The sequence below is a fragment of the Mirounga angustirostris genome, unplaced genomic scaffold (genome assembly GCF_029215605.1).
Source record: "Mirounga angustirostris isolate CCGP_5_RB_7025 unplaced genomic scaffold, mMirAng1.0.hap1 SCAF_5, whole genome shotgun sequence".
Lineage (NCBI taxonomy): Eukaryota > Metazoa > Chordata > Mammalia > Carnivora > Phocidae > Mirounga > Mirounga angustirostris.
In genome coordinates, this window is record NW_026991713.1 from 180,133,231 (window position 1) to 180,273,970 (window position 140,740).

Genomic DNA, 140,740 nt, shown 5'->3' on the forward strand with positions numbered 1-140,740 from the left:
TGCAAGCTCCCGTGAGTGTGTGCATGTGCCCATGAATGTATGTGCAAACACCCATGAGTGTGTGCATGTGTCCGTGAGAGTGTGCATGTGTGCAAGTACCTGCAAGTGTGTGCACGCCCATGAGTGTGCTTGTGTGCAAGCACCTGTGAGTGTGTACAAGTGTGCAAGCACTCGTGAGTGTGTATGTGCACAAGCGCCTGCGAGTGTGCATGTGTGCAAGCGCTCGTGAGTGTGTGCATGTGTCTGTGAGAGTGTGCATGTGTGCAAGTACCTGCAAGTGTGTGCACGCCCACGAGTGTGCTTGTGTGCAAGCACCTGTGAGTGTGTGCATGTGTCTGCGAGTGTGTGCAAGTGTGCAAGCCCTCATGAGTGTGTATGTGCACAAGCGCCTGCAAGTGTGCATGTGCCTGTGAGTGTGTGCATGTGCCCATGAATGTGTGTGCAAACACCCATGAGTGTGTGCACCTGCCTATGAGTGTGTGCACGTGCCCACGAGTGTGCATGTGTGAATGCGCTCGTGAGTGTGCATGTGTTCAAGCACCCGCGAGTGTGTGCATGTGTCCATGAGAGTGTGCAAGTGTGCAAGCACTCGTGAGTGTGCACGTGCAAACACCCATGAGTGTGTGCATGTGTGCAAGTGCCCGTGAGTGTGTGTGTGCGTATGCACGTGCATGATGGCCATCTCTGCCTCGTCCGCCTGTGAACGGCTGGGGTGGGAACCTGAGGGCCCAGATTTACACATGGCCATGGCTGCTCCAAGCTGTGGTCTCTCTCTGAGCCTCAGGGTCCCCCTTTGTCAGATCAGGGTGTCCTCTGCCCTCACCTCCCAGGATGCTGTCAGAGGCCACCAAAGAAAGATCCTCTTCCTTCCACGGAGTCTGGCAGAGGGCACATCTGCGTTAGTAAATCTCTCTCAGGTGTGGATGATACAGAGGAGGTCAGGCCGCACGTGGGTCTCCACCCTCACCCAGCACCAGAATTTCCCTTGAACAGAGCTCTCCAGTCTGGGTGGTTCTGGCTCTTGTCTTATTGCACCTGCTTGGCTGACAGAGACAAAAGTGGCTTCTCCTGGACTTTCCCGGAATCCCTGCCGCACAGGTGCACTCAGCCCGGACCTGTGTCACTGAGGGAGGCAGCGGGCTGTGCCACCACCTGGCTCTGCGGCCCACCAGGTTCAGCACTGGCACGGCCCTGCCACCCCGCCTTCTCGCTGGGGACAGAACTCCCTGCTCGTTGTCCTCCGGGGTTCCTGCCACTGGTGGCCACTTGCCTCTGTGGCCGGTAAAAAGGGGGTCTAGACTAGGAGCCACTGGGGCCCCAGCTCTAAGGTCATCCACGTTGGCTGAGCACTGCACAAGGCTCCACCACACATGGGGCCGGTGGCTCATCACAGATGCCCTCGGAGGGACAGAGGCGGTGACACAACTCATGTCAGGAATGGATGTGACAGGCTGTCTACAACCGGATCCTTCCCATGAACCAGTGTGAGAGGCAGCTGGTTTGACTCTGTTCCTCTTGCTCCAAACTCGGTGCACATACCGTGGTGTCTCTCAAAGCCAGAAGCCGAGCAGCTCTGGAGGGTGAGGATAGGCAACTGAGGGAGTCCTGGGCTCGCGGGGACCTGGGGACGAGCGGGAGTGAGTGGTGAGTGGTTGTTGGGGCACCTGACAGGCCACAGGCGACCGACTGGGAGGCGCAGGGCTAGGGGTCAGGGCGGCGGCCTCCCGGCGGTATGCACATCAACATAGCGCAGAACGAAGTTACATCAGTTCAAATGTTCCCACTCAATTTCCTTTTCTTCGGAAACTGCGTGGCCGTGTGACCGTGCTTCATTATAAATCTAATCCTGCCGTCTCGGTTGGGCGAGCTCACATCAATGTGGACGGGGTCTGAAGTGGCCTAAAGCTGGGGAGATGTGGCCCCACGTGCAGCCAGCCACGGCGAGGCCTGACAGCACCTTCCGTTCCAGGAGCGAGTTTCTCCAGAAGAGCAAGCGCTCGGGTGAGACCCACCTGCATAAGATGTACTTGGTATTTTTAATGGGATGAAAACATTCAGTTTGCAAATGTTTATGGATTGCTAATTTGGCTGAATACAAAATCAAGTTACAGGTGATAGACAGCACATGCCCTTCTGCAGCTTCCTGCTGGAGTATTTGCTGACAGGGCTACACACCGGGCTCATCCCCATGGGGCAGGGGGCGGCAGTTCTCATGCCCCCTCCCCTAGAAGGCAGGGGGCCGGGAAGATGAGGCTGCACGTGGGTCCACGCCCGCCTCACAGTCCCGAATTGGAGCCCCTGGCACTTGCTCAGCGGTCAAATGGTGGCTGTAGCTTGGGGGTGGAGGGGTCCTGGAGTCTGATTCCATTTAACCTCCAGCCTAGAAGGTTGGCCTGGCTCAGCCTGGCATCCTGGGCACCTGGGTGGGGGAGGATGGACTGAGGACCTGCCTCTGCTCCCATGAGCTCTGGGAGGCCTCTCTGAGCCTCAGTCTCCTCCTCTGTAAAATGGAGCTATGCGTCTGTCCCACCCCTGCCCTCAGCCGTCGTGGTCATGGTGTGCAGCAGGTGCTGGGAGTGGGCATGTCTGCCCTCTCCTTGGCTGTCACTACATTATCCTCCTCTCTAGGGCATGAGCTAGAGGCACCCCGAGAAGAGGCAGGTGGGGGCAGGCTCCCAGAGAGTGTGGGGACGCTGGGCCCTGGCCCTGCACTCTCCCACCTCCCAGAGTAACACCCGGATATCACACTGCTGACTGGCCAATGACCCTGGGGTCCTCTAGACAAACTGCTGACAGGTGTGGTCGGACCCCTGCGTTCAAACCCCACCGCACACCTCTGTCTGTCTCCCCCCGTGAAATGCAGAGAGTCAGATGACCCACTTAACGTGGCCTGAAGATCCTCAGAACAGGGCCTGGCCTGTGGGGAACCCTCAGCAAATACCAGCACCCTGCTGCCACTGTTGTCCAGGTCGCCGTCTGGGCTGGACCCCTGACTGCCGGCTGGGGTCTGTGGGGTGAGCACAGCTGTCCTGTGCATGATGGGATGCCCTTCTGCCCCGTCCCCTAGGGGAACTTCTGGGCATGCAGCATTACCGCATTCCTTACCTGTGTAGCTTGCCTGCCCTCCCCACCAGGGTCCCACCCCCAGGGGCCCTTTCCCATCCTCACACACACCCTGGCGGACATCCTCTGTGAGTGGGTTGTTGTGGGGCCTCCGCCTGGTCACTAAACCCTTGAGGATTTTCCTCCGCAGCACCACCTTCAGCCGCCTTTCCTCAGATGAGCACTCCTCTCTACCCCAGTGCTGTCCAGGACACCTGCGTGACTGAGTCCATGGCCTCGATGTAAAGCACTGGTCTCACTTCTGACAGGAGGTCCCTTGGTGTCAGCCTCCCCTCCCTGGGCTGAGTGGCCTCCTCCGCTATCAGGGTCTCCCCGGTCCAGTTCTTGGTCTCACTGTTGTTGGGGCTGCACCCACATGGCCCAGGGTCTGTCCTGGAGGGATTTCAGAGGGAGCCCATACCCTGCGGAGGCTCCTCCCTGGCCTTGTACCCAGCTCAGTGCCAAGGGCCTCACTTCCCAATGGAGGGATGAGGCAGAGAGGGAAACGCTGCCCAACCCCCAGAGTGGGAGGCCAGAGTAGATTCACTGAGGAAGCTGCACATGTGGGAGAAGGAGAGCCCCCCGGCACGACCCCTCCCACTCTGGAGGCTCCAGGTGGCCCCATCCCGGCCTGCCTGTGGGGAGGCAGGAAGCGGGCAGTGCCCAGGGCAGATGTGAGGTCCCAGGGAAGGAGCAGGGGCCCTGGGGGCTCTTCAAGGAAGGGAGGTGCCCAGAGGACTTGCCCAGCTTGGGGGAGCCGGTTTCTATGAGGCTTCTCATAGCCCAGAGCCAGTCCGTTCTCTGCCTCCCCCACGGGGTGTGAGCTGAGCAGAGCATTGGGGGTGGATGGGAGACATGAGATGGGAGACATGGTCCATCTCAGCTAAGTCCCCAGGGGTTCTGTGTGTGGCCCATGCTACAGATGAAGAACCCAGGGCTCAAGTGGGCAGATGGCCTGTCTGAGGACATGCATCTACAATGCTCCCAGCCTGGTGATGCTCCCTGCCCCTACCTGGGAGGCCAGGACCATGGGTCTGAAGGCCTCCAAGGTCATTCTGGGTAGCTGACTGAGGCCTAGAAGATGCCAAGGAGGGCTGGTGCCAAGAGGAGCTCTAGAAGACCCCTCTCACCCTCTGTACACTATCCTTGCTTGCATCACCCACCCAGCCAGGACCTGTGTCTTGGTTTCATGAGCACAGGATGGGACAGGTCAGGAAGAGACACTTGAGGACAAGAGCAGGAGACGTGCAGCGCGTGTCTGCCCCAGTAAGGGAGCCAGTATGGAGGCCACATTAACCAAGGTGAAGTGCCCAGAGCATGGGAGGTGATTGTCCTGTAGGAGTTCCACGTATCAGAAAGAACAGTGACAAACTGAGGCAAATGCAGGAGACGCACTTCAAACTTAAAAAGCTAAAGACATGGGTGTTTGTCTTGGACTTGGGGGCTGGGAGAGCATTTTCCCCTCCCTGTGCTTCCCTCCAGCCACACTGGCCTTCTGCAAGCCACCCCCACCCCCGCCGACTCCTTCCCCCTGCTCAGGGGTTCAGCTTACCACCCCCCACCTGGAATGCCCTTCCTCTTGGCACGCGGGCCCCTGCCTGTCCCTAGGGCCTCAACTTGAAGGTGGCCCTTGGAGGGTCCTGCCTATCCACCCTGTCTGAACTGGTTGTTGTGCCCCGAGTTGTCTGCTGTCTCAGCTCCCTGGGCGCAGACTTCCTTCCCAGCCTCCTGGATATGTGAGGGCTCTATGCATGCTGCTGGGATGCAGGCTGGTCCATAACTGCACCCCAGAACCTAGCACGGGACTTATGGATGTTTGTTGAATGAATGAACACACAGCCCCAGAACCGCTCAATCAAGGAAGGAAGGAATTTGAAGAGAAACGAGGCCTTTTCTCTGCTTCCTGGGGGGGGGGGGGGGGCGGGGCGCAGACCAAGGGCCAAAGAGTGGCTTGGTATGGAGGGCACTGTTGGCTAAGGGAGGCCTGTCTGGGGAGACACAGCGATGCTGGACCCCAGGGTCGGACAGGGCGGCAGGGGAGGGCATCCTCCAGGGCCCCTTTGTACTCATAGACCTGCTTGTGCTCCCATCCCAGGGTTCTCTCCCATCCACCCAAATGTGGTCTCCATTGGTCTCTGGCTGTGGTGGAGGGCCGAGGCCTGGCCGGCCGCTGTGAGGAAGGACATCCTCCCACGGAGTCTGGGTGAGGAAAAGCTCAGCCTGGATGCCGCCCATCTGGGAACTTCGCTCTACACGATGCTGGTTTGCACACACCTCCGTTGAACTCCCGCACAGCAGCGCCTCCCAACTTTGTTAATGGAAACCCGGTGATCCGTAACCATGTGGCAGACATCTGCTCGGGGGTAATGTGGTGGTAATGTACATATCGGTGATCAATCAGCGGATTTGCAAGAGAGGCATAAAGTGTTTAATTAGATGTGTGCTGGGCGAGTCTGCGTGGTGGCGGTATTTGAATAGGTCAGAGCCGGCCCTCACCCCTGCAATGTTGTTTGGTATTAAATGCCACTCACTTGAAAGACTGGAAGACCTGCCTGAGTGGTGGGATATCACACGCTGGCAAATTGAAAATGTCCCTTCGCTTTTAAAAACATGATTGATATCCTTTGCAAAACAAATGTTATACCTCATAGTACACAGACCTCGCCTGCCTGGCGCCACCCCTTTGCTCGCCGGCAGCCAGTGAGCACCTGCCGCGGACCCTGTGCACAGGGGAGGGCGTGCTAACAGCCTGTCTGGTTGCCAGGACTCCTCTCCCCCTCCAAGCCTGGGGCTTCCAAAATTGCCCTCTTTTAGGACAGAGGAATTTTCTGTTCCATCAGGCTTTGCTCACCAGGACAAAAAGCGGGAATGTGGCTAGAACCCGAAAGATAAAATGCAAATTTTATTTGCTTGATTGGTAGCAGAAAAATATATCTTCAGATACTCTGTATGCCATCTACTTATGTATGATAAGTACCACCTGCACCACACCACCTACGTCATATCTACTATCATTTAAAACAATGCTTTTAGCTCAACTGGCAAAGGGATACGAATAACGGGAACACCGACAGACATCACACCTGTGATGCACACATGCACGAACGTGCAGACAGACACTCTGAGTCTGCATGAGCCATAGCTTGGAGGGCGTGTTAGCAGCCCAGCCCCAAAGCCACATGCCTGGGCCTGGGCCTGGGTCCACCTGCATGCGGGTCCCATCTGTAAAGTGGGGATGAGAAGTAATGCAACCATCAACCAGGGCTGGTGCTCCTGCCATGGAGACAGCCCCTGTCTGGGCTCAGCAGGGTGCCTAGCGGGCAGTGAGGGCCCACCAATGTTGGGTGCTTTCCCAGCAAAGAGCTCGGGCATCTGGCATTTGCGAAGGAGAGATGTCCTCTGTGTTGCAGGCCTTAGTCCTTTTTCCAGAGGGCTGTTTGAGGCAGGGCTCCCCTCCTCCCATGAGGCTGACTGGCTGCCCCATGGGCAGGGCCTGGCCAGACCAAGAGAGTGATGGCGGGCAGGCAGTGGGCACATCACCACCAGCACTCATCTCTGGACTCGGGGATCAGGCATTTCACAACATTCATAAGTAACGGCCTTCTCCCCTCTTCTCAAAACGATTATGTCAACCCAAGGAGGTATCTACAGGGTGGACGAATAATAATGCTGCAGTTTAATGAAATGTCAGCTTGTCTGAATCAGAAGCGAGCCAGTCTAAGTGAGTCTCTTGCATGGCTCGGTCTGTCTCCACCTCCTGCCTGCCTTCCTTTACCGGTCTGGGTTTTTCAGAGTCCAATAAAGCACAGCCATGTAATTCCCAGTCGAGACAGTCAGCTTCCTTGGGTGTGTTTTTGTTGTTTATAAAATTAGCCAGTCATTGTCACCTAGTGGATCAGATTAGGTGTAATCCATACCAATGTTCAAATTAAGTCATGGAAAGCGATTAACTCCGCAAAGCTGGGCTGGTGAAAAATGATAAGGTTGGTCAAATAGTTGCACTGTGCATAACTGTGTTTTTAAAATGCCCGTCTCCACGCAGTAATTAAATCATTTACATTTCAAATGGAGTGTACCCGCCCCTAATGCTCGTCGTTGTGCACTCCCTAATTGTACACCTCAGGGTAGCAGGGATCCGTCAGCTGCCTGCTACGGAAGGTCTGCCTCCTCGGGAAACCAGCTGGGTGGAACGTGCCCCAGTAGAAACGTACTCCCTGCTCAGAAGAACCAAGAAAAGTGTACTTTGCCCCATGTTGTCCCAAATTTGGACCCCTCCCTCCTCCCTCTTGCTCCTCCCTTCTTCCTGCCTTCTTTCCTGTATAAAAAAGTGCACAGGATTTCTCAAGCAATCATCGGCTATTCTGTTCACAGCACAAGATGCACTTACTCTTTCGATCACATCATCCGCAGCAGGGCCACAGTCAAAAACCTCGGGGCGACATTCATGGGATCAACTGATATCTGACTTCACTGTTTGCACTTTATTAGTATCACTTTTAGCTCTAGGGAAGATGCCCACCCACTTCGCCAACTGTAGACTGAGCGTACTGGCCGCCTTCCAGGGTGTGGCTGTCTATGCAGCCGATTCTCAGATTACGGAGGGATGAAATGCTACCTTGGGTCCAAGTGAACGTGGCCCTAAACCTGTGTTCCTATTCCTCGAGAAGGATCATTCAGTGAATCCAGAGCAAACGCTTCAGTTAAGCAGGACCCCATGGGTCTTCTTGCAAGGGAACTTTCTCTGAAGGATGAAGCCCGAAGACTGACCTCCTGTCTCTCCAGCCCAGGGTGGTTTGCAGCACGGAGCAGGGACGTGTCTGTGGAAGATAGTAGGATGTGGCAAAACTTTGCTTCTTGGCTCGAGGTGGGGTTGCAGTCACCTGGAAGACCCCAGACTAACTGGGTGCCAGCCCTGACTCATACTGTCCAAAGGTGGAGGTTCATTTGCTGGGTTTCCAGCCGGGGGTTTCTGCCCTCCTGGGGGCCGTAGGGATACTTGAGCCCTGGAAAAGGGTCGGGTGAGGACAGGATGTAGTCAATGCTGAACTTGATGCCCCTGGGCTCCTCCTTCCCCGTGGCAGCGCAGCTAACAGGGGCCGGGGGCTGGCGGTGGGGGGCTGGCTCAGGCGGCCCCGGAGGCCCCTCCACGCCCCCCGCCCTCGCCTCCCCCACCCCCTCCCGCTTGGGGCCACGGCGCCGGCGCCGCCGCCGGTAGTTGCCATTCTCGAAGAGGTCCAGCAGCGACTCGCAGCCGCCCGCGAACGTCCAGTAGTTGCCCTTGCCCTTCTCGTGGCCTTCCGTCCGAGGCACCTGTGGGAGAGGGAGGGGCTCCGCGAGGGGCTGGCTCCCGGTGCGCTCCTGCGCACCCCTCCCCGCATCTGGGCTCACTTAGGACTCCAGGACAAGCACTGGGTAGGTCCCTGTCCTTGCGGTGTGTGGCGTTGCTCATGGAGCAAGCTGGAGGCCCTAAATTTGCTAAAAACGAACCTTCCAGCAACTGCTGCCGCAAAATCCCCCGCCCCCGGCCCCCAGTCAAGGATGACTTGGCCCAGGAGCCCCCGGCTTGGGACGCTCGGGCCATTCCGGGGAGCGGGTGGCGGGCCGGGGCGGGGCTCACCTTGACAAAGCAGCGGTTGAGGGACAGGTTGTGGCGGATGGAGTTCTGCCAGGCGCGCTGGTTGGCTCGGTAGTAGGGGAACTTGCGCATGATGAAGTCGTAGATGCCGGACAGGGTCACCCTGCCTGAGGGGCTCTGCTGAATGGCCATGGCGATCAGCGCGATGTAGCTGCAAATAGGGGCGCATGGGGCCACGCGGGGCGGAGGAGGGGACGCTGTGGCGTCTGGAATCCCCTCCAGCCAGGAGCCCCTCTAGAAGCGCACGGCTCCTCCGCCGCCAGGGCTCCGTGGTGTGTGGGAGGTGCCCGCGGGAAGGGGTTGTTTGGGAGCGTGAACCCTGGAGTTCCCCGCTCCCCGCTTCTGCCCAGACCCAAGAAGCTCATCTTCACACTGGGGAGTTTCCTCAGGGCAGTTGAGAGAACATGCAGAGGAAGGTGTCCCTTCTCTGAATCTCACCCACCCCCCCGCCCTCCGGAGAAGAAAGCCCTCCCTCCGTCCCAGGAGGTCCTTGAGGAGGAGGGTCCCCGGCCCCGCAGGCTCCCACCACGCGCCCCGCAGCCACCTGTAAGCGGGCCGTGTGAGCCGCTTCTCCTCGTCCGAGCTGCCGGCTGGGTAGTCGTCCGCGTCGTAATTGAAGCAATTGTAGGGATACTGTGAGCTGTCAAACATCTTGGCGCACCCAGTGCCCGCGGGGACCACCGCTGTCTTTGCCACCTCCTCCGCGCCGCCCGCCGGCCCGCCAGGTCTTTGCTGAGGTCCTCCGGGGCGCGGGCCAGCAGCGTCTGCACTGCGGGCTCTTCTACGCCCGAGCTGGGAACCTGGGCTTCTGGGGTCCCCCACCCGCGCCCACCCCGTTCTCTCGCATCCAATCCCAGCGCGGGGGAGGCCCCAGCCACCAGGAAAGAGGCTGAGGGGAGCCGAGCGGGGCTCTGGGTGACCCTCTGACCGCCTGCGGACCGAGGGAGGAGGGAATGGCGTGCTGGGTGGTCCGACAGGCGGGGCGCCACCCCCCTGCCTCCTGCTCCCGCCCCGGTGCGGGTGCCCCGCTCCCTGCGCTGGCCCCAGATTTCGAGGAAGGGCCGCTGGGTATCCCTCCCATCCCCCCGCCCCCGCCCCGAGCCAGAGCTGGGGCTCCCCGTGGGCTCCCTGCACTGGCGGATGTTTCCTCGGAGCTCGCGGGTCTGTGCGCCCTGGGCGCGCACGGAGACACTAGGTTCTTCCCTGGCGCCGATCCCGGAGTGGACTCTTGGGTTGCCAGAACAGAGCCATGAGCCAGGCCACAGACAGGGACGGGACTGTCGCCTCCCCCACTACCAGGCTCGGCCCCACCTCCTGCCCCAGAACAGCAGGGTCCAGGCAGGATAGTTTGGGCCCCGCTGGTGTGTCCCTGCCTGGAGCACCGGATCAGAGCCCGGTCAGAGACACAGGGTCCAGCATTTCCTCCAAGGCCCTGCGTCCCAGCGGCACTGTGTCTAACTGCCCAGAAGGGTGCCTCCTCCAGGTCCCGGCAAGGGGCTCAGGAGCCTGCTCCGTAAGGGAGCCCCTGAGTGCCTGGGGCACAGAGCTTTCAGTCCTGGGAGCACGCTTGACAGCTTAGCCCTACTTTACTGGTCCCTTCGAGCTCCAAAGCTGTGGTTCCTTGTATGGGTAGATGCATGCGGGAGAGAAGACAAGGTATGGGAATTTTAGGGGAAAAAATGAGGTGGGATCTTGCCGGGGGGGTGTGGCAAGGGGCGGGGCGGGGGGGGGTCTGTTTCACAGTGGGATGTGCCACCAAAGGCGTTTCCATGAATAATCTGCAGAATTCTGAACTGACCCATTTCTGTGAATCTGCCTGAGGTCAGGAAGCCTGGATAGTCTTTTTCCAGAAAATTCTCCCTTCACAGCACAACCTTGAGCTCAGAAATGACCTGTGATCAGTCCAGCCAGCTGGCCCCATGCGGCTTGATGGGGCCCACCGCCCTTGGTGAGGAAGGGTGGGCAGGCCTGACTTGGTGCAGCCAGGTTCCCCCAGCACCCCCCGGGAGGCTGTGCAGCGGTCCTGCTGCTTGGCTACCACGCTGGCTTCTGCCGAGGATCAGAAGCACACTGGGGCTCAAACACATTGAGCGGCTCTGTGTCGTCCTCTCCGTCAGATGTCAAAATTATATTTGCTGGACTGTGGGAACATAAAATGGTACAGCCCCTCTTGAAAACATTGTGGCAGTTTCTTTAAAAATTAAACATGTGACCACAGTGTTAAGCAGCAATTAGACACTTCTCCGTTTATCCCAGAGAAATGGAAAGTGAAAGTCACAGAACACCTGTGCACACATACTTAGAGCGGTTTTTTTGGTCACATCCCCAAACTGGGACTTGCCCAGACGTCCTTCCACGGGGAAACGGCTAAACAAGCTTCTGTCCCGTCTACACCAGGGGACACCTCAGCGATGCAAAGCAACCAACCACTGACACAGCAGCAGGCTGGATGGGTCTCCAACTAAGCGCAAAAGCCAGCCTCAAGGGTCACATACTCCATGCTGCCATCTATAGACATTCTTGAAAAGACAATACGATAAAATGTGGAACAGAGTGGTTTCCTGGAGTTAGGAGGAGGTGCAGGCAGGACAGAAGTGGTTGCAACGATAACAGGATGACGCGAGGGGCCCTTGCGACCTTGCCACGCTCTGCATGGGCTGTGTCAATGTCAAGGTCTTGGTCGTGGGGTTGTGCGTTATGCAAGATGTCACCATGGGGGGAAACTGGGTAAAGGGTACATGGGACCTCTGTTTTATTTCTTACAACTGCATGGAATCTACAGTTATCTCCAAATAAAAAAGTTTAATTCAATAACCTGCAGTGGTCTTGGAGACCCAAGATGTCAAGCGGTGAGAATGAGATTTGAGGCAGAGCAGTCTGTGCCAAAGAGAGAAACACATCACCTCTGCTCAGCAAGGGTTTTCTCTGCCAGTTCCTGTTCTTGTCCTCACCCTTCCCTCCACGGCTTTCTGTCAAGCTTCAGGCGCCTCCTTGGAGAACCTGGGTTCTGAGGCTTGACCTCCCAGGAGCTGCACGGTCAGGCAGAAGCAGTGGGAGCAGATGTGATGGGCCTGGAGCTCTGTCCTGGCCAGCGAGGTCAGCCAGCCTCAGGGGACCCTGTGTACCGGGCTACAAGAAGGACCTCGAAGCCTCTGTCACACAGATGATGGACAAGCAGGAAACAACATGGCTACTTCACTCCAGCCTTCCACATCTTGGGGTGGAAGGCTCCGGTGGCCACTCCAAACCTGAACCTCTCGAGGAGGGGAACCCTGAGCTGGAGTAACCCAGAGACTCTCAGGGGAGCCATCATCTCGAGACCCGGGTCATGCCTGGCACATTCAGCACCTTGCACCTCCGTGTGAGCTGGCCCATCCCCCGAACATGGTCCCTTCCCTTGGAAAGGCCACATACCAGCCCGTGGAGAAACAGATGACAATAATCCCAGGCCCTGCGTCCCACAACTGTTGACGATCAGAACCCAAGTTTGAAGTCACTTCTAATTAAGAGCTCTCATTATCAAAAACCATGCTGTCTCCCACGTGTCACTTCCGAGGGCTGATGGAAAACAATGTCATAAGAGCATGACGTGGAGGCAGCTTCCCCTCAGAGCAGCCAGCTGGGCTCCTTTGCTTGGGGTGGGCATTCGGTCCCACACCCCGTGACGCACTTTGTAACACCCCTGGTAGAATCCTGCTTCTTGTGTAAAATCAGTAGACACATTGAACGAGATGGCTGGTTCTGCTGGAGTCTGTGGCACTCTCTCTGCCAACGTGTCTGTCTCGCAGGCTTTCTGAGAGTTGGATTTGGATGTGGCTGAGCCGACAACTTCCAGCTCAGGCTCTCTCTCTCCCTGTGGCCGGGGGCGTGTCTTCTGAAAGCTTGACGGGCTGGAGGCCCCCCTCCAAGCAGCCTCCCGCCTGCTCGTAAGCTGGTGCCAGCTGCTGGCCCGGGGGCCTCCAGTCCTCACCACATGGGCCCCTCCACCGAGCCACTCACAACAAGGCAGGTAACTTCCCCTGCACAGGAGATCTGAGAGAAGGAGAAGCAGGGGCCCAGGGTCTTCCGGGACCTAGTTTTGGCAGGGACCTGTATGTCTACTGGCCTCAGAGACCAACCTGGTGCAACACTGAGGGGCCTGCAGGGGTGTGATTACCAGGAGACATGGACCACAGGGGGCCCACGGGAAGTGGGAACCCTTGACTCCAGTGGCGGGGACAGCATGGGGTAGAGAATCAGCAAGTGCCGGAGCACCACGGAGATGAGGACCCAGGTGTAGAGCCGGCCAGCTGGGCGCCAGGGCTCAGGGTGGGGAAAGGAGGTGCCTCGGAGGAATGTTACAAGCTCAGTGGATGAGACAAGTGGTGAGGTCGGTGGGGACTGAGCCATGCCAAGTTGCTCATCCACAGTGTTCAGTGAGGACTTACCACAAGCCAGGAACTGGGCAGAACGAAAAGCACTCCTGGTCCTCACATTGCTCCCAGCCTAGTGGGGAAGCAGAGGATCCCAGAAAGTGGAAAGGACAGTATGTATCCATGATAGGAATACTGAGATGGCCAGGCGAAGCACCAGGAAACTCCCCTCCACTGCTGGAATGCTTGAGCAGCACTCAGAATAGGAATTAACAAAATATGGTTGGTGTGGGGCAGAGAGCTCCAGGCCGGGAGGCTGTGCAAAGGCCCTGTGGCACCACAGAGGGGGTGCCTCTCCAGCCTCCACTGCCCTCCGCATGAGCCCCAAACTTCTTCTGTGTCTGGACGTGTTTCTTGTTGCACAGAGCTTGACTCAATTGCCATTGAAGAATGACCCATTCGTTCTGGGGTAGTTTTTGAATGGCAGGCACTGTGCTGATCCTGGTGGGACAATGAAGAGTGAGCCTGAGGGGCCCTTTGCCTGGGGCCACTCAAGGCCTGGACACGGTAGGACCGGCTGGCCTGGTTGGGGCTTGCCGATGGCCTGCCTGGCTGAGGGACCCACGTGCCAGGCAGCTGAGGGTCCCCATGTCCCCTCTGCTTTGGAGGTCCTGGATTCTGGTCCTGAGGACCACGGGGCTCCTGAGGGGGGTCATTGGGCCCTGCGGAGTGGCTCTTGCTTTTCTCGGGCTCTTCTCTAGATGGTGCAAGTGGACCAGTCTTGGGCAGTGTTCCTGGTGCCCCCTCCTCCCCCCAGGGGGGAGCTTTCCGGGATGACGGTGGCCACAGGACATATCTGGCTACAGCAGTCAGCGTGGTGAGGAGAAGTTGCCTCCTAGAGCCCTGGGACCCACAGGGATGGCCACACCAGGGGCCTCGGTTGGACACAGCAACCTAGCCTGTTCTGGGCTGAGGCACCAGTGTGTAGCCCGCAGAACCCCACCTGGCAGCCGACCTCTTTAACAGCTTCACCCCATTGCCCCATTAAAACTGCCAGGCCAGGAGCTGTCCTCACCCCTCTGAGACAGAGTGGACACTGTTCCCGGCTCCCAGGTGGGCAAGTCCCAGCTCCAAGAAGAGTAAGAAAGACCCCTCCGTGCGTATGGGAACCTCCTCCCCACATGGGGGGCTTTGGGATTCTGCTCTCCTAGCTTCCTTCACCACTCACCACACCTCACACCCAGGCAGAGGCTGCTTGAGACCTTCTTGCTCGACTCTTCTGTTAAGGTCCCTCTGGGTGGGGTGCAGAGGAGTTTTCCTTAGAAACTGGTCAGGATTTGGGAGGGATATGTGAGGGTGAGTCTGTGATCTGAGTGGCAGGTGGAAGCCGCTTGGGTGAGGCATTGAGGCTGGACCGCCTGGGAGCCTGCCAAAGACCTCCTCTGTCTGGGGGCTTGGCCTTTGAGGCTCTGGCCCCAGCGGTCTGTTCATTCAGTTTGCTCCCAGGTGGTCTGGGGAGCCACGGGGGTGCACCTGGGAGGGACTGCGGTCCATGAGGTGCCTTTGTCATCCTTCTCTTGGGCCATGGGGGGTGTCCTTTGTCCTTTGTGCATCTCAGACTTCTGGGTAGGGGGCTGGGAAATGAGGGGGTGCCCACCCACCTGCATTGCCGAAGCCCCACTGCACACATTTTGCCCCCTGTGGCCCACAGGGGCTGGGGTTTATATGTCGGTTTGTTTGTTTATTTACTTATTTCACTTTGGGTAGTGGTCTGAGCCCAGAGCTTGCGGCTTCAGGCGGGGTGTTTCCTCCCCTCCTACCTGCCCCTCAAGTCTCCAGAACGAGTTCCCAGGCTCACTGAGAGATGGTTCTGTTTGAGTTCTTGCCCTCACTTTCCCCCAGGCACCTCTGCCGAAATGTTGTCTGGTTTGTGGACCAGGCAGGCTGGGTAGGCGTCCCTGGACAGCTGACTTGCACCAAGAGGAGTTTAATGGAAAGCCCTTTTTTCTTCTCTTTGTTTGGGACCGGCTCCCTCGGCTCCGGCCTCTCTCCATCCCACGAGGTTGCCCTGGAGCCCCGGGGACATGCTGGTCTGGGTGTTGGGTCTGTGTTCTCTCTCCACAGCTGTGGGTGCTTCAGGGAAAGGTTTGGTTTGATTTGAAGACAGAAAGAGGGGTCTCTTGCGTTTAGAGGTCAGGCAGATCCAGGCCCCGAACACCACAGTGCTGAACTCAGGAAAATAATTTCTTGGGTCTGGGCCTCAGTGCGACAGCTTTAAGTGTGTGCAGTTGGGCAGGGATTTCTCTCGGGGGCGGGTGGGTGGTGATCCTTTGGCCTGGCCAGGCCTGCAGCCCGGGCTCTGACCCCACTTCCTCCCCTGCTTCACCCACATGCCGAACTCTGCCAATGTAACTGGGGAACGCACTTTGTGAAGCCTTAATAACACCAAGATCGTGTGTGAAGAGCAGCAGACCCCACTTTCCTCCTGCTCCCATCACTGCATCCCTGAGAAATCACATTCCATGTTCCCCTGGGTGTCTTCTCATCTGCTTCTGCATTACCTCTATGCTTCTAGCGGACAGGCAGATGTTAAACATTTTTTAAGTTTAATGCCAATCAACTTTCTGCCCTGCAAGAGAGGATTAGCTCTCAGACAGCATCCTGACCCACTTCGTTCCGACTCAGTTATACCACCTTTTCTTTCTTTGGAGAAATAATGTTGATTATGTCTGTGAATGCCATACCGACTGAGTCATGGGTTCTGGTAATTGTACTTCCTCTCCTGAGTAGCTGACCCTCTGGACAGATGGCATTTCCTGTCTGCCTGGTTCCCGGCAGGTGCTCTCGACCCACTACGGCTGTGCCAGCCCCTCTTCTGCAGAAAGAGCTGGTTCCTCTCTGTTCTGTGTCCTCCTGGCCATGGCCCTCCCATGCCACGCTCTGCCCACTGAGCCAGGGTGGCATGAATGCTCCTCCTTCACCTGGGTGGGGTACCCCCCTTCCCGCTTTCCCTCTTTCTCTATTTTCTCCCTGGTAGCACAGGGCCCAATGACCGCAGCGCCCTCCTGGACACGGGCTGTTCAGGACCTGTGTCCTCGCCCAGGGGCAGTGGGCTCCTCGGTGGCCATTGAGGGAATCACTCCACCCCCCTGTGGCTTCCAGCATCGCTGCCCATTATATCTCAATTGTCAAGCCCTGTGTACTTGGTGTGAGGAATCTCCTTTCTACCTGACCTGCCTTCTTCCCCAACTAGCCCTCAGCCTTTGGACCTCTGTGTCAGCTTTGCTTTGGCCAATTTTAGCAAGAATTCTTTTAAGTCAGTTTAGTGAGAGCCCCGCCCGCCCTTGATGTCTGATCCGGTCCCCATCCTGCACCTCCCGGTGGTGTCTGGTCACCCTGGCCTGCATCAGCAAGAATCCCAGCCCCACGCTTCCTTAGTAATTTCTGACCCACTGACCTCCTGCTTCTCGTCTGTGAATCATCACATTCCAGGCCGTGTCTGCACGGAGCCCGGGTCCACACGGAGGTCTCTGGTACCCATGGCCACAGCCCCATGCTGGCCTTTCTTCAACACAACTGCAGGTCTTAGTGTCCTCGTCATGGTGCCTGGTTCTTGAAGGGTGGCAGATATGTCACCCCGAAATGTGCCTCTTTGGCATAAGGATTACTTTGAGCTGGTTATTTTGAGAAACGGCAGACACGGGAGGTGCTCTGAAGCAGAGTAGAAGTCCCCCTTTTGTGTGGGACGTTTGCATTGATAAAGGTAACCTCCCTGTGTAGGAGTGTGTCTGCTGTGGACGAGGAGGGGGACCCATGACTCCAGGTCCCAGAGACGGGTTCCGATTTAAATCTGAGTGACCACCACGCGTTTGCTTACGGTGCTCTTCCTGGTCACCCCGTGACTGGCCTCCCCCCACTTTCCTTCTTCTGTCTTTGCTCCAAAAGACCTGGGAGTTCTGTGTTGGAACCCAAAGGAAAAGACCGAATGTGGATCTCCGCTGTGCCGCGGGCGCTGCATCAGAACCCCATGTGCCGGGCAGCCAGCACGCGGACGATTCTTCTCTCACCATCCATCCAGAGGCTGGACTGCAAAGGGCAGGTGCAGGGCTGGTTCCTGGTGAGGTCTCCTGCCTGCCCTGCGTGGCCTGTCCCCGCGTGGCCCGTCCCGAGTGGCCTGGTGCCTGCTTGTGCAGTGGGAGAGTGTTGCTTTCTCCTCCTACAAGGACACCGGTCCTAGGGGATTGGGCCCCACCTCTTGACCTCATTCAACCTGAATCTCCTTAAAGGCCCATCTCCAAATGCAGTCACATTGGGGGTCGGGCTTCAACCCGGGAACTTGGGAGACACGTCTTCGCACGTGGCCCTGCCCGGTCCTCCATCTCCTTTGTCCCTTCACCGCCTCTGTTATTTGGAGCTGTACGTACGAGTTGGCCGTGTGTCACCCTCGCTGCTCTGCAAAGCTCCAGTGATGTCCGTCGGGGTCACCAGCAGGCTCCAGCCTGCCTATAGCAGCTGCCCCGCGAGCTCCACTGGACCAGTGGCAAATGGACCAGGGGCCTGGAGGGGTGGGGGCAGCAGCATGGCCCTCGGAGTCCCTCTGTTCTCTCTGCGCGGCCTGGGAGGAGAGGGGAGGGAGGAGGACGCAGAGCTGGCTGCTCCCTCTTGTGGGACCACATCAGGCCCTCCTCCTGCACACTCACCTCCTCCTCCCCCTGCGGCAAGGACAGGGGCACAGCAGGAGACCGGGAGGGTGGCGGCTGAGGCCAGAGGTACGCAGGTGCCTGCCCCTGGCAAGAAGGGGCGGGGACGACTCGGCCAGTGGGGTCACTGGGTGAGTGCTGGGCGGGAAACCAGTGTCTGGCGGAAGACTGAGGGGGGCCGGCTTTGGGGGCCACCCTCCATTTACTTCCTTTGAGGTCTGAGGCTCTTTTGTAGTTCTGTTGTGGGCCGGACCCTGAGCACAGCCCCAGGTGGGGTTCAGGGATGGAGGGGAGGCCTCCCGCCCTGTAGCCAATGGCTTGGCCATTCAGGAAACCTAAACGGACTTTTGTGATGAGTGTCAGCCCCTCACTGAACCTCAGTGTCCCCACCTGTGAAATGAGGAAAAGAAAATCAACCTTGCAGTCTTGCTTTAGAGACCACTAATAATTTACATTGGTGGCTTTGCAAGGTGCATGGAAAGCAGTGGTCCTGGGGCAGCAGAGGGCTGGGAGCCCAGGAGGCACCAGGGGCTCTGACCTCCAGCTCTCTCTGGTCCCAGGGATTCTCTGGGGTTTATGTCAGCCCCAGCAGTGTCCTCCTCTTGGAAGCCCTGGGGCTGGCCTATCACGGTGCCCTGTGCCCACACTACACCCCATGTAGGTAACAGTCTTGGGAGCCTCCAGGCAGGGCTCCCAGAGGAGGATTCAGGCCCCACGGCCAGCAGGGCTGGACTGTCCCAGCTCCACTGGGCAAAGCCAGTGTGCCCTCAGGTGCCAGGTCTGTGTAGATGCGACATTACCCTCTGGGACTGGCCTGTGTCTTCGGGGACCCCCACCCAGCTCTGTCAGCACCTGCCACACCAGGAGTGGGACAGGTGGCTTCCCCAACTCCTCCTTCCCAGCCACGGCCCCAGACTACCTGTGGCACCTTGAAAGCTGAGCTTCGGTTATGGCCTTACTTCTGTGGAGGGTGGGTGGGTGGCAGCTGAGCTCAGGGCGTAAGGGACCCAGACCCCAACATACATTTGCTCTAGTTTTATTGCACTTTTACCACATTGCAAACTATTCCACAAAAATGCCGCAAAATTAAGCCTGTTGCTGAGGCCCTCGGAGGAGCCTATGTGATGTATTTACACCAGCTATCAAAGCAAAGTCAGAAGACGAGCAGCACCCTCGGCCGCCAAGCGAAGTCACAGGTGCTGCTGGGCGGCTCTGAGAAATGGAAGACGTGGTCGTTGACGTCACTCTGAAACCAGGAGTCTGTCTGTCAACCAGCCTGTGACGCCATTGGGAGCCTCCTGTGCCCAAGCCGAGGCTGTCAGCCATCTGGCTGCAGGGCCGCCGGAAGGGAGGAGAGATGGGAGTTTGTTTCAAGTCAGGTCCAGAGTGTGGGTGCACTTGGCGGGACAGTCCAGCCCCAGGGGCGCGGCCCCCATGTGTGCATTTGGTAGGTGGTCTGGGGTCTGCAGAGGTGTCACTCTTTATATACATAGACACCATGTATAAATACAAAATAGTAAATAAAGGCTTTCTTTCCATACAAAAAGGGTGGGTTGACCCTGCCGCCAGGCTGCCTCGTCCATGAGCACAGAGCGCCCCTCCCCAACCTTCTCCGGTCTCGAAAGCGAATACAGTGAGTCCTGTCGGACCCACTGCCGAAGGAGCTCACATTCCCGCGGTTCCTGACTCCAGGAGTGGCCCGTCCTTCCTGAAGTCACTGAATTCACAGCGTGGGTGCGCCTGTCCTTCCTCCATGGCAGGCCGGCGGCTCTTGGTCACTACCTGCTGGGGGGGACTCTGTGCTCAGGGTCCAGGTCATCCTCCACCACGCTATGGGGCCCATCCTTCTCCACGCAGTCCCTGATGGCCTGCAGCACGATGCGCAGCCGCCGGTCCAGGGCCTCTAGATGTGGCCGGTACAAGACGGGGGCTACCCGGTCCTTCTGCAGGGACTCCGCCATCATCAGGCTCAGCCGGTACTCCTCCTTGGCCAGGAGCTGCAACCGAAGGTAGGTGGACTTCCTGACCCTACAGGGGAGAAAGAGGTCAGGCCCCAGCCTCCGGGAACTGGGGACAGGGGAGGCCAGCTCTAAGCGGGGGGGTGGTCGCAAGTTGGTCCCTGGCCTGCTCCGGCCCCTGCCTCTCAGAGGCACCACGGTGAGGGTCCTGCCTGGCAGAGCAGGTGGCCATGGGGGACTTGGCGGTGCCCGCAGGGACCTGAGACTGCAGGCAGACACAGGGCGGGGAGGGATGGCCCACGCGTCTGGGAGACCGAGCCCAGCTCAGCTCCACACACCTGCCCCGGCAGGGTGCAGCTGGTTCTGCCCCATGGCCCGTTTCCCCAACCCTAAAGGGAAAAAGCTGGGTGGGGAGCCCCACAGAGGGTTGCAGCGAGTGGCATGGAGTGCTGGGGGGTCAGGACGGCTGCCTGAGCCTCAGCGAGTTCATCCGTGAGACGGGCTGTTACGACCAGCATGAGCTGTGTGCCAGGAAGGGCTGTGGGTGCCGGAGCTCGAGCTGCTCAGGCTCGGGGCACTGTGCCGTGGGAGTGGGGCTTGGGGGCCTCTGCCCAATCTGTGGCTGGGCTGGGGGCTCCCGGGGGGCAGAGGGACAGGCCATACCTGCAGCATTGCTGTAAAGGCACCAGAATGGACAGCTCATCGTGGGAGTGTTTCCCAAACCTGCCGAAGAAACGCGGAATTGTTGAGGGTGCGACATGCAGCGGGACACCTGTGTGCAAAGCCTGCAACATGCACCCCCCAGGGGACCCGAGAACGAGCAGCACCTCGTGTGTGCCCTGCTGGAGGGCCACGGCTATGGAGACTGGGCAGTGTGTCCCCAAGACCCGGTACAGTGTGGCTTGGTCCCTGCCGTCCCCGGCACCAGACGCAGGGCCTGGGACAAGGGAGGTGCCTGAAAGCAGCCTGGTGTTCTGGCCGCTGCACTGGACAGAAGCTCATAGATGCGGGGTCTGAGGCAGGCTGAGTGGAGAAGGCACCGGGGTGAGTCAGCCCAGGGTCCAGCCACGCTGCTGTCTCTGACAGCTGGGTATCCGTGGCCCGCACACATCAGCTATCCGGGTGCCCAGTGCGGACTTGTCTGAGGCATCTGGGCACCAGCACCATTAACCACTTAGGAACGGTAGGTCCCTGCACCATACCCGTCAGGCAGACGGCTCTCCTAGGTGGCCCAGGACTGCCCAGGGGCCAGCCAGCAGTGGCCACAGGCCCTCTTTCTGGGGCAGGGAGGGCCACTTGTCCCAGCTAGCCAGTCCCACGTGACCACGTGAGGGGTAGAGTGCACCTCACGGCTCTGCCCTTCTGGGCAAGCAGACTCTGGGCCTCAGTTTCCTCAGGGCAATACGAGGACATAACAGGACCTAGCACACAGGGTGACCCTGAGGACCAGGAAGAGTAACACTATAGCTGGAGGCCAGGGGCCAGCGCCCTGCATCACACACGCAGCGTCCTTGGGGGACGGCCACCATCCCCCCCTCGGAGCCCTGTCCTCCCGGGTCTGAAGAGCAAGAACATGGCTCACCCTCTCCCATTGTCTAAGTGGATGATAAATGTCTCGTTCCCAAACTTCTCAAAAGTCTCATAGTGATGGCGGTCCATGTTCCCTGTGGAGAGAAGCAAGCTGAAAATTCAGGGCTGTCACCCGCTCCCCACGTCTGACCCTGGAGCCAAAGCGACGGAGCAAAGCAGGGGCTTGGCCACAGTGGGTCAAACGCAGGGTGGGAGCTCCCGGTGCAGGATGGGGCTGCCGACGTACCCATGAGGAAGTCAAAAATGGTCATGTCCATGATGTCCAGGACACGATGGCTGCTGTCATAGGGGGGTGTCTGCTTCACCTCCTCACAGTAGTCGGGGTCCACTTCCCACCTGCAGGGGAGCCAGTGTGAGAAGGCCAGTTTCCTCCTCTGTGTGGACAGGGAGGCCCAAACCCGCTCAGCACAGCAGGATTACTGCAGTGAGGACTGGGGGTGGAGAGAGGTGTCACCACAGAACAGCGCTGCCAGCTAAGGCTGCATTAACGGGAGTAAGGGGCTGGGAGGTGATCAAGCCATGTCTGGAGGCTGCTGTTAGCCCCAGATGCCAGGTTTCTGGAGGGTCACTGTTAGGAAACGGGGCCTGGACACCACACTCCCAGGCTCAGAGGGGCCATCTCTTTTGCATGAGGGGCAAGAAGGGCAAGGAGTGAAAGCGGAGTTCCAACCCTGAGAGGCTGTGTTTCCAGACCGCAGTGGGCTGGCCAGCACCCCTGCGGGGGACGCATCTGGTTCTCAGAGTCAGGCAGCCCTTCCCGCCATCTACTCAGGAAGGGGTGGTCTCGCCCACACTGGGGGCAGGCGGAGCTGGGTGTGCCTCCCTTCCTTGATACGCCTTATTCCCTGCGGCCTGAGGCCCCTCCGAGCAAAGTGGGCAGAAGCCTCTCAGACCCCGTGATGTCAGAATAAGGAAGATGAAGATGTGGGCCATGTGTGGGGGGTGCCTGCCCGACACTCACTCTGCCTTCTTGCGCTTGTGGTACGAGCGCCGCCAGGGGTTCCGCCACGTCTTCCTCTTGGCCAGGGACAGGTCTGGCAGGAAGGCTGCCAGCGAGCCCTCTATCTGGTCCGGCTTCCCGCACAGGGCATGCTCCGTGGAGCAGTAGTAGGAACACTCGCCATAGAAGCAGATGTTGTTGGCTGGTGGCAGATGGGCACATTGGTGAGTGGGGAAAAACATCCTCCATGCCAGCCCTCCCCACACATCCATCTGGGCCCGGCCCCTGTCCACACCATCCATCCCATGGACCCCTGTCCACACCATCCGTCTGGGCCAGGCCCCCATCCATACCATCCGTCTAGGCCTGGCCCCCGTCCACACCATCCGTCCGATGGGCCCCCGTCCACACCATCCGTCTGGGCCAGGTCCCCATCCACACCATCCGGCTGGGCCCGGCCCCCGTCCACACCATCCATCTGATGGGCCCTGGTCCACACCATCCGTCCGATGGGCCCCCGTCCATACCATCCGTCTGGGCCCAGCCCCCGTCCACACCATCCGTCCCATGGACCCCCGTCCACACCATCCGTCCCATGGGCCCCCGTCCACACCATCCGTCCGATGGGCCCCCGTCCACACCATCCGTCCGATGGGCCCCCGTCCACACCATCCGTCTGGGCCCGGCCCCCGTCCACACCATCCGTCCGATGGACCCCGGTCCACACCATCCGTCTGGGCCAGCCCCCCATCCATACCATCCGTCTGGGCCAGGCCCCTGTCCACACCATCCGTTTGATGGGCCCTGGTCCACACCATCTGTCCGATGGGCCCCCGTCCACACCATCCGTCTGGGGGCCGGGCCCCCATCCATACCATCCGTCTAGGCCTGGCCCCCATCCACACCATCCATCCGATGGACCCCTGTCCACACCATCCGTCCGATGGGCCCCCGTCCACACCATCCGTCTGGGCCGGGCCCCCGTCCATACCATCCGTCTGGGCCGGGCCCCCGTCCACACCATCCGTTTGATGGGCCCCGATCCACACCATCTGTCTGATGGGCCCCCGTCCACACCATCCGTTTGATGGGCCCCGATCCACACCATCTGTCCGATGGGCTGGGCTCACCCACTTTTTCACACCGGATCTCACAAATTGCTGCTACCTGCGGTACAGAACACCGAGGCCCAGAGAGGGGGGCTGACCTGCCCGAGGCTACACAGGGGGAGCTGGGGTTAGGATCTCCCACTGGCATCTATTGAAATTCTAGAGCCAATGCTCAGTGGCTTAAAAAGGGCATTCTCACCATGAAGAAAGTGTAGCACTCCACAGTGGGAGAGGATGCTTGCAAATCATACCTCTGACAAGGATCTAGCATGTAGCACATATGAAGAACTTGTGCAACCCAATAATAAAAAGATAAATAGCCCAACTCATAAATGAGCCAAGGAGTTCAACAGATATTTCCCCAAAGAAAATACAGAAATGGCCAAAAAGGACATGAGAAAGATGCTCCACACCTTGGTCATTAGGGGAGTGCAAGCCGAAACCACAGTGAGACACCGTTTCTTGCCCACCAGGCTGGTTTCAGTCACGAGAACAGACACTAAGGGGTATTGCTGAGGGTGTGGAGACATGGGAGCCGATTCGGCGCTGGTGGGATGCAAGCTGGTGCAGCCGCTGTGGAAGCCAGTTTGGTGGCTCCTCCAAAAGTTTGGCGTAGAAGGACCACACGATGCAGCAATTCTACACTCAAGAGAAGCGAGCGCACGTCCACTCGGCACTGGACACAGAGGGTCCCAGCCGCTCTGTTCACCCTGGCCGAAGAGTGCATACAAATCTCGTGTCCCCCCAGGGGTGTCCCTCCCTAAAACGGCGCCCTGTTCACCCACAGGAGGAATGCCTACATCGTGGACGAACCATAAAAACGTGATGCTCAGTGAGAGAAGCCACACGCTGTTGCATTCTGTGTGTGTGAAATGGTCCAGGGGTGCTGGGGCGACTGCTAATGGGTGAGGAGAACATTCTGGAATTGGTGGTGATGTGGCACGTCATGAATGTACTAGAAACCACAGAATTCCACCCTTCAAAATGATGAGTTTCATAGAAAATAAAGCAGGGTAAATTCAACTCAATTTAACCATGATGTACAGGCACATTACTAAAGAAAAAGAATAAAATGCCTTGGTCATTTTGTTACCAAAAAAGATGGTGAATTTTATGGTATGTGACTCAAATCTACACGAGTCATTTAATAAAGCAGGCATCTCCTGCGGCCCAGTTTGCTGATTTGTTGCTGGAGGCCCAGCCAGTTTTCCCTTGCTGGTCCGGGATGCGATGGCACTTGTGTGTGTATTCACCGATGGAGTTCATGTTCTCGTGTTCAGTTACTTTGTGTGTCTGCGTATGTAGGGTTATGGCAGTCAGAACGGCAGGCACCAGGCACAGGCCCCTTCCCAACTGTGCAAATGGCCAGTTTCCCAGACGAGGGGTCTCCTGACCACGCAGTCTCCGTGTCTGGTGAGCAGCCATCTGGAGGACACGGGAAGGCGGCCCAGGGGCTCCCACCATCTGGAGGACACGGGAAGGCGGCCCAGGGGCTCCCACCATCTGGAGGACACGGGAAGGCGGCCCAGGGGCTCCCACCATCTGGAGGACACGGGAAGGCGGCCCAGGGGCTCCCACCATCTGGAGGACATGGGAAGGCGGCACAGGGGCTCCCACCGTGCTGCCTGAGCACAGCAAGTCCCCGCTTGGATCACCTGCCTCTCTCCCTCCCTGGACCTCGTGATCCCAGAGCCAGTGCTGGAGGACAATCTGGGAAAAGATCCGTCTGTGATGTCGCCTGTGTGTTGACCCAGTTCGTCAGCATCCCACTGATGCACAATATAGCCTCAACCGAGGTGGCAGCTCCACTTTCAGGATGAAAATCTTTATCTGATCTTGTTGGCTGGAGCCCCGGGCTTTGCAGTCTCAGAGCCGAAGCTGGCTTGAGATGGATTCATGCTCAGAGAGAAGGGCATGTTGTGAGTGCACAGCGTTTTCCTCATGGGAGATCCAAATCTGGTTCCTAAAAGAATAGCCAGAGTGGGGCCCAGAAAGCTTCCCAGGGGTGCAAGCTTGGTACGGGGCTTCACCTCCTCATGCCTCAGTGTCCCCACCTGAATGAGGGCCCCAGCAGCACCTGCTCATGGGCTGAGTGTTAAACAAGGTGACCAGGTCGAGTCAGATGTCTGGCAGCGAGTCAGGGGCCAATGCAGAGGAGTGACCATTAGCTCAACCCTGCGCTTGGGCAGGAGTGGGCGAGGGGAAGAAAGAGTGCCAGCCCTTTTCCATCTCAGTGAGGACAATCGAGGTAGTCAGTGGGGGAAAACCTGCCTTCCCTCGCACCCCGGGGCCACCTCCTCCAACACCTGAGACCTCGGGGGGAGATGGGCTGAGGAAGGACCCGGTCTCTGTGGAGCCGGCAAGCATGTGACTCTGCACAAGAACCCTCCACCTGTGAGGAGCCTTTCAGGTATCTGCCTGGCAGGAAGCTGAGTCCCAAAGAACAGGACGCTTGCTGTCTTTGTCCAACCTGGATGGCTCTGAAGGGTGGGTGGCCGTTAGGTGGGGCTGGAATGCTGGGGAGCCACCATCACTCAGGAGTGGCCCGAAGACTCCCGGGCCCAGCCTGGGACCCCCTCTAACCCTCCACATGCATTTAAACTGGACGCTGTGTCCACAGTGTGTGGGCAGAGTGTCTGGGCCCACCCAGCCACCCCGGCCCATGTGGCAGGAAAAAGAGCCACTTTAAAGATGTGGGTGGGGGCTGAGTGGCTGGGAGGGGGCAGGAGGGGGTTCCCAGAGCTGCTCAGGTTCTGTGTCTAGTCCTGGAGGCGTTTATGCAGGTGGGCCCCCCTTGCGGAAACCCACGGAAGTGTGCACCTTCCAGGACAGATGAGACGTGCCCATAGAAATTTACTGAAACAGTACAAGGACTTCGGTGGGGCTCAGTACAGCTGGGTTCGGGCCCAGCCTGCCTCCGCACTGCTGTGTGGCGGGGGGCACTTAGCTGCTCTCCTGAGAGTGAGTCCACATCCTGACTCCGGTGTCTGTATTGCCTGGGGCCTGCCCCTACCACACAGAAAGACCGCAGCTTGCGTGAGCTCGGCCCACCTCCCAGGGCACCAGTCCTCCCACCAGTGCTGGCCCCGGGCTGGTCTGGGCAGGAGGGCCGTCTCCACCTCACACACGCCCCTCCAGCTCCTGGCTGGCGCCAAGCTCCCCACCGGCTGCTGGGACTTTCCCCTTTTATGACTGACCCCAGACAGAACCACGCAGGCCTCTGGAGGTGGAAGGGATGTCCGCTGTGCGCCTGGCTCTCGAGCAAAGCTCGGCATCTGCAGCAACGTTGCAAGTGGTTGGTTCTAGAAGTGCGGGCCAAGCAGAAAGGCTGCGAATGAGTCTGAACAGACTTTGTTTTCCAGAATGGGGTCACAGGGGGCTCCTGCCACCCGGTTGCTTTAGAGAAAACCACACATCTCTAAGGGCTTTCGGGAAGAGATCCAGCTGACAGAGTGGGGCTGCGTGTCAGAGTTGCAGGTGCAGCTGAGAAGGCCATCAGGAGCCGGGCACCGGGAACGGCGATCCAGCCGTCTGAGTGGTCGGCACAAGATTCCGGCAATCGTGGCGCCAAATGCAGGCATCACCGCGATCTCCACAGGGCACCGGGAACACGCCAGGGTGGCTGAAAACTCCAGTGCACGGAAGGAACGCTATACCACCAAAGTGGGACAGACACGTGTCTTAACCTGCTTAGACTAGTAACCGACTCCATCTTTTGTTTATAAAAAAGGAATCCACTAGCCTTCGCCCACCACCTGTGGGACATCAGTCATGGGGTTCTGGACGCTGGTGGCTACATGGCCCCTTCTCTGAGAGCCACCAGCAAGGCTGCCCTGTGCCCCGGCGAGCACCTCCAGACCCAGGGGCGGGCTCCTGAGGGGAGGCCCCTCTGCACCAAGAAAGCGAAACAGAGAAACTTCTGGATCTGTTTGTTTTTCTTGACACTTCAAACCCCAGCTCCTTCCCCTCATTTTGGGCAAGTTGCCAAGTCCCCTCTGTCTGGGGCCCATCAACAGACGACTGGATGAGCAAACCGCAGTGTGTCCATCCAGAGCAACAGGACTCTGATCTAAACAGCAACATGCTGGACACCACACGACCACACGGGTGAATCTCAGGACGGTGCTGTCGAGCGCCAGAAGATAGACAGACAGACAGACAGAAGCACACACCGTGTACCACCCCCACTTGTGCAAAACTATAGAAAAAGCAAAGTAAGCCTCAGAGACAGAACAGATTGCGTCGTCGTGGGGGAGACAGGGCAGGATGGGACCGGGGAGGACGGACCAGGCCACGGTTTCTCTGCTTATCAAAACTCGGGGGGGCGCCTGGGTGGCTCAGATGGTTAAGCGTCTGCCTTCGGCTCAGGTCATGGTCCCAGGGTCCTGGGATCGAGCCCCGCATCGGGCTCCCTGCTCCGCGGGAGCCTGCTTCTCCCTCTGCCTCTCTCTCTCTGTTTGTCATGAATAAATAAATAAAATCTTTAAAAAAAAAAAAAACTCGGGGGACTTTGCACTTGGATACTATTTACGGCATGTCAATCACACCTCCATAGAATCACTTAAAAACGGGGGTGAGGAAACCATCCTCCCCCACACTCCTGCCTAAGAGTCAAACGAGGACCCATCGCAGGTACACAGCAGTGCCTGGCACAGCAGACACTCAGTAGCGCTCATGTCCCCTTGCTCTGGTAACACTGCCCAGAGCCTTCCCGCCGTGCGACGGGCGCCCCCGTGTGAGACCTCCCTGCGGGCCCCACTGGCAGGAGCTGGCCCACCAAGGGTCTGGGGGCTGCCCAGGCGGGAACGGGCTCGATTCTGCCTGAGGGGGCGTTATCCAGCCTGAGGGGCCACACGCACGATGTGCTCTCAGCAGCGACAGCCGTCTGGCCCCTCTCTGCCGACCCTACGCCAGTGTCTCCGTGGGTTCTGTGAGCCTCAGAACTAGTCCAGGACAGAAATGGAGAGCGTCCACCTAACGTGGAGGGACACTGGCAACCCATAAACTGGGTGGTGGGTGTGGGGGCACAGGCACATTTTATCTTAATTTTTGAACACTGAACTGCTGCAATAAAAACCGCAGAACCAGTTGACAAGGAGCAGCCACACAGCCTGGGTGCCCTGTGGGTGTGGCCCAGCCTGGCCTCCAAGGGGTGGCCGGGAGGCTGGAGGTGCGGGTGCTGGGGGCACCCAGGCTGAGGACAAGAGATCCCGGAGGCCCTGACGGGCAGAGGTGGAGGAGGAGCTCGATGTCTCAGGGGATACAGCAGAGAGCTCAAGAACCCAAGCTTGGGGAGGCAGGTTTCCAGCCTTGGAGAAGAAGGACCTCTCCAGAAGTTCAGGCTGTGCAAACAGGAGCCAATGAGCTCCCCGTCACTGGGGGTGTGCAACCTGCAGCTGCGGACACGCTTAGACGAGGCTGACCGAGAGGCCCTCAAAGACCCCTCCCCTTTGGTTTCTGGTCATGGGCTGGACACGCTGCGGGCACAGGGAGTCGGGGCACATCCCTCCTGCCTCTTGGAGGATTTCTGTCCTACTTTCCTTTGATTAACGGGCTCTGAGAGGAGGAGCCCTATAGGATGTGCTGAGCCTCGGATGATAGAAATGAAGCTTCATTAAGTCGTGGGGCTTGACTCTGACAAATCTGTGAAATCTTTTAAGAAAACATGCAGCCTGAACAACCAGCAGAAGCCAGGTCCAGGGGATCTCCAGATGCAGTCAAGCAAGGGCCTTGTGTGGGTTCTAAGTTCATGAACTAACAGAGATGGGCACACGGTGTGGCCACGCATTCCAGCGGACAGGCCCTCACCACTGGGAGGGTCTCTAACCCGGGGTGGGTCCATGCTCATCCCTGCACTCCACTGCTCAGGCATCGCTGGGACACGCCCAAGAACTGCATATAAGGGACAAAATTCCCGTGAGGGAGAAGGTGTTCCCCACGCTCAGGCCGAGCAAGCCTGCTGGCAGCTCAGCGTAGGGCCTGGCTCAAGGGAGGTACCCACAGGGACGGACAGACGGACAGACAGGCGATCATGGAGCCTTGAACACCAGAGTTCAAAGCACCTGGGGCAGGCGGTATGGTCGGTATGACTTACAGTTTGTGTCTGCACTTGAGATTAAGGATTTGAAGTCCTAAAGGTTTTCATGAACATCAGCACCTCTCTCTCGACAGCACAGGGCACATGCAGGCCCCCATGCCGAACACTGAGGACCAGGTGGGGCCACCGCTCCACTCGCACTCCAGCTGCAGAGCTGAGGAAGGGGAGGCGGCCCGGTTCCTGTCACTACGTGAGGGTCTTACTGGGGTGTTTCTTAATCTGGGAAAGTTCAGGGAACAGAGGTTTCTCCAGCTGGACCTCCTGGAGGAGACTCTCCAGAGAGGCTGGGAGTTTCCAAAAACAAATTCATTTTGCCTTTTAAAACAAACAAATGGTAGATAAAAAACCTGTATGCCCAGACCAGGGGATCGAGTCAATGATGATAACATGGCCATTTCTGGCACCCTTTTAAAATTATGATGCAGATGCACCCGACGTGGAGTGGGCACCCCGCCTGTAGTCAAGCAGTGGGCTGGATTATACAAGAATTCTTTCCAGTTTCTTTCTTCTATTTTGGAAAGGTAAGCAGGCTTGTGGTGACTGTGTGTGGGAAGCCTGGAGAGGGGGACTCCCAGGTGCAAGTTACCTGGGGAGATGAAGAAGGTCCTCCACAGCTTCTTGTCCCTCGTCACATCCCGGATCTCCTTCGTCATGTTGACCATCCTGCCGGCCACGGGGGGGACCCGGCGGAAGTCCAGGATCCTGGTGGGAAAGTGACAGGGAAAGGGTCTAACCTCTGTACCCTGGCCCGCTCCAGGCTGGCATGGAATGAATACCTCTCTCTCTGCGTTCTGAGGCAGGGTCCTCCACCCCCTGGATTCTGGGAACTGACCCCAGAGCCAGGCCTGTGACTGCCCCTGGAGGGCACAAAGCTCTGGGTGAGCAGGGGGGCTGCTGAGAGGCTCACCCACACGGTCACCCATTACCAACTGCCCAGCTCCCCAGCAGCAAGGGACCATGCGGAGACCACAAAGGAATTCACATTCTGCCTGGCAGAGCTGTCCCAGAAGATGGGTGATGGGGGAGCAGGTGTGGAGACGTGTGTCCCTCGGTCTCACCACGGCCCCAGAGTTTACATCCTGAAACACTCTGCATTAAAATTCCCAGCCCTCATACTCCTTCCCTATCTTTTCTGTTATTCCCAACGGGTCACGTCCACCCTGGTCACGAGCTGCTCTGGAGGATCTCCTGTCTGGCACCGTCCTAGGTGTGGGGCCCACAGCAGGGCATGTCTGTCTGGGTTATAACATCGCCAGGGCGAACACCACCTCTGTGCTGCAGAGGAATGGTTACCAGCACGGGCTGTGGGCTCACCATGCCTCAGTTTCCCCTCTTCTGTACAATGGGGCTAACGACAGGACCCCCTCGGCTGGGTGTTGGGGGGAGGGCTCACCCATACGGCGCTCAGACCTAGGGTGCAGACAGGAGGGCTCACCTGTCCAGGTGGAAGGCAGCGATCTCTGCGTTGTGCCTCTCATAGTCAGAGAAATAAAAGAAGTCAGGGGGTGTCTCCTGCTCCCTCGTTTGCCTAGAGAAAAGGGGATGAAACAAAGGGTTTATCACTGTCAAAACCCTCCGGTGAAAGGGTGCTGGTGGGTTGTACTGGCCGGCAAAAACAGGCTGTCAAACTTCCAAGACTGTTGTGAGCCAGTTGTTAAAGTCATCCTTGAAAATCAGCTCATATAAACATACAACTACGTAAGTTACATTTAAAAAGCAATAAACATTTAATTCTCATCACTTGCCGCTTATTTTATGGCATCCCACTGTTTGCTCCTGAGGCTGCTGACACCTCTTGCCTCTGCAGTGGCAAACAGCATGTATCATGAGGTGATGTGTGTCCCCAACGCCACCTTTAGTGACCTCATGCTGAGAGCTTGACATGGGCCAGTGAGGAAGTATTTGCACCACAGGATGGGCAAACTCTTCCAGTCAGGCTTTTCCCTCACAGAGGAGCTGGCTACTAAACACTGATCAGCCCACCACCAACCAGTCCATAACACCAGCCAAACAGGTTTTCCAGAAGGGCGGATGGCAAAAGGCAGGGAGCCCAGGGAGTGTGGATGACGGAGGTGGTGGGGCAGCAATCACCCTGCAAAGAACGAGATGACTTCCCTGGGGCATGAGCTGGGGACCAAGTTCAGGCTACACAACTGTCCCTCAGCCTGTTTTCAGCCATCTACCAGTCCACCTGCCCAGACAGGGCCCCCCTGCAAGATGCGAGAGAGTCTGGGAAGCTTTCTTGGGGCCACAGGTGGGACACACTTCTGAAGCCTACAGGAGGTGATCCATTTTCCAGTGTCCATCAGGGCACCCGCCGGTGAAGACTGCCTACACCCAATCCAGGACTACTGCCACCAGAGGCTTCTGGCCCCTCTTCTGCTCTGCCCTCCTCTCTCTCTCTCACCCCTGCTGCCTCCACCAAACCTCTCCTAGATCCAGCACCCAGGACACTTCCACCTCTGCACCTTTGCTCATGCTATGCTCTCCACCTGTACTTGCTTCCTCCATCCTTCCCAAGATTGGCCTCAGCCCCCATGGGCTTTCCCTGGCAACCTGGCAAGCCTTCCTTGGCATTAGCCTTCTGCTGAGGAACTTGGTACTGCTACATTAGACCACTGTTTGCAGGGCCTGGGGGCAGGAGTGAAAAGCCAGGTGCCTGCTTTAGAACAGGTGTTCAATAAACAAACGAACTGATGGAGGAAGGGCAGGGAATGGGTGCAAATTGGTCCACAGCCTTGAGCTCTTCCCACCCTCATTTCCTCAATTTCTACCATCATCACCATCATCACCATCACCTCCATCACCATCATCACCATCCTCACTGTCACCGCCATCACCACCATCATCATCATCACCATCATCATCATCACCTTCATCACCATCCTCACCATCATCACCATCCTCACCATCCTCACCATCGCCACCATAACCACTGTCACCACCATCACCACCATCATCACCATCACAATCATCATCATCACCTTCATCGCCATCATCACCATCATCACCATCACCATCATCACCATCACCATCATCATCATCACCATCATCACCATCCTCACCATCACCACCATCCTCACCATCCTCACTGTCACCACCATCACCACCATCATCATCGTCATCACCATCACCATCATCACCTTCATCGCCATCATCACCATCATCACCTTTATCACCATCACCATCCTCACCATCCTCACCATCATCATCACCACCATCACCACCATCACCAACATCATGACCTCCCCCATCAACATCATCACCACCATCACCACCACCGTCACCACCATCATCACCATCCTCACTGTCACCACCATCACCACCATCATCATCATCTCATCATCATCTTCATCGCCATCATCACCATCATCACCATCATCACCATCCTCACTGTCACCACCATCACCACCATCACCACCTCCATCACCACCATCATCACCATGTGCTTTGGTTTTATCTGTGATGTTACCTAGTGAGCTTTTCTATTTGCCAACTCTTTGGCTTTTGTTCCCTTCTCCCTCACTCTAGCCCACCCCTCTGATCAGGTCACACATCTGGAAAGCAGGTGGCTCTGAGCCCTGCTACTCCGGGAAGAGCCAAACCGCTTCCTGGAAGCTCTGTGACCAGGTTCCAGAGCAGTTCCTGGTTCCCTCACATCTCCCACCTCAGGGCTTTCCAGGGACCTCTGTCCTCTAGCTGTTCACACAATAGGGCAGCGCTTTCCTCCACCCCGAGGCCATATACAGGCCTTCTGCTTGGCTGTCTCAGCTTGCAAGTGCTCCTCCCCAGAATGACCCTGGAAGTGCAGAGAAGTGGTGATGTTTTGTCTGTGTGCTCAGTGACTATCTCACTCCTGAGAGGCTCTGAGGTGCTCCTGGGACCCCTGTGTTCTTTGTGCTGTCCTCAAGATGTGTGACAGGCTGTGAACAACTTGGGGAAGGGGGCCCACTTAACCTGTCCTGATAAGGGTGGAGCTGGGAACTCAGGAAACGCCCAAAGGGGAGGGGGTCCTGTGGGTGGGAAGGTGGGCTCCAGTGTGGGCCTCCCCACTCATTTGGTTTAGACAGAGTGCCTGTGGGCCAGAGTGAAGGTGCCTAGGTCAGCGCTGTGCAGACCTGGCTCCCCAAGGCCGTGGGCAGGGCTGAGTGAGTGTGTTAGAACTCTGGACCCTCAGCTTCCCCAGCTGTAGAATGGGGATAGTTCTGTGCTCTGGGTGTGGCCAGCTGACCCCAGGTCCTGTCATCAGAGTGGTCAGGACTCACACACACAAGTGCGGAGCTTGAAGTAGGAAGAATGGCTAGAAGAGGCCCAGGACTAACTGGTAAGGGTGCTCAGGAAGGACGAGGCTGGCTCCCTGCTGGTCTTCCTGCTGAAGGTCTGTGCCCAAATCAACAAGGGAACAAGGGGAGTGGAAATCTTCCAGCTGTGCACCACCAGTGACAGAGGGTCCACCTGGCCGGTCACCCATCTGCATGGTCTGGTGACACGACACGAACCATTAGCTTAACTCCTGCAGGATGTCCTGACCAGCCAATCCACGCCTGAGTGGAGCATTCAGGGGGTCTGAGAGCTGGGGGTACTCACTGCAGGGGGTATGTGGGCTCTTCTCAGGGCTGGGCTGCAGAGCAGGGGACAACATGGGGGTGTCTGTGTGGGGAGCAGGGCAGCGCAGGGGGGACTGGGAAGAGATGGGACATGGTTGGTTCCCTCTGTGGGGAGGTCGGCTTGCTTCCTGCCACATCCTGGGTGGCACTGGAGAGCAGAAGGTGCCGCTGTTGACCCAGCCGTTTGAGGAAAACAATTTGGAAAAGTACTGAGCCCACTGCACCCAGCGGGAGACTTAACTCAGTTGAACCCAGTCACCTGGCAGCCTCCCCTTCCTCCAGGTGTCCTGGAGGAAGCTGGGCCCAGCTGCGGAGAGCAGGGGAAGGGCGTGGTCTGCCCGGGGCTCTGGGCTTCTTCCTGGGGTGTGGGGCGTGGAAATGTGGAAAGAAGATGCTATCAGACACCCTGGGGTTGGCTCGGCACCCAGAGCCTGTGCCTGCCCTGATGCGGGGTGGGGAGACCGGGCGGCTGGGGACGAGTGTTCCTAGAACACTGTGTACCTGGGAGCACAGCGCCAGCAAGTCGAGGTCCTCTCCTGAGGACTGAGAGGGCCGGGGGCCGGGTGGCAGCCCCTCCCAGGGCCACAGGGCCAGGAGGAGCCTCCTAGTCTGGCCACACACCCCCGGGGGTCACTGCCCCCACACAGGGAGCATTCAGAGCCTGGGAGCCCCCACCCTGACGGCCTCTGAGGTCTGAGCGAGCCCCACCTGGCCTCGGGAAGGCCTGAGCAGCGGGGAAATGGAAAAGCGTACGCTCACTTTCCTCAGAAAACAGCAGCTGAGGAATCAGGCACAAACCATAGGCGAGGACACGGTTTCAGGGAAAGGCTTTGGCAGCAGCGACTGAGGGTCAGGGCAGGGAGACAGGAAGAGCCTGGTGAATTCAGGGGGCCTGGATCCCGGGGAAGGTTTTGGTCCTGCTCTCTAGGAAGGCACCAAAACCTCACAGATAACCGCACTGGGCCCCAAGGCCACGAGAAAGCAGGCAGTGGAGGGCAGCCCCCAGGGGTACACTGAGCACCCCACCACCCTTAAGCCCAGGCCTGCTAAACCCTGGCAAGGGGCTGCTCAGGACCAGTTCTTGGGGCCTCCCTCACTTCCACATTCCCTCTCTCCCTCCTTTCCAGAGCTGACCACGCCCAAACCCCCTTCCTTTAGAGCAACTTCGCTTCGCTGGGAAGGAAGCACAATAAGAGCTGATGATGCATTTTTATACTTAAGTGAGAATGACTACCGTGTTGAACTCTCCTAGGAAATCTATGGTCTGAACTTCCTCAAAGCGCAAAAGGAACTTTGCAGATGTGATTAAGTCGGGGATCTTGAGATGGGGAAATTATCCTGTATTGTCTGGGTGGGGGGTAATGTCATCCCAAGGGTCCTTATAAGAAGGAAGCAGAGGGAGATCTAACAGCTGAAAAACCACAGTGGTGGCTTCGAAGAGAGAGGTTCTGGGAGAGAGTCTGTTTCCTCACCTCCTCCAGCTTCTAGAGGCAGGCTGCCTTCCTCTGCAAGGAAGTACACGGTCTCCCAGAGCCTGCAGCAGGGACACAGCCTGCAGGTCCCTTTTAGATTGCTGACCTCCAAAACGGCAGGAGAACACGTTCATGTTGCTCTACGCCACTAACTTTGTGGTGGCCTGCCGCAGCAGCCCAGGGAACTCGTCTAGAACCTTTGGCAACCCCAAAGCAGCAGGAAGGACACAGTGATTTAGCACCCTTGGAACGGCTACGAGATCCGGTCTATTTCCGCAGATCTGGTCGTGCCATCACTGCTACATTTATGAGACTTTGAAGAACTGACGCAGAACATTTTGAAAGAAGGTTTTCGCAGAAGCCAAAGAGAGGCAGAACCCTGTAAGTACCACGGGAGTCCCTCCAGGCTCCGATCCTTGTCCCCATTTTAGTGACAAGGAAGTCTGAGGTCGGCAAAGGGGAAAAGGCATGTGCAGAATCACACAGCTAGAAACGGGTTCTTTCTTCAGGGTCCCCCAAGGTCTGGGTTCTAGGACTGCCCAGGGGCCTGGAGCCGGGTCAGGTGCCAGGCCCCTTGGGGACTCAGGGAGGCTGTGTGCAGGCTTATCAGTCTGGCCGCAGGAACAGTCCCCGAGTCCCCAGAGAGGTGCTGGCTCCCAACAGCTGTGATTTCCGCACCCGAACTGGCCCTCAACACAGTGAGACCCCTCCCTTCCTCCTTTACAAGCATGCCCCCCCACCCCCACCCAGTTCCCACTGTCACTATTAACATCTCTATGTTCTTTATGTTGTGGGAAAACAGAAAACTTGTGCTTGGTTAAAAATAGAGGAAATTGGCAGCTTTTTACCGAAGCCTGTGGGGGAAGAAAAGCCAACAGTATGCAGCTCTTACTGTGAGCTAAGCAGTGTATGTGGATTCACTCCCTGCACCTCCATGACAGCCTGTGAAGTGTCCCTGTCCACAGCCAGATCGGAGCCAGTCAGAGGGGTCTCAGCTTGCACGTGGAAGGCCTGATTCAGGGCTGTGCATGTGGGTCCACGGCCCTGCTTCCGCCTCATGGTGCCCCAGAAAGGCTCTGACATGGGAGGCGGGGTGGGGGGTGGGCTGGGCCCCATTCTCTCCACTGACACCTGAGGAAAACAGCTGCTGCCCTGACCCCCACCCTCTGCAGGCTGGCTGGGGGCAGGTGCGCCCACACCTCCCTCGAAGGAGCAGTGTGGCAGGTGAGGCGGCTCAGGGGTGACGCCTCTGGGAGCAGCAAGGTCCTTTCCCTGCTGCGGCAGCCGCCGCCATGCCGCCAGGCTTACGGAGAGGGAGGAGGCATGCAGTCCCACGTGGGGGAGCCAAACACCTGCCCGGTCAGTGGGCTCCACATGGCAGGCATGGGGATGAGGCCGATCGAACCAGAGCTAGAACAGAACCTACAGCAAATTGTCAGGTCAGACTCTGGAGGAGGGGCAATTGTGGGCTGCTCGGGGCACAGACAGCTGTCACACAGCCGTTTTGGGCGTTCTAGTCAGAGCTAAGGGCCCCCGGAGATCCCTGAGTGCAGATGGGAAACAGGCCCAGAGAGGAGGGCCACACACAAACCTTCTGCGCATCAGGGAAAAGCACTGCAGGACAGAAGCAGGGAGAAGAGAACCCTTGGGGGGAGCTGCCAGGAAGCCCATCTGCAGATGTCCCTGCGTGCAAAACCCAGAGGAAGACACAGGTGGCCATGTTGGTGCACATGGCAGGCCGCCAGGGCTCCCATGTGCCGGGCCCCCTGCTCACCAGGGCTCCCCACCAACACCCGCACCAGCTGAGGACAGACAGTGTGGCTCCTGGGATGACCCCCCGCCCCAGGAACTTCTGCCTAGGGGGATCCCATCCAGGGCATATCCCATCCAGGGCATGTCCATAAGCACCTCCCACCAGTGTCTGCTACTTGATCACCATGAACAATGCTCTTCACGCTACCCCTGCTCGGCCTGAGGGCACCCCACTGCACTCCAATGGACCCCATTATCACGATGCGCCCACCCTCCCCGCTGCCACCCAAATCCCACTTCTCACCATCTGTCCGTTGTGCCATGAATTTGACAGAGCCTGTGTGTTGATGCCCAGGCCCTTTGCACTTAACTGTTGTCCCTGGAATGCTCTGGCCCTCAACCATCTTCTCTAAAGAACAGACTCAGCCCCACTCACAGGCTGAGGCAGGAGGTAGCCAACCACAGGCGGTGGGACAAATCAGCCTGTCACCTGACCACCTAAGTAGCTTCATCGGGGCGGTCCCATCACCATCTCTGGTTTCTCTGCTTCCCTCCTATAAGGACACAGGAGGCAGCATTCAGGCCCCAGCTGGCTAATCCAGGTGCCCGGGAGCAGGGTCTGATATCCTGGGGACCCTGTTTCCCATTTCCAGGGATAACCTCAGGGAGGCAAAACACCAGATAAGGTGAATGCTTTCCCTTTCCTCCTGAACACACAGCAGATCCCTGACTTACCAAATGAAGGCGCAGAAGCAAAAATTAGCCTTTCTATCCTGGATAATTTTCCCATCACTCACACAGCAGAAAACAACCACCTCGTCATTAAAGAGATATATTAAGCTGTTTAATATCAGGTTTTCGGCTGGCAGATGTTCTAGAAGGGGAGAGAAGGGCCTCTCCCTGGCAGCTACTTCAGCATGACCTTTCAGCCCTTAAGGCCCACTATTTCCTGCTAATTCCGGCCCCATGTGGGTGCGGGGGATCTGTTTGTTTGGTAAAACATGCTCGTTATATTCAAAACCTCTGGCACCTGTTCATCCATCCAGGCTCTCTGGATCTGACCCATGTTGTCTGAGCTGCAGAAGCCTCTGGGGGGCTCTGTGGCTGCAGAGGGGGCACGGCCATCACCCCATTCAGTGCCCGCCGGGCCCATCCGTGCTCACCACACCTGCGGCGCGTGCACGCCAGAGAAACTTCAAGAGTGAGGGCAACAGAAAGGCCCGGAAGAGTGGGCCCCAGTAGACTCGTCATGGGTCTGGGAGACCCTGCATAATGTGCGCCGAGCAGAAGACGCACTCACATGCACTTGGCCCCAGAAAGCACGCCTGTTCCACAAGAATCTGGAGGTGTGATGGTTACGACAAGAACTTCTAGTCCAGTCGTGAAGACAGGAGGGTGCACTGGCCTCTGAGGGACCTGGCGGGGAGGACACCCTGGGAGGTGCAGTGGGAGCAGGGCTCGGTCTCCTGGCTCTGGTCTTTTTTTTTTTTTTTTTTTAAGATTTTATTTATTTATTTGAGAGAGAGAGAGAATGAGAGACAGAGAGCATGAGAGGGAAGAGGGCAGAAGGGGAAGCAGACCCCCCGCTGAGCAGGGAGCCTGATGCGGGACTCGATCCCGGGACTCCAGGATCATGACCTGAGCCGAAGGCAGTCGCTTAACCAACTGAGCCACCCAGGCGCCCCCGGCTCTGGTCTTGTCTGTACATGAGACACCTGGCTGAGTGCCCAGTTCGAGGAGGTGGCCGAGGGAGGGACCTGCACGTTCACAGGACTTTAACCTGTTGAGATGGCCACCCAGGCCGTGACCATGCCCTCAGCCGACACTGCCTGAGTTGGGGTGCTGTCCGGCAGGGTCCAAGCCGGTCTTGGGGGAGGACGTGGTATGTGCCCAGCAGGCGGGCAGCTCTGGCGAAGGCCTTGGCTCTGGCAAGTGGTGGCCAGTGCATCCTGCTTCTGGTGGGATGTGTTCATTTCCGTGGCTCACACCAGCTTTGGAAACTGCTGCCCGCCACTGAGAGCCGGCGGGTGCAGCCGCTGTGAACACTGTCCCTTGCCACTCTCTCAGGGCCCTCCACGGTGCTGGCGCCGCGGCTGTGCAGGACGGGGGAGGTGGCCTCCAGCTCAGGGACACAGACCTGGCCTGTTGTTGCCATGCTGAGCCACGACGCTGGCCCCAGTGGCCGCCTCTAGAGTGCCACAGACTCTTGGGGTTCCCTGACCTGGGGAGGGGGCCTGAGCCCTCGCAGAGCCAGCCCCTGGCAGAGACCCTTGGCATTGTGCAGGCTGGGGAGTTTTCTGAGCTTGGCTGCTGAGCCCTCCTGTCCAGAAGCCATGGGGCGGGAGACACAAAGCCAAAACAGCGCCCATGGCGGGGCTGCCTACCAACCTGTTTTCTGGTTTTGGCAAAATTTCTCTGATGGCCACGGGCCTCATAACAACCACGGCCGGCGACGGGTTTTCCTCCTGGCATCGTGTTACTGAGGCACACAGCTGCACATGCTCCTGAAGGCGACACTGTGGGCCTCGGCCGCCAGGGCTTCGGCCTTGCCGCCACCAGACCCGCCTCCAGACCCGCGGCTCCTGCCCTCCCACAGGTCCTTCAAGGTGAGCCACACAAGAGAAGTCACACATCGGTTTGTCTGGGTGGAAAAATGGCCAATTTAGTGAAAACCAATTTAAAAGCGATTCAAAGTGGGGCGCCTGGGTGGCTCAAACTCTTGATTTCGGCTCAGGTTGTGATCTCAGGGTCATGGGGTCGAGGCCTGTGTTGGGCTCCCTGCTCAGCAGGGAGTCTGCTTGGGACTCCCTCTGCCCCTCTCCCTCTGTGCTTGCAAGTGCACACGTGTGCGCTCTCTCAAATAAATAAATCTTTACCATAAAAAGTGATTCAAAGATGTGTAACTGTAAAGAAAGCCTGAAGTTATTTCCATTTAAAAATATTCGCAATGACTTAGACTTGATTTCAAAAGTAAAGGGGGAAAACAACTCGTTTGAAAGTTTGAGATCCACTGTTTCAAATACCCTTCTGCCAGTTCATCCAGCATTCATGGGGATGAGTAAGGAACGACATTAGATGGGGACAGATGCATCTTCTCCAGCAGCTCTGAAAACACAGCTGTGCACGTCTTTGTGTTTTTAAGGCCCTGTGGTTCACCGTTTTTTAACAGGTGATAACAAGATGAGATGGCACCATGTTCCCGATCCACTAAACCGTGGATTGACCATTCAGCACCAAAGTGACTGCTCTGATGTAGTTTTTCCTCCAGTCAGAAAAACAAACTCATCCAGAGGGTGGGGGCATTCCAGCTCATTCTCCAGGCTTGTTTAAGAAGATCTTCAGTCTGCAAAACTCCCTTTTGGCATGTAAGAAACAGCCAGACTTGAGAGAAGTCCCTGACTTCCATTTGCTTCCCCAGCACAAGGAAAATGAAAATTGTATTTTCCTTCCCTCCTTTTAATCTTCCCTCTCTTTCAAGACAATTAGAATGACGGCCCACACACTGGCAGACACCCCAGAGACCATGATAACCAGAGAAAAACACAAAAAGACACCCTTGATATTGCTGTTTGGGAGAACACTTTTGGAAAAAATGACTTGCCTTTAAACAAAGGGGATCACCTTTGCCAGAAGCCGCCAGGGACGTGGGTGCCATAGTGAGCCGGGTGGCTGGCCCGAAAGGGCGGGGGAGATGGGTCCAGCCTGGCCGCTCTGAGCACAGACTTCAGCTGCCCCATCTGTACCACGGGGGCAAAGCAGGTGCAGGTGCAGAGAACCACGCTCTCTGAAGGGTTTATGACATTTTTACCATTTATTTGTTTTCTTGCCAGGTTCTCTGCATCTGCTTTGGAATTGTTAATCATTTCCTTTCCTTTTCATTTTGTTAAGCAAAGGAATTCCTAGCTGCCAAGTGAGAGCAGGAGAGGGTGGTTAGCTTCTGTGGGCGGCCTTGGCTGACGGTAAATCGACGGGGTGCTTGGGGAAGCTGGAGTGACCTCAGCTGCTTTGGGACCACGGAGAGTGTGAGCCAGCGTGAGCGCCCGCGCTGGGCCACACAGGGCCACACACAGAGCCACGGAGCAACACTCCCTTGGGGCCACGGTGCCAGTGTCATGCAGCTCTGCAGTTGTATGCCCACGGGCAGCGATCCCTGCGCTGAGACTCTGGGTCCCCCTCTGTGGACGCAGTGCCCCTCACGTCCTCCTGGCATCGTGTGTGCTTCTGGGCCCTCCTGTCCAGAAGCCACTCCAGACTACGGAGTCCCCCTCACGTGCTCGTCGGAGCCAGCTCCCGGGGCTTACGGCCTCTTGTAAGGACGTGCTGCCTTCTCCAAGTGGGCAGTGCCAAGCTGTCTTTCCCATGGGCTCTGCTGGCCAGGGGCAGAGCAGGTCCCTGTGTCCTCAAAGTGTGTGTGGGGACACCAGGATCCCAGGGGAAAAGCTTGCAGTGGACCCCAGGGCTCAAAGCTGGGGTTGCTGAGGGAGGAGACCCTTCTCCAAGGCCCCATGTGGTGCTCCTGGCCACAGCCCCCTGCAGATCGACAGCCCCACTCTGTCCCCAAGTCTGCTTCTCCTGTTGCCTCTTCTCAAGCTTATTAAATCCAACGCCGTTCTTGGTGCGGTGGAACTCAGGGTGGACAGCTGTCTTTCGATGGTGCCGCCAGGCAGATGTGGGCTTCTCTGGGCCGCCGGAGCCCCAGCTGCTTGGCCTCCTCTGGGCTGCGTGTCTTTGAGAGTCTCTCGAAAGTCTGCTTCTGGTTACTTGTTTGTTTTTTAATTAATAAGGTCCATGTTTTTTCTGAGTCTAACCCATGAAGCTGGAGACAGCCCAAGTGTCCTGCAGCTGAGGGCCTACAGGGTAAACGGCCGTATGCAGTGTGGCATCTGCTCATCACCCCCAGAAACGGGAAGCACGCAAGCTGAGTTGCTCCACAGACACACACAGAGGCTCCCCGTGGGATGCGGCACAGCAGTGGAAGAGCCCCCACATGCTCTGACCCTGCCTGCAGGTCGCTCAAGGGACCTGTCCACACCCCACGTCAGGGATCTCCGCCTGCCCCGGATACGGAGCACCAGACCTCTGCACCTCGGGATGCTGTGTGTGCACTGGCCCACAGGGGCCAGGACAGCCTGCTAGGGTCCTGCTCCTTGGAGCGGGGACCACGTGTGGCCCATCTGGTGACCCAGACACCAGGAGCTGCTCTGAGCCCTCAGGAGCTCCATGCACCCCTCACCCGTGGGCTGTGCACATTAAACCCCATCATCAGATTCTTCATCCATCCATTCATTCATTCATTCACTCGTGTGCCTACTACATGGCTAGGGTTGCACCGACAGGGCTGGGGAAAACTAACACCTGAGGCATGCCCCGTGGAGCTCATGGTCTAGAGGAGAGCAGACAACAGGTAAAGCTCCAATCCCTGTCACCATAACTGTGTGTGTGTGTGCCTGTGTGCATGTGGGGGGTGTACTTGGAAGGATCGAACGCTCAGTGGGCACCTCCTGACAACGAGGTGCTTGCTAGTTTTTACCCCCTGAACGCTGGGTCCCTCGGTGTCAAACTGGTGCCCGTCTGGATGGGAGCCTGGTTGCAGCTCCAATAGGAGCCATGGCCCACAGGGACCTAAGCCAACAACCAGCTTCAGGCCAGAGAGAAGCTGGTCCCATATCCTCTGAACGTTGACTGGGGGGACGAGTGCTAGTCTTGGCCTCCCATGTGCCCATGCACACACATACATGCACTCGTGCACACACGCTCTTGCACTGGGCTGCTCTCCATCCCTTGGCTGCCCACCCTAGGGCCCCCTCCACTCACCCCTCTGCAGCCAGCTGGAGAGACCCCTGCTTGGAGCCAGGCCCCAGGGTCTCAGAGCCTCTTGCGGGGCGGAGCGTCCGTAGAAACCTGACTGGTCTCCGTCTGGCACTCAGGCCCCTGGGGGTTCGAGCCATTCCCCAGTGGCCGTCTGTTCCCTGCACCTGCCCCCTGCACCGGGGCAATCAGGCCATTTTTCTAGGGTTTCCGGGACTCAGGGCCCTGGTGGGAGGCTGATGGTGTCAGCTGGCTGCTCTGGGGATGTCCAGCAGGGCTAGGTTGCTCGGAACCCTGGCCTCTGTCCCCCTCACTACCAGCACCCTGGCCCCGGCCTTGCCTGTCCTCACAGGGACATCCTCTACACCTCCGCGCCTCCTGCCCATTGCCCACACTGGCCTGAGAGCTTCCTTAGAAGCACATCGACGGCAGCCATGGCCCGCATCACTGCACAGCTCCCCTGAAGTCCCGCCACGGCCCCCAAGAGCCTGCACAGCCATCCCGTAGGCTCCCCCACACACTCTGGGGTCCAGTCACCCCGAATCGTCCTTCCCCAGTGCCTCTCTTGGCCGACTCCTTCTCATCTGTTGAAGCCCAGATCACGAGATCTGCCCCCTCCTCAGCTTGGCTGAGGAGGCTGCTGCTTGCTGTCTCCCTTGCTTCGTCAGGGCCGGGCCGCTGTGGGTGCATCTGCTCACCATCCGTGGGCTCTTCTCCTGGCCCCGGCTGTGGCACTCAGGGAGCCCCACAGGAAATGAGCGGACTGCCCTAAAATCTTGCTTTCTTGTCCAGGTGTTCTTGAGGTTGCCCTGCAGGAGTGCCACACCTCTCCACAGGGTAAAAGCCCCCTTGGCACCTCTCCACAGGGTAAAAGCCCCCTTGGCACCTCTCCACAGGGTAAAAGCCCCCTTGGCTCCTGTTACAGGGACGGCAGCGGAGCTGGCCCGTTTGGGGTCCTCACCCATCCCGTCCTTCCCCAGCCTTAGACGGGACCACAGGTAGACCATCGCTGGAACGTTCTGCCCTAGACCTTCCCCTGTCTGGTTCTCACCTTGCTGTTCAGACCTCAGCATACATGCCACCTTCTGACACGTGGCCGGGAGCAGGGTCTGCGTGTTAGTAGGTGCTTTCCCAGTACCTGGGGGAGGAATCCGCAAGCACCAGTGGAAAGGCCTGTCGCTAAAGCATCTCTGCTGTGTTGCTCAGATGTACCCTCTGAAATGTTATGCGTCTACTGACTCCTCCCTAGAAGTTAAGCTCTCTGCCAGGCTGGGCCTTACTCCTCTTGTCCAGTGGCCTGCAGTTGGCACCAAGGAGTTAGTCTGGAGACTGTGCCAGGCCAGTGGGGATGCAGGAGAACGATGAACTCATCACTGGGCCTTAGAAAAGCTCAGCGCAGCAGCAGCAGCAGGGACACGGGGTTCCGGCAGCTTCTTGTTAAGTGGGTCAAGTCTGACCAAGGATGCTGGCCTGGCTCCCTATGGGGGAGGATGCTGGAGCTCCTGGAAGCCAGTCAGAACGAGGGTGGAAAGCGGGCTTGGAGACGGGCCCGAGCTGAGCATGGACACAAAGGGGTCCTTGTTCACCTCTGGTCAGGCCCAGGGCTCTGCTGGCTCTGGCTCCACACCCAGTGACTGGCTATTGGGCAATCAGTTTGCCTTTGGGGCCTGGGTCAGGGTACCAGTGGAGACAAAACATGAATTATTTACCAGCAGAATGACGAATCCTTGAAACTCCTGACTGCTCACTCACTGGTTCTCAAAATCTTTTTATTTCCCTAAGCCTTAGTATGTAGGGCATGTGCCTAGAACTCCTCCTGCGCCCAGGAAGAACTCCTATTCACCCTGCCAGACCCAGCTCAAAGGTCTTCTTTAAGGTTGTTTGGCAGGCAAGACTCCTTCTTTCCTGCCCTCCCACCTTGTATGGCCTCGACATGTGGTCTTGCCTGGGTCTGTGCCCAGGTCCGTCACCCCTGGGAGCTGTTTCAGCTCTGTACCGGGCGCCCAGCACAATGAGCACAGGACAGGACAAGACCACAGGTTCTCATACGATCAGCGAATCCTTCTTAGGATCATCTCTTTTCAGAGCCTCACTTGGTGCCCACACAGCCTGGTGCCCACCCTCAGGCCTCTGGGATTGGAATATGTTCAATGCCAGCAGGGTCTCAGCTGCCTACCAGAGCCCTCCTGGTTCACTTCTGGGCCTCGGGACAGCAGTGTTCATGGAGGAAGACGGCCCCCTGAGCAGGGTGCCTGTCTGGGAGTCAAGCCCCTAGTGGGACATGGGTCATGCTGGAGGCCTGAAGGTCAATGGTTGGTTAGTGGTCTCCAGCGCATGGCCCCCCGCGTGGCCCCAGCACCCCCGGGAAAGTCAATGCTAAGTTCCAGAGTCTCCCAGCTGAACCTGCTTGCCCCACGAGGGACGCACCAGCCCCACGTCCCCTTGGGCCCTCAGCTCGTTGGGGAGGCACCTGGCTTGCAGCCCAGAGCAGTGCCTGGGTCACGGGGAGGGGGCCCTGCTCTCCTCATGGTACACACTCTGCCTGATGGACCACACTTGGTCAGTGCATGAGGGAGGCTGGGGTTTCTGCATTTAGAAATACCGTCTCGGCCTGCACATTTTTCTACAGCTGCCTCTGTGTGTGCATCTCAGCTGCTAGGAATTCCTGGGCCCCAAACAGCTGTTTGCAGATGGTTTCTCTCTCTCTCTCTCTCTCTCTCTCACACACACACACACACACACACACGTTTTTGTTCTTTGCAAGAGGAAACAAATGCAGATGGCCAGTTTGCAGGTTCTGCAGCATGCACAGAACATGAGGCTGAGCTGCAGCCCGGCCACTGGGCCAACGCTTGGGCCGGCAGAAAACAGGGAAATCAAGGCGGATGGGACATGCTGGACTGGAGGCCCTGCCCCACGCACCATCAACACAGCTGAACAGCAGACAGGAGACAAATCTGAGTATGGAGGCCTCTTCACCGTGTGTGGTGCCTCTGGAAATCTGCAGGCTGAGAGGCACCCCCATCGGCAGGTGCCTCCCTGCAGACACCCGGGTCCCAGCAAGGTGGACTCCAGGACTCCCAAGATGGCCCTTCCTCAGCCTGATGCTGCCTGAAGGACCAAGACCTGGCATCCAAGGCACTGGACTGGAGCCCTGACTGGCTGCCCACTCTCTGTTGATATTTAAACCCTCTGGATCCTCAGTTTCTTCCTCCCTGAAGGAGAGTTGGCAATAAAAATAAAGTCTACTCGTGTGGTTGGAAAGGTCAGATGACTTGGTGCAAGCCACGTAACCATCAACTACCCCCCGTCACCTGCTCCGGAGCTGGCCAGAGCAGAGACTGAAAACCCAAAACACAAAGACGAGGAAATGGCCTTCTTGAGGGCAAGTCAAAACTCAGCATGGCAGCCTTGGACACACATTCTTTCTGCAGCCATGTGAAGACAAAGGGAAGGGGGAAGAGAAGCACATGGTGGGAGACGTGGGGGCCCACTCCCCGACGGGGACAATCGCCACTGGTGCGTGTCCGCACCGCATGGAGATGTGTGGACACAGGTGGCCTCGACGCCATCCAGCAGTTCTCCCAGACCCAGCAGCCTAGAGCAGGGCAGCAGGGAGCCTCCTGCCCACCTAGGCAAGGGGACCTTGGGATCAGCACATTCACCACCCGTGGCCTCTCCAGGCTGCGTGGGCAGCCTCTCCCCTGCCTGTGAGGACCCTGTGCAGCCAGCCCCAAGGCAAGCACGGACTTCAGCATCAAGCCCAGGTACCAGGCTCCATCCTGGGAACCTCACCCCGGGCTGCTGGAGTAGAGACCACCGAATGGCCTTTGGACAGCTCTCGCAGGACCTACTGCTGCCAATGACCACCCCACCCTGTGACCAAACACTTCGCTCTGGGTACATCCCACTTCCCGAAGTACAAGAATGGTCACAGCAGCTTTATCAATAATGCCCCCAAACTGGAAACAACCTGCATGCCCATCAACAGGAGAGGGGGCAGATGAATTGGGATGCTTCACACAACGGAACACGACTTGATCCACGGCTAGTGGCGTCTTGCAGACGCAGCACTGAGCACAAGGTGCCTGGCATGGAAAAGAGCAGAGGGTTCCACGCACAAAAGAACAAGGTCGGCTGTCTGTGTGCAGGAATTGGATTTTGGCAATACTTAGGATATTTGCTCTTGACCTCATCTCATCTCTCAACACACAGAGAAGGAGGTTGGGGGGTTGGAGGGTGAACTGATGAAGAGCCTTCAGTACCTTTGTCAACCCCAGTGCTGAGAAGAGGTGTTGGTGAACATGGAGACCTTGTCTTACCTGGGGGCTCTAACGGGTTGAACTGTGCCCCCAAAGGTACGTCCAAGTCCTAGCCCTGGTCCCCGTGAACGTGAGCTTACTCGGAAGCAGGGACTCTGCGGGTGTGATGGTTAAGGGGAGGTCAGGCTGGAGCAGGGTGATGTCCTCACAGAAGGGGGAGCGTGGACATGCACGCAGGGAGGAGGCCACGTGGCCACGGAGGCAAAGGTTGGGCTGACACGGTCACCAGCCCAGCATCACCACCAGGAGCTGGATCAGGCAGGAGGGACCCTCCCCCGGAGCCCTCAGAGCGAGCGTGGCCCTGACCCCTGAGCTCACGCTTCTGGCCCCACAACGGAGAATAAATTTCTGTTGTTTCAGACTGCCCAGTTTGTGATGCTTTGTTACGGCCCCAGGACACTCACACAGGTGTGTATATGCAGGTGTAGAATGCAATTGTTATCAACTGCGGAATTAAGAAAGTAGCTACGTTTGAACAGCATCGGGATGCTGTGGTCCTGCGCTGGTGCACGCCTGCCTTGAGCTCTGAGCGGTACACATGCCGCCCGGGCCGCACCGAGGTCAGTTATCTGCACGGCCCACCTCCTGACAGCCAGTGACCTTGGGTGACCTTGGTGCCCTCGGGCACGTCCCCGACCACCCTGAGCTTTGGTCCGCTCCTCCCTGATGAGGTCCGTGGGGTAACAGCGGCCCCCTTAGGGTGTCTGAGATACCCTTGTGCTGGGCTTGGTGCAGGGCACCGATTCTGCACCCATGGCCTCAACCCTGTCCACCCTTAGGCCAGCCATAGGGAGCTTCCTTTGGAAGACCTTCTGTCTTCCCCCCAGATTTCCCTAAGCCTTGGATGACAGTCAAAATGACCCATCTCAGACTTTGTTGAGCCTGACCTGTGGGATTTTTCTCGTTTTCCTCTTTTTTTTTTCCAAGCAAGGCTAGACCTGTAGGGCACCCACAATCATAACCATCAGTATCCTCATTCTTGTTGCTGAAATCGGTTTTCCCTGAAAAGCTGCCATGTGGTCAGGATATTTCCCCTTCCTCACAGCCTCTGAAGACACTTTCAATCCCAAACCCCACACGGCACAGGAGGAGTTTCAGCCCCTGGCGTCTGCTTCACTGTTGCCCCTCCAACGCTGAGGGGCAGCTCAGCAGTGCTGCTTATGACAGGACCCTCACACCGGCCTCACCGGGTGCTGGGTGGCCCCAGCAGGAGCGCATCTGTACTCCGTTTCTGGCCTGCCTGTAGCCGCACCAAATACTCATCTTCCCTGTGATATTTGCAAGTCAAAACCCCAAACCCCGGAGTGCCCAGAAATAATTGTAGATAGAGCCCAAATTAACGCTGGGGAGGAAACTGCAGGTCACTCCCTGGGTCTCCCACCAAACAAACCTACCACTCAGCTCATGCTGGGCATCAACTCCCTTTCCTCCCGAGAAAGAGAGGGACTCTTGGTGTCATGGAATCCAGCCTCTGACTGCATAAGGAAACTGAGGCCCAGAGAGGACAAGGGGGTCTGAGCATCACAGGGCAAGAAAGCGGCAGGCGGCCCTTGATACAGGCCCGTCCTCTCCTCAAGGCTCCAGGCTGCCACTTAATCCTCTCTGCCGGGTCCCCCCGCCCCCAGGTAGAACCCTTAAGTCACCCTAACCCTGAGTCCATACCGTCACCTCTCATCTGACACCCAATAAAGCTCTCCCCTCGCTCCCCACCTGCAGCCCTCTGCCAGCAGCAGGGGCGGCCTTTCGGGCTGGCTGACTCTCCCCGAAGGGAGTCCAACATTCACCTCCTTTTATCCCTCGGGTCCCCTGGCCTGGAGTGATGGGACCTCTTCCTCAGGCCTCAGCTGGAGGTCCCTTCTGAGAAGCTCTCCAGCTGCCCACCAGGCACTAGCCGGCCCTGGTCATACTCAAAGGTGAGTGTAGCTGCTCACATGCCCATGTCTACCACCGTCTGCCCACCCCCTCGTTCGCTCTGTGCACACAGAGAGAGCGCCAACGGTGAGTGCGGCCCCCGCTCCCGGGGCCGCAGTCCTGAGGCAACACACACGGCTCTCGGTCCCACCTGAGCAGCAAGAGAGCAGGGTCTGCAGAGGCACGAGACCAAGCCCAGGGGCTCTGTGAGCATTTGTGGGATGGCTGTGAATGTTTCTGCCGGGAGGTGGTCACAGCTGCCATCCTGGGCCTGCCTGGAAGGCTGCTTTTCAAGAAGCAAGCTGAAACTTGTTGCAAAGAGCCCATACTCTTTGGTATGTCCAACCAACTCCACCCCACGTTGCTAGACCACCAGCTCCTCATGGCTGCCTTTGAGGAACTTGGGGCCTGTGGTCATGCCAGGCCTGCCGGCTCTGTGGGTACACCAGCACTTGCAAACTTTGGCCACACACATCACCTGCACTGGACACCCTCAAAATAAAAAGCTCATGCTTCAAAGGACCCCACGTATATGATGAGGGTCTTGTGTGCAAAATGCATAAAGAACTCTTACAACTACTAACAAAAAGACAACCCAACTAAAAAATGGCAGATCTGAAGAGGCATTTCTCTGAAGAAGATACACAAATGGCCAAGAAGGACATGAAAAGTTACTCAACATCATTAGTGATTAGAAAAATGCAGGTCAAAACCACAAGGAGACACCACTTCACGCCCGCAGGGGGCCCAGAATCAAACAGGTGCAGGCCAGGGATGTAAGTGGTGCAGCCCCTGTGGAAAACAGTCTGGCAGCCCCTCAAACGGTTAAGTTCAGTTATTACCAGATTCCAGCAATTCCAGTCCTAGGTATAGACCCAAAAGAAATTGTAAACACATGTCGACCCAAAGACCTGTACGTGACTGTTCATTGCAGCGTTATTCGTAACATCCCCGGAGTGGAGATAACCCCAGCGCCCATTAACTGGTGGAAGTATAAATAACATATGGCCTATCCACACCATGCAATATCACCTGGCAGTAAAAAGGAGTGGAGCGCGGAACACCTGCCACAACGTGGATGAACCCAGAGTACGTGATGCTCAGTGAAAGAGGCGGGTTACAAAGAACATATATCATAGCATATTTACATGAAATTCCAGAGTGGGTAAATCCATAGAGACAGAAGATGGCTTGGTGGTGGTCCAGGCCTAGAGGGTGGTCCAGGGGAAATTGGGGAGTGATGGCAACATTGGACAGGGCCCTTTCTGGAGACCCCAAAAGGCTTTCACATGGGTGGTGGTGATGGACGTGCACTTCTGTGAATATAGTAAAAGCTACTGAGTGTAGGCTTTAAGTGGGTGAACTGTATGATACGTGAATTACATCCTGATGAAGCTGTTAGAGATTTTTCTTTTCTTTTTTTTTTTTTAAGATTTTTTATTTATTTATTTGAGAGAGAGAGAATGAGAGAGAGAGCACATGAGAGGGGGGAGGGCCAGAGGGAGAAGCAGACTCCCTGCTGAGCAGGGAGCCCGATGTGGGACTCGATCCCGGGACTCCAGGATCACGACCTGAGCCGAAGGCAGTCACTTAACCAACTGAGCCACCCAGGCGCCCGAGATTTTTCTTACTTTAACCCTAAAGCAAGAGTGTCCATAAACTTGCGGACTAATGTGCTAGGCATATGTTTTCCAGTGACTTTTAAAAATATCTAACCATTAAACTTCAAGGAGTCACCCCCACTGCACACAAATTGCACTCAGCAGGTCCCCCAGGCTTCAAGCCTTCATCTCACTGGCCATTCCTCTTCTAGAACCTCTGAACTTCTATCCTTCAAGACCTTGGAGGAAAAGTACTACCATCTAACTAATTCAGATTCTTCTACTGACAACTTACAAAGCTATTAGGAGGTCATAGAAAAAAGTTTTTCTTAAAAAGAACTATTAATCATGGATTTTAATTTTTTAATGCTATGGTCACAAACCACAGCTGCTTTCATATTCAGACCACAGGCACCGGGGGATGGGAATGGCGCGTGCAGCCTCCTCATGTCCTGGGCCCGGGCCCCGGGGTCCTCAGGGGAGTGGAAGCTGCTGGCCACAGGACCCCAATCAATACCAGACTCAGGACGTGGTCAGCAGAGCGTGCCAAGGAACGCCTGGATCCAGTCCAGCAGAAGCTGCAAGAGGGACAACAGGGACAGCCTGTAAACCCCCAAGCTGTGTCCACCCTGCCCGGTGGGGGTCGGCTGCCCAGGAACACGCTGCACGCTGGAGCCTGGCTGACCTCAGGACACCGACCACAGCCCTGGCTCTGGCAGTCTAGCTGGCAGGCCACGAGCATGTGCTTGGCCTTTCTGGCCTCAGTCTCCCCAGCTGCCTAGAGGTTCTCAGCCCTGGAGAGGCAGGACCAGGCATTCGTCCTGCTATAAAGGGGCTGGGGACAGAGAGTTAGGAGAGAAGTGAGCCTTCCAGGGACCCAGGAGCCTGGCTGTCCCACCGTGCCAGATCTGTACACTCAGCTGCTCCCATGACCACGGGTGGTGCCCCCACCGTGGCTGCTGAAGCCGGCCCGGCCGGGGAGGTGGCTGGTGGGGGGAGGCTGGGTGGAGGTGAAGGGGGAGAGGCCGGGGCAGTGGGGGGGAGGGGGAAGCAGGGCACCCTGGACTTTGGGCTCAAACTTGGGCAATCTTCGCTACTTCTCTGAGCCCTGGCTTCCTCATCTTTATGTGGCAGGACCCCCGGAGGCGTTTTGAGGACGGAACAGCAGCTGTGTGAACGCTGGGCACAGAGCCCGGTCCTGAAAGGCTGGGGCGGCAGCGCCCGCACACGGCCGCCTCTCAGGCAACGTTATCAGTGCTGCTGCTTTTACAGCCCACACTGGGCATCCCCTCCGCAGGTGTTCACACAGGTAACCCCACGGGGGGACGGGAAGAGCACCCTTGTGGCATCGAGGGACTGGAAGGAGCCCTTCTGCCTCAGCTCCCCTGTGAGAGGCGGCAACCTCTCAACTGTCTGCCCTCAGCAGAGGGGCCAAAACCACGAAGAAGCCCAAGGAGGCTGGGAAGTTCCACGAGGAGCCCATGCCCATCCCAGGCCTCATTTCCTTCCAGAATGTTGCACGGGAGCCCTCACACGCCCCCAGGCTGCATACCCTCCAGCTGTGTGGACCCCCCCCAGTCATCCGTCCTGAGTTGGGGGCTGCATGAACCACACTGGTTGTCCACACTCCTGCATCCAGCCATCTTCCTGAGACAGGCAAGCCCACCGCAGCCCCCTTTTCTATACCGATTCTCCTGAAGGAGATGTGAACTTCCCTTTCTGCACAGGGAAGGAGGTGTCTGTGCTCGAGGACCCCTGACAGCAACAGGGGTGGCTTCACCACGCCTCGGCGGGGGGCGTTTGCACCAGATCCCTGCAGCCCCAGGCTTTCACCCTGTCCTGGTGTCCTTCATCTTGCCTGTGTGAGTAACGTTCTCAGCCCCACCTGCTCTGGGCAGCCCCAGATCACAGACAGGGCAAGTGGATCAAACCCCTGGCGGGACATCTGTCCCGAGGAAAGGGAGCAAGAGGTCCAGAAATACCCTGAACACAAAATCATACCTTCGGTCACAAGTTACAAACTAGCAGCTGTATTCTGTTTGGCCTCCAAGGTATTTGGAATGCTTCTCAATTAGTTACCATCATTTTTGAAGTTTGAAAATTAAGTAGGAGAAGATAGTCGTATTTCTAGCTTATCCTGAAAATTGGACATCAGGACAGATGGCCAAGATCTGGCGGACACAAGGCAGCTGCCCCTTCCGGTGGAGCCCATGCCTGGCAGCTTGCAACCCGCTTGCCCCCAACCACCAGCATCAGGCCCACACAACTTGCACAGTCCTCGTGAGCACTTGGGGGTGCAACCCACACTTTAAATGCAATGAACTCTGTCTTGCCAGTGCACAAATGGCCTTGTGGGGGCTAACAGGAGATGGAGGAGCAACCTTGGACCAAAGGGGTTACCCAAGCCCCAGCATCATCAGAGTGGACGTCAAAAACATGGATGCTCCCCGTGAATTTTCTTGGGTCATCCTGGCTTTCAAATATCCCTTCTCCACCATCCCACAAATTTTCATATGCCAATGAATGCCTTAATATTTATTCTGGTAGCATGGTTTCTATTTTATGCAACAGGAAACTACAGTGGGTGGGGGTGGTCAATCCAGTCCACTGCTAGTTTTATAAATAAAGCTTTACTGACAGCCATGCCTGTTCACTTAAATTTTGTTGGGCTGCTTTTGGGCTAGGACAGCAGACCTGAGTAGCTAAGACACAGACCATATGGCCTACAAAACTTAAAGTACCTATCAGCTGGCCCTTTATAGAAAAAGTCTGCTGATACCTGAGCCGTGCAGGAGAGGCAAAAGTCACCTCCTTTAGGAGCATTCTTTGGTGTCCATATCTGGGTTCCTTGTTTAAAACACTTATGCTCGCTGGGGCGCCTGGGTGGCTCAGTCATTGAGCGTCTGCCTTCGGCTCAGGTCATGATCCCAGGGTCCTGGGATCGAGCCCCACATCGGGCTCCCTGCTCCGCAGGAAGCCTGCTTCTCCCTCTCCCACTCCCCCTGCGTCTCTCTCTGTCAAAATAAATAAATAAAATCTTTAAAAAAAATTAAAATTAGGGGCGCCTGGGTGGCTCAGTCATTAAGTGTCTGCCTTCAGCTCAGGTCGTGATCCCAGGGTCCTGGGATCGAGCCCCGCATCGGGCTTTCTGCTCCACCGGAGGCCTGCTTCTCCCTCTCCCACTCCCCCTGCTTGTGTTCCCTCTCTCGCTGTGTCTCTCTCTGTCAAATAAATAAATGAAATCTTTAAAACAAACAAACAAACAAACAAAAAAACCACTTATGCTCGCTGGGGTAGGAATGATCTGCCACTGGATGAAGGTGGGGAGGGGGAGGACTGCAGAGGCCAGAGAGAGGAGGTGAGGGTGCAGGACCCCTGTATTGCTCGCTTGCCTTGATGGGGAGAAAGCCCAGTGTGGTCACCCACAGTTCACCCCAAAACACCTCTGGGGGGAAACACTGCATTTTTCACCAGAAATATGTTGCCTGTATGCTCTAGCACAGACCCGTCTCTGCCCCTGGCACCCAGTCCCAACCAGCCCCTGGCACTTACTTCATGGGTTTGAACAGTGCTTGCCCATAATTCTGGAACGTCATGATGAGCTTGAGCTGCGTGCCCCCCGACTTCATGGCTGCAAGGAAGAGGGAAAGAGACACGGGGTCACTTGCTGCCCTCAGACTCCTCCCTCTGTGGGCAAGTGAGGCCAGCTCCCACTCTGGTCCCACAGCCCCACCTGGGCCCTCGATGTGGCTGAGGATGCCCATTCTGCCTGGAAAGTCTGGGGTTTCCAGCAATGATGCTGATAAACACTCCCACCTGATACTTAGGTGCTGGGGCTGGGGGCAGAATTCCTCAGACAGTCTGACCCTCCCACAGGAGGGAGTGGTCAGCCCTGGACAGCAGAATAGCCAGGAACCAGGTAGATGCTGTCCCCAGGGCCTAGGGGGCTGGCTACAAGGATGGAAGGTGGAAGCCAGGGGAAGCAGGCTAAGGCAGTCATAGCAGATGGTGGTGGCTTGGATGGCAGAGATGGGGAAAATGGAAGAATTAATGAAATATCAGGGGGTCCAAGGAACCATTTAGTGGAGCGGGTGTGGGGTGTGGAGGGAAGAGAGGAACCTAGCTTGACTCTTGGATTCCAGTTGGAGCAGTGGATGAATGGGGAGGAACGTGCATGCAAGTGAAGATCAAGGCCAGGTGAGTAGGGATGACTGAGGGGTGCCATACTCGGGGGCTTTGGCATGGAGGAGCCCTGAGGCTGGAGTCCCTGCTCAGCTGCCCGTGGCCGGGTGCCCTAGAAGGAACCTCCACTCTCCCCCATCTTGGTTTCCCCCTGTGTTAGTTGGGGCACAGATGCCTGCCCAGCCTCCTTCATGGGGCTGTGGTGAAGGTCGGGACAGATAAGGACAATGCAGTGCTACAGGTCACCACGTCCCATTACAAAGCAGGGCTGCTACTGCCATCAAGTGGGTAATGCTCGTGGAGCATCTAGAACGGCGCAGGGCCCATGGCACATTCAAGACGGCAGACCGCCCCAGGAGTGCGAAGAAGAGCCAGGAGTTCTGAGCTCCCTGAATGTCGTCGGTGGCTCTCATGGCCTCTGTAAGGGCCCAGGCCCAGCCCCACTCCTGGGTTCCCAACCCAGCCACTTGCTCGTGCCTTCCTCTGCAACATCTGTGGCCGGGACAGCCTGGCTGCCTTGGGAGTGCCCTGGTCTTGGGGTCCAGGAGGTGGAGCTGAAGGCACAGTTCCCCCAGACCAGTGTGTGGCTTGGGTCTGTCTGACGCTCTCCCAGCCTGAGCCCTTCGCAGGAAAACAAGCCCCTCGCCTAATTCCACTTCCCTCCAAAACATTGGAAATAACCTAAAAATGCCCAATCCTGGGGGCAGAAGCACAATGCACGGTAATCCCACGTGAGGGAATACTAGGTACCAAAGACTCTCTAATGACGCAGCAAACTGCTCATTATTTTATTATTAAGCAAAGCAGCTTATGAAGCATTTACACTCTGTGAGCTGCCTTCTTTGGAAGGTGTGTATGTAAGTGCGTGGGAAAATCTGGATGCACAGATAAGAAGCTACAGCCCAGTGCTTACCCCCCAAGAGTAGAACCACAGATGATTTCAATTTCCTTTTTTCCCTTATCTGTGCTTTCTAAATTTCAACAATGAACATTTATTACATTTTTAATAAGATGAAAACAGAAGTGATCATTAAGAAAATTAGTGGCCCGATTAAGCCCCATTCGATATCCCCATTTCCATGTAATAACTGGGGTTACTGGATTTAATTATTCCTTCCCAGGCCAATCGGGGACAGCACTTCAGCTCTTTCCAGGGCCTGTAATCCTGGTTTTCTTGAATAATAAATTATTATGCAAATCTGGCCGGTTTAGTCATTCTTGTTCTGGAAGTGAATCTCAATGTGCTGCTGACCTGTGTTTTCCACCGCACTACCAACTCCTCTCCACGGACCAAGCAAGTAACTAGAAATTAATGGGCCTTAGACTCTCCAGGTGACTAAGAACTCTGGAAAGGCCAGGCTTTTGCTAACTGCCCTGGGCACACCTTTCTCTTGTCTGGGGACACGTACCTTCCCACCAGGGTCCACCATTCACTCTGCCAAGCTGGAGTGGACAGCTGGAAGACCCTTGGAATTCTGCTTGAAAATCAGGTATGGTCTGCAAAAACCCACATGCAAACTGCCTGAAGTCGTGGCAAAGGCCAAGTGTTCGTCTGAGATGGGTGAGAGGCGGATGCCCCCACAAGTCTGTGCTCGGAGCGGGTGGCCCTGCTCTGCCGCTGCAGATGAGCCTGGGAAGGTGGTCAGGGCTGAGGGCCTCAGTGGCAGAGCCGGGACACTAACCAGGCCTCGAGAAGCAGGTGTGAGTTTGGGGTTTCTTCCTGAAGCCAGACTTGAGGAATCGTGCCCCCGTGCGGGGGAGAGAGGCGGTGGGAGCAGAGGCAAACTCCCGAGAGAAGCCCAGGTATGCAGCAAGGGCCCCATGTGAGAGGCGGTGGACATGCCCTCACCTGGCTGGGTCTCCATGTTTCTCAGGGGACAGAGGTCTGCCAAAACCTGGCCAGCCTCAGCCCTGAGGGGCACCTGACTGGGCAGTGAGCCCACCGTGGGCTAGAGGACAGGCTAAGGCCAGGGTTGTCCTGGCACAATCCAGTGGCCACGTCCCCAGAAGACACCCTGAACGAGCCCCATCGGCCACCTTCTCTCCATCTCCATGGCCCCACCCAAATCTGGGCCTTATTATAGTCATCAAATCACTAACACACGAGGGGCACCTAACTGGTAGCTTGGCTCGCTCAAGCCCCAGTGATGGCCCCTCTGTATACACGCTCCCCTCCCCAGCTCGCCTCCGACAGGCGTGTCCCACCATTCAGACCACGGATGTCAGCTCTGTCTTTCCTGCTCTCCCTCAAGAGCCATATCCCCCAGCTATGCATTAATATATGGTATTAATTAGCATTGACTAGTGATCATTAATGACACGCATCAGTAATTATACATGCTAATATACACTGATAGAACACCCTATACTTTATTCTAATGGTTGTGGATGCTATAAATTCCATGACCACTAAGACACTTGGACACTGTGGGGTTTTGCTGTCTTTCCCCAGAACACAGCTCCCCTCAGAAGAACCAGAACGGGAACTGCATTTCTTATGACCCTCCTAGGAAGGATCCTCCCTGGGAGGAGAGAGACAGCCCCGAAAGGAAAAGGGGTGCCGTCCTGGCCGGGGACCCCAACACCGCCACACCGAGGAGGCGTGAGTGGTGGGACACACAAGACGCTGGGCTCTGCCTTTAGCTCATCCTGTGTCATACACCTCAGGGCTAGCAGGGACAAGTGACCTGGGTCACTCAGCAATTTGTTTCCCGTGGAAACTAGGGTCAGCAGCGCCAGGTTCCCCATTTCTAACAAGAACCCCCAACCCATATTTTGGTGAGCCACCTCCTGACTTTTAAAGGAACTAATTCTACTGAAGAGATCGGTGGCCCACACAAACACACCCATGCGCAAGGCACCGCCAGGGGCGGCCTCTGGGACTTGGGATCCATGTTTGTCCTTAGGGATCATGGTCAGGCAAGTGGTCTGAATACTTCCCCAGCCACTGCCTTGCTTTAAGGCCCAGGATGGCTCAGATCTGAGGGATGTGACGCCAGGAGCACTTAGGTCAGCTCTTCTTCCCTGCCCACCCCACACGCCTCACCCCCTGGCAGGAGTGGGATCTAACCAGTGTCCTAGACCCCTGGGCGCCATGCAGAGCCCCTTTTCCTGCCCTTGGGCATCAAGGGAGAGCAGCATGGTACGTGTCCACCTGTCCATCATCAGTGGGCGCCCCAGGGCTGGTATTGAGGGGGCTGCTCTGAGTGAGGGGCTGGAGGAGGCTCTAAGGGCCAGGGTCCTCCTGCCCCACTTGCTGTGAGACCTTGGCAGGCCTCTACCAAACTTCAGTCCCTCACATGCACGCCCAGGGTTTTTTATTATGATAATTAAACTGACTTAAAAGAGAAAGTACAGCCCTGCCCCAGCTGGAAACCAGCACACCCTGGACTAGAAGGAACACCATCGGAATACATGCCTGTTGGATTCTGGAGCCCCAAGTGTTGTCTGCTCAAGATGGAGAAAGCAGGTACCGGGGCATTTGCCTGCGCTTCTGTCCTTGATCTTGGACCAGACGGCTGGAAGGAAAACTGAGGAGGGGCTCAGCAATTTGCCACCTTCTGTGGTGCCTTGCCTGCAGTCTTCCTTCTGGGTGGTCTGCGTCCTTCCTCCCAGATGACCTAAGGTGCTCTGGGTGAATTGAGCTTTTTCAGTTGTCAGTCTCCAGGTCGGAGAGCCAGGGCCTGGAGACTGGGACCCACTGCAACCACGTAGGGCGGGAGGGGCACTGTGACCTCTCTGGGGCTGGAACTGCCTTCCCAAGGAGCCCACCTCTGACCAATTAGACAGGGCGGCCCCCCAGGCCCTCAGGCAGCTGCCCACCCTGGGCTGCCCCAGCCGCAGCCTTTGCTCCTGGAAGCCAGTTAGTCCTGGATCCTAGCTAGATCAATTAGCGCCCAGGACTTGGGTCCTGCGGAGTGGTTCTCCTGTGTTCAGGCACCCACCACAGGTGTGTCCCAACCTGGATGGAGTAATGGTGGCATCTTTCAGCCACTGTCTGAACCCTCTCCATGGTAGTGTGACTTCTTTTCCTTTTTAAGCAATTCCAAGTACAGAGCAGTTAATTGTGTCATTTATTCGTTGCATCCATAATTGTGCACGATAGCAATTTAATTATCACTGGCCCGAGCCAAAGGCGTTGCACGCCTGATTTCAAGCTGAATAGAGGTAGATAACATCCCGAGCCTCTTTAAAGGCAGTGAACGGCGGTTACCAAGCAGCCAGGAGTCTGGCTATAAATAAATCTCTGTCGGCCACAGCAGCTGTACCGAAGGCCACACGTGCTTCATGAAGTGGATCAAGTGGTTCTGAACGGGGAGAGTTAATGGAACCCTTCCGACAGGAAGCTCTGGGAACCTTGCAGGAACTGTTCCCCATTCCAACAATGTTTCTGGGCTCACATTTAATAGTGGATGCACACCTTGAAGATTAAAGGGACCACCACAGCTGGACAGCTGGGGAACAGAGATCTGGGAGCAGGGACTTGTAAGACACCCTCCCCCGCATCTTGGAGGCCTCAGTTTCCCTGTTTACAGAACGGGTGTTGGAAGTGGGTTGGATCTCCAGCTCTTGAAACTTAAGCACTTCCTTACACCACCACTGTGGGTCAGTGTGACTTCTTTGTCTCTCTCCCATTTCATGCTCAGGAGGATGGCACGGCTGAATCTTGACCCTGAGGTAGGCCTGGGCTCCTATAAAGGGGCTGCCATCCAGGGTTCTCCATGAGGCCTTCAAAGGCTGTCCAGCTCTGGGTCATAGACAGTTCTTAGCTAGGGCCTCCATTTCCAAACCTGCCCAGCTGGCTCTGCTAAGCCAAGGGCCCACCAGGGGTTGCTACCTCAAGCAGGGGGTTGGGTTCTCAGTCAAAACATCCAGCTGGATGTGGGGCAGACACAGCCCAGAAAGCACGCATCTCCAAGGGATGCCTGCAGCCTGGCCCAGGGCCAGCCCCTCTCCTATGGCTCCCTGTGGACCAGGGCCTTTTCACAGGCGTGAACTCACCTGGGAGCTCACCAAAGCAGCATGGACAGTGGGGCCAAGCATTGGCTGAGGCCTTCCACTTGCTTGTCCCGCAAAGGTTGCTGTGGTCAAGGAGGCTCTGGCCTGCCCCTGAAACCCTCCCCCCACACAGACACCTCTGGGCAGGGACACTGCTTAGGCCCTGTTTTTACCTTTCTCTTACTTACTCACTGAAGCCTCTCAATAGCCCAAGATATAGGTTTCACAGGTCCAAGCCCTTCATTAAAATCTCTGAAGACAGAAGTACTCATGGATTTCAAAAATTTCAGATGACAAAAGGCACAGGTAATGTGTATATCCCACGTATTATGTAACAGCCCAAATGGGTCTGGGCAGAACCCCATAATTTCCTCAGAGGAACATGTGAATATTCGCTCCAAGTGAGAAAAATAAGGATTTATAAATAGCTTTGTCAGTTTAGGTTTTGCTCCCATATAAGTTCAGGTTGAGTCAGATTTTGCTGAACAAATTACATTTGGATTTCAGATTGGCAAGCCAGAGATTACAGGCCCTAGGTTAGAACCTTCTTTCTAGAACCCACATGAGAACCCAGAGCACTAGAGATTAATCCACTTGCCCAGAGTCAACGCCGGGGCCAGACTCACACCACACACCGGATGCATCAGGCAACCTTCCCGCACTGACCGGGTGCTGCACAGGGACTGGGAAGGACCAGCTCGGCCACAGCGGTCTGGGAGTGGGTGACGGCCCACCGGAGACAGACGTGTGAGGACTCATTCCCACTCACACCACCAGGCGTGACCGCGCCAGAACCCTGGGGCGGGATCCCCAGGCACAGGCTCGGTCCACCGTGCTCAGGCAAGCTAGGCACCCCTGCCCTGGGCAGTCAGACCAAAGTGGGTGGGAGGCGCCTGCAGGCCAGGCCCCTGGGGGAACAGAGAGGGGAGGACGCCTAGGGTGGGCAATGTGCCTGCGAGCCCCAGCCACCTGTCTTCTCTCTGTGGCTGCTCGCCGAGCTGCTGGGCCCTGTCCTCTGCACAGAGTGGCTGTCCGGGGAGAGCTGGAGGCTGTTTGTTCCCTGAGGGATATGGCGAGCTTGGCCAGCCTTTGAAATCCCAGCAGCCCTTCCTCCACCCCAGACGCTGCACTTGAGTGGGGACCCTGCAAAAAACTGGTTAATATTTACAAGCTTGGTCATATGCACCATCTTATCAGAACACATGCAATGTACCTGAGCAGCCACAATCCCATTTGACAGATGGGGAAACCGAGGCAGAGAGGGGTGCCACGGACAGCAGCAAAGCAGGACCTCTTAACATTGTACTTCCCTAAAACCATTTCTAATTTTTAAAACATTGTTCTCATTTTCCCAGAAAGCCCAGCCCTCCATGCCCCCTTTTATGACAAACGTCTACACTTCATTTAAGCCCCTTGTCAGACGTCTTTTCTTAGAAGGTGCTCCATATCCCTCCTTCTAGATGGAGGTCACCTCCTTTCTAAACCCTCCTAGATTCTATGTGAATAGTGTTCCAAGCATTTATTCTTCCTCATTGTGTATCCGTTTCCTGCCCCCCGCCCTGGGCCTCTCAGGTCAGCTGCAGCAGAACCTTGTTGAGGTTCATTCATCCTCAACCCACTACCCAGAAAGGGGCCTGAAGTGCAGGAGATGTCCGAGGAAATCTACTGAATGGGTGAACGAGTCGGTCAAGGCCCTGGATACTTCTTTAATGGCCTCGTCTATTCTCAGGAGTGAAGGGGGCACCCTGGACGTGGCTGTCCACAGGACAATCTCTGTCATGCACACAGATTGCTTCCCAGCACCACCTGAAGCCTCTGACACCTGCAAGGGGCAGGAGGGAGGCTGAGCTTCTCATGGGGAGGGCTGAGGCCGGGCTGGGGTCTGGGGAGGTGCTCGGACTCCTCCTGTGCAGCCAGCTAAGAGAAGAGACACCAGCTTTTTCCTGCGCGATCCCTTTCACGAAGGTGAGCAATCACATGCTAGAGAAAAGCTACGCAGCAAGGCAGATGCCCAGCAAACAGCTCAGTACTGGGCAGAAGGAGCCAAAACAGTCCTTAAGGACCTCTGGAAAACCCACTGGTCAGCCTCACTCCCTTGTATCAGCAACTGGACGGATCCCCAGGATCCTGGGCCCCTTTCCACCTCAGTGTTTCTTAGGGGAACACCAAGACGACAGTGTCTGGAACTGCCTACTGCACAGCACAGGTGGGGACCTGCACTCATGTTGCCCCCGACTGGCCTCCCTGCACCCCTTCCCAGCTGTGTGTCCCCAGGCTAGCTTCCTGCAAAGCCCCCAGGGCTGTTTTTCCACCCCAGGGCCTCTTGGAGCACCAGTGGCTAATGCGGACCTTCACAAACCATGGCCTCCAGGCCTGGGAACAGCGGCCGCAAACCTCTATGCTCAGAAACTGCTGCTGGCACATTTCCCTGAAATCAGTAGTCGGATGCCTTTTTCTGTCCTGCAATTCAGCAGATCCCAAAGTACTCAATGATGTTGCCTCTGAATTACCAAGCATGTGGGCCTCCACCCGAGACAGAGCTGAGCCCTGGTCACTCCCTGGGCACAGGAAGTGGCAGGAGCCCCTGGCAGAGCTCTGGTGCGGAGCTGGTCTCTGAGCTCTGCCCTGGGTCTCCCTGCTCTGCTGAGGGAGGGGCCCCAGCCATCAGGGGCGCATGCCCCTTCTTTACACTGTAGCCTGGAAAGTGCCCCTCCTAGGTGGGTAAGCAGAACGCAACAGGAATGGCTGTGCAGCACCCCTCCCCCCCCCGCTAGCCTTGCGAAAGCAGGCGGTAGCCCCGGAACCACTGACGGCATCGAAGGTGTCCCTGCTCTCCCTTCGAGGCCCTGCAGGTTTGTCCCTCTAGAAGGCTGCCCTTACCAACCACTCCAGGAAGCCATGTTCCAGCAAGGAGCAACGGCTTCCCAGCTCTCCTGCGAAGGAAAGCCAGCCCCCAGCACACCTGACCCCATCGGAAAGCTCAGGGAGGGCACCTACCGACACTGGTTATCTTCTGAGCACCGAGGTCACGCAGGAGGGCTTCGATTGCTGGGTTATGTCTGGAGTAGAGCTCATACCGGTTAATGCCGATGTGGAACTTAAGCCAGTTGGGGTAGGAGTCCACTGCCACCTCCCCCGTGGGCAAGAATTCTTCATTTTCAGTGCCTTCACGTGGCCTACAGAAAATGAAGGGGACCCGGAGTCAGCAGGGAAAGAACAGAGAGTGGTAAGATTCTGGATGAATACGGGTGAGTTGGTGCCAATGCCAAGGTTTTAACTTTGGATCCAAACAAATGCAGATTCGTTCAAAGATGCCTCTGCCCAAACAGGACTTTGCGGACATCCCTACTTTTTCTGTGGCTGTTGTTGTACTAACTAATAACATATCTAAACTGTAATTCTTACTTTCCCTCAGGAGACGCCCAGACAGCTATAACTAAATCAAGATCAAGCCCAGAGCTTCAGTGCCAGGCCCTACCGAGTCTGTCCTGGGGTCACGAAAACAGCCCAGCAAGTGTGATGTCAGCTTGGGGTATGAGAGGCTGTCAGCTCTTCCTGGTGACAGACAAGCGAGCCTTCTTTCACCACAAACCGTGTGCACATCAGAGACACACCCCGCCTGTCAGAAACCTTCCCTGGGCACTCTGCTTTGGTTCCAACAACCAAGGGTAGAAATGATGCAAGAAGCTAAATTTGATTTTAATGAGAGCAGTCCTGGGTGGGGAGAGAGGAAAGAGGCAGGCACTCACTCCTGTCGAGGCCCAATGTGAGGACCTGCTGCCCATGTGGCCTGTCCTTACATCTCCGGAGTCAAGGGGCCAGTCTGCGGGAGGACAGAGCCTATCTGCTGCTGGGCTGGAGGGAAAGTGGAATTTGTCTTAGCTCTAATACACCAGCAAATGAGGCCCTTCTGGCCCCAAGCCCAGTCCCACCAGGGCCACATCACTGACCACAGGTCCTGGGCTCTGTCCTTCCTGTGAAGAGCCCCAAGCCTGGGCCACTGCTCTGATTCTCAAGTTTCTGAGCATTTCCTTGAGCCTGGCCAGCAGACAAAGCTCAGACGCCACCAAACACCGTGGTGTATTTTGACAGAAAAGCCTGGGCCTAGTCAAATTTCAGGGTAGAAAGGGTTTGTATAAGATGTTTTGGGAAGCTGCCTTCCCCCTGAGTTGCTTGGGTAGCTATTTATTCTGGCCTTGCTGCTAGTTAATATTTCACTACTCCAGCCTGCAGAATCTGCTTATTCTGAACTGTGTGGCTGTGGAGGGCCTGGGGGGAAGGGTTTAAACCGGGACAGCTTAAGGAGATGCTCCTGAGGATGCTTCTCACCTTTTATGAAGCTGTCACCCAATGGAGCTGGCAGCGTTCCAAGGGCAGCTGCTGTTTGCACCCCGGCTGGGAGAACCCTTTTGTTACGCCTCACTGGGGCCAGCACGCCCCTCTGCTAATTTTGTTCTCAGCGACTGGCTTACAAGGCTCATTAGGCTTCTGCAGACTTTCCTGACGTGTCCACTGGAGAAATGTCGCCGGAGATCTGAAAGCTCGGTGGCCAGCAGCTCCCCAGGGAAAGGTTAGGGGCAGGCTCTCTCATTCACTCCTTTGCCGGCTGGTGCATGCATTGCCTGACTTAGTTTCTGGAGCCAGCGACCAGGACCTCACAGGCCAGCACTGCTGTCCTATAGAGTCAGCACTGACCCTCCCCCGACTCCGCAGGGAGTAGCTCCCAAACCACCCAGCAGCCCTTCTCAAGGAGGCAGTCATTCTGGAGACAAAGGCACTGCCCTGAGCAAGAGGCAGCATCCTCTCTCTCCTGCCTCACAAAGCTCCCCTCGGAGGAGGGGGCGTGGGGGTTGGGAACTCTGCCATGGGGGGCCCATGCCCCCTGGGGGTTCCCGAGCCCCTGGGCCTCTTTAAACAATGCCTGGGGTGTGCAAGGGCATTTCCTGGGAAGGGGAGCACAGTTTGATGGCTGCTTGAGGGTCGGGGCCTGGCAGCACCCACCCTGAGCTGCCTCTCGCCTCACTCACCAGTCAGGATTCTCAGCTGCCGCCTTGGGGTTGAACCTGATGTCGCTGTTCACATTGAAGAGGACGTCGTCCTCCGTCAGCGGCGGAACCGACACCTGGTAGAGTGGGTGTTCAAACAGCCTAGCCAGGAGAGAGCTGTCCCCGCTCGGGCCAGGGGGCGGCGCCGACCGACGGGGCCCAGGATCTCGGAGCAGTGGCCGGTGCGCGGGATCGCGGCGCCGGGGACTGCCGGGCTCCTGCCCCTGCAAGGCGCCTTCGGCCGGTTCGGCTGCGGCCAGCAGTTTCTCCAGAGAGTGGGATGTGAGGTTGGAGGCAGGGTCGGAGCTAAAGTCCTGCAGGATACGCAGCGTGTGTTTGTTGGGCCAGCCTGCGTCGCCAGCCGCGGACGAGGCGGCCGGGGGCTCCCCGGGGCGGCCCCGCGCCTTGGCCCAGCCAGGCGCCGCCGCCTCGACCGCGGGTTGCGCGCACGAGCAACCGGGTTCCCCCGAGGGCCGCACGGCGCGCCGCTCCAGTTTGGGCAGCAAGTCCAGCACGATGTGCAGCGCGCAGGCCACCAGGAACACCATCAGGATGAGCACGCGGAACCTGCGCACCAGGATCATCTTCATGGCCGCGCCGGCGAGCGCGGCCTGGGCTCCGGGCGACCTCCTAGAGCGCGCTCCGCCCGTGCCCCGGCTAGTCTTGGCTTGGCACGAACGCAGTGCCCAGGCACAGGTCAAGGTCCATCTGGCGTCGGACAGCTACCAGCTCCAGGGCTGTTCCCCGGCCCGCACCACGTGTAGGGCGCCCACCGCCAAAGAGCCCGCTCGCCGGGCCATCTCGGGGCCGTTCCCTCTCGCCTCTCCGGAGTGGCCGCGCCCTCGGCGGCCGGGCCTAGCGGCCCTCGTCCGCGGAGCTGGGTGCGCAGCCGGGTGAGGCCCCGCGCACTCAGCGGCCGGCTTGTGGTCTCTGCGCTCATCCGGCGCGCAGGGGCCCGACGCTGCGGCCCATCTAGGCCAGGGCGCGGCGGCCTGGGGGTGGCGGTGGAGATGGCGCGGCGCAGTCCCCTCCGCGGCTCCGTGGGCCGCGCCAGGCGCCGGGCTGGCCAGGCGGAGAAGGGGCGGCTCCTTCGGGCAAGGCTCGTCTCTCTCACGCCGCGGTCCGGAGGCGGGGACCTGGAGGGGGAGCAGGGCGCAGGGCCGCGGGGACAAGGAGGGGGCGGGTTCGGGGTTGGGGGCGCACGGAGCGGCCGGGGAGGTCCCCGGGCAGGTGCAGCGGCCGTCCCCGGAGCGCAGCGCCCGCGCGGCCGAGCCTCTCGGCGCCCCGCGCCCGGGCCGGCAGATATCGGAGAGCCGCGGAGCCGCCCCCCGCGTCAGCGCCCGCAGATTGGCGGAGGCGCAGCCCCGCGAGTCACCGCCAGGCCCGAGCCGACTCCGCTCCCTCTCCTTTCTCCTCCCCTCGGCCGCGCCCCGCGTTGCTTCTGCAGCTCCGGGCCCGCTAAGGAGAGGGCGCCTTCTTCCCTCGGTGGCCGAGAGAAGACGGAGAGACCCGAGAGACGAAGGCCGGAGGGCTCGGGCGCGGCGAGCGGGCTCCTGCAGCACGGGGAGCGCGCGCGGGCGATGTCTAGGGGGGCTCTTCGGCCAGGCCGCGGTACGTAGGACCTCCGATTGCCCGGGGCCGGCCGCCGCCAGCGGCAGCCTCCAGGCTCCTCCCCAGATGAGCCGAGGGCCAGAGCCCAGGCCAAATCCCTCCCCGGAGCCGCTGGGCGTCTGCGCCGCCGGATGAGCTCCCCGCCGGGCGGCGACCTTGTGCCCCCGCCCCCCGCCTCGGGGACGCCCCCCGCGCGCCCCGCTGCCGGCGAGGGGAGGAAGGGGCGACCGGGCGCCGCCGGCGGAGAGACGAGAGGAGCTCGGTATTTCGCCCAAATAGCAAATCCGGAGGGGATGCCAGAGCAGCTCTGCACCCGGCTGGGGCCCCACCCCACCCCAAGGGGACACGCCTGCGCCTTAACTCTGGTGGCGCGGGCGCCCCAGTGCTAGGATACGCTTGGCACTGAGAGGTACCTGGTGTTTGCGGAGGCCGCACCTCCCTGGCTTGTGTGTGTGTGTGTGTGTGTGTGTGTGTGTCATTTGCTTCTCCACATGCGGAAAATCAGCCATCCAGACCCAGGGGCGTGGCACTTCTACGTGGCCTCTTCCGTCTTTTGGGCCCACACAACTTCTGGGCCCCCACACCCCAAAAGGGAATATTAATGTGGACGTCAGTCTAAAGTCCTGGTGAGAAGGGTTAAGTGAACCTGGCTGGGGAAGGCAGTCCAAACATATCCATTGCCAAGCAAACAGGCTGTCTGCCCCATGCCCTCCAGGCCCTGCAAATTGTTTTCAGCCCCTGGCACTACTGAGAGGGGAAGCAGTCTCTGGTGGGGGGCCAAGGAGGGAGCCCCTGCTTTCATGTCCACTTGCTGTGCTGCCTGGGCATCTCACTGCCCTCTCTGGACTTCAATTTCCTCTTACCTGAATTCAGGGTACTTCATCCCTGAGACTCATCATTGAATCTCCATGTCTGGCCCAGGCCCGAACATGCAATAGGCACCCACTAGATGCTTGGTGAAGGAGAGGAGTCCCAGCCCAGCTGGTCAGTGAAGTAAGTGTCTCTGAAGTCATTGGAAGTAAGTGAAATGGTCACTCAGCCCTTCTGGAGTTGGAGCTGGAGGTTGGAGGGGGCAGGGTGTGAAGGTGGGTCTGACCTGGAGATGGAGCTCCCCTCCCTCCCACACTGCACCATTTGTGTGCAGAAGAGGTAACTTTGGGCAAGGTTACCCGGAGAGGTCAAGGAGATGATATCCAAGCTGAGATGGAGGTTGGTGAGCAAGCCCCTCCCCCTTCCACTGGGGGAGCAGAACCATGAGCCCCACAATGTCTCCCTTGGCCTTGGGGTTCTGCAGTCTCTGGCCCCCTCAGCCCTCCCCTGGTCCATGTCCTCAGGGTGGCCGTGGGGTGACCTGACCCCATGAATTGTAGACATCATGTAGGGGGCTTCACTGGGGCTCACAGGGCACTTATTCATGTCCCTCCCCTGATGGATTCTTTGGGGATCTGAGGTGTTAGTTGGACTCCTGTTCACCACTGGATGGCTCTCTTGCCTAGGTCTTGGTTCACCTCAACTATCACCTTGAAGAGTCATTGTCTCGCTGACCAGATGGTTTCGAAGTATCCTCACCCCCTTTCCTCAATGTCTGACTACTCTATTTTCCTAGCAACACCCGCCACTATCTGAAGGTAACATCTTCTGTTCTTGTTTATGGCTTGACTCCCCTAAAATGCATATGCCCCACTATGTAGGAGCCTCCTACCATGCCTCGTTCACAGCTCTGCCCTGGTGCAGAGCAGGTGCTCAGAGCAGACCACAAGCCACCATCCAACTCAGGGTCAGGCCTTAGCAGGTTTAGGTACACACAGGAAATGGCCTTTGAAAAGAACACGTGCTACAGGGACGGAGCATGAAAACCCTTGGCTAGATTTTTCTGCCCTTTATACTTTGCTCTGAGGAGTAATTTGATTCGGTTCAATCCATTCATCCATGGAAATCACAAAAAAAAAACAGTGGGCTGCAGTGGTGGGGACGGCATTCCCCGGTGGATGGTGGAGGGAGGTATTTTCCAGGCAGAGATGGAGCAAGCAGCCTGGGTACCGGATGTAGATGTAAGGTCTTTGGGTTCTTTGTGGCTGGGTCCCTGGGGACAGGCAGCATGGGGAGGCGCCACTTGCTCTAAAGTGCTTAGGGCAGCAGAGAAGTCTGCCAGTCACTCCTCAGTTCTGGTTAAAGCACAGCGGAGGCGAGCCTCTCACCCTAAACCTCCCCTGGGTGTGCGAAGCCACCAGCTGGCCTGGCTGAGAAGCCACCATTAATACAGGGCTCCTTTAGGTGACCGGAGGTGAGGCCCAGGAAGAGCGGAAGTGTAGGAGAGGCATAATGGTGACTCTTGAGTGGGGGATGGAGGAGCCAGGACAGCGGTCATCTGTGACGTGGAACCCGCACCACAAGGACGAGGGTGGGGAAGACACTTGGGGTTTGCATAACCGGCTGAGGAGGCAGAGCTGCTGGAGGAAGACTGTCCTGGGAGCTGTAGGCCTATCAGCGGAAGATGACTGGTTTTCCTGGCCAAATGGCTGGAGAACATTCCAGAAGGGCCCAGGAGGGAGGCCCAGAGGCACCCACCCACTAAGTCCTGGCACCTACATCTTTCAGACCCTTCGATGTTTTCCTAAGGATTACTCATCCAGGACCCAGCAGGGAGACTTCTGTGGCGGTTTACCACAGGCCAGCCTTGACCACAGGCTATTCTGGGAGCTGGGGGCAGACAGACAGCAGGGAGGAGGAGCAGGTCATGGTCTTCACCCGGCACCTGTGTCCAGGCATCATGGGGTGTGCACTTTTAACCCCTGTCTGCTGGCACCAGAGAAAGTGGAACTGGACTTGGCGGACAGGGGTGATGGGGTAACGGGCCTGGCCAGCAGACCTTACCCAGGAGAGATGGCCCCCCAGAAGAAGGTGAGTTGAGACCACTGTCCTCTGTGCTGGCTTTGAGGGACTCCTGGGGTGACTTGGAACAGGGGGAGTGGGGAAGCATTCAGTGGACAAGGTGGAGCCTCTGGCTCATTCATTCCTCAGCCCCAAGGCCATAGCCTGAGGGGTCATTGGAAAATAGAGCTTCTTTGTTCTCATTTAAAGCAACAGGTCAAAAAGCCAAAAATGAACAAATAAAACAATAAAAAACTTGACTTTATTTTGGACATTTTGGATTGCTCAAATACATGATTTATATTCTATCATTCACAAAGAGCCACAAAACTGACCATCTTTTGACCATAAGGGAAATGTTAAGAAATTGCAAAGGCGGCCAATCTGCAGTCTGTTCACTGTGTGTGCATATACACATTCGTGCAGAAACACATGCATACGTGATCTGCAGTCCATTCACTCTGTGTGCATATACACATTCGTGCAGAAACACATGCATACGTGATCTGCAGGCTGTTCATTGAACACAACGCAGTTTAATAAAAACAAGAGCTAAGCTTTAAAAATATTTCTACCTGGAAATTAATACCACAAATAAAAACTCGTATATATAATTTGGAGGTCATCAAGGAAACCAGAAGGGAAATTACACACTATTTAAAAATGAAAGCAAATGAGAACAGCACCCATTAAAATGTTCAGGAGGCCACCAAAGGGGCGCTCAGAGGGCAGTTGGGGTGATGACCCCACTCACTAGAACACAATAATGACCACATGTACGTGAACTGAGTTTTCAGTCCAAGAAACTAAAAGAAGAGCAATTTTAAAAATCCCAAATAAAGAAGGGACGAATTAACGCAGAACAAACCAAAAGCAAATGCATTAGAAAGTAAGCAGTGCTGGAGGTGGCTAAGAAGATGGAAAAGGCCAGTGGGAGAGCCAGTGAGCGGTGAGGCCAGAGTGAGGGACAGAAGGGCATGCAGATGAGGGCTCTGGAGTGAGGCGCAGGGCTGGGAGGGGGACAGGCTTGAAAGTCCCTGATGAGATGGTGCCACGATATCAGCTTGATGATGCAAACCAAAGAGGTGTTTTTAAAGAAAAGTTCAAACAAAGGTCTAGAAAATGGGGCTAGACCAATCATCGTAGGAGAAGTTGAAAAATGATCAAATATTTATCCCTAAACACAGAAGTCAGGCCCGTGTTGCCTGACCTTTATCAGACACTTGAGGAACAGACACCTGGCATGTTACAGAAATCGCTCCAAAGTGGAAGAAAAGGGTGGAGAGTCACTGGCCATTTCAGACAATCCTGACGCTGGTGTCCCCCAGACAAGGCCATCCCACCTCTAAGCAGCGAGCACTCCACTCTGTTCACTTCACAGATGAAGGAGAAAATCCTCTGATCATTCGATAGGTGCTGAAAATCCACTTTGTAAAATTCAGCACTTAGCAGTGTTAAAATGCCCGGCAAACCACAAAGAGTAGGAAAATTGCGTCTCTTTGACTGGGGTGCCTGTGGAACTTGCTGCTCCATCCCACTCACCAGAGGTTTGTTATAAACACTCCGTTCAATGAAGAAGTGCTTCTGAAACATACATGTGGCCATGTCCTCATGGGCTTGGGACTTCCAGGCTCCTTTTTCCCCCATCTCCCCTGCTCCAGCCCTAATATCCCAACCACGAGCAGATCCCAGTCCCCTCCTACCACCACTGCTCCTTCTCTGCCACCCTCATTGGGCAGTCCAATTGCCTGGCTCCTGCACCTGGAGACACGAGCTCAGTCCCGGGACCCCTGTCTCCATGCACCCCTGGTGTCTCCTCCAGTCCCACTAAATGTCATCGGTGCACTCCCACCCCATGTCTGCAGAACGAATGCCCAACTGGCTTTTTCCGCTTGGATTACCGGTGAAAATCTCAAACCCAGCATGCCCAAGACCAAAATCTGCCCTCAGCCCCCAGCCGTCCCCCGCCACCCCAACACTCCTACTGGTCAGATATTTGCCTGGGCCGAGAAATCTTGGGATCATCCCGGACATAAATCCTGTTAATGCAGTTTTCAAAACATGTCCTTACCATCTCCACTGCTGATTGAAACCGGCGTCCATTGCCTGGACTGTTGGGACATCCTCTTCCCTGGTTTTCCTGGCTTTCGTCCTTGCCCTGCCCTCCCCGCCCCCACTGCATGCTGCACAGGACATCAGAGCGATCTTATTAAGACAAATAGAACAGGTCAGTTTTCGCCCAAAGTCCTTCAGTTACTCTCCATCCAAAGCACCTGCAAGGCCATCCAGGACCTGCCTCTACCCCACTCTCTGACTTGTCTTATACTGCTCTCTCTTCTACTTCCTAGACAAGCAGGTATATACCCCAGGGCCTTTGCATGTGCTGTTGAAGGATTCTTTGCCCAGATGTCTGTGGGCTTGCTCCCTCATTTCTTTTAGATCTTCATGCCCTTACTTGCCACCCCTCACCCTGCTTCCTTGTTCTGCCTGTTGCCACCTGACATCATTTATATGAGGTCTGAATTTCCATTTCCATGCCATAGGTTTAGTCACATCACTTTATTTTCATCCACCTAGGAAGGAGCATGATGAAAAGTTTCACTGTGTGTCCACATCCCTGCTCTGAGCCAGGCAGGGCCAGACCCGAGCTTCCCACCACCGTCTACAGAAGGAAGCAACTCAACCCAGCAAGGCATTCTTGAGAGGCCATGACAATACCTTGTGTCTACTGAATTGTGGAGGAAAGTGAGTTTGCAGTCATAATCGTATATGATAAAACGATGCCCTAGAATTTATAAAATAATCACACTTTCTTTGATGGAAAACAGAGGGAATGTAGAGATTCATGGGGCAGGAGGCAGGGCGCACACACCAGTCTTCGCTGCAGGGGCAGAGTGGCTCATAGTTCAGATACTCAATATGTAGTTCTTAAAAACCAGTTGTTGGAGTATTACAGGTTACAAGTATAAAAATGTTCTCGCTGACAGTTAACCAAACTGCCCTCAGCAGACTCACTTGGTGTCATTGAAGCAAAAAGCAGCTGTAATTCCTAACCACAAGGCAAACCAGCATCAAAGGACCAGTCTGAGACTGCGCCTCCCAGCGAGGACCCAAGTTCACATGCAGGCGGCGGCCCAGGGCTTTTCCCCCAGCTCCTTGGAAGGGCACACGTTCTAGTCCCAGGAGATTCTCATGGTGTGTCACCCTTTGGTCATGGGAAACACGCTTAGTGACCAGTAGGATGCTAGCGGGTAACACATGGTCCTGTGGAGAATCCCAGAGTCCACATTGTCAGCCCCTGAAGAAGGGAAGGAAGGAAGACGTGTTTGAGGATCTGGGATGATTCTGTTGGGAAAACCCTGGTAGGTCAATGGGGCCGGGACCAGGCTGACGTCTGCTGTGGCCAAAGTGAACCCTGCTCCTAGAGGTCACCACATCTGGCCTTAGGGGTAAGAGGGAGTCCTTACCCTGCAGACACTGGCCTTTGAAAATAAGGGGACAGACCCCCATGGGGGCCATATCACCAGTCCAGATGGGACCCCAGATGGGACCCCTGGAAGGATAGAGGAGCTGCCGGTGGGGCCAGCCGATGGCCACCAATAGTGGCCACATAGCGAATCACCCTTACAAAGTACAGGTACTGTGACTACTCTTTATAAGGAAGCGGAGGCCTGCAGAGTCCCACACTGCCCTCCCACAGCTGCATATGCACTGGGGCTGGGGACTGAGCCCCAGGACAGGGTGGTTGGAGGGGGACTGTGGGCACAGCTGGTGCCAGGGGGTAGAGCAGGAAGCCCTGCAGACCTGGGTCCAGCTTGGTCCATCCCTCGCTGGCAAAGTGATGGTGAGCATGTGGATGCATTTCTGGGGCCTCGGTTTCCCTGCTGCAAAAGGGATGTTTGTGGCAAGGATTCAATTGGCAGCTGTCTTGGAAGCGCCTGGCGCCGGGCACACATCGCTGGTGCTCAGAGTTCCCCGTTCCCATGTGGGTCAGTCATATACTTGGAACCACTCTTCTTTGCCCTGGTGGGTCAGTAGGGGCAGGGCTCTGGGTCAGATTAGCCAGCTCTGTATCCAGCTGCGGTCGCGTCGCCCTCAGGAGGCGCGCAACATTGCTTGGATTTCTGAGCCTAGCTTCTGCCCTGAGCGACCATGGACGGGAGTACCCTTCCTCCTCCCAGGGCTGCGGGAAGGGTGCTGGACGGTAGAATCCACGTGTCCAAGTGGGGAGCCAGCGCTCTAAGTGGCCAGGGTTCGTAGCACAGAAAATTCTCAGGAAACACGAGTGGCTGCCTCCGGCTCTCTGTTCTGGATGAAGACTTTCAGCTGAGTGCACCCATGTGGGAGCCACAAGGAAGCCCACGCAGGGTTCTCGGTTCCACAGAGGCTCGGGCCTCACGGAAAGCAGACGGGTAGACACAGAGTCCTAGGAATCTGGGGGTGTGAGATCTCTACTGCCCGGAGAGCTTAGGAGGCTCCCATGAGGGGCCTTGTGAACAGGCAGATGAAGAAGTTGACTGGCACCTGGGCAGAGTGTGCAGACAGGTAGGGGCTCTCCCAGAAGCTCTTGTGCAGCTTTCGTGGGTCCCAGGCTGGCTGGATGCTGTTGCTGGATTGGCCCAGCTCTGGTCCTCGGCAGGCAGCACAGACATTACAAGGCAGATGCCTCCAGATCCCGACTGCAAGGCACTTGGGGCGCTGCTTTGGGACCACCGATTCTTCTGCGGCCATTGCCCCTGCTAAGGGGAGGGTCTGGGGGAGGACGGGGACAGAGCAATTGAACGTGTTATCAGTTAGATTGTCTCCTTCCTCTCAACAATTGAGGACATCACTCCGATGTCCATCTGTGTTTCCTAACCTGAATGTAGAAAGCCAAAATTGATAGAACTTGCAAAACATTCTTATCTCCAAGTTGCCAGTGACATCATTCTGTCTTTTCCTGGGTCAAGGGGAATAATTTTAGAAAGAGGCATTTTGTGAAATTAAAAGGCATTCATCAAACATTATTTTATGCATAATGTAATCTACGGGTTTGCCGATTAGAGATGAAATTGCAGATATTAGAAAACTAAGTTCTGATATTTGGAGGCAAAGGCAAGATTCAAGTGAGAAACTAAATTACAGCAAAACTTATACAGAGCCCTCGATTTTCCAGGTCTGGAGCACAAGTCTCAAGCTGATACCCTGCCCGGTGTGGGGATGTCGAGTTCTCCCTGGGGGAGCAGTTGTGTGAAGAGGAGCTTTGACCCCCATGGCCAGTGCTAACAACCTCCTCAGCCAAATCATGAAAGTTCCAAGTCTCCTCTGTTTGTTGGGTGCAAGCCCCAGGTGGGCCCCGAGCAGGTTCCGGCAGGCCCCTCCTCCTGAGGCTCCCTGTCCTCTGCACACTTCAGGCTCTGCCCCGGGCATGTGGTCAGAAGGGTCCCCTACAGCCCTTGCCAGGGAGGATGCCTGCCCTAGTCCAACCCAGACAAAACCTGCTGTTCTTGCGTTACCATAGAAACAGTTTCAGGACAAGGCTGAGCTCCTCCTCCCTGGTAACTTGGAGATCCCAAAGACAGCCAGCATTCCCCCCAGGCCCCTGCGTGCCGATGCATCCGATGGCAAAGGGCACGGCACATGAGCACACGCAGCCACTTGTCACCCAGGGGACAGGATCCTGTGCTCCCAGGACTGTGGAACACGTTCTAGATGCTTTACTGCTGTTAATGGGGGGGAAGGGGTGCTGCTGAAGAGGGGCATCAGACACTGAGCCTGGTAATCTTTTTGGGTATAAAATTACTGCACACAGATAAATCCTAGAAACAGCTGCCTAGAATATTGTTTATATTGGAAAGTATGCTTTGAGGTCATTACTCAGGATTTTATAGGCCATTTCTTGGCTGAGCCCCAGGATGGCTTATGGCTTTGCAAAAAAGGCGACGTCGCAGTTTATGAATGACAGATGGCTTTTATCACACCTCTGCATTATCGCTTATGGTAATAGGGCCGTGGCGAGGCCCTGTGGCCGTGGGCACCTGAGGGGGTGCCGCGGGCACAGCCTGCAGGTCTGGCCTTGAGTAGGGGCCCCTGGACCATACTGACTGAGGTTCATTTCCCACTCTGTTTTCCTGCCGGTCACATCACTGCAGCAAAAGCAACTGTTGGTGCCCCTGTATCTGGGCACAGCCCTGGCTCAGGCCAGTCTCCACAGGGATTGGTTGCCCCCCACCCTGAGGGCCCCGCACCGAAGCCTTTGTCCTTTCTCCTCCATCCTCTGCCCCATGGCCATCTGCGTGGACCTCCCTGGCCAACCTGTTCTCTTTTCCAGAAGACAAAAATCAGTGTTTGTTAAGCTCCTCCAATTCAGACCTGTGTCTAGTGGCCAAGACCAAAAACCCCATTCTCCTCCGTCTCTCCCCTGGGCCCCTGCTGGATGGGTGCCTGTCTCCCAGGGATCCCGTAACTGTGGCTCAGATCTGCTCCTGAGCCTCCTGGCACTGCAACAGGATTTAAAAAGATTTCTCAGTCCAGGGAAATCACTGCATTTGGTCCAAAGAGGAATGATTTGAATACCCCAAAATTCAGCTTCCATCTCCTCAATCAAAGGCTTAAAGGAGAGCTCAGCCCCCTGAGAGGGGCCAGCTTCCAGGGCCCACACTATACTGCTGGGTTGAGGAATAGAGAAAAAGACTCAGGAGCCTCAGCCAGGGCGAGCGAGGCAGGACAAGCTGCAGGATGAAGATGATCTAGAAGCAGGGAGGTAGACGGACTGCAGTAGAAATGGGAATTGGGACAGATGTGTGGGGGGTGTCCAGAAGCTTCTTGAAGGGGTCTCACTTGGGGGCCAAGCCCATGTCCCTGGCACCCAGGCTGGAGGACGGCCAAGGGTTGAGGTAGCTCACTTTCCTTTAGAGCACTTTTGTTACGTGGGTCTCAGGGTCAACACCCCAGGGACCCCTACTGGCATGCCACCCTGAACTTCCCAGACTGCCCTCCCCACCCCGTGGCCAGGTGACATCTCTTCCATCCCTCTGAGCAGAGCCTGCTCCAGGCTGCTGTCCCCCAGATGGGATCTGACCATGGTCCATGCTGGTGCCCTCAGGGCAGTCTTTATTTTCTCCTGGGAGCCAAGGAGGAGTCTTGGACAAGCTGGGGGGACATGGGGTACCCTTTAGAAAGCCCCTATCCCCAGCCCTCGGGGGCCCCGGGGATGCCCAGACTGCCTTTGACCCCTCCCTGGAAAATGCAGCCTCTTTCATGGTCTGTCTCCCCCACCCACTACTCACTCTTCAGTGTGGCTGGCCCCTCCTTTGAGAATACAGGTGCAAAGACTTTAACGTTCTCAGAGACCTTGGCAATTTGGACTATGCAGATGGTAAAATGCGAAGTGGAGATGCAGGAGCCAAAGGGTGGAAGCATCCTGGACGCCCACAGGGCTCCACAGCAGAGCTGACCCCTGCGGGTCCAGGTGCTCTCCTCCAGTGTTGGGTTCTCCTGTCCTGCCAAAATACCTCACTCTGCAGATGGGCTTAGGGGAGCCCCAGGATTAGTGAGGTGTGGCTGCCCAGGGATCTGGAATTGCTCTGGCCGGATTTGGGGCTTGGGGAAGGCAACAGCACTGCAGGGGCAGCAGAGGCTCAGGTGTGACCTGGGGGTATGCATTCCTGACTTCCTGAGAGGTGGCCACTGGACTCTGGCCTTTAGGATCTCCCCACCCCGCCACCAGGGAGACACCAGAGGGGGAGGAACAGCACCTCCCCCACAGGCACGGGGTCAAGCCTGCACCATGGACCCAATCCTGCTTGCTGAACCAGGGACAAAGTTAGTAAGTTAGAGGAAACCCTGAGAATCCCAGATTGGAGGTTCAATTCCTGTGGAGTAAGGACTAAGAGAGCCGCTCTAGGGGCGCCTGGGTGGCTCAGTCGGTTAAGCGTCTGCCTTCGGCTCGGGTCATGATCCCGGGGTCCTGGGATCGAGCCCCGCATCGGGCTCCCTGCTCCGCGGGAAGCCTGCTTCTCCCTCCCGCCCTCCCCCTGCTTGTGTTCCCTCTCTCGCTGTGTCTCTCTCTGTCAAATAAAAAAAAAATCTTTAAAAAAAAAGAGAGCCGCTCTATCCTAGCAGCAGGGAGTGCCAGCCAAGGACTGGGCCTCAGCAAGACTTACCAGCCAACCGTCAGCTCTGGGGAGCCCAGTGGGGAGACTCAGGGCAGAGAGTGCAGCTGAGTATCTGGGCAGGCCCACACGCACACATGGACACGCACCTCTGCATGTGCAGACACATGCATCTGCGCTCATGTGACACCTATAGGTGCATACAGCCATGCTCACACACAGGCAAACGTGTGGTGCACATGTGTGTGCACCCTCAGATACACACATGCATATGTGCTCTGTACCTGGGCGCGTGTGCATTATGTGTACATGTGTGTGCACACGCGTGTGTATAAACTTGTGCACACACACACACACACACACACACCCTCCCCACTTCAGCAGCAAACACACTGTGACTCTTGAAACACAAACCCAGGGAGGCAGGATGGCGGGGAACACCCATGCCAAAGTGTCCTCTTGGTCACAGCAGACAGGCACAATCAGCCATCATCCCCTAGCTCCTGGGATTGATCCAGGTTTGTAAAAGGCAAAAAGTGAACCATGCCCACCTCATCTCCAAAATACACGCATGCACTCACTCTGGCCAGGGTTCCCCACCTGCCCTCCTATGTGGACCCACATCCACATGCCCTTCTCCACACCACAGTTTGCAAGAAAGTCCTTTGGTTTGTTTCTCACTGAATGTCTCCCTGTCTCAGCACCTTAAGGCAGAGGTACAACTGTGAGCTTTGAGCAGTGTCCTGGATTTTAAAAAAGGAGCTCTAAATCTGTGTAGACTTATGTCCTGGATGGGGACAGCATCTCAGCTCAGTTCCAGGTGCTGTGGGTGGTGGATGCCAGCTTCTCTGAAGACCCCCTGCCTCTCTCTATGGCTCCTGGGGGGGGTGTGGGGGCTCCTCTTGTCTGGGAGGGGTGACAGATTGGGGCAAGGGGCAGCCATGTGTGCAAGGCGAGAGTGGAAAGAAGCTGGTGTTCTGAATCCTCCTGGGTAGGAGATGCCAAGGGCCCTTCCAGATGCAAACTCTCCCTTACCTACAAGACATGCCAGGCCTGCAGTAGCCAGATCCTGGGGTCCCGCCACCTCCTGGGCCCTGCCCTACACAGCCTTTGTGTGGGACATCCGGGAGGCTGGCTCTTGTTTCGATGACACACAGCCTCGCAAGGGTGTTCGAGGATCTCTAGCCTCCACAGTCCCTTTGCAGGGGGGCAGGTCGGCTCAAGGGAACAAGAATATGGGGGGGGGTCATTCCTGGCACACAGCCAGATGTCTGGTGGGGCCTCGCTGGCTTCTGGCCAGCACAGGTGGCATGATGACTCAGAGCACCTGGGACAAGCTCCTCCCAGCACTACCAGGCACCTAAAACAGAGCAGGCAAAGCTACTGGGCCTAAAGCACCTTTCCAGTTCTCCCCCCACCCCCACGAAAAAGCAGGCAGAAAACTTTCTCTCTCTCTAGGCCAAGGATAAATTAGCTAAGGACACATGCAGCGCGACCATCATCTATCATCATGAGCCGGGAAGGATACTGGGAACCTGTCCTGGCCTCGTGACTCAAGGTCAGAAGCTTCTGCCTTCCCTCATTATTTCTATTTTTAACAATTGCGTTCAGGCCTCTTGCAAAAATAGCAAGAGGTGAGAACATTTCAAGTGCTAGCATGCCCCTCTTTGTCAGAAAACCACAGGGATGCAGGAAAAACTGGCCAGGATTTGGGTAGCATGGGGGTGAGTCCTCCACCGCCAGAGCTGAAATGACCCCAGTGATGCTGTGGTCCATCTGCTCACAGCACAAGTGGGTAAACTGAGGCCAGCAGGCAGGTGCCCAAAGTCAGTCAGGGAGTGAGCCCAGGTTCTGGGGGTCTGATGGGCAGGGGAGCGGTGAGAATAGGCAGTCCCCCGCAGGTCCCCAACTGCACAGAAGGGCGTCTCCCAGGCAGCCCTGAGACCTCGGAGGCTGCACGCCCGTCACCTTCCTGTCGCAGGAAATTAGGACGAGCCCTTTTGGGAGATGCCAAGGGATGAAGAATGCACTCTTCTGTGCACGTGTGCACACACCTATGTGCATGTACACACGTGTGTATGCAGGCGTGCATGCATGTATATTCGAGGGCACACGTGTGTTGGTGTGTGTGTGTCTGTGCACAGGCCTGGGGATGGGGCTTCTCTGCAAGGATCGAGAGGCCCCAGCCCTACCCAGAAGGGTGGGCATTGGCGCCTTTCCTGGAGCAGCTACGTTGAGGTGAGTAAGCCCCAGGCGCAGCAACCCAGCCTCGCCTCTTGGAGCCTTAGGGCGGCGGGTCCAAGGCGGCTAAGCCCAGGGAGGCTGCCCTGGCACACCCCAGCGTCCACACCCCACTTCTCTTCCCCTCTCCAGCTCCAGTGCATCATCTGGCTTCAGGCCCTTGGAAGGAGAACAGAGGAGACGCTGTGAGCAGACAGTAGGCAAAACCTCTGGTGGTCCCCAGACCCGCCCGCTCCCCGCGCCTTTGGCTACACTGTGGCCTCCCAGCCCTGACCCTTAGAAACAGTCCTCTGGGGCGGACGGTGGCCTTGCCCTTACATGGAGGCCTTTGATTGACCCTCTGGTCCACACACCCCTTTGTTAACTGGACAGGCATCTCTGAGTGCCCGCAAGGTGCCAGGAGAGTGGATAGGTGTCCCCAGTCTGATGGGGAAGAGGGGCATGCTGACATGTATCTCATGTCATGCTCCCAATCGCCCGGCCAGGAAGGACAGGGGATAAATGCATGGGCTGGGGAGGCTGGTGGCTGACATGTATTGAGCTCCTACTGTGTGCTGGCTCTGTGGGACTCACTTATCCCCTCACACCAGCCTGACAGGGGAGGTGGGGAGCGCTCAGGCTCTGCTTACAGAATGAAGCCAGGGCTGAGTAGCCCAGAGGAAGTGTCTCCAATACTGCCTCTGTCTGGGATCAAGGTACCATCCGAATGTGGCTCCTGACGGGGGTCTTGGAGCGGGAGGGGGGTGCCCCGTCAGGATTCCCCCTGCAGGCCTCTGGTCCGGGAAGACAGACCAGCCCCAACCCCGGCCTGGCCACAGCTTGGCCTCTGGAGGAGGTTATGCCTCATGCTGAAAGTTCAGTGCCTCCGTGGGAGCCCCAGGGCCCTGGAGATGCTGCCCTCAGTTCCCTGGGCGTGGGTCTCTATCAGCAGCTCACCACAGGATGGGGGCTTCGCCAGAGGGAGCAAACCGAGGGTGAAGGGGGGAGAGAGAAAGGCACAGGAGGTACAGCCTTTACCACCTAATTTCGAGGAAGAGCCAGCCATCGTTGGAAGCAAGTCCCTGGGTCCTGGCCATGCAAAGGGGAGGGGCTGCACTTGTGCCTGGGAGGAGTTCATAAAACACAGGCGTGAGAGCAAAGGGGAGGGGATCCATCCGAGCCCAGAGCCTGTTCTAGGGCCTGTCACTTGGCTCCGTCCTGAGGGATCCCGCCCTGCAGATTGGCACCACCTTTTTGAAAAGCTGGACCCATAAAGCTCTTCATAACCACTGACCCCACAAAGAAATGACTCAACTGAAGAAACAAGCAAACAAACACATAACAGTAGCAACAAAAAGGCAAACTTCCCTTCTTAAAGATATATGTGGCATTACCTGTTGAAGGATATATATCAGGGGAAAAAGAGTATTTCAGCGTTCGAGGGATGGAAGGTGAATTTGACTTAGGGGATTATTGGAATATGATGCAATTGTTTACAATAATAGTTTTCAAAATGACTTAGATCTTGAGAAAATAGTGCCGATTATATGTTAAAGTAGTATTATATGTGCACTAAGACAGAAACCACTTAAAATGTCTCCACATACTAAACATGCTATTTGATGTGAGCAAATGTAAAAAAAAAAAAAAAAAAAGGTAGAGTAACAGACTTCAGGGTGTGTGTTTTTCTCACATTCCTCCTTAACAAGAAGATACGGGTTTTGTGAACACAGAGACGGGGGCCTGGGGTGCGGGACCCTGACTGGCAGGAGGGCAGCACAGCCAGGTCTGAGCAGGGAAGCTGACAGTGGGCGTTGGGGCCTTGGGGAAAGAGGTGGGAGCCAGTCCTGGGGAGGAAGGCCCAGCCTCTGGGGGATCCTCTCATGAGGATTTATCATAATTCAAGAAACAAAGATCAATGATGTTAACATTCTCTCAAAATGATGATGGAGAAACTAATTACTGAGAAAAAAATTTTAAGATAATGGAAAATAAGATGTGTGCATATAAGTATTTTTACCTCTTAATCAATTGTGATTAGGAAAGCCAGTGCCTTGAGCTGTTGTCTGGTGACAAGATGCATAGCCTCATTCCATCGGCCTGGCCATTACTTAACCAGGGGCTTGATGGCAAGAAACACATCACCCACTGGTTCATTTTATGGCTCATTGAACAAGCATAGCAGACCCCCATTACTGCTTTTTGGCATTAAGGAGATTTTGAAACGTATGCTCTGCTAATGATGCTGGAATTAGCAAAGGTCAGAGTGAACGTTAATGGAATTCTTAGAACATTAATGGAATTCTTATCCGCACAGAGTAAGTGGCCCATTTCCTCCTCCTGGTAATGGTGTGGGTGCTATTAAAAGCCAGGCTGGAGCCCACACAATGAGGAAATTGCAGCCCTCGACAGGAGGCATCTGATGACTGCCTAATACACAGGTTCCCCCCACACAGCCTGGGTGCTCTGGGGGAAGGGGCGGCCGGAGCAGCGAGGGGACAGGCACACCTATTCTCTTGGGCATCAGGAGAAGGCTGGACTGACTTAAGGGTTCTTGCTTTCAACAAGGCTCCATTTAAAGACTTCACAGGCAGGGTCTCCCCCTAAGGCAGGGGGCTACTCAAGTCTATTTTCCCTTTGAAATAATCCTCTGGATTGTTAAAGTGTTTTAGATTCAGTGATCTTATATACTGTTTTTAATGGATTTTTAAATAAAAGCAGATAAAACATCACAACGGAGTTACTAGGGGGTTGCCAAGGGTGGGGGCTCCGAACCCCCCCAGGCCTCTCCTCAACCCCTTCTGGTGGTGCCAGGGATGCCCCTACACCTCTGCAGGATCTAAGGGACCCATTAGAGACCCCAACCTCGCCGGGTGCCAGCCATGCCTTCACATTGGGCACACCTGTCTGACGACATGGGCAGTCGCTCCAAGTGGACCCTGCTGTGGGAGGGCTGGCTGGTCGGGCCTTGAGCACTTTCTCTGGCAAGACAGGCCGATAACGGACAATGTGTGGCCTGGCCAGGCCACGACACAGGACCAGGAGCTCCCACCCACACGTTGGCAGCAACCAGACTCTGGAGACTTGCCTTGGACTCTGGGAAGGAGCAGAGCCTAGTCTCTCCAAGGCAGGGCGGCAAGGCCCAGCACATATGGGCACCAAATGTAGATGCCCCCAGAAGAGCCGTCTTGGCAGCTGCCTCACCTTGACCTCAGTGCCTGAGTGGGGGCAGGCTCTCTCAGTCTATGGTTGTTTAACTTCCTGTTTGGTCAGGAGGCATAATTCCAGAGAGATTCTTGAGGACTCTTGGGGATGCGGTGGGCTCTAAATGTTGCAGCGTTGCTTCTGTGGGCTGGGCTTGCCAAGCTGGATCCAGAGAGGGACTGTCTCATGTCATGCTCCCAATCACCCAGCCAGGAAGGACTATTCTGCCCATTCTAAGAATGAGCAGACAGAGGCTTGGGGAAACTAAGATGGCTTTTCCAGGGTCATACGGCGGGTATGCGTCAGGGCCTGGACTGTGTTGTTACCCAGGATAGAATCAAGCATACAGTAAGTGCTCATAAATGCCGATTCTGTTTTCCCTCCTCAGCATCAGTGGATGTAGATATTGTTTCTCTACCTGACCTGGTCCCTGAGAGGGGGAACTCTCTGTCCTCAGGGCTGGCAGAGTCTGGTGAGTGGCTGGGATGGGATCCAAACTCCTGAGTGTGGTCTCCTTCACCTGGGCTCTGATTCCTGCCCAGGAGCAGAACAGCCTCTGACCCCTGGGCAGGTGCCCAATGGGAAGATCCCTTGACCACTGAAACCCACTTTCCCCACCCTCCCTCCTACACAGAGTCGGGCAGGTGTGAAGCCTCAGGGTAGGAGTCCCCAGACCACCTACTCCATGCCTTTCTGTTAGAACTTCCCCCTCCCCCGCCCAGGGACTGGAACTCAGCACCCTCCCACGGGACCTTCCTCCCAGCGTGTCTGCCAGGAGGGCTGGAGCTCAGGATGAGGCCCTCCCCAAACACACTTTGCTGATTTAACCCAGCCTGAAGGGTTAGTAGAACATTTCCAGGTGGAGATGGAAGGAGACGTGGTATCTGTCAGCACAAATGTGTAGAAGTACCGAGCTGGGGCTGATGCTGGGGTTGGTAGAATACGTTGTGCAGGACCCTGGAGCTAGTGGGGGCTCAAGGGGCTCTGCATTGCCTCAGGGAGTCTGAACTCAACCTTGGAGGCAGAGATCTGGGAACGCAGGGTCTCATGCAGGGTGTGTTCACCAACACCCCAGCTGCTCCGTGGACACGACTGCAACAGGCACGGAGGCGAGGCTCACAGCTGCCCAGGCCAGGGCACCACTCCTGCCCTTGGCCTCCACGGCAGGACCTGTCTTTCAGTGGGAGTTTGGTGGGTGTGATGTCAGCAGCCCTGCAACGTGCTTGAGGGGTTGGGTTTCTCTTCTTGAGCTTCTGCTGCCACCATCGACCCAGAAGAATGAGAGACACATAGAGCAGACCCAGACCCAAGCACACGCCCGCACCCCCGAACTCATGCTAACCCGCAGACCTGTGAGGAAGTGTTCCGTGCTCTTTCGCAGAAGCTGCTCAATGTGGCATTATTGCCTCCACAGCCTGTAGAGAGGAATTCTCCAGTGCATGCCAAATTAGAGGCCAGCACACCCCCCGTCCCCACCTCCTCAACCACTCACCCTGTGAGCCTCAGCCTGCCCCCCAGCACAGGCCAGGTCTCTGCGACGTCTGCTGGTCTTGTCAGCCGCTCAGGGCTCGTGCGGGGCCTGTGGGCTTCACTCGTGGCCACGCTGAGGGGTGCTCCTGCAGAGTTGCGGACCGCAGGACCGGGGGAGGTGTGTGACAACCAAGGCCATGGGGAGGCACTCTACGACTCGTTCCTTCTGCCCACCCTGGCTCTGGGCTCCAGGCCAGGACGCGTCCACCTGCCCCACAGGCCTGGTGCAAGGGCGGCCAGTCACAGAGACCCCATGGATCTGGTCCACATGGTCCGACTGCCGGGACCAGGGAAGTGTCCAACCCTACTGGTGTTTGCAGTGCAGTTGGGAGTGAAGCGCTGCCCCGTGGGGTTGCTGCTGGTGGACAGCAAACTCGCCATGTCTCCTGCCTGCAGCCCATGTCCCTGACTCTGGGGGGTGGGAGCCCCTGCTTGGGGTGCTGCTGATGGGCAGGCCAGCACTGAGTGAGCAAACTCCCCACGTCTCCTGCCTTCAGCCCATGTCCTGTGAGAGGGCGGGTCAGAGGTGGAGGGCAGATGGGGGCGGGGGGTCCTAAGAGGCATGTGGCAAATGGCCAGAAGCAATATCTCTAGTCCCTTAGAGGGGGGGCTCTGTCTGGGGCACAAGGTTGTCCAGCCGTAGGATGAACCTCCAGACAACTGCTGTCTATGTGTGCTCAGGCTCCAGAGCCTAGAGTCCTCCACAAATTAACCTTACAGCTGGGAGAACATCATCATCTCTAATGGCGGGGAGGCAGAGGGAGCACAGCTTCCTCTAAGAAAACCTGCTGTCGGAACCCAGTTAGGTTCAATTAGGCTAAGAGCTGATTGCTCAGTTCGCTGAGGAGCTGGTGGTTCACCCAGCTTTGCCTTGGAGCCCTGGCTCCCAGGATCCCATGAATCGAAGGCATTGTAAATGAGGGGCGCATGTCGTCCAAGAAACCCCAGTCCCCATTGGCAACAGTGTCTGTTCAGAGCACACAGCAAGGGTCCTTGCAAACGGCTCAGGCCTCGTGGGAAGGTGCCCACGAGGGTGGCAGTGCAGTGAGAACATTGGGCCCGTGACAGATTCACTCCCTGAGCCCCGGGAATCTGCCTCCCAGAGGGTTGAGGTGCCTGCTGATGAAACCCAGTGCTGGGGGGGCCCGAGCTGGCCCACGGGGATGGCCCCCAGCAGGCACTGCTGCCAACGGAGGCCATGCCTCCTCGCTCCCGTAGGGGTGGTTCGAAGCTCTCCTACTCCCGCATCCTGTGGACCGTCCCTCCGGACCCTCCTCCAAGGTGGGTGTTAGCTCCTTGGGTGGCTGGCCAACAGAAGCAGCAGCGGGGAGAAATGCCTTTGAAAATGCTTCCGGCAGGAAACATTCAGACACTTTAAGTATACACCTCGTATCGAACTAAATGACTACTTTGCTGCCCTTGATAACTATGATTTCTTTACCTTCCTGTAAACAGGGACCTGGGCTTTTTATTTTTACTTTGCAGAATACAAGATTGCTCAACGAATCCTTCTCCAGCGGCTGCCAGTGCAACCTCTCCAGCAGGCTTCAGGAGAAAGAGCAACACATCCCCTCGTGGGAGGTCTCTGCCTCCACACCCCGACGCCCACCCCCAAATCCAGCAGGGACTAGACGCCCGCCGAGGAGCCAGTAGAACAGAATGGGGTGTGGGAGTCTTTGCTCCAGCACCTCCCATTCAGACCCATGAGTCCTGGGAGTGCCAGTGCCCTGCAGACCTGTGAATGTGGCCAGGCCCGTCACGGGGCCCGAGGGCTCCGAGGGAGCGGCAATCCCTCCCATTCTCCTGTGTGGAGAACATGCGGTGCTGAGAACAGCTGTGGCCTTTGCAGCCCGGGGTGAGCTCTGCCGGGACACTGTTTCTTCTGTCCCTGCCACCTGGTGGGGCCTGGGGGCACCTCGTGGGGGCAGCTCCTGGCTGAGCCTGGCCCATCAGAGCCCCTGGTCTCTCTGGGCACACGCCTGGTCCAGGCTGAGACCATCTCCCAGGCTGATGTGAACACACGTCTGGGGACAGAGGTCACCAGCTCCAAGGGTGACACAAGCCCGGGGCTGCCTTGCCGCCCTCTGCGAGGGGCTTCCTGAGTGAGGCGGATGCACAGGGAGGGCCCAGGGTCATGGTTTGGAGATCTAGGAGGTTTTTCAATGACCCAAGCTAATAGAATGATTATGTTGTAACCTGTATTTTGTCTGGTTTGGTTTGGCTTTGATCTTTGTTACTGCCTGAGTCACCCAGTTAGAACAGGTGCAGCCTCCCCGACCTCCAGCGACCTTTGTCACTACTCAGATGCTGTGGCTCTCAAGCTCGAACACATTGGGGTTCACTGAATGGGCTTGTTCGATGGAGGGGGCAGGCAGGGCCAAGGAGTGTAGATCTTCCACAAACGTCCCATCTCAGCAAGGATAAAATCTACTATGTGACATTGGCCATTCTGGCCCCCACGTGTATAATCTCTAGGAAGGCATTCTCATCAGATCTACACTGACGAAGGAGCTCGCTGCCCCATCAGCCTCCCCACCAGCTCCGAGGCAGCTCTGTGTGGGCCATGTTGGCACCCCTCCAGCCCCTCTGGGACTGCACTCAGGTGCTCCTGTGTGGGAAGCCCAGGTGACAGTTCTGAGGCCGAGGGCCACCCCGGCACTGTCCTCGGGCTGTGACAGATCTCAGCCCCCACAGGCAGGTGGGAGTCCTGCTCTGGCAACTGAGTGGGGACCCAGGAGAAAAACATTATTCTGCAGATATTCCTTTCCTCTTCCCTTTGATCCCCTCAAGTCTGCGTTTCATCATGTACATCGTGTGCATTTCTGTGAGGGGCCTCCGATGGGCCCAGTTGAGATGAGAATGGGTGTCAGAAGCAGGCCATCCCATAATGAAGGAGGTCTGTTGAGACCTGAAAATTTGCTGAAAGTGAACAGCTTTGATGATCAAAACTTTGCCGTTAGAATTCATATTTCATAGGCTCTTCCTGAATAAAAGGGCAACAAATAATTTAGGTTTAATTGTTTGCCAACAGCTGAGTAACACAGCCCAACTGCACGTTAGCAGAAGGAGCAAGATGGTGGGAAGTGCCTTCTGTCGGACTCCCATGCCGAAAGCACAATTTGATAAAGGATTTCAGAGTCCTCAGTTTAAATACATTTTAAATTTTTTTAATTTTAATTTTTTTTTGAGAGAGAGAGGAGGGGCAGAGGGAGAGGGAGAGCATCTTAAAAGCAGACTCCATGCCCAGTGCAGAGCCTCACGTGGGGTTTGATCTCACGACCCTGAGATCATGACCTGAGCCGAAGCCAAGAGTCGGACGCTTAACTGACTGAGCCACCCAGGTGGCCCTAAACACATTTTTTAAAAGTCATAGACCAGGTTGGTGGCTGGGCTCAGAAGGGGTAACCCTAACCCTTCTCCCTACAGGTGGATGTGTTCACCAACCTGGAAGTGCTCCAAACACTATACTATTGGGGTTTTTATGGAGGCTCAGCATGCAGGCATGATCAATTATTCACTCCATTTCCCTCTCTGGAGAATAGGGCATGGGGCTGAAAGTCCCAAGCTTCTGATTAAGGTTTGGTCTTTCTGGTGACTATTCAGGACCCACCAAAAGCCACCTCATTGGAATAAAAAAAAATGTTCCGATAACCCAGGAAATTCAAAGGAGCTCTGTGCTGGGAACTGGGGTCAAAGTCCAAATACCAGAACAAAAGATGCTCCTGGCACCATCACTTAGGAAAGTACGAAGTTTTTAGGAGCTCTGGCTAGGAGCTGGACATGAAGACCAAACCATATATATATATTTTTAAAGATTTTATTTATTTGAGAGAGAGAGAGAATGAGAGAGAGAGAGCATGAGGAGGGGAGGGTCAGAGGGAGAAGCAGACTCCCCGCCGAGCAGGGAGCCCTACGCGGGACTCGATCCCGGGACTCCAGGATCATGACCCGAGCTGAAGGCAGTCGCTCAACCAACTGAGCCACCCAGGCGCCCCAAACCATATATTTTTTATTATGTTACAACATCACAACCAATATCGATCCTTCCTTTCTTCTTAGTGACAGTTCTCCCACCTGAATTGCTGATGCATTTTCCAGACTCCCTTGCAGTCAGTGCAGGTGGGTAACTAGGTTGGGGATGATGGTGTATAAGCAGGAATGGTGTCTGAGAGCTTCTGGAGACCCCCTTGAAGACAGGGCGTGACCAGACGTGAAGGCTGGAGCTCCGGCAGCCACTGTGGAGGGAGAACAGAAGCCACACACAGTGGGATGGAAGAATTCCTGCTCGCTGGTAGCCCCACTGCAAATTTCATGCAAGCAGGGAATGCCAACCTCCAGGCTTCCTTCACCAGAAAGAGAATGCATTTCGGACTTATTTTAACCAGTGTTATTTTGGCTTTCTGTTTATGTAGCTGAACCAAATCATAGGGAATAATAAACACCAGTGGCCACCTCTGCGATTATTACAGGGCCGTCTCCCCTACAGTATAACATTGCTCAGAACCTGTATCAGCATCCTCCTTCATGTCCCAGTTTTTGTGGTGGCCCTTAGTCCCCAGGCTGCTGTCCAAGGAGAACTGCTGATCACTCTGACCGCACTGCTTTGATATTCAGGACGCATCTCTCCCATGTTCCAGGAAATCCACAGTACCTGTTTTTGGTTCTGACTCAATGTACCCTGACTTTGTCCATCCTTCAATCACAAGCACCCCTCCCCCACCTAGTAAATGTGAAGTCCCACCTTTCTGATTTTGTCCGTTTAGAAAAATCAGTGGAGCAACATGGTTCCACACCTGGCTGCTCACCTGCTGGAATCAGGTAAGCCCTGGGCTGTGCTCACCAGGTAAGATCTCCTGGACCAGGGTTTTCTGCCCTGCAGACCCTGCCCTCCCTTCACAGGCCTTCCTTTTGTGCTGCTTGTCATGCTGAGGTTTGAACAGAAACAGAACCAGGGGGCAGCAGTAGCCAGAGGAACCTGCAAGAGGGACATGCGTTGCTGCCACCTGCCCACGGGCTGGGGTTAGGCACACTCCTCACATGAGGCATCTCATTATGTTGCACCTCTTGATGGCCCCCTGAAGTGGGTGTGATTACCCCTGCCTAAGGTCGTGCAGCAGGTGCATGGCATATCTGTCCTGTCCCAAGTCCATTCTCTTAATCACTGCTCTATGCAACCAGCCTTTGGATCCTGGTAGAGTCTGTGCCCAGGAGGTGCTGTACACTCACAGGCACTGGTAACTTCCGTGCCCTCTGATGGCCTGTGTCACTTGCCCGCAGGGCCCTGAGCTCCATGTGAGCTGAGCCCTGGCCAGCCTGGTCACCGGCACTTGGCTCCCAAATGCACAGCCATGCTGCTGCCCAAGAAAAACATGTCCTGCATAGAAGGCAGGTCCGGAACTCTCCAGAGCACTGGCTGCAGGACACGAAGGAAAAAGAACCGGAAGGCTACTGAGGAAATCCATGTTCTCGGCTAACCTCTTTTGGAAAAACGCCAGGCAATCTTTCTCGACCTTCTGTGTCACAACAATTAAGCAGCTGGTTTATGAACCATTAAGCTGACTGTGCTCATTGATGATATTTTAGGTTCTGTTGAAATTTAAGCTGGTTCATCTTTCATAATCATCCAACAATGGGTCATCCATCACGTTTACAGCTTCAGAAGAGAGCAGCAAGTGTCCCATCCTGCAACGTCTCCCAAAATGTTTATTTTTTCCGTAATTACAGCCTGAAAGCATGGCTGCCTGTGTGGATGGTGGAGAGTTGGTGGGGAAAGCTCCTGCAGCTGCTGATAGGACTCCAACGGGGCCATACAGGCTGCCTCCTTACTCCAAGGAAAAGCCACAAGCGATCAGGAGGCCCCACTGTGCACAGCTGTGCAGTCTCCTGGGCTAGTCCCAAGAGGAGGCTGCCTGTGGCTAGTGGCCTGTAGGGACTGTCACTAGCTGCACAGACTTACCCTGACTATCTCCCCCGCTCTTTACATCTTTGGGATTACCCTGGGCATTGTGAGTTGCACCCATGTCACAAACACAATCCCTGTGTATTCTGGGGGGTGGGAGGCTCCATTCAGAAGCAGCCTGGGCAAATACTCCTGCCCCACAAAACCCTGGAAGTCCTTCATCTCTACTCTGGGGGTGTGAACAGCCCAGCCTGGTCTCGGCATTTGCAGAAGTAACCCTCGCCACCCACACTGGGTCATGGGCAGGGACTAGTGGCGTGCCCCTAGGACCAGCCTTCTGCCCCCTCAGGAGTGCCCATGAACCAGTGTTTCCCTAGATGTCTCCAGAAAGACCAGACCACTGGGGTGCAAGCGGTAAGCCCGGTTGGCACTTCTCAGCTCCTGCCGCAGCAACCTCTCAGCTCCCTTGTGAATGCAGATGTGGAACAGAGCAGGTCCCAGACCAGAAGAGCAGGGCTGTGGGAAGGAAGGGATGGCTCAGGGATGGCAGTAGCCACAGGCCGGGGTCCTGGAGATTCTGGATGGTGAGGGAAGGGATGGGGTCACCGGAAAGAACCAGCCTCCTAGAGACTGCTGAGAAGGAGACTGTGATATGTTGACCTTATTTAATCTCTTGTACCAAAAAAGAAAAACAATTATAATTTTGAGAGATAAAGTTATTGCTGTAAAGAAATTTAATTGTGGCATTATTTTAAAGAAAAAATGGCTCATATGGAAAAAGTATTTGGCCTTAGCGCTGGCAATGTTTCCTTCCCACTGGCTCAGGCTCATGCTTCTGGGCCTGCAGAGGGGCGGGGGGGACTGCTATACTGGGCCCTAAACACACTACCACACAGACACCCGAGACCTAGAGAGACTTAATTATGGTTATGGAACAAAAGAGACATCTTATCAGCTTTGCAATATAAAAACAGCCATCTGAGGGGAGCTGGAGAGGCAGAGGGCCAGGCAGGGCACCAAGATCTTCATGTTGTCGGGGACGGACAGGACAGGCCGACTGCTCCTAGATGTGTGGGGATCAGCTAGCACAGCCCAGTTCTCCTGGGAGGCCCTGTTGCTGTCCCGCTGCAGATATGTGTTCACGCCTGTCTTGTTTTCAGTTGCTCTCTCTTGGCCCTGGGAGCCATCCCTCTGGTTTGTTAGCATCTTCTCTGTGCCCTTATTTGCCAAGGCCTGCTTCTAATGTGCACTGGAGAACAGCTTTTCTCCATTATAATCCATTTATCCCGAAGCTCTTAGGTAGCTTTATGAATATTGGTTTACAATATTAGCCAGAGCTCCCCCCCCCAAAAATAGCCGGAGAATTGCTGATAAAATAGAAACTATTTCCCAAAGAAATTTCATCTAAAAATATAGCAGTTTCCACTCTCACCTCATTGTAGGAGAGTGCACTGGAGGAAAAACTGGGACTTGCATCCAGGTGACAGTCATTTCTAATGCCTCTTCTGTGTTATTCCCAGGAATTACTCAAAAATAGGAAAAAAATCTGTGACAATAGAGGGGTTGTCTAAAAAGAAATGTGCATATGAACAGGTCTTTCCAGCTAGGCAAAACCAATTTTCTGCACAAATAATTCAGAGGAACCAGGATAAAAGCTATATTGATGATGAGGGAACTCAGGACCAAGCCATCTGGGCTTGACATTGTTGCTGATGGATCTTTAAAAGATCGTGCTAGCGGCGCCTGGGTGGCTCAGTCGGTTAAGCGGCTGCCTTCAGCTCAGGTCATGATCCCAGGGTCCTGGGATCGAGCCCCGTGTCGGGCTCCCTGCTCGGGGGGAAGCCTGCTTCTCCCTCTCCCACTCCCCCTGCTTGTGTTCTTTCTCTAGTTCTCTGTCAGTTAAATAAATAAATAAAATCTTAAAAAAAAAAATCGTGCTAGCGGATTCTGTGAGCTGTCTCATCTATGTCTCTCATTATTCCCTTGATCTCTAAAGTGCTTTCAACTCCCCAGAATTGAGTGTGGGGCTTCTGGAAGGGCTGTGGAGGCAGTTCAGTGACTGGGCCTTCCCACCCAGGGCTACTTTATGTGACCCCATTAGAGTGGCCGATGAGGAACAGATCCTGTCCGTGCCACATGCGCTTGATCTCATTCTTCATGGGCAACAGAGAAAATTGCATAATGGCATTATTAAGTATCCCAGAATTACAATTAATTCTAATTAGCCAATAAAATCTTAGTGCACTAAAATCTTGATGAACCAGGACAGAGATAGCCAGAATTGCCATGTTGTATTCCATTTTTAAGAGAAAGAGACAGATCAAGCAGAAATATAATCTAAAACCAAATCATAATAGAAATTCCAGGCAACATTCTGGGACGGATAACATATCTATGTTGGTCTAATATTGCTCTTATCTGTAATGCAGGACACATTCAAATTTGCCTATGGGGACTTTGCTTTGGCTGCCTGGCCCCCTTCAATCTGCCAGGTCCAAGTCGCTCTCCCCCTCCCCACCCTGGAGGTGCCAGGTCCCCTGCCTTCCTCCTGGAGGTCCTCCGTCCCAGCCTACATTTCAGCCTGGGCCTAAACTGCTCGTTCTCATTCCAAGCACTGGGTTGCAGCCTGGCCGTGATTCTCTGGCCTTTGTTTTCATTGTCTTGTACTAATACATCATTCTTGCATATACTGTGGTTAGGACAAGACATACCTCCCACCCCCTCCTCATCCCAATACCCAAGCATCCCATAGTCACAGCCCCCAAATCTCAAGATATACAAGTGGTGAGATGGGTGGGCACCTCAGGGGGCGTGGGGTGTGAAGTAGCTCTGGGGCACCTTCAAGGTGGGCAAACTCTGAACAGGAGGAGTCTCTGCAGCCCCACCCAGGCCATCTCCCAACCAAAGGGAAAAGGAGGCATCACTCTGACCCCTCAGCCCCAGACTGCACAGAGTCTGTTTGGCCATGGCACATACCTTCTCTCCCCATTATTGTGCAGGTTAACTTAGCATCTCCCCCCACCCCCGATTGACACTGGCCCTTCTGTACCCCACACAGGGCCATGCTCTCTGGCTTTTCTGACCCAGCCTCTCCTACCCACTTCCTGGACTGTGAATCATCATGCATCCACGAGGGCCATCAAAGAAAGGCTGCCCTTTGGAGGGCAAGGTCTCAGAGCTGGGGTTGGAGCAAAGGTTGTGAGGACTTACTCTGGCCAAGCAGGCATCCCTGGGACACCCCTAGTTCACACCCCAGGACCAGTTTCCCCATCTAAAAGTGGAACTTTCCCACAGTCCCTTCTGGTGCTGAGCATGTTAGTGAACTTGCCCTGAGGGGTCTCCGCCCACTCCCCAGGTTCCTGACCCCACAAAGTCCAGGAGGGGCTCCTGGCGCTGAGACCCCCTGGGAGAAACGACCCCCCCAGCTAACAATACAAAGACCCCACAAGGCAGCAAGGACCTTCCTTGGCCTCGGGTTTTTAGAACCTAAATGAGCCAAGATGGTCAGTGGTACGGAGGCCACCAGGAGGACATTAAAGTGACCCGTCATAAATATGTTCAAAAAAGAGCATTAGTGTGGGGCACCTGGGTGGTGCAGTAGGTTAAGCATCTGACTTAATTTCAGCTCCGGTCATGATCTCAGGGGTTGTGAGACGGAATTGGGCTCCGCGCTCAGCCGAGCGTTTGCTTGGAGACTCTACCTCTGCTCCTCCACCAGCTCACGCTCTCTCTCTCAAATAAATAAATCTTTTTTTTCTTGTGACGTCCTTGTTGGAGAAACCTTATGCTTAAAATAAAAAACTGCAAGCACCGTGTGTGTGAGCACCCTCAGCTAGAGGTGCAAAGCCAGACGCTAAAATGGCTAACAGGCCGCGCACGCGCAGAAGGAGCGCAGAGCCGCAGCTCTCCAAGACACGGCCACATAAACCGCCGGGATAAGGTGCGGTTCAGCGCACGCGCAAAGCCGAGCACAGCGCCCCTCGACGTCCGGGACAGACGGCGGGGAGGAAGACGCTCTGCGCACGCGCAGAGCGTGGTACCGGAGCCGCGCACGGCTGGAGGAGGCTGAAGGGGTGAGAGGCCCGGCGCACGCGCAGAGCCGCACAGCATGGCCGCTACAAGACGTTAGGGGACGGAGAGTGAAACGGAGACACTGGGGGAGCGGGGCAAGATGGTCGTCGGGCGAGCTGAGGGGTGGGCCCTTTGCAGGCGGAAACCCCAGGTACAGCGTGCGCCTCCGAACTGGGCGGGCCAAGAGTCCCGACTTGAGTGGCCTGGTGCGCGCGGCCGCTCAGCGAGACTCCCACGTGCCTGAGGAGAAAAGGCGATGAAGACGGCACTGCGCAGGCTCACTGTGCCGGCGCAGGCGCGGACTGGAGGCCAGCGACGAGGCAGCCAAGCAGCGTGTGTCTCCCGTCCGCCCGCGGGTTCCTCTCCGTGCTGTGCGCGGCCGCGCCGGGGCCTTTGAACGTCAGGGTCCGCGCAGGCCTGTGACGCCATCGAGAGGCGACGGGAGCCCCCGCGTCCCCTGCCCTGTCACCTCGCGAGCAGGTGGCTCCCGCCGCCCCGCCCCCCGCGGACGTGGCAGCGCTGCGCCCGGCCACGACTCCCTCCGCGCGGCGCGGTGCCGCCCCCTCGGGCGCCCGGGGAGCGCCCGGCCGTCGGCGGTGGTCGCCGGAGCCTGCCCCTCCCGCGCTGCCGGCGCCGGGGGCCGGCTGGCGATCTTCCCCGACGGGGACGGACGCGGCCGTGGGGGCGGGGGCGGGGGCGGGGGCGGGCGGAGCCCCTCGCGTCCGGAGGCGGCGAGTGTGAGCGCCCTGCCCGCTGTGTGCTGGGAGAGGGGCGAGCGGCGCTCTCGCTCGCGTGCCTCTGTGGGCCGTCCCGTGCAGGTGTCGCGTGTGCCGCGCTGGAGTTCGATTTTAGTGGCTGTTCCTGGGAGCAGCCTGGGTGAGGAGAGCGTGTCCTCGGTGGCCGTGAGGAGCACGGTATGGCTTCTGGTGTTTCTAATCGCGAGTTTAGATGAGGGCTGTAGATCGTCTTTTCTTCACCTTTGTATAGTTGTACCCCTGCAGGGTTAAGCCGTGGACCTTTACAGACCGTGTGTGACCCCTTGGCGGCCCCGCCCGGGTCGGGTGTCAGGAAAACCGGGCTTCGCCATCGCTGTCCTTCCGCGTTACTGTCTCTGAAGGAGTAACTGGAGTCGGCAGGTCGTGGCGGATGAACATGCTCAAGTATGGGACTGGTTTTAAATAAAGGAAACTGTGCCTTTACGTCCCCATGCAAGGGAAATGAGGTGTCAGAGTCCCACCTAGGGGTGCACAGGGGGTGTGCGCTGCCCGGGCCGGGACCTTCAGCTCCAGCTCGCCTCCGTGACTGGGCTCCCGTGTTCCGGGGCTGCGCATCGTGCCATCGCCACGCTCCTTCATCCGTTTTCCTCATCTCCCTGATGCCCTTCCGTGTGCTCCCTCGTTCCTCCATCAGCGCTTCGAGACCTGCCTCACGCGGCACCGCTTTGTACCCTTTCCTGACCCTGGAGAGGACACGGAGCCCTCCTTTGTGGGCACACTGTGCCCGAGGACTTGGACCTGCACAACCGGTTACTGACGCCATTCTGTACTGATTGCACTTTGTGTCTCCCTGCCTCTCCTAAGATGCAGCGGGACATGGTGTCTTACTTACACTTCGAGCCTCTCTTAACTCAGTGCCGGGAGCTAACACAGTAAACGCTGTTGCCTGGCCGGCTGAGCGAATGAGTGAACAGATACGGTTTTCCGAAGTTTCTGCCGTGTTCGGTACAGGGAAGGGGCAAAGCAGGCAACTGTGGAGAATGAAGAGGGTGTTTATGCTGTCGAGACAGTCTCGGAGACTGTAGACACAAGGCAAAGGTGTGACTCGGTTGGTGGTGCTGCTGTAGAAGAGGCGGATTACTTACTGAAGATGTGTTGAGCCAGAAACAGTATTTGCATCTTTTTTTTTTTTAAAGATTTTATTTATTTATTTGAGAGAGAGAATGAGAGAGAGCACATGAGAGGGGGGAGGGTCAGAGGGAGAAGCAGACTCCCTGCCGAGCAGGGAGCCCCATGCGGGACTCGATCCCGGGACTCCAGGATCATGACCCGAGCCGAAGGCATTCGCCCAACCGACTGAGCCACCCGGGCGCCCCAGTATTTGCATCTTTTTAAAGATCAGCTCTATTGAGGTATAACTTACGTAAAATAAAATGCAACCCTTTGGGTGTACGTTTTGACGAACTTCGGCACATGAGAGCACCCATGTAACCATGACCGCAGTAGAGATCTGGAACCTCTCCCTCACCAGAGATGTTGCCGTGGGCTCCTTCACAGCCAGTCCCTCACACCCCAGTCCCAGGCACCTGTGGAGACTTGCCCTGTTGTTCGTGCACCGGATGCACAGTGAGCCAGTGACCGAGACAGTGGCTTTGAAGCATAGCAAGCTTTATTTTCGGAAGGGCAGGCGTCATTCCCAAAGCTGCCTTGCTTTGTTGAATCTAGGAGCAGTTTACATATGAGTGGTTGGGAATGTGAGTATGTGAAGGGAAGTTTATGGGCTTCTTGAAACGAGGGGGCAGTCTTAAAACCACTGGAGGTGCACCCTCTCCCGGACAGTGAAGCGCCATCTGGGACCTGGTATACATCAGATACTTTTAGGAAAAATGTTATCATCTGTTTTCCATCAGATTCTTACAATCATTGTGCAGACGGGGTAGAGTGACAAGCGCAAAGTTAATGATGAGTCATGCACAGGGCTTAAGAAAACACAAAAGAGGGCGCCTGGGTGGCTCAGTCGGTTAAGCGACTGCCTTCAGCTCAGGTCATGACCCTGGAGTCTTGGGATCGAGTCCCGCATCGGGCTCCCTGCTCGGCGGGGAGTCTGCTTCTCCCTCTGACCCTCCTCCCTCTCATGCTCTCTGTCTCTCATTCTCTCTGTCTCAAATAAATAAATAAAATCTTAAAAAAAAAAAAAAAAAAGAAAGAAAACACAAAAGAAGAGAACGTGGGGCTAGGTTAATAACACAACTGTAGTACAGCTGATGATTTCACAACAGGTCCCAGAACCAAGCATCTGGCCTCACTTTCTATAATTTCATATGTGTGGAATCATATGGCATGTACTGGTAGTGGTTTATTCACTCAGCACGTCTTTGCTATCACCCGGTCCCTTTGTATTGCTGAGTGCTGTCATCCGAGTTTTCTAGCCATCCTGCTGATGAGCAGATGGGTGTTTCAGGTTTGGGCTGTTGTGAACACTTCTGTTCAGGCTTTTGTGTGGACGTATGTGCTCTTTTCTCTCGGGTAAATTATTTGTGGGGGGAAGCCGCCACATCATGGTGAGTCTGTGTGTAGCATCTTAAGCTTCCAACTTGCTTGTCTTACTGATAAATTGGACGTCACTGCAATGTGAGTTAGGCTCACTCTAATAAGATGCCACTAGACGCCCAGCACAGATAGGGATGTGGTGTGTAAAATGGTAGAGCCACTCTGGGAAAGTTCTGGCAATTTCTTACAGAATTAAGTACATACCTACTCTGTGAGCCAGTAATTCGACTCTTAGGAATTTACCCATGAGAAATGACATTTCAATAGACCCATGTCTGAAAAAGACTTGTACAAAAATGTTTACAACAACTTTGTTCATAATAACCAAACTTGAAAACAGCCCCCGTGCCCATGTAGAGAATGGCTAAACTGTGTTCTGTCCATACAGCCGGCTGTTACTCAGCAGGAGAAGGAAATGAGCTACTGATAAGTACAATGCAGTCTTTGAGGAGGACATCCCACGTGATTCCCAGGGAGCCCTAGGTCCCTTCATGAGCTTAAGGAGGATTTTTTTTTTTTTTTTTTTTTGAGAGAGGGAGGGTCGGGGAAGGAGGGGCAGAGAGAGCGGGAAGGGGAGAGAATTTTAAGCAGGCTCCATCCCAGTGCAGAGCCCAGAGCGGGGCTCTGTCTCACAATCCTGAGATCATGACCTGAGCTGAAATCAAGAGTGAAATGCTTCACCAACTGAGCCACACAGGCGCCCCAAGGAGAAAATTTTCTAAGCAGAGCTCAGCACAAATCGCAGATATGGGGTGTGGTGGGGATACCTTGACATTAAAATACATGGAGAAGGGCGCCTGGGTGGCTCAGTTGGTTGAGCAACTGCCTTCGGCTCAGGTCATGATCCTGGAGTCCCGGGATCGAGTCCCGCATTGGGCTCCCTGCTCGGCGGGGAGTCTGCTTCTCCCTCTGACCCTCCTCCCTCTCATGCTCTCTGTCTCTCATTCTCTCTGTCTCAAATAAATAAAATCTTAAAAAAAAAAAATACATGGAGAAATGTTGTAGTGTTCACTTAGGATGTTTTGGAAAGAAATCAGGTGACCTCTTGTAGCCTAGGTCAGGGCATCTTGGTGAAGAAAGAATCATCATGGGGCCTTTTGACACTCAGGGTTGTGTAAATCCTATGTAACGCTGCACGTTGATTCATGCCACTCTCTGTGGGTAGACAGCAGAACCCCTCTCCCTGCTATTTCCCCTGCACTCTGATTTGGGGGTTTCTCTTGCAGAGGATGGGGACCCTGCAGTGTCTGGGAAAGGAAACTGGACCATGCACAGGACGTAGGCCAGTGGTCCCACCCAGTGGAGATGCTCCCCTGGGCACAGGGTTGCCCACAGTGGGACACGAGGCCACCAAGCTGAAAATGAGTTTCTGCAATTTCTTTCAGTCTAAAAGGCCTCCACTGTGTGAGGATTCAGGAACTGTGCACGGCTGTGGCCATCTGGCCTCCTCAGAGGTGATGCTGAGAGGGTCTACGGAGGCACAGGTGCATTGCTATACAGACAGTCACAGTCCCTGCTGCCCACATCCCTGCACATGCTGTGCTCACACTGCATGCCCTTGGCTTTCCTTCCAGACCCTGAGAATCATCCCAAGGTCTTATCCCATGTCTAGACTCAGGAATGCTAAGACAAAACCACAGCCCTACACACATTCCTGGAGAGGCTGACTTCTTTGGTACCAATCTAAGTGCTGCCCACAGCAGTCAGGCTTGTCTGGACACGGCCAGAGTCAGGCCACAAGCCCCTGCAAACCTCAGCCACGCAGACTCACAGGGCGCGTACTCAAAAGTCCTGCCTGAATCTTGCATATGTATTCCAAGTCTCCAGATCGGAAGATTACCTTTAATACGAAGTGATCACCAGTAATTTGAAAACTAGACAGAAGCCCCTCTGAAAAGGCTGGAATCCTGGCGATGCCAACACTGAAAAGAGACCTGGTCCGATGTAGTAGCTTCCGTCGCCCCGTGTCCACTGTGCATGACCTGCTCCCTTGGAAGGAGTGTGTTCCTGCAAATGCTGTAATGAGAGAGTGGCCTCTGCCGAGTGGTGTCTCCTGACAAGAGGCCCCAGCTGCCTGGGAGGGAGGGAGAGCACCCTGTAGTTGCTCTCTCCCAGGCTGGCCCGTGGGCACGGGGTCCCTATGTGGCAGTATGTGGGGGCTTGTGCCGAGTCACCTCCCATAAGATGTTAGCTTGAAAAAAGGTTTGGTAGGTAGTCTGGGTGCCTGTGTTTTACCCCCACCCCACGCGCACAAGTGGCAGGAACTTGCTGGTGCCCTCCCGACCTGAATCTCCAAAGGGGGTCCCTCTTAGGGCACCACCGGTCTGCTGTCTCCAGACATCTCGACACACTGACCTTGCTTTCCCTGGTTCCTGACCCTGGGATCCTGGAAGTGTATGGATTAACGCAGTGTGAGCCCAGCCCAGAGCAGCTGCAGAGGGACAGGACTGTAGGCCTCAGAGCCGAGCCCGGTATCAGCAGATGGCCAAGAGCAGGCACAGCTGTGCTGGGTCTATGCTGAGTCTATGCTGAGCCCGGACATTGGTGGGGAGGGTCTTGTGACCTCCACCCCAAAGGACAGGGGCCTGCACCCAGCACCTCTCAGCAATTTGTTCCTTTATCCCATCAATTAGTGAAGTGTCTTTCTTCACTGGGATTTGGTGAAAACGTCACTGCATTCCCTTCAGGCACCTCCTGGGTCCTGGGATGAGGCCAGAATCAGCCCTGCAGGCAGGGCTGGGCTCTCAGGCCAAGGTCAGGAACTCAGTCTCTCTCCCCTGGGGAGCCTACTTGAGGGGTCTTCTTGTCTCCACTCCTGAAAAGAGTGAGCCAGTCCCCTCAGATCTCGCAGGACCCCCAGTAGAGTCTAAACTCCAGGGTGGGCAGAGTCTCACCGTGGCTAGAAGCCTCCTCTCTGGGAGATGGAGGATGGGAAGTGAGCCCTGGGAGAGCATTGCCTTCAGCTACCCAGAACACTAGCCTGGGCTCCATCCTCTGCTCCCTGTAAGTGTGGGTCAGCCTGGGCTTCTGAGGGCCCAAGGGCAGAGCAGTGTCCCTGCCACAGATGCACCAGGATCCCAGACCCAGGAGGGCCACCCCAGCCTCCAGGGCTGCAGCCATCTGCCCCTGGCCTCATTGCCTCACTTGCAAACGGCCTTCACCCCCTGTATCACGCCTGGGCTTTCAGAGAAAGCACTGACTGTCTAATGTGCACAGGACTCCCTCCAGAAGTCAATACCATGCATGTGAACTTGAAGTGCCTTTGGCCACGTTAAGCCTGCCCTGGGTCCTTCCCTGCAGTCCTCCTTAAGAGAAAGCTGCAATCATTGTCAGCCTGGTATTGGGTCTCTGCAGCTCATTTCTGAGGGAAGGATGAGAAGGGAAGTCTGAGACAGATGCAGAGGGGAGGGAGGGGGCCTCACGGCACCCATTTGCTTCTGTGATCATCACTGCAGACCGTCTGCAGTCAGAGGCCACACGTCTGATCGGAGCAGGTGCAAGGGTGAAAATGTCTCTTCAGATAAACAATGTTTAATAACATCTTCTCATTTGTATTCATATCATCACCGCTGCTAACAGTGGTGACCCCCTGCCCAGCAAGGAGGCCCACCTAGGTGGCCTTCCAGGAGTTACGTCATGGCCCTGGGTGTCCTGTTAGAGAGCTGGGGCCAGGGAGGCTCCCCTCCTGGGTCCTGGGTGCCGGTCACCCATGATGAAAGGAGGGTTTTCTCTACCATGTTAGAATTCTAAAAGATGGGACATTTTCTGTATCTTAGGCAGCTCTCCAGGACCTTTATGTGCCCTCAACTTCAGTCAAATTTCTAACTGGAAAAGTTCTTACTCTAAGGTGGCTGGTTAGGATCCTGCCTCCACCCCTGATACTGATGAAAATTACTAAATTTTATTTTATTTTATTTAAAATACATTTATTCCTGGGACACCTGGGTGGCTCAGTTGGTTCAGTGTCCAACTCTTGATTTCGGTTCAGGTCATGAACTCAGGGTCGTGGGGTCAGGCCCCTCATTGGGCTCCATGCTTAGCACGGAGTTGGCTTGAGATTTTCTCTCTCCCCCTCCTTCTGCCCCTCCCCCCTGCGCTTGTGTACACTCTTTCTCTTTCTGTATATGTCTCTAAAATAAAGAAATAAATCATTAAAATACATTTATTTCTTCATTGTGAAAGTAACAGAAGGAATACTTTCTGAAGCCAGCAGGATCTGTCAGTTATTTATAAAAGCTGGTGAAAATAGGTAATAAAAAAATAAGGAAGCATACTTTACATATATTTTTAACTTAAAATTTGTAGCTGTGCATTAATTTTTAACAATAAACAATAACAATAAACAAGTTTATTGAGATACACTTTTCATACAGTGAAACCTTCAGGTTTTAACACCTCATGTTGGTAAGTTTTGACAAATGTAGAACATCGGTCAGGGTGCATAACAGTTTCATTGCTCCAGAAAGTCCCCTCATCCCTTGCTGGTCAGTACCCTGCCCAGAGGCCACCGCATCGCTGGCCGCCATCCCCAGATGGCCAGTTCTAGCTCCAGTCGCCACTCTGGTTGTTTCAGTATGGGCCCGAAGACTCCGAGTAAGCACCGGTCTGAGGACTGGGTTTTTAGTCTCTGTTTTTAGTATAAACTATATCCTTAATTTGTCCTCCTAAGATGTGCAGTTTCAGTATTTTTCTGAAGTGAACTGAGAAATCAAGTGTATTTGTAAAGAAATCTAAGACCAGAATTCTTCCAAATATTCAAAAATTATTTTCTGTTTAAGAGTTATCTTGCCTGTACCTAATTCAAAATCGATTTTAAAGCAACTTCAACTTGCCTTTATCTTGATTCTCCAAATCATTTATCTTGGTCTTCATAGAAATAACTTTCTTTCATTTTACATTAACAGGTAGTTGGTTTACATAATCTCAAACAAGCTATGCAATAGGGAGAATGTAAACAAGCAGCATGAACAATTTTAGGAGCAGACCGAGGTGTCCCAGCCCAGCTCACAGTGGAAAGTGGTCTACTGCTTTTCGCCGAGCCTGCAACCACGTGAGTGGTAGAGCAGAGGTGGGACTGTTGCAGGTGCTTACGTGCACACACATGCAAATAGACGGGAACACGCATGGACGTGGTGCTGCGCCCCAGAGGTATTTACTGTCAGCATGTTTCCGGATGGTTGTCCAGTCTCACAAATGCAGGCAAGTACATGGAGTTTACATTACTGCAGGGTTGGAGGGAACAGTCCGTGTGTGCAGCTGCAAGTGCAGGGTCCCCGTAGGCCACTCAGGCTCACTGAGAGCTGACGTACTCATGGCTCTGGTTTACTACAGCAAAGGGATACAGGTTAAAATAACCCAAGGAGAAGGCACACAGGGCAGAGTCCAGACTCGGAGCTCCCAGCTGTCTGCGGACCGCTCTCCTTCCTGGCATCCCCTTGTCCTCACTGGAGCTCAGCATCCACAGTCTTTCCTGGGGCTCCATCATCTGCTGCTCTTGTGCCTGATCTGCCTCTAGACCCTCTGGAGGGTGCCTCGAAACCCCCACCCCAAGTCACAGACTTTCTCGTGGGGCCCAGGGGCCCCAGGCAAACAAAGGCATTGTAGGGCTTAGCCATCCCCCCTCAGGAGCTGAGGGCAAGGCCAAGCCTCTCTTTGGGCAAGGTTAAGTGCTTTACCACACAGTCTTATACAAATGCTTTCTCCCCCCTGGAAAATGGAATCACACCACACACTTTGTTTTGCAACCTCCTTTTTCTGTTTTTGTAACTGGATCCCTTTCCTTGGTCCACAGGGTGTTTTTGAGCATTGTCTTATGGACTCATGGAGTGACAGCTTTGTTCACCTAAGCTGTCTCGAGTTTTCCATCACCACTGTCTGCTCACTCTGGTAGCTTTTGGTGAAGAGAATTCGGTTACTGGCAAGTGAATGTGGGTGGTTGTCTCAGTCTGGGGTTTCAGTAGCAGATTCTGATATGAGGAATTTTTGAAAGGGATATAAAGGGTGTGTTCCCTGGGAGACATGGGATGGGAGGGGGAGGCAGACAGGGGGAGGGTGGTGGGGGGAGTGACTTGGGCTCCATCTCATGGAGGAACTCTGGAGACTGCAGGTCACAGCTCACAGGTATCCCTGTCTAGCGGCAAGGGCGTTCAGGTTCCTACCCCTTCCTGTCAATGACTAGTTAAGGCAGTTAACTTAATTGTCTGTAATCCCCAGACAATTCCATCCCTCCAGGAGCTTAGGGGAAGGGGGTTCTTGTGGCCAGAGGGCAACCCTCTGTCAAATATTCAGAAGCTGGATGTTGGGAGTGAAAGACCTGGAGCTAAGGTGCATAAAAATGGTAGATGGTCAGCTGGAAATGCAGGTAGAACACGGACAGCATCTACTGCAATTAGATCCAAAGACAACATGGCATTCAGAGGGCCACAAGTGCTTGTCTCCTAGAGTAAGTGAGGCTCTCAGTGGAATCCCCTGACCTCAAGTCCTAGTGGGGTGAGCACCTCAACAACCACCCACCATCACCCCTATACCCCGAGCCATGTTTGCTTTGGTGTTGGCCTTCGGCACCCTGGGCAGGGATGGTGGGGGAGTGTCTTTTCTCCTTTAGATGCCACACAAGCTCAGACTTTCCCCAGGTACTGTTAATAGACAAGTAGAACATGGTGACAAAGATGAAATGACTGCTGCCTTGCAGGAATGCCCCTCCACCTGTCCCACCCGTTCCATTTTCTCCATCCTCCCCACCTGCCCCACCCACCCCATCTTCTCCATCTGCCCCACCCACCCCATCTGTCCACTTTGGCATAAGGTTATTTGAGTGAAAGACACTTGGAAAACAGCAGGTACGAGAAGAACATCCTTATCTCCCCTTTTCTTCCTGAGAACAAGAGACAGACCCGGGGAAAGGTACCATCCCTGCCCCAGGAGAAAGGAAGTGGCCTTGCCAAGGGGATAGGAGTCCAGGCCAAGAGAGTTCTGAGACCTTGTTACAATAACTCCCATCCAGGCATTTTGGATACTTTCCCACAGTTTCCTCTTTGTTCACACTAGCATGAAGCATCTCGGTTTTGCCATTTCTCTGGGTCCTCATTCTCCTTATGAGGGCTCCCATGTTATGGAAAACTTACATTAAATAAACTTTTGCATTTTTCTCCCACTAATTCTCAGGCCAAGCCGGAGACCTCAAGAGGGTTGAATGCTTTTCCTCCCTACACCAGACTGAATCCCGCCAGAGCAAGTCCTATCTGTCTTGCTTCCCTCCCGCTGGATCCTCAGTCCCAGAACAGCTTCGGCAGGAAGTGGGAACTGGAAGAGTGAGTGATCAATGCCCACAGCATTCTCATTCCTGCCTCAGCTCTGCTCCGGTGAGCCTGCGAGTCTTCCCTTCTACCATGTCTGCTTTTGCTCATTTGTGTCCTTCAGTCCATAGGCTGGGTTCTCAAAACACCTGTGTTCATGTGTCCCTGAATGTGGCCTTCTACCTCAGAACAGGACCCCAAGGAGAAAATAGGAAGGATTCATATATCTAGTTAAAATACTGCACGAGCAGTAGGCAAAGAACAGAGCAATGACATCATGGGTCCATATATTCAATATTTACACAAAAAATTTAGGACCCTTGGGGCACCTGGGTGGCTCAGTCAGTTAAGTGTCTGCCTTCTACTCAGGTCATGATCTCAGGGCCCTGGGATGGAGCCCCACATCGGGCTCCCTGCTCAGTGGGGAGCCTGCTCCTCCCCCACTCGTGCTTGCTCTTTCTCTCTCGCTGTCTCAAATAAATAAAATCTTTAAAAAAAATTTAGGATCCTTAATGAGTAAAGAGCTTTGAGAGAGAAAACTCTGACAATGACATAGAAAGACTTGGACAGTGCCTCACACATGAGGGAACGTAAATGACCACTTGACCTGAGAGAGAAGGTTCCCCTGCACAAGCCATCAAATAAATGCAAATTGAAACAAGATTCCTTTTCTCTTACCAGAGGGGTAGAGATAAAACATTATAATATCCACTGTTGACAGGGGAGACTGGAAAGGATGCAAATGAGCATCCTGTCTGTACCAAAAGACCTCAAAAGGCTCTCACCTGCGTGGATCTGGGACCCCTTGTCTTGCAGAGAAACATCAACCCTCATCTAAAAATAAGAGAAAAGCATCTCTAGTCCTTGTTATGGTGTTTCCAGAAAATACCTAAGGGGGTTTATATTCATGGAATTTCTTAAATTGCTTCTCTCCTTTGTCCCCCTCTCTATGTGTGGATCCCGTGGAGGCTGTCTCTCGTGTCCCTCTTCTCTCAGCTTCCCTGGGGAAACTGGGTGGATATGGGCACCAGGCTCAGTCTTTACTGTGCAGGTTTAGCCTGTCCGTTCTCCAGTCCATCATGACTTCACTTGTCATGAGAAAGGGGCCATCGCCCTGAGCCCTTCCTGGGGACCCGGGGTCAGCGGTGGGTAAGATGCTGAAATGTGCGGTTGCAGGTGCTGCCCTTTACATGTTTCCGTTCAGCCTCATTGCAAGGCTTCAGTTCTTGAAATCCTTTGTTTCAAGGATTTGGTGTGTTGTACATCAGAATCATCCTGAAGTTAGCAGTAAACCAGACTCTTACCAAGAAAAAACTAGGTGGAGGAAGGGGTGCAGGGAGAGTGCTTTTGAGAAGTTCCAGTCTAAAAATATGTGCAGAGCAACTGCTTCTTAACATCACCCACCCAGGGCATTTGTCCATATCTTGGGGGAGATGCTGCCAGGCTGTGCCAATGCCCTGTTTCTCCTCAGATTTTTGCCTAGTGGCTGGAAACAATTATTATGGTGTGGTTTGCGTAGTGGTGGCATTTTACTTCCTTCATCCCTTCTACGTTTATTAATAAGAGCTTTTCTGTAGGAAAACACTGTTCCTTCTTCCACATTTATGTATGTATTTGGATACTTATTTATATCAATATGGACTCCTAGATTTATATCAATATGGACTCCTAGATGTTTTGGCCTATGGGTGATTATCTAACACTGTCATTATTAATTCAGGACATATTCAAAACCATTAATTTTTCCTCAAATCATTCCAGCTTTGGTCATCAGGAGCTCTTTCAAACTCCTTGATATTTACTATGTGAAATCCTCAAAGCCACCCTTCTTCCTGGACCTCCTGTGGGCAAGGGGAAGGAGATGTGCGGTCAGTTCCCCCAAGGAAGAGTGAGTCTCCAAACTGCTGGTTCCTGCAGAGGTGATTTATCACATAGACACCAAAATCTAAAGGTAAACACTGATGGTAACAATCACAGTAAAAATTACCATTTACTGAGTGTGCCAAGCACTTTGGGCACATTTTCTTATTAAATCCTCATTATAAACCTAGGGTCTTAGTTTCACTATCCTGATTTTACACATGGGGAAACTGAGTCTAGGAGCTACAAGACCTTAGCTGGGTTCATCCAGCTTAAGAAGAAAAGGGGTTGCCGGATCATGTGTCCATTCATTGTTGCTGGTGCCTTCACTCTTGGACTGGCACTGACATCAGTGAGAACGGTGCTTTGCTTACATGCGTCCTTTCCGAAGGCTCTCATCTTTGCAAGGCTGGAGCAGCTGATAAAAAAAGGACCTCTCTGTGTATGCACTGGCACCCCATTCATTCCCAGTGGAGCTCCAGGAGCTAAAAATAACCACGTTTTCTGTTTTATACAGAAAAGAGGAAATGTGCAGTTTATTTTGTAATGTTTACTATTTCTGAAAACCTGAATTTTTTCCACATGTATTTTTAAAATGTCTTTGGAGGTGTCCTTGGAGAAAAAGACACAATGCAGATTTCACCAAGGGTTCCTCCATTCTCTAATCCAGACCTTCAGGAAACAACTGCTGGAGACCAGATCCACTTGACCAAGAGATGGATTTTTGGGAAGCCTCCCAGTTGCAGGTCAGAGGAAAGACAGTTCCCAAAGGGCCCTGGGACCTTGGAGCCCAGGCCTCTGCATGGGCTGCCCCTGTGCAGGGAGGGGTGCATGATACCACGGCCACAGGCTGACCGTGGGAGCCCAGGCTTGGTGGTCCTGAGGGATGAGTGAGGGATGGTAGTCATTCAGCATCGCTCCGACTGCCACTGAGCATGATCTTCATGGAAGGAGGGGAAGCATTTGTGCTAGGCCTTCATTTATGCTTATTTGCTACTTTAGCGAGTTGTTTCTAGCCCAAGAGATGGCAGGCTAGGATGGTGTTCAGTGCTGTTCCCTGCCTTTGCTTCTTGCTGGGACACTGGAAGGTTAAGAAATACCTAAAGAAGAAATGAAGTAATTGCCCAAGGTACAGGAAGCTGGAACGTGGGTGAGTTGTCACAGACCACAGGGGTATTTCCAGTGAGCAAAGAGCAGAGGGACTGTGGGTGGGTGTGGGTATGGTGGAAGAGGATCCCTGCCCACTCCGGGGACCTCAGAGGGCAGGGCTGCCTGGACAGCTTCTGGGGAACTCTCCCCTGCGGCCACCATGGTGGGCCCTTCCTGTCAGGACCTCTCCTGCCACGTGGCTGGCACCAGCGGACCTGAGCAAAGGTGTCTGGGGCATAGAGCCAGGTGTGGGCAGGAGGCAGGAAGTAAGGGGGAAATATGTGGTAAGAACAATGGCAACAAAATGTGTAAAATGAACACGTGTCCTATAGAAAGTCAGTAGTAATTTGGAAAATGTGATAGGGACAAAATTCCTCAGTAGTGACAACTCAGGAATTATTTGGAAAGGCAGAGGCTTAATGTGGAAAATGCTGACAGTCTCACTGAGGTTATTAAAACAGTCTGAGTGAAGGAGAAACACACATCACCTGGAGGCAAAGATGGACTAGCAGGTGGATTCATTCTTCTGGGTTTTAAAGATTTCATATAAGTTGAAACAAAATTATACCTAGATCTTCTAAACCTGCTAATGTGAGTCAAAGCTTATCTGGAAGAATAAGTGAACACGAAGAACCACAAGCATCTTAAGACTATCTAGGACAGAGATTCTTTATCAGATCTTAAACCATAGTACAAAGCTACAATCACTCAAAATGTGGTACAAGAGCTACCATTTATATCAGTGGAAAAGCACAGATTGCTCTGAAAAGAATCCGAATTCATGTAGTAATCTACTAAATGCTAATAGTATCAGTAGTCAAGAAAGGATTCAATCAGTGCTACGGGACCAAGAAATAAACTACCTACATTAAGATTAGATCTTCTTATATGCCCTTAGAATATGATAAATTCTAGACAGATTGGATTTCAAAATAAAACCACAAAAGAGCAAGAAGACTAAACAGAAGAATGTTTATCACCTCTAAGGTAAAAATGACATTTTTTTGGAAAATATGTGAGAGAGCACACAAAAAATAGAATTGGCAACAACAAAAATAAAGATGAAAAAGTGGGGGGTAGTTATAAAAATTTATAGATATACTCCCCTCATATGTAAGAATTTCTTAGAAATGATTGTATCAAATGAAAAACAGACAAAAGACATGAAAAACACAAGAATGATATAGTAAACATGGAAAAATGCTTAGCATCATTATTGATCAAATAAAGCAGGTTTAGATCAGAAATTGTTACTGATTTTACTGTTGGTAAATGGGGCATTTCCAAGTTCTCTGGTGGTGATGGAATGATACAAGTTTTCTTCATCCTTAACAAAAGACACTGAGATGGTCCCTCTTATTCTGCTTCCCTTTCTTGTTCGGTCCCTTCCTAAAGAATTCAGGGCCACTCTCTTTGGGGGCTGAGCTCAGGGGTCAGGGCAGGACGAGGGGGCGTCCAGTGGGAGTGTGGCCAGTGTGGTGGGTCATCGCTCACAGCTGCAGTGGTCGAGGCAGTGTGGGGGCACCCCGAGGGATTGGCCTGAGTACCATTTTCAGTGAAAGAAACAAGGACCTTTTGGACCGACAGCTCATTTCAGTGCTGGATCAGAGAAAGGTAAGCAGGGACTATCAGACTGTGCAAGTCAGTGAGGAATTGCTCTGAGTGATGGGAACATGTCAGATACCACAGAATCTCATGTGAAGGGTCCCATCTGCTAATTCCAGGACAATTGCAGTATCAAAACAAGTAAAATTAGGGACAAAATGAATGTAATAGAAACCACACGTTAAGCTGATGTAAAGAAATACACAAGTTCAAAGTTCCATGAGAAATGGAACATTTCAGTAGGAAATCAGTGGAGAGTCCTGATGCCCACCAGTGTAATCAAGTGATGAAAAGGAACCTTGATGGTAATAGGACAGATTGCCACCTGATGTGTGGTGCGGACAGTCCCTTGTGCAGCCTTCCTGTCAGAGATGCATCTAATCCTGAAGAGACCATCGGTAAACCCAGATGGACAGAAGCTCCAAAAGAGCTGACCTGTAATCTTCAAATGCACCAAGATCATGAGAATCAAGATGAGACTAAGCTCCTCCTGACTAAGGGGGAAGGGCGAAGAAGCTGGCACGCGGTCCAAACTGGATCCTTTTGCTCCAATGGCAACATTGGACCAGCGGCAAAACGTGGGTGGAGCCGAGGATTAGGTTAATGCAGTATAACGGTTAGCGGAGCATCAGTGCCCATTTCCTGGCTTGATTTTGATGCGCTGCCCTGATGCAGCACAGTGTCCAGGTTTGTGGGAAGCCTGGGGAGTGATGGAGCCTCCCAGTCAGCAATTTATTTTTAGAGCAGTCAGAAAAAAACTTGCGCTGCACTTGCAACTTCTGCATAAGCTTGAGATTGTCACATGCGTTCACACACACATGCATGCAGCCTTGAAGTAAACAGACATGCTCTTCGGCCTAGCATTCCTACCTCAGGAATCTACCCTAGGATGGTAACTGGAGTCCCCGCCCAAGCTGTGTGCAGTGAGAGGTTTAATGCATTATAGTGAGACACTGGAAACCAGGTGAGTGCCCCACCAGCAAGGATATGGATCCTGACACAATCCTGGTGAATATCATTTTGTCACTAAGAGTCATGTTTGTGAAGAATATTTGACGACAGTGGAATGTGTCCGTGGTGTGATGTTCACAGAGACAAGTTTGTAGACGAGTATAGCAAAAATATTCCAGTTGAAACAAATGCGCAGAAAAATCTGGGAGTCAGGGAGGTTCAGGAAAGCAGGCAGACTTTGGATGACATAAGGCACGCACAGGGAGGGGGGTGGAGGAGGGTTATGGCACGTTTAGGAAGCAGACCTTACTGCCTTATGGCTGGGCCTTCCCTTAGGAGAGCAGCCCCAGAATTAGCTAAAACTCAGAGCCTAGTGACCTTTGGACCCTCATAAGCCAGCCCATGCCGGGCAGACTCCGAGGGCCGAGCACGAAGGGAAGTGAGCCTTCCAAGGGCCTAGCTCCCATGTGGTCCTGTGGCCTCTGGGCTGCAGCTGGGGCTCTCGGAGTGTTCCCCAGGCTGGGCCACGGGCTCCCCACCCTCCATGCTGCTCCTTCCCCTGTGCAGCCACCCTCTGGAAGGACGGCACTCTTCCCCAGACTCCCTCCGTTGCTCTCCTGTCTTCAGAGAGGACCCTGTCCCTCTGTGGAAGGGAGCAGCCTCAGTGCAGGCCCAGGGTCTGGGAGGAAGTTCCAGGCACAGCCAGTGGCCCATGCAGGGCCATGCTGACAGGTGCCATGGACAGGTCCCTGCTGTGGACAGGTGTGTCCACCCTGATCAGTGTTTCTGTCACCAGCCTGGCACGTCTTGGGCCAGAAATCGCAAATGGAGATGGAGATTCTATAATGGGAAGGTAGTTGTCAGGCTCCGTTACACTCCAATGCCCAGGCCTCCGGACGAGGATTGTAATCGAAACCTGATTGGCATTTGTGCAGAACTGGCTTTTGTATTAACACCTGCAGGCCAGAGCCTAGAGGCTCCTGGACACCTGCCACCCCACCTCTCCACCACGTGGGGCATCCCTCTACCTAGGTGGGGTGTTGTCTGGGGTGGCCCTGCTCCCCCCAGGTTCCCAGGGTGCTGTGCACCAGTAGGTCCCACTTCAGAGGTACTGTGGTTAAATGGGGTATCAACCCCATTCTCTGACAGCTGTGCTGCATTTTCTTGGGGTCTCTGGGTTAAGTGGGCAGGGGGCCTGGAAGGAGGATTCAGGTGCCAGAGAAGCAGCCCCACAAGAATCTGGGCTTCCACAGCCCCAAGTGTCAGGGCTGCAGTGGGGCGGCTCCTATGGGCCTGCGGTCAGGCTGCAGGAGTTCAGAGCCCAGCAGTCACTCACTCGCTCTGTGCCTCAGTTTCCCCATCTTTGCAGTGGGTGTAATCACAGTACCTACTACTTCATAGACCTTTTCAGAAATGACTACAACATGTAGAAACTCCCAGGGCAGAGGCCGGCATGGAGGCAACTCACTCCAGAGTGCCAGCAGACTAAGACCAGCCTTTGGTTCTAAAGACAGAGCAGGCCCCAGATGTGTGTGGGGCCTCTAGTTGGCCTCAGGCTGCTCAGTGCAGAGCAGGTGAAGGGCTCGGGGCTAGAGGTGTGTCACTGCCCATGCATGACATGGCCACCCTTCGGTCACTTCTTAAAGGACAGACAGTGGGGTTCAGGGTCAGCCCCCCTGACCAGTTGGCATGACCTGCTCTGGTGCACTGGGTGTCCTTGGAATTGGATCTAATCAGCCTGGACCCTGAGAGGCAAGGGCAACGGGCTGTTACCTGAGTTTCACAGCCAAGGATGGACTGATGGACACATCTAGCAGGCCAGCCCCTTGGCAGCTCCCCTCAGTGGTGTTTTCTGACCCATCTGGGAGCAGGGACAGGCTGGAGCCCTAGTCCTCACAACAAGATTGTTTCCCCTTCCTTGGACTCATGGGGCAAGCAGTGGAGTTGGAGTGTGGTCCCGAACTCCATTTTGGGGTGTGGAGTTGGGATGGTGGCAAGCTTGAGGAGTCTCTGGGCTCCCAGGAGAAAGCCGGACCAGGAGAGTCTCTTCCTGACAGGAGTCTCACTGAACGGACACCCAAATCTCTAGCAGTGGAATGGGGCCCCAGGGATGTGCACTTCCTTGTCAGATCCAAGGCCCAGGCTACCCTCTGCAGCTCTCCCAGGCAGAGCTCAGCATGCAGAGGTGCAGGTAAGGCTGGAACTAGAGGGAAAATTGTAGCCTAATGTATATGTGAGAATGTAGGAAAACCTAATCACTGGGAAGTTCAGCATTTGTTGTGCATCAGAGCGAGGAAAATTAAAACTACAGTTGACCCTTGAACAACACGGGTTCAAACTGTATGGTCCACTTACACGAGGGTTTTTTTTGTTTTTCCCAAGAAATACAGTACAATACTTTAAATGTATTTTCTCTTCCTTATGATTTCTTAGTAACATTTTTTTCCTCTAGCTTTATTGTAGGAATACAATATATAATATACAGAATATATGTTAATCAACTGTTATCAGGAAGGCTTCTGGTCAGTTGTAAGCTATTAGTAATTAAGTTTTAGGGGAGTCAGAAGTTACACATGGATTTCTGATTGCGAGGGGGGGTTGTGCCCCAACCCCTGTGTCATTCAAGGTCAACTGTATAATGTAATACCAACACACAATGAATCAAATGCCTAAAATTAAGAGATTGGGATTCTTCACTCCTGTCAGTGAGAGTGGGTATTTGTAAGTTTGTGGGATCTTTTTATTTCTTGATCTGAGTGTGAAGTATACAATTGTATTTAGATTATGAAGCTTTTATCAATGTAAGCTATACTTTGATAAAAATGTGTATTTAGAGAAGAAAAAAATGAAAACACACTGACAGTGGGAGCTTAAGTCCCTGCCTGTGTGAGGCCCCTGTGTGACCTTGGACAGCCCCTTTCTTGCTCTGGGGTTCTGTTTTCACAGCTGCAAAGTGTAGAAGGTCATGTAGGTCCTGCTGTTAGATTCTGACACAGTGAGGATACCCCATTTAACCACAGTACCTCTGAAGTGGGACCTACTGGTGCACAGCATCCCAGGAACCTGGGGGGAGCAGGGCCACCCCGGACAACAACCCACCTAGGTAGAGGGATGCCCCACGTGGTGGAGAGGTGGGGTGGCAGGTGTCCAGGAGCCTCTAGGCTCTGGCCTGCAGGTGTTAATACAAAAGCCAGTTCTGCACAAATGCCAAGCATCAGGCCTGGAATACAGAGATTGCTGGCTTCCCCCTGCACTGTGGTTACACAGGGATGTTCCCTTCACCACTGGCCCTGTAGAAGTCTCTTCTGCTCAGTATTATCTACTCTCTTGTTTTCCTCATTTCGTGCAGGACAGGAGGGTGCCTCTGAGAACCAGAGCTCTTGCCAGTGCTCCCTCAGAGTGCCTGGACCATATCAGGCTCACATGCATGGACGGAGCAGCATTTCCACCCTGTGTCCATTTGCATCTGGCCACCAAGCAGCATCAAGGCCTGAGTCCCTGTCCACAGGCATCTTCACGATGACCTTGACCTCAGGGCCCCATGGCCCTCAGCTGCCTGGCCCAGTTGCCCATGATTCATGGAGCCCACAGATTCCCACTTCCTTTGGCTTGTCTAGTGTCAGCCCATCTGTCAGACTGATCTCATTTTCCACTTGGAGGGAGCAGCAGGGGAGAGGGGCCTCCAAGTGAGCCCTCCACTGCCGGGGGGTGGTGGGAAGGCCAGTCTGGGGTGAGGCATAACTCTCACGCAGGAGCACCAGGGACATCTGTGCCTACGGTTCCCATTTCCAGTCAGACCCCTCCCTGTAGCTGAGAAGGAGCCTCTGAGCTTTGCTGAAACCCCCATTTGCTCAGGAAATCTTTCAGTAATAGAGAAGCATTCAGACAACATGTATTGGGCTGTGCTACAGACTCAAGTTCTGTCATCTCGCTTACCTTCCAAACATCCCAGGGCCTGCAAGTGCCAATAGCACCCTTTCGCAGGAGAGCAAGTGGGGCTCGCTGGGTGAGGTGAGCTGCTCAGCCTCCCAGAGGTGGCCCTGGTGCCGGCCACAGTCCCCAGGATCTGACACCTGGCAGTGATCACTGATTCATTCCCTTTCCCAGTTCACGCCTTCACTCAAACAGCTTTCTTTTTTGTTTTTTTTTAAAAGATTTTATTTATTTATTTGACAGAGAGAGAGACAGCGAGAGAGGGAACACAAGCAGGGGGAGTGGGAGAGGGAGAAGCAGGCTTCCCGCTGAGCAGGGAGCCCAATGCGGGGCTTGATCCCAGGACCCTGGGATCACGACCTGAGCCGAAGGCAGACGCTTAACGACTGAGCCACCCAGGCGCCCCCCCAAACAGCTTTCTTGAGTTGTAATTCACATAGCACAGAAGTCACCGGTTCCGTGGTTTTAGTGTGTTCATAGATGCATGCAACCATCACCATGGTTGGTTCTGGAACATTTTCACCCCAGAGAGACCTATGCTTTAGTTCCCCATAATGACTATAATGGCGCAGTTGGCCTGGTCTAGTGGGAGCCACCTCTGGCTTGGCTCCTGGTGCTGCAGGCCCCCACCCGCCCTTGCTGGAACCCCAGCTCAGCGGCAGCTCTGCTGTGCTGTCCAGCCCTGTCCAGCTCCTGATACAGAATGGCTGCTTAGGGGCAGGAGTGTGGGACTGGGGCCACGTGAGTGTAAACTACAAATCAGGCCACGTCCTAACCACTGGAGTGTTGCCTGCCCTAAGGTCTCCAAGGTCATAGCGCACTTTGCCTTAAAACCTCCCGTGGTGGGTACAGATGCTTGACCTAGCTTGGGACCCCAGGGACCTGACCGCCAGTTAAAATAGTTAATATGGCCCAGTGTGAATCACAACAGGCCTTCAAGGACCGAGACTTCAGGCAAGTGAAGGCACAATTGTTCCACTCAATAGCCGTTGTGGCCTATCCATCCACCGGGTAAGCGTCGGCGCCCGGTGGTGGCTCGCTGTAACCTCAGTGCTGCGGGCCCACAATAAAGCTTCACACCCAGTATTCTTAAAATCAGTGACTCCTGGGGCGCCTGGGTGGCTCAGTTGGTTAAGCGACTGCCTTCGGCTCAGGTCATGATCCTGGAGTCCCAGGATCGGGTCCCGCATCGGGCTCCCTGCTCGGCGGGGAGTCTGCTTCTCCCTCTGACCCTCCCCCCTCTCATGTGCTCTCTCTCATTCTCTCTCTCAAATAAATAAATAAAATCTTAAAAAAAAAAAAAATCAGTGACTCCATCTGACAGGAGCCGATACGGATTCTACTGTTACAGATTTGGCTGATTGGTTCTATGCAGTGCCCATTTCAGCCACAGTGTGTTTGTCTTCACCCTGGCAGGTATCTCGGCCTCTCTTCACCGCCGGGTGCTTCTCTGTCCCTGGGAGCCCAGGCTGCAAAGCCCTAGCACAGCACTGCTCTCTCCTTCCAGAGACATGGCCTGAACAGACGGTGGGGTCTGGGCTTGCAGGACGCAGAGCTTCAGAGCCGTCCCTGCTCCTTCAACCAGGAGCTAGCCGTGGCTCAAGAGAGTGAAGCATGCAGAGATTTCTGCTGGCCTGGCGGCAGCCCCTCACCCTCAAACAGAAGGCACCCTCATGTAAGGTGGGCAGAAAAAGCACTTCCTGGGGCATTCTGAGGCACCCTTTGGCTACAGAGTGGTGTCCAAGGCAGGCACAGCCCCACCCTCCCTGATCCCCCAGTGTGCTCAGGCAAGCCTTGGCTTCTCTGGGAAGACAGCTGCTCTGGGAAGGAGTCCATCTGGGGTGGAGTTCAAGCTCTGTCACTCACCAGCTTTGTGGCCTTCAGAGTCCCTTGACCTTCAGAGGCAAGCTCCAGGTGCCCCCCACCCCCCAGCAGGTTCCGGCAGGCCCCTCCTCCTGAGGCTCCCTGTCCTCTGCACACTTCAGGCTCTGCCCCGGGCATGTGGTCAGAAGGGTCCCCTACAGCCCTTGCCAGGGAGGATGCCTGCCCTAGTCCAACCCAGACAAAACCTGCTGTTCTTGCGTTACCATAGAAACAGTTTCAGGACAAGGCTGAGCTCCTCCTCCCTGGTAACTTGGAGATCCCAAAGACAGCCAGCATTCCCCCCAGGCCCCTGCGTGCCGATGCATCCGATGGCAAAGGGCACGGCACATGAGCACACGCAGCCACTTGTCACCCAGGGGACAGGATCCTGTGCTCCCAGGACTGTGGAACACGTTCTAGATGCTTTACTGCTGTTAATGGGGGGGAAGGGGTGCTGCTGAAGAGGGGCATCAGACACTGAGCCTGGTAATCTTTTTGGGTATAAAATTACTGCACACAGATAAATCCTAGAAACAGCTGCCTAGAATATTGTTTATATTGGAAAGTATGCTTTGAGGTCATTACTCAGGATTTTATAGGCCATTTCTTGGCTGAGCCCCAGGATGGCTTATGGCTTTGCAAAAAAGGCGACGTCGCAGTTTATGAATGACAGATGGCTTTTATCACACCTCTGCATTATCGCTTATGGTAATAGGGCCGTGGCGAGGCCCTGTGGCCGTGGGCACCTGAGGGGTGCCGCGGGCACAGCCTGCAGGTCTGGCCTTGAGTAGGGGCCCCTGGACCATACTGACTGAGGTTCATTTCCCACTCTGTTTTCCTGCCGGTCACATCACTGCAGCAAAAGCAACTGTTGGTGCCCCTGTATCTGGACACAGCCCTGGCTCAGGCCAGTCTCCACAGGGATTGGTTGCCCCCTACCCTGAGGGCCCCGCACCGAAGCCTTTGTCCTTTCTCCTCCATCCTCTGCCCCATGGCCATCTGCGTGGACCTCCCTGGCCAATCCTTTCTCCTTGTCAGTTCTTGTCTTTCTTTTTTTTCCTCTTCCCACAATCCAGGCCTGGCATATGGGGACAGCATCTGTGTGCACTGCTCTCTATAGCCCAGTGGGGGGGGCTCACACTAACCATGGCTCAGATCTGCCTCAGCCCTGCTTTCATTGCAACAGAATTATTATTATTTTATTTATTTATTTGTTATAGAGAGAGCACAAGCAGGATGAGTGGCAGGCAGATGAGAGGGAGAAGCAGACTCCCCGCTGAGCAGGGAGCCCGATGCAGGGCTCAATCCCAGGACCCTGGGATCATGACCTGAGCCGAAGGCAGACCCTTAACTGACTGAGCCACCCAGGTGTCCTGCAACAGAATTATTTTTATTTCTCAATCTGGGAGAAATCATTGCATTTGGCCAAAACAGGCATGACTTATGGTTTTAAAGTCAGCTCTTCTCAAAAAATATTTAAAGAAATGATGGATGCATACAGTATGGGCCGTTTAGATGACTGGGGAGAGCATCAGGAAGAAGCCCAGGGACCAGGGGCTAATCCAGGGCTGAGACTGTTGTTTTTCCAACAGGTCACAGGGCAGTGAGTCAAGAAGCAGAGATAGGATGAGTCAAGAACACAGCCCAGAAATTGCAGTGAGCATTGGCTGTTCTGGTGACCCAGGTGACCCTGTCCTTAGAGGAACAGGGGGTAGGGGGCCTGGGAGGCTGCAGGGCTGGGGAGGGGGTGGGAGGAGGGAGGAGGGAGGAGGGGGGTGGGGACAGAGGGCAAGGTGGGGAGGGGGAGGAGGAAGAGGTCGGGGGAAGGAGGGAAGGGGATGGGGAGGTGGGGAGTAGGGTGGGGACAGGGGGCTGTGTCTATCTGGAGGATGTCAGGGATGCCCAGGTGCTGCTCCTTCCCTGAGACTCACAGCCAGCAGGTGTGGGCAGGGTAAAACAAAGATATCCCGTGAACACTTACATGCCAGCATTCATTCTGGAGGGTGGGTGGACCCACTCACCCTCACAAAGCCCTGCATTTCCCATGGCATTGAGCTGTGATCCCTCAGCTTTGAACAAGAGCAAAGTCAAGTGTTAGGAATGGAAGAGAGTTCTTGGTACCCATGGCTGCTCCTGAGAGGACAGGGGTATAGAGGTGGGAGCCAAGGCCCGGCTTACGGCATTCCAGGAGCGTCTGGCTGCCCCTCACTCAGGAGCCGTGCAGCCAGCTGGCCAAGCTGTTGAGCGGCCTCTGCCAGAGTGTCCCATCTGTAATGGGATGGCAAGCACTCCCACTAAGCTCATGTCCTGAGGCCCTGACGTCCCGGGGCTGTGGCAGGGCCAGCAGAGCCTGAGGCACTTGGCTCTCAGCCCAGGCTCCCCCTCCCACTGTGTCACCCAGGCAGCTCAGGGAGACCATTGAGCAACCCCATGTGGTCTGTGGGGCCCAGTACTGTCAAGCCTCTGCTAGAAACAGGGAAGCTGCTGACCTCCGAGGTCAGGGATGACCAGCCCAGACTCTGCACCCAGGCCTCCCATGGGCCCTACTCTGTTCATTTCAGGGTGGACCTGATGGCCAGGAGCACCAGGAGCTCAGGCCATCCTTCCCCCCAGAGTTTCTCTGCCCCAGGGGCTGGGCCCTCCTCAAGGGAAGGCTGAGAAAGTCTCCAAGGGTGGGGGGTCCATACCTGCTTTCACCTCTGCAAGGCTGTGAGGCCCAGGGGGACCGTGAGCCTCCAGCCCATTAACCCCAATCCGCACTTGTGCCTGGCCACATGGACAGAGCCCGGGTTGCCCCAGGCCAGGCTAGGCCAAATCGAGGGCCGTGTGGGGAGAGTAGAGCCAGGGGACCCCTCTCATTCTCACTGACCACTGCAGAGCTGTGGAGCCTCTCTGTGGTCCCCACCTGTGAAGGTGCTGGCTGGAACCGGGAAGCCTGCCTCACTAGCAGCCACCTTGGTCTGAGATTCCCAGAGTTGATGAAGACACAGCAGTATAAGGAGAGCAGAGGGCCCCTAACTCAAACTGGGGGGTCAGGACAGGCTTCTTGGGGGAAGGAACACTGAGATAGTCCTGATGGATGAGGTAGGATGGGGGCCGGGCCTGGAGGGGCTGCACCCGGGGCCGGAGGGAGCAGGGAGAGCTGTGTGAGGGGCACCAATTGGGGGTGTGTGTGGAGGAGAATAGAGGCAGCAGGGAGCTGAGCAGGGGGCTGGACCAGGGAGCGGCCATGAGGTGGAGGGGAGAGTAAATCAGGTAGTTCCTGGCGGAGACCCTTCAGGTGGGCGTGGGGGGGATGGGCCCTTGGCAAGAGCTGGCTGTTGCGTCGAGACCAGGAACTTGAAACGGAAGGGGCCTGCCGGGCGCCCTCCACCCGTCTTCTCTCTGTGGCGTCCAGCCCTCGTCCGGTTAGCGCGTCCAGTGAACTCTGCTTTTCGTGGGGCTGCAGTGTCCCTGTGTTTCACCCCTGCGGTGGAACCGTCGTGACCTCTGCAGCAGGTGACTCGTACACTTCCCCCAAGTGTGACTCAACGGATGTAAGGTTCATGCAGAGGGCGGTCTAAAAGTGGATGGGTAATTGCTACTTCTGCTTCCTGTGATGATTTTGTAAGACCACGCCACACTCAGTTCTTCACAGAAAACGGCGAGGAAGTCTGTACAGAGTGCAGACAGGAGCCTTTTGAGGGCCCTGGAGAGTGAACAGCAGCCGCAGATCCGGGGGAGTTGTATGAAGAGACTTCTCCTTTCGGCCTCGAGATGGGCCACGGGCAGTGGTGGTGCGGGAGGCATCTGTGGGGCAAACGGGACTTTGCCACCTGGAGAACGAGAACAGTGGGACTGTGGGGAGCTTGGTCACTGCAGGGCATGGGGATTCCAGAAGGGGAAGAAATGTACAGGGAGCCCCCACGCCTGCCTGCCCACCCTTCTGACTGAGCGGACCACATGTGCAGAGCATTCCGGAAGCAACCAGCCAAGGACAAGACCCGAGCTGAGGCTGGAGCTGCAGCCCTGGGGAGCCGAGTTAGCTCAGCTTACATCACCACCAGCTGAACCAAGCAAGACACATCACTGGCAAAAAATAACAGAATCCTTAAACCAATAAGACATTATATGCTAATTAATTAAATTTAAATTAAAAAAAAAAAAAAAAACAACCAGAATCCAGAATCTCCTCCAGACCACATTCATACTGTGGACACAACTCAAAATTACTACCCAATATGCAAAAGAATGAGTAAATGGGACACATTCCTCAGAGAAAGGAACATGAATGGAGAGAGAACCCAGGAGGCCGCAGGTGTTGAGACAGCAGATGGGGCTTGCACTTCTTGTACCGTGAAGCTAGGTGACTAGGTGCAGAGACATTTAGCGTTATGTCCTCTGCATAACTGACACTTTAGGAGCTGCACGATGACCTTCTTTATCCCTGGCTGTGCTCATTTCTCTGAAATCTACTTTATCTCCTAAGAATACAGTGAGTCCAGCTCTTTCGTCTGGTGTTAGTGGTAGATTTTTTCAATCTCTTTACTTTTATATGTGTTTTTATATTTAAAGTGGATGTGAGGTAGGCAGCACATAGTTGAGTCTTGCTTTCTTATTCAACCTGACAAATTATACCTCTTGATTGGCGTTTGTAGAGCATTTTCATCAAATGCTACTGTTGATAAGAGTCAGCCTTAAATCTGTGATCTTGCTATTTGTTTTTTACTGTCCATCTGGTTTTCATTTACCTTTTCCTCTTAATCTGCCTTCTTTTGGATAATTTGAGTATTTTTTATGATTCCATTTAATCACATTTTTGCTGGTTCCCTATAACTCTGTGTGTGTGTGTATGTGTGTGTGCATGCTCATATGCATGCTTTAGGGTTTGTAGTGCACGTTTTTGGTTTTTTTTTTAAGATTTTATTTATTTATTTGACAGAGAGAGACGCAGCGAGAGAGGGAACACAAGCAGGGGGAGTGGGAGAGGGAGAAGCAGGCTTCCCGCCAAGCAGGGAGCCCGATGTGGGACTCGATCCCAGGACCCTGGGATCATGACCTGAGCCGAAGGCAGACGCTCAACGACTGAGCCCCCCCAGGCGCCCCTGTAGTGCACGGTTTTAACTTCATCCATCTTCAAATAACATCACAGTCCTTCATGACAGTTTAGTAACCTCACAGCAGTATGGCTCCATCCCCCATCCAGTCTTCATGGTGGTGTTACCCTGTCCACCCCTTTCTTTATATCAGGTTTCCATGTGGTGTCATCTTCTTTCTGCCTGAAGGACTTCCTTAACATCTCTTAGTGCTGATATGCTGGAGATGATGAATTATTGTAGCTTCTGTGGGTCTGAGAAAGTTGATGTTTTACCTTCTTTACGCCATTCGTTGCTCGGTACAGAATCATGAATTAGTAGTTTTCTCTCTCAGTGCTTTAAGGGCCTTGTTCCACTCTCCTCCATTGCCCTATCTCCAATAAGGAATCTGCCCTTGTCCTTCCCTTTGTTCCTCTGTATGTAGCACGTCTCTTTATCTGATTGTAAGATTATCTTGTTATCACCCTATTTAGGCAATTTAATTATGATATGCCTTCTTCAGGCTTCTTGGGCTCGGGGTTCATTAAGCATCTTGGATATACAGATATTCAGTTATGATTTCTTCAAATATTTGGTCCTGTTTTCTTCTTTTCCTTCTCTTTCTGGGACTCTGATGACATGTATTTTAGGCCATTTGAAGTCATCCCCCAGTTAACTTTCTGCTCATTTTTTTTGGTCTGTTTTCTCTCCATATTTCATTTTGGATGGTTTCTATTAAATGTCTTCAAGTTCATTAACCTTTTCTTTCTCAATGCCTGATCTGCTCTTAATCTCATTGGTGAATTTTCATCACAGACATCTAGGATTTGTCCCTGAAAGTCTGATTTGGGTCTTTTTCATTTCTTCCCTGTCTCTACTGAACATCATCAGTGTCCTCACTAGCTTCTTGAGCACACAGAATACAATGACAGTAACAACATTCTATATTTGTCCATGAATTACTTCATCTGTGCCATTTGTGGGTCAGTTTCAACTGACTGATTTTTCTTATCACATGATGTGTTTTCCTGCTTTTTTTTTTGTATACCGGGTGATTTCCCTTTAGCTGTTAGACACTGCATATTTTTCCTTGTTGGCTCCTGGATAGTTTTGTATTTCTAAAACTATTCTTGAGCTTTATTTCCGGGATAGAGTTGTGTGACTTTGAAATAACTTGACATAGTTATATTTGATTTTAAGCGTTGTGAGTTGGGATCTGAGTCATTTTCAGTCTCAGGCTGATCATGCTCTACTCCTGAGGTTAATGCCATTCTGAATACTCCACACAGTCTCCTCTGGGTTATGAGGCTTTCCTGAGCCACATGTGACCCGGTTGGAACACAAACCATTCCTTGTTCTGCGTGAGCTCCAAGGGTTATTTCTTCTAATTCTTGTTTGGTTTTTTATTCTGTACCTTTGGGTAGTTCCCTTACATTTGCACATGGGTCAGTGTTCAGTTGAGGACTCAATGGGACCAACCAAGAATCTGTGAAGCTCTTTCCCTCCTGTCACAGTTCTCTCTTCTCTGGTGGTCTTCCAGGTAAGTGTGAGTCACATCAGCCTTCCAGGACTCCCAGGGCCATCTCTTCACCCAGGGAGACCACCAGTTTCTCCCCGCTGTGCTAAAGCCCGAAATCTCTCTCTGCAGGCAGCAGCACCAACACAGGGCTCACCTTGTCAGCTGCGTGTCCCGAGGATCACTGTCCTGTGCTGCCCGAGGCCCACTGTCTGAAAACTACTGTTGTATATCTCACCACCCCCCGAGTTTTAGTTTTATAGACAGAAGGGCAAATTTTTCCCTGTTAACTTCATTTTGGCTGAAAACAGAAGTATTAAACAAAGAATTTAAAGCAGTTGTCATAAATATCCTCAATGGAGACAAATAACCATGCTTGCAAAAAATGAAAAGTAGGAAATCTTGGCAGAAAAATCGGAACAGTTGAAAAAAATTTAGAATTCAACAGTACAATAAAAAATTCACTACATGGATTGACAGCTACATAGAGATGACAGTGTAAATAATGAACTTGAATAGAACAACAGAAATGGTCTAATGTGAAAACAGAAGGGGAGAAGGTGGGTAAATAACAGAGTTTCAGGCACTCTTAATAAGATCAAACTCTAATATACATGTGGTTGGCTTCAAAGGGGGAAAGGACAGGGAGGATGGTAGACAAAAATATTTGAAGAAATAGTGGCTGGAACCACCCAGATGATTAGGGCACTGAATGCTTCCAAAAGCAGCATTATACAGACCAATCTGTATTTGCAAATATAAGGTAGCTAGTACCAAGCAGAATAAAGACAATCCTACAGAGATGCATCAGCATCAAACAGATGGTTACCAACTCCAAAAAGCAAATATAGAAAGCAACAAGGGGAAAAGTGACACTGTACATAGAAGGGATAATGATTTGATCAATAGCCAACATCTTATCAGACTCTATGGGGATCAGAAGAGAATGAGACACCAAAGTTAAAGTGTAGAAAACAAAAAGACCTTTCAATCCAGAACCCTATATCTCCTATGTCCCTTATGTCCCCCTATGTCCCCTATAGCCCCATATGTCCCCTATATCCCCTAGGTCCCCTGTATCCCCTATGTCCCTCTAAATCCCCCTATATCCCTTATATCTCCTATGTCCCCTATGTCCTCATATGTCCCCATATATCCCCTATTCCCCATATGTCCCCTTCTGTCCCCCTATGACCTCCATATCCCTTATGTCCCCTATGTTTCCCTATGTCCCATATATTCCCCATATCCAGCAAACATATCCTTTAAGAGTGACTGTTGCAGTATAGCTTTTTTTCTGGATTTTAGAAAGCTTAGAGAAATTATCACCAAAAAACTCTACAGTAGAAGATGCTAAAGGAAGCTCTTTGGGATGAAGGACATTATAGCAGAAAAAGGAAATGTAGATCCTCAGAATGGAATAAGTAGCCTCAGAAATGGTAAATATATAGGTAAATGTAAAAGGCTACTCATTTTATTTTGCTTGCTCTTCTTAACTTTTGTATAATACACATAACTTAAAGTCAAAACTATAATATCATTGGGGGTGTGGAGGGATGAACAGGTGAAGTACAGGATCTTTAGGGCACTGAATGCTTCCAAAAGCAGCATTATACAGACCAATCTCAAGGAGCTTTTCCTCTTTATTTTCTTCAAATAATGTTATGGTTTCAGGTCTTAAATTTAAGCTTTTAATCCATTTTGAGTTGATTTTTACATAGGGAGTGAGTTAAGGGTCCAATTTCATTCTTTTCTGTGTGGAAAACCAGTTTTCCCAACACTTTTTATTGAAGAGAGTATTCTTTCCCCATTGTGTGTTCTTGCACCTTTGTCAAAGGTCACTTTACCATATGCAAGGAGTTATTTTTGAGCTCTCTACTCTACTCCATCGATCTGTGTCTGTTTTTATGCCAGTGCCATGCTGTTTTGAATACTGTAGCTTTGTAGTGCATTTTAAATCAGGTAGTGTGAAGCCTCCAACTTTATTCTTTTTGTTCAAGATTGCTAAACAGTCTCTGCTTGTAACTCCTATCCTGACATCTTGATTAATATTTATTTTAAGTGTTAGTGGACCAAGGTTTTCTTTCTCTTTTTAAAGATTTTATTTATTTGAGAGAGTGAGTGAGAGAGAGAGAGAGAGAGCACAAGCCAGGGGGAGAGGCAGAGGGAGAGGGAGAAGCAGACTCCCCACTGAGCAGGGAGCCTGATGCAGGACTCGATCCCAGGATCCTGGGATCATGACCTGAGACAAAGGCAGATGCCCAAATGACTGAGCCACCCAGGCGCCCCCAAGTTTTTCAGTTAAAAGGCAGAGATTGTCAGGATGGATATAAAAACAGGACGTAGGATGAAAACATGACAATGAGTGGTTTTCCTCATTAGAACGTTAAAATCCTCTCAGTAATAGACCATTTTGTAGCATCCTATGTGTTCCCACTCTCCTAATGTTATTACTGAGTCTGAATAATTTTAAGGGGGAAATTGTCTCATAAAAATGCCGAGCGGCGGACCCATTTTAAAAGATGTTATGAAGGTAACTCCAGGGCTTACATTGAACAAGGACCCAGCGCCCATGTCCTAGACACTAGCTGAGGTCTTCCTGCCAGGAGCATGGCCCTTGGAGGGAGGGGCGGTAGCCACCACACAGAATCTGAGCACCGCCAGTGACAGGCAGCTGCCTGAGGATACAGGGACAAGCCAAACCCTGGGCGAGGCCTCAGGAGCATGGAGTACTCCTGCATTACGCCGTAGACCAACCTCACCGTGAGTTCCAGTTGGAAATCATGAGAGAAAGAGAAGATGCTGAGCAGGGAAAGCACGACCTACGGAGCTTCTGCTCCTACTCTGGCCACAGGCTTGGTGACGGGTTTCCAACAAGCCCCTTCTCTTCATCGCCGGGTTTCCTCACCTTTAGAGAAATGAGCTGGGTGCATCCACATCATGGGTGAGGTGCCTACCTGAGGGCACCTTCTTCCCTGCCTACGTGCATCTGCAAGACCCTAGTGCCACAGGTCACCCCCTGCCCAGCTTCCCTTTAGAAAGAGCTTCAGATGCACACCGCTGGCTTGGGGTCCTTCGCCGATACAATTATAATGGGCTCTCAGCATTTACTGAGGGAAAATGGGAGGGAGGGGAGTGGGTTACAGTGGCAGATGGCACCACACCAGGGAAGGCGGGGCACATTCACTGTGCTTGAGCTCCTCCACGTTCACCAGTGGGAGAGTGAATGTGGCTTGTTCTACCCAATCACGGTACAAAATGTGTAATTTCTCCCAAAGAAATTTGAGTTTAATGAGAGGCTAGATCATAGGAAAGGGTCGTTATTTAGATAGTATGCACGTGTCAGGTTAGTTTTAAATCAACCTTTAGGTCAGTCTGTCTTAATTATTTCATTAACTGCTTTTGCCTGGCAATTTCAATAATTGTATTAGCATAACACTTGGCAATGTAATTGCTTTTTGGATGCTGTTCGTTGTGGTGCCAGAATCAGCTTCTGGGCTCTTTCCCTGTGTTTGTGTTAAGTGTGTGTGTGCGTGCGTGTGCGTGCAGGTGCATTGAGGGTGCTTTTTCCTGATTATTAATGAATGCATTTTCATGGGGCGTATTGACACCAGGGAGCCCTGCCTTTATTTAAAAAATGTTTTTTAAAGAAAATTGTAAATTTTGAGTATTTTTAGATTTAGAGAAAATAGTGACAGTAATTTCTTATGTACTTCACATCCAGGCTCCTCTATTATTAATTTCTTACTTTAGTATGGCCTATTTGTCACAATTAATTAACCAATATTAATACACAATTATTAACTAAAGTCCACACTTTATTCAGATTTCCTTACTTTTTCCTTAATGTCATCTTTCTGTCCCAGGATCCCATCCAAAATACCACCTTCCATTAGTCATCACATCTCCTTAGAGGTCTCTTGGCTGTGACAGATTCTCAGACTCTTCCCAGTTTTTGGTGATCCTCACAGTTTTAAGGAGGATGGTCAGGTATTCTGATTGTACCTCAGTCAGAATTTGTCTGCTGTTCTTCTTAGGATTATGCTGAGTGTGGGTTTTGGGGAGGCAGACCACAGAAGTGAAGCAGCATTCTTACTGCGCCCTGTCAGGGTCCACACTATCAACATGACTCGTCATTCTAGACATGACCTTGGCCACTTGGCTGAGGTCGTGTCTGTCTGATTTCTCCACTGTAAAGTTATTTATTCCCCCCCCTTTTATACTGTACTCTTTGGAAGGCAGTCATTATACAACACCTTTATTTTTTTAAAGAGCTTTATTGAGTTATAATTCACATTCCACACAATTCATCCATTTCCCATTTGAAGTGCACAATTCAGTGGTTTTTAGTGCACTCACAGATAAGTGCAACAATCACCACAGATAATTTTAGAACATTTTCTTCACCTCAAAAGGAGACTCCAGACCTTTTAGCTGCTCCCTGCCCCCGGTAAACCCTTCCCCCAAACCCTAAGCAACCACTAATCTACGTTTTGTGTCCACAGATTTGTCCGTTCTAGATATTTCATCTAAATGCAGGCATGTAATACATGTCTTCTGTGACGGGCCTCTTCCGCTGAGCATGGTGTTTTAAGGTCTGTCCACGTTGTAGTAGGTGCCAGCCCTTCAGTCCTCTTTCCTTTCCTTCTTTCTTTCTTTAAGTACTTAATTCCTTTTGAGGGCCAAGTAATATTCTACTATGTGGCTGTATCCATTCATCAGTTCATAGATACTGAGTTGCTTTTATTTCTCAGCTTCATGGAGAGTGCCGCTAGAAACATCTGTGTGTGGGTTGTTACTGGAACACGGGCTTTCACTGCTCTTGGGCACCTACTGAAGAGCGGAATAGCAGGGTCGTACGGTGGCTCCGTCGTAGCGCTGTTGTTTTCCACAGCGGCCACACCAGTGTCCTGTCCCACCAGCCGTGTAGGAGGGCTCCAACGTCTCGCCAACATCAACGACATCCTCTTGTTGTAAGCGTAGCCATCTCACTTCAGAGTGTGAAGATGTAGTTCAGCCTAGTTTTGATTTGCATTTCCCTAATAACTAACAAGTTTCAACATCTTTTCATGTGCTGTTGGCCCTTTGTACATCTTCTTTCAAGAAATGCCTGTTCAAAACCTTTTCCGGTTTTAAATTGGGTTACTTGCTTTTTGTTCGCGAGTTGTGTCTCTTATGCATTCTGGATACAAGTCCCTTATCAGGTATTTGATTTGCTAATATTTTCTCCCTTTCCATGGGTTGTCTTTTTGCTTTATTGATGGTACTGGTTGCAGCGTGAAAGATTTTAATTCTGATACAGTGTGATTTTTATATTTTTTCTTTTATTATGTGTGATTTTGGTGTCACATCTAAGAACTCATTGCCTAACTCAAGGCTGTGAAGACTTCCTCTACCTTTTCTTCTCAGAGTGGTTTCTGTTCTTGTCTACCAAGATGGTGTGCTACACTGATTGAATTTTGGATGTAGAATCAATCATGCATTTCTAGGGTGAACCTTGCTGGGTCCCTGTATACACCCTTCTTGTCTGTTGCTAGATTTGGTTTGCTAGTATTCTGTGGAAGGTTTTTGCATCTATGTGCTTCGGGGATTTGGTTTGCAGTTTTCTTGTAAAGTCTATCATCTCAAAGTATTTTCTAATTTCCTTCATGATTTCTTCTCTGATCCACGTGGTTAAATAGGAATATGTTGTTAGATTTCCACATTTTTGTGAATGTGTAGGTTTCCTTCAGTTATTGATGTCTACTTTAATTCTCTTGTGGATGTACAGTCTACTCGATATGACTGCAATCCCTTTAAATGTACTGAGACTTGTTTCGTTGCATAACATGTTGTTTGTCTTGCAGAGTGTGCCCTGTGTGCTTGAAAAGACTGTGCATTCCTCTGTTGGCCAAGGGCTCTGCAGTTGCACACAGGCTAAGGTGGCTTATGGTGTTGTTCAGATCCTGTATTTCCTTTTGATCCTCAGCCTAGTTCCTCTTCCTGAGTGGAAGTGTGTCATTGAAGTCCACAGTTACTGTGCCTTTTTCATCAGACTTAGAATCTGTGTCTGAGCTCCTTGATGGAAAAATACTTAATTGTCTCTCAAGCTAATGGCCTCCCTTCCCTCATCTGATGCCTGACGTCCACTGAGGAGAAGCTTAGAATGCGCTGGGCACTGCCTCATGCTTTAGATTTGCTTCTAGAATTTGCACTCTATACCTGAGGAAACAGACCTACAGAGGACCTGGGAAAATTGCTCCAAGACACCTGGCTGGTTCAGAGCTAGATTCTAAGGCACCCAAGTCTAGAATTTCTGCTCAGCACCACATTTCTAGATGTCCTCTTGGGGTACCTAGATGGTATCATGAATGTCGCCACACCAGGAGAAGACGGCAGTCAGTTGGAATGTTGACCCATTTCTAAGCTGCTGTGTAAGGAATCCCAGAAGTCAATGTGAGTAGAAAAATAAAAAGGGATTTTTATTGTTTTGAATCCTTCCCAGGTTTGGGTCTGCACACGACCGAGACGCAGGCCACATTTCTCCACTCAGCTCACCTTCTGGACCACAGGTCCTTGGAGCTCCAGGTGCCTTTCCTCCCCGGATCACAGGTCCAGATGGGGGCCCGGGGAGGAAGGGGCAAGGTAAGAAGCAGCTCTCACTAATGGCAGGATCCTGCCCTGAGCCAGAGGCACCACCTGGACCTCCTGGGAATGGTAAGGGGCCAGGCAGACAGGGGTATGGGTGGGCCCTGAGCCCCATGCCCCAATAGGAGCAGTCTTCCTAGAAAGAGAGGCGACCGATGTGCAGAATGTCCCCACACTGGAGCCTCAGGCACAACATTTATCATCCTGGCTTCGTGTCAGGACTAGGAGAGAAGGCAGGGGGCACTTAATTGAGCCTGGCCTGGCCCACAGTAATCCACTTTGTGAATAGATTCCCCACCCAGTGTATTGATGAGAGAAGAGGTCTGCTGCAGACCCGATATTTGTGTCTCCCTAAATTCAAATCTTGAGACCCAATCCTTAGTGTGATGCTGTTGGGAGGTGAGGCCTTTGTGGTGATTAGGTCATGGGGTGGAGCTTAGCACTTTTATAAAAGAGGCCCCATAAAGCACCCTCACCTCTTCCACCACGCCAGGTGACACACAAGGAGTCACCGTCTGCGAACTTCACCCGACGCCAAGCCTGCTGGTTCCTTGATCTTGGATATCCAGCCTCCAGACCGTGGTAAATAAATGTCTGTTGTTTGTAAACCACCCAGGCTGTGATGTTCTGTTCTAGCAGCCTGAGTGGACTCAGTTGAGTTCCCCATCAAGTTTGGGGATAACTTATTACATAGACATATGGGGTGGCTGAGCCATCTATTACTTGGAGAGTTTTGGAATTCTAATAAGAAAAAGCACTCATCATGATGTGTCCATTCTCCTGCCCAGGAGCATGGAGCCCGTGGTCTGTTGACTGCTCAGTGAACAACAGCTCTGAGTGTGTGCCAAGGGGCACTCGGCAGTCGTCCCGAGGCAGTTTACAGACAAGACGACCGAGGCTCAGTTGAGCTCACACCCCTTGGCTAAGCGGTCATGATGAGGGCAGGTCAGCTCCCTGGTCTGGGTCATGATCATGTGTGTCTATGTCACTGGCCTTCTCCACCTGGGAGCAATCCTATCCTCCCTCCCACCCTAACTGGCCCTGCTCAAGCCTCTCGCTCCACGCAGTCCTCCTGATGCATCCTTGACCCTCCGTCTCTCCTTTGGTACCCAGAGTGTGGCTCTCATTCTGAGCAGCCTGAAGTTGCTCCTGATTCCCGCCCCTAACCACCCTGTGACAGGTACCAGGGTCTGGCTTCCCCGCGGTTCCCTCAGTGGTGCAGGGCTTGGAAGACAGATGAGTAGAGACAACAGGTGGGAGCCTCAAGCCGAGGTGGCCCGCACCCAGGTCCCGGAGGACAGGCTGGTAGAGCGTAGCCCTTCATCTTCTTTGGGTCTGGGGAGAGGGAAGGGGTGACAGAGCACACCATTTGGGGCCCTTTGGCCTGACAAACAGAGGCAGGATCCCATGGAGCAGATGAAGGTGTGCTGTCTGAGGCTGGCTAATGGCAGCTTCCCGACTCCATCTTCCTGGGAGAGCAGTGGGGACCGACTTGATTGGATGCAGATGAAGGAGTGTTCACCAAGCAGGCGCTGGTCCCAACAAATGTTGAAGCCCTTTTGCTGAGCCTTATGCAGTGGCTACGTTGAAAACCGGAGGTGCCCTTATACCCACCTTTTTGGGGCCTCTGTAGTAGGGCCCAAGGGATGATGAACGGTAAAGGACCATCTCTCACTGGAGAGGTTCCCAATGCATTTATTGATCGCCTATGAGGGTTACCCAGGGCCTTTAATCCCCAAACGGGAGCCTCAGCACATTCTGCAGAAGGCAAGCATCTGCAGCCCATGGGGTCAAGTGGCCTGCCCAGCGGTGGGCAAGTCCGGAGTGCCGCCACGTCCCCTCTTAGAGAATCGGGAAGGGCACGGACGCCCAGCAATGTCTGTGCTCATGGAGCACCACCCTGCCGGCTTTGTCCTCCAGGAGCCTGGGAAGCCCCAGCCTGGGATTATGACCACAGGAGCTCTGCGGGTCTTGCTGACCAGGGGCAACTTCAGCAGCCCATGTTCACTTCACTACAGGGAACGATGGGCCTTCCCCAGTGGGTCTTCCTGCCCCATGAATGGAAAGCCAGAGGAGAGGGGATGGGTGCAAGACCCCGACAGCGAGCCTGTCCATCCAGTCTGGGATCAGCCTGGAGCTCCACGCAGGAGAATTTTTGCTGATCTTATCTTAGAACATGTCCAAGCCTCCCACTCATGTGCATGCTGCCCACGCCTTTCAGGTTCATTTGAAAATCGCCTCTAGAACACCGTGGGGAAATCAAGGGGTGTGGTGTCAAGGAGACAAGCGGTCTCTGCCCACACCCTTTGTGGGGTCTTCCCCTCAAACTGGCACAGGACCATGGGTAGGGCGATGTCCCTCCCTCCTAGGCATGCCCCACACCCCGGGCCTGAGGGGCAGGGCCACTTCCGAGTTACGTGCCCCAGGACAGGACAGGGACCTGGGGCTGGCTGTAGGTTCTGGTCACTGCAGGCACAGCTGACATGCCTCTGCCCCTGGAGACTTCCCCCCTGATCTCCGCTTCACCTCCACCCCTCCCCAAGGGTGACCACCATCCTAGATGTGGTGTCTTTAAAGAGGAAGCCTATGTGATGCTATTAAAATACGTACATAATATAAAGATTGGTTTTCAAACCTTATCATTCTGTAGCAGTTTTTTTTTTTTTTTTTTTTACTTATTACATTTAAAAAAAAAAATCTGTGGTAAAAAACTCACATAACATAAAATTTTCTCTTAGCCTTTTTGGAATGAACAGTTCTGGGGCATTGAGCACATTCTCTCGGGGCCACATGTGGGATGGTCCTGCTGGGTGGCCAGAGGCATCCCCTGCCCTGGGGTCTATCAGTGAGAACCCCCTAAACGAAATTAATGCCCCTTTTGTACAAACAGACCTCTTCAGCCTAGCACCTTCTGCCTGTATTTGCCAAAGATGGGCATTCAGGATCTTCATCTGTAATGACTTGCTTGGGGCACCCTTTATGGTCATGGTTCTGTGGAGTTTGATCAGTAAAACTCTGGAGCGTGCAGACAAACTGCAGAAAGCTGCAAGTTCTCACTCCCTTCCTCCCGCAGCGAGCCCAGTCACGCAAGGGAGTTAAAATGCATGACTTAATTCGACTTTGTTAGTGTCCTGCTGGCGAACAGAGCCACCCTCTCCGTATTATTGCTTCAAATGCCAGGTTAAATTCCAGGGCTGAGGCTGAAAGTGAAAGGTGTTTGCAGTAAACAGTTCATTAAGAAGCACTTCCAGCCTGTGTGTGGAGAGGGGCTTTCTGGGGGGAGGGCGTTTCAACTGAACCAGGGACAAGGATTATGCTGTGGGCCCACAACCATCAACTCAGACACCTCTTCTCTCTTCCTCATTTACTTTGGGGTCTCGCCCAGGGCCTGGGGATGCGTGCCTGGACACCCTCTCCCTGGGGACCTGCTCCCAAGGCTACCCTGTGTAGCAGGTGCTGTGAATCCCACCTAAGAGAGGAGGATGAGCGGCTGGAAATGGCAGAGCTAGATGTCAGCCTCTTCTGAGCCATAGAAGGTGGGCGCAGGGGAGCAAGGAAAGGAGGGGATAGTGCCATGGACCTTCCTGCCTGAGCGACAGTGGAGGAGGCCCTGAGTGGGTGGACTGGGCTGTGACGCTGTCCTGCAGGACAGAGGGTGCCTGAGGGAGGGGAGCTGCTGTTGCTGATGGACTCCCAGGCCTGCTGAGGAGCTGGGGAGAAGACAGGTGGGGCAGACGCTACATCTTGCATGAAACAGGTTGCTCATTGCCCAGGCCTGGGACCGGCTCCTTCCTCTAAAACAGAGAAGATTCTGGTTTCAACCCAAGGTGAAGCTCCCCAGAACTGAATTCCCGGCTGGGGAGGTAGAATCGTCCTCCAAAGGGAAAATAGTGTGGCTCTGGGAGCAGATGCTCCATGTGAGGGCCCCCGGGTCTGCCCTCTGGCTCCCCACCCTCACCCACCCCCCTGGGCACACAAATGTGGGGCCCGGTGTCTCCACACTCGAGGAGAAGGGGCCTAACCGGGTCTGGAGTGGAAAATCCTCCCACCAGCAGCTTTGTCACACAGACAAAGACCCAGATGCACAACACGGGGACATGCACACACAGATACACAGGTACACACGTGCACACACACAGACACACAGATGCACACATGCACACACAGAGACCTGCACACAGACACACAGGTAGACGTGCACACACACAGACACACAGACACACAGGTGCACACATGCACACACACATGCACACACAGAGACCTGCACAGAGACACACAGATGCAGAAATGCACACACACACAGACCTGCACACAGACACACAGAGACACAGACACATACATGCACACACACAGAGACCTGCACACATGCACACAAATGTGCACACACACAGAGACCTGCACAGAGACACACAGACGCACACATGCACACACACAGAGACCTGCACACAGACACACAGGTGCACACGTGCACACACACAGACACACAGAGACACACATGCACACACACAGAGACCTGCACAGAGACACACAGATGCAGAAATGCACACACACGGAGACCTGCACACAGACACACAGACGCACACATGCACACACAGAGACCTGCACACAGACACACAGGTACACGTGCACACACACAGACACACAGACACACAGGTGCACACATGCACACACAGAGACCTGCACAGAGACACACAGATGCAGAAATGCACACACACACAGACCTGCACACAGACACACAGAGACACAGACACACACATGCACACACACAGAGACCTGCACACATGCACACAAATGTGCACACACACAGAGACCTGCACAGAGACATGCAGACACACACATGCACACACACAGAGACCTGCACACAGACACACAGGTGCACACGTGCACACACACAGACACACAGAGACACACATGCACACACACAGAGACCTGCACAGAGACACACAGATGCAGAAATGCACACACACAGAGACCTGCACACAGACACACAGGTACCTGCAGAAATGCACACACACAGGTACACACATGCACACACACAGAGACCTGCACAGAGACACACAGGTACCTGCAGAAATGCACACACACGGAGACCTGCACACAGACACACAGACGCACACATGCACACACACAGAGACCTGCCCACACAGACACACAGACGCACACATGGACACACACAGAGACCTGCACACAGACGCACACATGCACACTCATGTTAGACACACAGACACGCATGCATACATATACAGAAAGACACACATACCTCTCTTCAGCTTGGGGCCCACAGCCTCCTACCCTGACCTTGTCAGTGGAAGGAAAAAGAAAAACCACCAAAGTCTGGCATCCATGGCATGGAGCTGATTGTGAAAACCGCATACTTGCCCCCGGAAGAAAGGGCTTCTCATGTTTATTCTTTGGATTACAGTGGATTGAAATCAATCCAACCCCACTCTGGAATCATTCTGGAGAATTTCACATCTCCCAAGACATTAGGCCCTGCCCAGTTTGGATGTCTGGGCTGGGAGCCCTTTGTCCTTCTCCAAGGATCTTTTTGGATCCAACTGCCCTGTTCTCCTGTGGGGTTTTCCTTCCTACAAGAACAGAGAAATCACTGGGTGTGAGAAAAGAAATAGAGCTCTTACTTCCCAACATATGCAGAATAAGCTCCACATGGATCCAGGGCTTAAAATCAGAGGTGTTCTTAAAAACTTTGCCTGCAAAGTGTCAGTGAATTATTTGGGACCTTGGAGTAGGCATTTCTTAAATATGCTATAAAGAGCTCTAACTATAAAATAAGAGGCTAATACTTTCAAATACACTAAAAACCTGTCAATGAAAAATCACCATAACGAAAGTGAGAGGGAGATTAAAGACGAGACACTCACACCAGGAGCAGCAGATGTGAAGCCATGGCTGTGTGTGTGTCCGTCTGGGGAGCCATCAGTCACCCCTCTCCTCCTGGCTGTCTGGGCATTAGGCAGAGAGGGCTTTGCAGGGGTCCGTTCCTTGCAGGCCCTGAGAGATCCTGGGACCCGCCTCCTCACAGCTCCTCCCTGTGTCCTCGACTGCCCTTCCCAGGACCAGATCCAGCTAGAGACAGGCAGGTGGGTGAGTCAGGCTGTGGGTCTGAGTTGTGGGTGCCTGTGTTCCCAGCCATGGGGGCGGGCGGGGGCAGGAGGAAGTGGCTCTGAGTCAGAGGTCCTGTGGTGCTCGTTTTCCAAGACACTGACCTCCCTGTGGCCCCCAACAGTAGGCCAGAGAGAGGAGGGCCTGAGCTATGGTTTCTGACTGTCCTATGAGCAAGTAGACACAGACACAGGCAGACGGACACACAGGCACACACAGGACAGAGACACAGACACACAGACACATGCAGAGGCACACACATGCCCTTGGCCAGAGGCAGCTGCAGCCTCCACTGGGTGGGACCCGCAGAACAAGGCCAGAGATGGGCCTTGGGAGCTCTGGGGCAGCAGGTAGGAGTCGTTTCCTCGGTAGCCCCAGAGCGTGTATGTCCGGCTGCCCCTCTCCTGGGGGCCTCCTGCCCCATCTCCAGGTCCCACTCGGACCTCTGCTCCCAAAAAGCAAATCAGGGCCCCTGCTGGACTTGTTGGTGGCCAGTTTCCATCAGCAATGGAGAGGGGAGGATCGAAGTGCTGGTCTACAAGAAGGTGACCTCAGGGGGACTCAGAGTCTGCCATAGGCCCGGTACTGGGCCTGGGTCAGAACCCCAAGGGATGTGGAGATTTTGCACCAGGCCTGTGGAGGGTTCTTGAGCGGACAGGGGGCTCAGAAGGAAACACCGGAGAGCAGACCCCTGGTACCTGCGCATTGCTCCCACAGGCCGTGTGGGGCTGACGGTGTCTGACCCCGGTCCCAGGAGACCCTCCAGGGTTCGGGTCAGCAGAGCCAGTGTTTGGCCACCCTTTGACGAGCACAAACTCCTCCCCACAGCAAAACAAAAGCACCTCCTTGGTTGGCGGGGGGGACACAAACTTTGCAGTCCACTCCATGTGCTGCTGGGTCTCATTCTCTGTGTATTTGAGGGAAATAAATAATTGGCAGTATTTGCCTCTTTTATCTCCCAAGACATCAAGGGCCAGCCAATCCCACCAAGGCTTTTGTAGGAAGAATCTGATTCCTCAGGCCAGGCTGATGTGGAGAGCCCAGTGGAACCAGTGGCGCCCAGGGACTGACCCCTCCTCAGGTGACCTCTCTGCTGTCCTGGGGCTCTGAGGGTCCATGGACAGGGTGGTGGCTTTGGCGGGGCCCGGTTGGCCTTCTCGATGGCATCCTGCCTTGCTTGCCTGAGGTGCCGAGTCTGAGCTTGGGGCCTGGACAATCACACCTGAGCCAGGTAGGCCAAGGGCCCTGATGCTTCCCCTGGTGTTCACAGCTCTGGGTTTGCAGGGCAGAGCTGTACAGCTCATGGGGAAAAGAAGTGGCTGACGCGCTGACTCACCAGGTCTCCAGTCTGTGGGCTGCTGCAGCCAAGAAGAGCCAGACCAGCCTTACCCATGTGGGAAGAGCCTGGAGACTGGGGCGCTCCTTGGAGTTATGAGCTTCAGGCTGAGGGCCCAGCCTCTAGACCAGGCACCAGAGAGGCTGGAGCGGCTGTCTGAACTCAGGGCAGCAGGGTCATAGCCCTGCCCCCTCCCACCGCATCCTGCTGCACATCCAGCACCAGGCAAGGGAGGGCCCCTGCTCAGACCCACAGCTGACCCCAGCCCAGGCTTCAGATGCTGAGAGCTCTCAGCTCCTCTCATCAGGGACGAGGTGGGGACACCCGAATCCCATCCCAGGATAAGCTACAAAGCAAACAAGAGAGCAGAATGAGCCAGTCAGAAAGGCAGGGATCATCAGATACGGTATAATCTCCAGGCAACCTGGCTTAAGATTTAATCCGAGTTTCCTCCTCCTTACCCACCAGCCACTGCTCACCCCTTTGCTCTGCCTTCTTTTCAAGCATTTGGGCTGGGTGCCTTGGGAAACAAGTATGTCAGCAGAAAGCAAGGACAAAGGAAAAGCTTCTCGGATTTTGATGGAAAAGCTCAGGTCCTCTGTAGGATAAAATCAGAGAGAAGGATTTGGGAGGAAATATGCTAAGTGAGAGCCAGGCCCGCTCTGGAGGACCTCATGGGGTCTGCAGCAAGGGCTCTCCTGGCTGGGCTGCCCCTCCTGCAGGCTGGGGTGCTGCCGCCCTCCCCCACACTCCGACACATACACATACTGCATGCCTGCACCAGGCAGAAGAAAGACAGAGCCTTCTGCCTCTGTACCGCGATGGTACTGACTGCAGCCAGCTAAAAAGTATGCACGGGCCTCTCCCGCGGGCTGCTCCAGGACCAGAGCTGGGAGACTGGCCACACAGCAGGAGACCACGCGATCAGGTGTATTCAAAACACCAGCCTTGCTCTCTCCACAGTGAAGGCCTTCGCTTTGCGGGCTGACACAGAACTGGGGTTCTACCCTCTGGCTGGAAAGACCACCAAGGCTCCTGGGGGACACTTTCCTTCTAATGGTCACTCACAGGGGTCTGTTGGGAGGGAGCCATTTCTTCCCAAGCAGTCAGTCCATAGTCTTGACCTTTCACTGGCTGTGGGATGGTGGGCAGGTGATCCTCTCATGTGTAGGGCAAGGTCCCCCTGAGCAGAGGTGTCTCGTGATAGTTGAGCTCGCACTTTGAGCAAAGTGCTTGGCCACCCGGACCACCGGGTGAGGCCTTCTTGTCAGTAACAAGGGGCATCTGCTGCCTCGGGCAGGAGCAGGACTCTGAGAGAGTTTGCGGGCTTTACCACGATCCCTGCATGACCTGAGAGTCTGGTGTAGATAAACACACTAAGTGAACAAATGAGGAACTAAGGAACACATGAGCAAGCCCACTTCTCCTGGAGACCAAACTTGGAACAGGCAGTTTACATTTCCTAGGGGCTATAACAGACCCCATCCTCTGGGTCCCCATCCGTGAGTGCCTGGGGAGACCCTCCCTGCTCCAGTCCCTCCAGATGCAGCTCACCTGGCTGTGGGTAGGGACGGGGAGGGCTCGGGAGGGAGGGTCCCAACTACCCACCACGCTTGCTTCACCCGAAGGGGCTGTTGGGGGCCCGCTCAGCCGGCACAGCTGGTGGGGGGCAGGTCACTGGGCTGCAGGGGCTAGCACTCACGCTTGGCCTGCTGCTGGTCAGAGGCCCATGGATCAGAGGGCGGAGCACAAGGCTGTTGGAATGGTGCTGGACTGCCCAATTCAGGCTCCTCCCTCATTGTCACATGGCCGTGGCCATGAGTGCTGTGGTCCCAACTGCTCTTTCCCTCTGTGGGTGACGCTTTTGACCGTGTTTCCCCAGCATGTGTGGTGGGAGGAGACAGCCACAGCAGCCTCAGGAAGGAGCCAGACCAGCCTTCCTTAGGTGGGAGGAGCCCGGAGGCTGGGGTGCTCCTTGGAGTTGGGCGCTTTAGGCTGAGGGCCCAGCCAGGGCCGCGCAGACAGGAACCTTCTTAGTGGCTCAGCCACTTACCGCTTGGAGCCCGAGTCTCTACCGGAGCTCCTCTCCCGGTGCCTCTGTGGGCTGGTGACACTGCCTCTTGCTGAGTGTGGCCCGTCCTTCGGTTTTCACAAAGTCCTAGGGGTTGGCATTAGCCAAGCTGCCTGGACAGGCTGGTGCAGTCGGGGACCCTGTGGTGGGTGAACAGCAGAGCTGGGACCCCCAGCCTCTGGTTTTGACCCCTCTGCAGGATTCTGCCGCCTCCCAGGAATGCATGGCCTTGCTCTGAGCCAGGTCCCACACTGAACGGAGCGGTGTGCCTGGCCATGCGGGCACCGTGTTTACCACGAGTCCCCGGGGCCAGCATGGCTTCTGCATGTGAGGGAGGCAGCCACTGTGAGTGACTGGCTTAGTGCAAGTACACATGTAGGGGAAGGAAGGGATGGAGACACTTCCCCCAAAACTGAACCCAACAGACTACAGGTATGGAAACGAACCTTTCCCCCACTTTCTGACTCTTAGGGAGAATGGCTCATGATGTCAGCAGAAACATGGTTAAGAGGACTGCACTGGGAGCAGCCACCACGTGCTCATGTGGCCATCAGGGACGGCCTGCAGCCGGGCTGGGCAATGAGGCTCCAGCTCCAACCAGCTGTGCTCCCTGTCAGAAGAAACAGTGACAGGTGCCTGGGGGCCGGGCATCTTTCTGCTGGGAGAAAATGCTGCTGAAAACCAAGTCTGATTTGCTCTGTGTTACAGAACTTTTACAAAAGCATAAAAAGTAAGTAGCTTAGCTTTTTAAAAAACTGGTTTCTTGGAGATCAGAGCAGCTGTAATTTGAAATGGGCTGCATGAGGCAGGGCACCTTCGAGGGTCTCAGCTGGACCAGGCTCAGGGCCAGGACATCTGAGTGGCCCAGACTGTCAACCCAACCCTCACCCGTGGCAGGGTCCACGTCAGCCCGTGAGCCGAGTCCAGGCTGTGGCCAGATCCAGATGTGTGTGAGTGAGTGTGTGTGCCTGTGGATGGTGGGCATGAATGTGAGTGTGAGTGTGGTGTGTTTCTGTGTGTGGGCATGCGTGAGTGTGTGTACGTGTGTGTGTGCTGTAGGAAACCGTGGCGTTGGCCCGGGGTTTTATTACAGGCTGACCATACGCCCTCACTTCCTTGGTTCCTCATCTGTGCCAGACATCACAGGGAGAAGGGAAGGAAGGGGTGGGGAGGTGCCTGACCATGGGCTGAGCCACAGAAAGATCACGCTCAGGGCAAATGTCACCCCAGCAAAGGAGCAGCCTCCACAAGGCCACGTCCCCACTGGGCCCCACGGGCTGTAATCACAGCCTTGTGCCTCCTCTCACGCCTCGGCTTCCTTGTGGTCTCTCCGGATGGCACGTGCGCGCCCGCACCCACACCCACTCCTGTCTGGCTTCCGCCTCCAGCCCCGTGCTTTATGCTTCTCGGA

At 54.5% G+C, this 140,740-nt stretch overlaps 2 protein-coding genes and 3 long non-coding RNA genes across 9 annotated transcripts; 3 read left to right on the forward strand and 2 right to left on the reverse strand.

The window, feature by feature from the left end:
- Window positions 1–7,611: 7,611 nt before the first annotated feature.
- FOXL3 (forkhead box L3) lies at window positions 7,612–9,703 on the reverse strand. The gene is made up of 3 exons (XM_064590384.1): window positions 9,282–9,703; window positions 8,720–8,888; window positions 7,612–8,412 (listed from the first exon to the last, which is right to left on the reverse strand). Exons 1-3 carry the CDS (start codon window positions 9,386–9,388, stop codon window positions 8,020–8,022), a joined length of 669 nt encoding a protein of 222 aa, XP_064446454.1. The 5' UTR covers window positions 9,389–9,703; the 3' UTR covers window positions 7,612–8,019.
- Window positions 9,704–18,809: 9,106 nt separating this feature from the next.
- On the reverse strand, window positions 18,810–66,826 carry FAM20C (FAM20C golgi associated secretory pathway kinase). The gene is made up of 10 exons (XM_045875965.3): window positions 65,164–66,826; window positions 63,134–63,312; window positions 54,509–54,587; window positions 30,919–31,011; window positions 30,070–30,185; window positions 22,299–22,479; window positions 21,564–21,673; window positions 21,330–21,411; window positions 20,411–20,470; window positions 18,810–19,817 (listed from the first exon to the last, which is right to left on the reverse strand). Exons 1-10 carry the CDS (start codon window positions 65,769–65,771, stop codon window positions 19,568–19,570), a joined length of 1,758 nt encoding a protein of 585 aa, XP_045731921.1. The 5' UTR covers window positions 65,772–66,826; the 3' UTR covers window positions 18,810–19,567.
- Window positions 66,654–92,643, forward strand: LOC123844951 (uncharacterized). Of its 5 annotated transcripts, none has more exons than XR_010412064.1 (5): window positions 67,024–67,201; window positions 67,666–67,785; window positions 68,289–68,420; window positions 72,241–72,408; window positions 86,196–92,643. It is a non-coding gene; the product is annotated as an uncharacterized LOC123844951 (long non-coding RNA). The 5 variants fall into 5 exon arrangements; XR_006790884.3 differs by lacking the exon at window positions 86,196–92,643 and adding an exon at window positions 74,819–78,657; XR_010412063.1 differs by lacking the exons at window positions 67,024–67,201; window positions 72,241–72,408; window positions 86,196–92,643 and adding exons at window positions 66,654–66,792; window positions 69,067–69,935.
- Window positions 92,644–94,508: 1,865 nt separating this feature from the next.
- On the forward strand, window positions 94,509–96,367 carry LOC135364610 (uncharacterized). The gene is made up of 2 exons (XR_010412066.1): window positions 94,509–95,594; window positions 95,682–96,367. It is a non-coding gene; the product is annotated as an uncharacterized LOC135364610 (long non-coding RNA).
- An 8,732-nt stretch (window positions 96,368–105,099) lies between these two features.
- Window positions 105,100–111,715, forward strand: LOC135364611 (uncharacterized). The gene is made up of 3 exons (XR_010412067.1): window positions 105,100–105,307; window positions 107,003–107,192; window positions 107,772–111,715. It is a non-coding gene; the product is annotated as an uncharacterized LOC135364611 (long non-coding RNA).
- The last annotated feature ends 29,025 nt before the right edge of the window (window positions 111,716–140,740 follow it).

What these genes read in the sequence shown, in the direction of transcription:
- FOXL3 (XM_064590384.1), bottom strand. Translation starts at nt 9,388, where the DNA reads ATGTTTGACAGCTCACAGTATCCCTACAATTGCTTCAATTACGACGCG. An exon ending in CTCACACGGCCCGCTTACAG is followed by an intron (nt 8,889 to 9,281) that starts GTGGCTGCGGGG and finishes CCCTATTTGCAG; the next exon opens with CTACATCGCGCTGATCGCCA. An exon ending in TCAACCGCTGCTTTGTCAAG is followed by an intron (nt 8,413 to 8,719) that starts GTGAGCCCCGCC and finishes CCTCTCCCACAG; the next exon opens with GTGCCTCGGACGGAAGGCCA.
- FAM20C (XM_045875965.3), bottom strand. Translation starts at nt 65,771, where the DNA reads ATGAAGATGATCCTGGTGCGCAGGTTCCGCGTGCTCATCCTGATGGTG. An exon ending in TCAGAAGATAACCAGTGTCG is followed by an intron (nt 54,588 to 63,133) that starts GTAGGTGCCCTC and finishes TCTTCCTTGCAG; the next exon opens with CCATGAAGTCGGGGGGCACG. An exon ending in GCTGCCTTCCACCTGGACAG is followed by an intron (nt 30,186 to 30,918) that starts GTGAGCCCTCCT and finishes CTTTCCCACCAG; the next exon opens with GATCCTGGACTTCCGCCGGG.